The sequence below is a fragment of the Parambassis ranga genome, chromosome 2 (genome assembly GCF_900634625.1).
Source record: "Parambassis ranga chromosome 2, fParRan2.1, whole genome shotgun sequence".
NCBI classification, from domain to species: domain Eukaryota; kingdom Metazoa; phylum Chordata; class Actinopteri; family Ambassidae; genus Parambassis; species Parambassis ranga.
The window spans coordinates 32,403,205-32,525,069 of NC_041023.1; the positions used below are offsets into that span (position 1 = coordinate 32,403,205).

General features: G+C 41.5%; 1 protein-coding gene across 4 annotated transcripts; it reads right to left on the reverse strand.

Moving 5' to 3' along the window:
- Positions 1 to 4,267: 4,267 nt before the first annotated feature.
- Positions 4,268 to 121,030, reverse strand: tbc1d22a (TBC1 domain family, member 22a). 4 transcript variants are annotated; one of them, XM_028399257.1, is made up of 15 exons: positions 120,840 to 121,030; positions 120,316 to 120,372; positions 117,590 to 117,773; positions 117,224 to 117,479; positions 113,904 to 114,086; positions 99,801 to 99,871; positions 91,360 to 91,488; positions 89,608 to 89,670; positions 89,107 to 89,172; positions 85,077 to 85,191; positions 60,224 to 60,330; positions 48,826 to 48,901; positions 40,654 to 40,781; positions 29,402 to 29,497; positions 4,268 to 7,718 (listed from the first exon to the last, which is right to left on the reverse strand). In XM_028399257.1, the coding sequence occupies exons 1-15, from the start codon at positions 120,899 to 120,901 to the stop codon at positions 7,590 to 7,592; spliced, it is 1,722 nt and encodes a 573-aa protein (XP_028255058.1). In that variant the 5' UTR covers positions 120,902 to 121,030; the 3' UTR covers positions 4,268 to 7,589. The 4 variants fall into 4 exon arrangements, with proteins under 4 accessions (XP_028255058.1, XP_028255059.1, XP_028255060.1 ...); XM_028399258.1 differs by lacking the exon at positions 89,608 to 89,670; XM_028399259.1 differs by lacking the exon at positions 89,107 to 89,172.
- Positions 121,031 to 121,865: the final 835 nt, after the last annotated feature.

Consider the following 121,865-nt stretch of genomic DNA (forward strand, 5'->3'; position numbering starts at 1 on the left):
GGTTTTGTTGTGCTAAAGGCGATGCAGCATGGCACTCTGTAAAGTGTCATTTCACAGCAGACACGACAAGACCGGATCAAACTGAGGAAGATCTTTGTCTCCCTCCACACACATATGATCAAACATTAACAACTCAAACACACACAGAGAACATATACACAGAGTGGAGGAGCTCAGCGATGAACACAATGAACAGCACTTTATCTGTTTAACCTCAAAGTAATTCAAAAAAGGCCGATGAGAGTGTTTCCCATTAGTGTGTGAATGAATCTACTGTCCAGTTGGCAGAACTGAACTGGTTAAGCTGCCAAATGAAAAGCAGTAACACACACACACACACACAGCAGTTAATTACATATCCTGAGTGTGTCATTGCTAACCGTTCTGTCTTTATCACTACAGAGTTACTTAGGCTTAGGCCAGAAGGGGTTGGTCACTGTTTAGCTAACACAGCAATTTGGTGGTCCAACTTTGATGGAAGACACACACACACACACCTCCACCAGCGCACGCACGAATACACACACGGATAATCCAATGTGTGAGTGTTAAGACATTTGTATTGCAGTATTTTTTAACTGATTTGGACTTGAAATGCTTCATTTTTTCTGCTCTTAGCCAATCACCTTTAAGGAGTGAAACAGCCAGCGCAGCAGTGAGGGGATGAGAGCGGGTGTTACTGAAGGTGCTGTGAGTAAAGGTAGCTTAAAGTCCAGCTACAGGACAACACTGGAAGAAGCTGATTTGGAATTAAAGGTACAGCATCTGTTCATTTCTCATTAAAAGTCACTATGCTTAAACATTAATAACGAAGTGGATCAACTACAAAATAACAGCAGTTATTATTTTTGTTCAACTTTTAAAACTTCAAACAACTGCAGCAGCTTATACAGCATATAATTATAACAACCTGATTTAAGGGCATAGCGCCACCACATAGACCATTAGCAGCAATAGAAGTCTACATAATTTTTAATATTTTTACATTATTTAGGTATTTTTGATATTTTTTTAGTTATTACAGTACTTTTGTAGACATTTCTCTTTGCATTTCTTTTATATTATTCACATTTCTTCACAGTAATCATCATTTAGATAACTTGTTAATCTATGTATTGTTATTTTTGGCCTCTAGTTTAAACTACTCATAATTACTTATTTTCTTTTTTCAAGAGTTTATCCTTTCCTTTAATTTACTTTTACTTTATTATTGCTTTTTTCACCTTAATGTTTATGATCTCTACTTGCTGAATACATTTTTTAAACCCCTAACTAGCATGTAGATCAGCACAGTTTTGGGTATAATCAAACACTGATGCTGCTAACGACACTGAGGAACCTCCCCCTTGGGTTAATAAAGTATTTCTGATTCTGAATGAGACGGATGACGCTCAAGCTTGGTACAAAGTTGAAACCTGTCAGTGTGCTCTGAGTTACATTCAGACATACAGATAGAAGCAGATATTACACGGCATGACGCGGAGAAGATTAGCACATCACATGACCCTTTCTTAAGGTAGGTAAGGTACTGAGGTGTGACTCGTCAGTTTCTGCCGTCTGCAAATTAAAGGACGAAACTGTGGACGTTTCAGCGCGATAATCCGTGCTGGTGCTTCCTGCTGTTGTTGAGGAGGATTAAACTATTTGTCGGCGCTGAGAGTGAACGTCTGCATTGCTGTGAAAAGGCGACAGTTTTGTGTGACTGAGTCACCTCTTGGATGACACTTGTGAGCCACACTCGAACAGTAGTTCATCATTCAGTGGCAATTTAGAATCTATTAAAAATAAAGAGGTCTTCACACGGCCATGGCAACTGGAGGTGCAGGGACTGCTGCATTCACAGTTTGGAAAGGCTAGAGATGAATGAGCAGAAAAGTAAATGGATGCAAAGCAATGGACCTGGAAACGTGCCGCTATATGGGCCAGTGTCACATACAATAGATACAGTGATGTGACTGCTGTGTTTTTTCATGCACTGCTAATATCTGTCTGAATAGTGAGGTGATGGATTCAGAGTGACACACATATAAAGTCTTGTCGATCCTGGTGCTGTCAGAGACTGATGGGAAGACGCACAGTGGATCTGATAGGAGATCGGTCCCGCTCAGGTTCAGAAGGACATCATGGGGAAGCAGTCAGTGCTCATTTGAGGAGCGAATACACACCTAGAAACGAGTATATATGCTCAAATATTGGAGAAGCTTTCTTCATGCTGCTGAAGATAGCGTGTCAAAGTTCACGGCAGTGAAGGTGTTGGCTCAGAGATCCCAGTCATCAGATGCTGAGGATGGCAATATGACTGCATAAATTAAGAGGACAGATCAGCTCTTGGTTGCAAGAGTTCAGATAAAGTGCATTCTTAAAATAGCCTTCCAATTTCTTCTCTGAAGAACACACTGTTCCACATCTTAGGAGCGAGGAGGGAGGGATCTTCTTTCACTGATGTCAGTGCTTTATAAATCCAACTACTTTCACCATTTCACCCACTGACTAAAATAAAATGTGTCCTAAAGTATTAAAATGTAGTAAAACCAGTTATAGCTCAGATTTTTTTTTAGCATGTAATGATGAGATGTCCAAAATCTGGCCACATTTTCTGTGAACATCCAGCTCCATAGAGTGTTTAAGTCGACTCAATCCGAGCGATTTCATGTGCAAGTGATGTAAATTTACCTGCACATTCAACGCTCCTGTCGGAGCCGGCGGTCGACAGCAGGTGGACAAAAACCTACAACACCTGCACACTGACCATGATAATCATTTCAGCTGAGATTAGCGGCGCTTGCTGTGTTTCTTAGTTGAAGCGTTATCAGAGGCAGCGTGCAGGTGTTTTGATTCTCAGCCGGACCAGAAATCAAAAGATTAAAAACGGCTGCTGCAGAGCAGAGACGACAGTGACACACAGAGGGGAAAGGATGGAGCGCTGCCGACTGACCCAGTGGAGCGCTGCCACACTGTAGATCCCTGTCGGTGCTCCGAAGTGTAGATGTGCTCCTGTACATCAAAAACACACAGATTAAAGGATTAACTTTAACACTACTGGATCTCAGAAGGAGAGGTTTCACTGGAAATCCAAAGGTCATGTCTGAAATCTGTCTTCCTGTTATACAAATCCATGCTTCCTACATGCATACAGGCTGTAATCTCAAACCTAAACTAAGCCTTATGAAATCTGGTTTCTTCTTGCAAATAAATGAGAGATCTCCATGTGGGTCAGGACACCATCCCACATCACACACCAAAGGTATGCTCTACTGGGTTCTGCTCACACTTACATCATAATCCAGGGTGGCAGCCATTTTTAGTGTCCACATTTATATCAATAATCTTCCACACTATAAAATCAACAACAGCGAACTATTAAAGGTTTGTGTGTGTGTGTATTCTCATGATGATCTCAGTTGTTTTTACATTTCTGCACCCGGAGTGATGTAACATTTACTCCTAATGAAGACAACTGGTACATACTGGGTTACCGGGCACTAACTGGAGGAGCAGGGAAAACTAATACGATAATATTGACCTATTCTGTGCATAAAAAAGTAAACAACTGCAATATAAAGAGAAAAATAGCCGCGAAGAAAAGCAACTGAAGCAAAAGTTGATTATGCTAATAACTGTGCCAGATCTCTTCAGCGAGAGTGAGCTCCAGCTGTTTCATTGTTGGCACTTCGTCCGTCTTTCATTCTCCTACAACACCCGTGTGTGTGTGTGCAGGCTCCTTCCTGCGACCATTGTTACTTTTAATGTATTTTTAATTTCCAGTGAAGTGACTGGAGTCCTCGGTGACCGGCACTCCATAATTGGCTGCCTGTGTGAACATCAGTCAGCCTAACGAGAGCAAGAGGCGGCTTCTACAGTGGGCTGCTGCTGCTGCATGAACACACACACACGCACAGGTATGCAACCACATTTGCAAGAGAATGTCTTTTGTGTCTTCCTTCCTGAAACACACACAAACAGGGAGAAAGAGAGTCTCATTAACCGAGCTGCTGCCGCCATTTACTCCAGAGGGATCAGACACCCAGTGTTTACCTGTTAGACTGTGTGTGTGTGTGTGTGTGAGAATGGTGCATGAATACAACCAATACAATTAGCTACGCATTGCACATTAGCACAGCTGCCTGCTCGCCTTGGCTGGCTAATGCATGCGCGGACACACGAGCGCCGTAATTGCATTCATTACAGCAGCAGTGATTCTGGGCTTCATTTAAGGCATCATTCCAGTACAGCATCTGTCAACATGACGCCATTATTCAAAGCCACGTTTGTCATATATAGGATTTATTTACACTTTTTCTATTTACAGAATTTTTTTTTCTGTTTCAAAATCTTCTCTGTACACATTTTTAAATTTGTCAACCGCTACTGTCACACGCTGTAATAGTATTAGAGTTTTTCTTTCAGTTTGGTTTTCATAAAGACATTTTACTCTAGAAGAAATGAAAGCAGCTGAAAATGTTACTTTAGCATACCCTCTTGAAGAAGCTCCAAAGAATGTTTGAAGTGTGTGTGGGCTATTTAAAAAAAAGGGGGCTCCAACCAGATGCTACCAAGGCCTGCATCACCATGGAGATGTGTGTGTGCTGACTTTACTGAAGAAACATTATGGCAAATTTTGTTGGAGAGGGCACAAACTCTTTACCCACAACACACACACACACACATATTCAAAGTGTACAGTGGCCTTTAAGTTGTTGCCCTGGTGCATCTCTGTTACCCCCCCCCCCCCACACAGTGTGCAATAAGGCAACTTAACTCTGTGAGAAGTACAAGCAGGGCTTTGGATAATAAATGGGTCAAATATTAACTGTTTGTAAACCAACCTCAGTGACTGTCAAGCTTTCCATCTGAGACACGTGCTAGCAATGAAACAGCTTCTCATTTTGAGGCAGGACTCAATTAACTTACTGAAAGCATGATAGCGACATTAACCAGCTGCTTTGCTAAGCTAACGTTGCCTCCATGATATGTTATTAAAAACCGTCTCTGGCTGACTGCATGTAATGAGAAGTGGTCTTAACTGTAAATGTGCACCAGATAGCTACTTACTGGATCGGTGCAAACATGTTGAAGCTAAACCACCAAAATGGTGTCTGGGTCGTTTTGAATACACACCAAATGATGTTTTACTACACACTAGTTTAACTGCTGTTAAGTTAACCATCGATAATGCCTTGTGCTATCTTGTTAGCACAAGCTCAGTAGATGTGTCTTTTCCAGTGAGTACACAGTGTATGTCCTACATAAACTAGCATTTGTTGTATTTTTGTGTAACCTGCAGTTATATAATGTACTGTTCTTTAAATGCTGGTTGCTGTTAAACATACAGCAATACAAATGCAAAGTGTTTCATGACCACAAATACAAAGCTTGACAGGTTTGGGGGGGGGGGGGGGGGGGGGGTTACCAGACAGTTAAATATGGCGCAAACACCCAGAGTATAATGAAACACTTCATGTTGGTTTCCACAGCCAGAAAAAGACAAAACAAATTGTAAATGTTTCAGTATTGCTTGTAGAAATTTAAAACCTTTGAAGTCCATTTAAGGTAAAAAAAAAAATCAGGATGTTGTCTCGTGTCTTCAGAGTCAGGCACAACTTAACAGACATGTAAACATATGTGAGCATAATAAAATAAAACCAAAACAAGCAAGACAAATCTTTAAAATGCTGCCTGAAAGAACATATCTCATACAAAAAAAACAACAACACAGGAAGAGAAGGAAAAAAGGCTATAGACTTTTGAATTAAGTGCCCTTGTTTCCTTGTCAGAGAGCATGGGAGATGAGGGGCTTGTGAAACTGGTGCAGACTGTGTTAAAAAAAAAAAACACACAAAAAAAAATCCCAGCGTGTGATCAAAGACTGACAGCTCTCACAGAAAAAAAGCGCTGAAACTTCCAAAGAAACACAACAGCCTCCCTCTCCCTCTCTCTCTCCTTCCATCTCCCCTTCACACACCTACGCACACCGCCTTTGCCGGCTCGGGTGACAATAATGGATCCTGGCGGAGTCGCGACAGGAGGCTCCAAACGTTAACAGCTTTGTGTTATGTCATGAATGTCTGATTACACCACCTCCACTGCCTCCACCCCCTCCCTCACCTCCTCCCAACATTACACCAATATGGTGCTACTGAATATTGGTGAGACAGCTCAGGCTTTATATGAAATGAGAAACATGTTCAACGCAGAAGCCATGTACAGATTCTGCAGGCGGAGGGGTTGTGTGTAATAGAATAGTAAGAAATCAGCTATTAATACACTGCACTAAGCAGGGGAGCTCTTCAGAAGAGCCCAGATGTTAAATCAGCAGCTGGATACACATGATTCAATTAAGAGACCCAATATGGATCAAGCATGTGTGGCTGTACAAGACTTCCTCCACAGGAAGCAGCACCGGCTGCTTTCCTATGTCTACTGAGGGTAAGATTGTGGAGACTCTGGTGGTCTCGATGTTACTTCTAACATGTTGCTCGCTGCTGGAATCCTGCAGACACTCACTGTCTATTTGCAACATAAGAAGCCTCCTCCCAACTAGATTTCCCATGTTGCACGCATTTTAACAGAATTTATATTTAATAGAAATGATTCTTTCTGAATTAAGGATGTGTTTCCTGCTGTATGTAACACATGCAGACATATGTAAGGCTGTGTGCTGAGTGGACCACCCCCATCTAATCAAGTCTGAGGTAGTCCTACATTAAAGGGGGAGGTGTTAGTGGATAAGACATGCCCCTTCACACTATCAGGGAAACCTTATTATAGCTTTCCTACTCTGAATGGCTTATTACCTTCTTTAATGTTGCATGTGGTACTCTCCTGACCTGCCGCTTCCTACCACCTTAGAGCTGAGAAGCTGCAGTCCAGGAAAGCCGGAATGCGGAGGGTTCATGATGAGGAGGGAGACGAGCATCACACACTGAGAATCTCACCTAAAAAGTCCAAAATGTGTTAGTTTGAAACCTGCTGGCAGTAAGCGAACACAGGAGAGGTCGTGCTCCTTCAGGTTTGCGTCGTGACCAAGAGGATGAGCTCAGATATGTAAACCACCTAGCACAATACCCTTTAGCCGTTTTTCTTTGACACAAAAAAGAAAAAAGAAAAAAAAAGAGGAAAGGTCACATTTTTGCCTCGGGGAAAAATAAAACAAAGTATTGCCATGGTATTGGATATAACAATGCGCAGAGAGGAACATTTGTCTGAGCTAGACATAACCCCAGGCGGTGCTGAGCAACAGCTCGTGGTCCTGCACCGGGCCTGAGGTTTACTGTTTGAGACGTCGGCCTGAGCCGCCATCTTCAGTGATGCGCTGGAGTGCACATTTCAGAGCAGATCAGAGAAAAATATATATATTAAAAAAAAAATAAAAGGCTCCACATCGACATGTTAGAATGCTACACCGCACGTCCTCTCAAGTCATTGGTTGATTTGAATCTCTTAGTAGCTCAAAGGCCCGCTGGGCGATACAGAGAGGGAGGATAAGAAAAGGAAGAGGTCCTTCCACGGAAAGGCCTCACAGTTCCGCAGGGAGTAAAGGAGGAGCAGAGGGAGGGTAAAGAAGAGGAGGAACAGCTGCTCAGAGCTTATCATCTCTTGTAGTGGTTGGGCGCATCTGCGAAGGCAAACTTCAACCTGTAGGCTTCAGCCAGCAGCACGCTCACTTCCTCGTTGCCCCAGTGCATCGTGGGAAGGTTCTGTAAGAGGATCATCAAGCCCTGGTGAAAGAAAAGGGAGCATATTTAGCTTGAGACATAAAAAGGGAAGAAAATACTGAACAGAAAGTTAAGGAGTAAAACTACAACAAATCAATATAAAGAGCGTGATCAGGCTCTGACACTGATCTGACCGGGAACACATTCAGGTTTGACACGGCATTTTTTACAAAGCAATGTGTGTAACCAAAAAAAAAGAAATCCCTCTGACAGAGTGATGCAACACATGCAGACAACCTGAAAAAAAAGCTTTATCACCACACAAACGTTTACCAGCTATTACAAATGAATGACATGCCTGTACTTCAAGCTGCATTTACGTCTGATGCAAATGGTAGGCAAGAAACAGCCGTTTGGTCTGTGACAGGCCACATGCAGGTCTGCAGCAGAGCCTGAGTGGGTCCATGGCTCGAAAGAAATCAATGCCACCCCTGGCTGTAGTGCCACTAAAGAATGCAGACGTGAAAGCAGGTGAAACAGAAGGGCCTGTAAACAGTGGCACCAAGCAATGGACTGAAGGAGCCCATTGCTGGGCCTGGCAATTCTAGGTGGCCAGATGTGTATTATTCTTAACCTCAAATTGCAATATCCAGGTATATAATTTAGCAAGTATCACTTCGTAATGGTAAAGCATGCACAGCAGACTTTACTTGTCTTTACATGTGTGGTGCCCACTATTATCTCCATTCTACCGTATTTTCCGGACTATAGGTCACACCGGAGTATAAGTCACACCAGCCAAAAAATGCATAATGAAGAAGAAAAAAACATATATAAGTCGCACCAGCGGGCCAGCGTAAATCACCATGTTTTTAGCATAACGTTGCCTCTTGAATTCCTCTTAACTTAAGTGGTACGGCTGCAGGTCATTAAGAGTGAGACACACACATTTCAACAAGTCCTCACGTGGAGAAATGATTCCCTTCACTGCACAGAAATTCCTATAAACATCCTGTAAATCCGTAAAAGGCAGACTACTGTGCGTTCATATAGCTGTCTGGAATTAGCGACCTATCGATCAATCAGAAAATAGAATTCCTTGTTGCAGGGCTCTAGACTAACTTTTTGCACTGGTTGCACCGGTGCGCCTAACCTTTTTTTCTTGGGTGCACCGGCACAAAAGTTAGGTGCACCGCATCACACATCACACAGCAGTTTGTTTTTTAATTGCTGTCCATATATTTTATCGATCAGGCCTTAACTTACACCTATCTTAACGCAGAAGTTCTTTTCATCTTCTCTCATCATCTGCAGCTACATCTACTGTTTACCTGACGGCCTCGCAGGGCTGCAGCCAAAGTTTTAGAAATACTGAGGTCCAAAAATTGATCTCTAGGAAATATGAACGGGCTTAATAATCACATATCATCCTAAACTGACTTTGGACCTTGTTTAATGAACACAGGTAAATACAAATAAATAAATACATGTACTGAGAGTACTCATTCAAATTATGGACAAACCAGCCAACAGGTCTGCCTGTCAGAAATCCATGATGAAGATTCAAAGTTACAGCACTCTTCAGTTCCCTGTTTGCTTTCTCTCTGTATTTTCTGGCTGTTGCTCCTCACTTATCTATCTGGCAATGGGAATTAAAAATGATTAAAATCATATACACCTTTATTTATTTAATAGTTGTGATTGAGATATATATTTTGTTTTCTTCAACACATTTCTAATGCAGCTACAGTATCTCTTCTCTCATCTTCCTCACCTCTTCCTCTCTTCCTCTCTGTCTCCTCTCTTTCTAAAGCTGAGCTCCAGCTGACAGACTCTTCATTCTGTTACAGTTTTAGCTGTATGCAGACATCATACTGGCAGACAATGCTCTACTATAGCAGGATAATAACAATACTGTTTAAATGGGTGTTCATCATGTAACCATGTACTATAACTCCTTAAACCAGCTGACTGCTGTCAGTCAGTGACTCAGCCTTCATGGATGAACCTCACAGGTCAGATAACACTGTCCTCAGACCTGCTGTTCTGTTATGATGCTACGCGCACGTCACGCCCCCTCCCTGAACATGACCGGCTCGTTATCATCCGTCATTCAGGTCAACAGCAAATTATCAAAACCCGCATAGTTGCAACATTTCCTGCTCCTCCGCTGTATGTTCACTTAAACTAAACGTCTTTAATACCGGTCTGTCTGTGTGTGTGCGTGCTGAGCGGTGCAGTGAGAGGGTCGTATGAGTTCTGCACACACGTTTTAAAAAGTCCGGGCCGAAACGAACTTTGTTCATATCTCGTTCTCGTGGAGTATGGAACAAGCTTTAGCACACAGCATCAGCTCTGCGCAGCATATGTCCGCGTCATTCTCTGAATGTTCGGTCTCAGCTGACCGCAGCAGACACGTTTTCAAAGACACACACACGGAGGTCCCGCCCTTCACCGTCTCTGATTGGTTCAGACCACGATATGGCCCGATGTGTGTCTGTTGCTGGAGACTTTTGAGAGTCGCGGAGAACGTATCTCCCTCTTACAGCTGGTCGTACCAGTGCGACCTCTGATATTTTTTGGTTGCACCTTTGAGAAATTAGGTCGCATGTGCGCCCAAAATGGTCGCACTCTAGAGCCCTGTGTTGCCAGGTGAGGTCTGAGGCTCAGCTGCAAGCACACGTTCTATGAACATGCGCGTCACCTATGCTCGGAATGCAAAGTGTGGACAAGCTGGAGGTGGAAGGGAACATCAGGAGAGGGACAGACCAGCTGCCATTATATTTGTAATGGGACGTCAGGACACAAGGCTAACTAATTATATATTTTTTTCATATATAAGTCGCACCTGAGTATAAGTCGCATACTTAGCCAAAGGATGAAAAAAAGTGCGACTTACAGTCCGGAAAATACAGTACGTGAAAAATTAACTTTTTGGTTTGTGAATTTGAGACACACGCTACTCTGTGTACGCTGTGGTTGTTAAAATGGCTGCCAGGTTTTGACTAGGCATTGTGAGTGCTTTTTTGTTTTATGATGAGCAGCAACCTGCTTCTTCTGCCAACCAGCATCTAAAAGGTGAAAAGGTGATCTAGCTGTGTTTTTTTTTCTGGCCTCTGCAGATGACTCCTTCCTTGTCCAATAAAAGACAAAGTAGAGAAAATACATCTGCATCACTTCCTTTTGTCCTGGTACATGCTACAGTATGTTTGTTGTTACGTCTGCCAACACTGTTGAATGCTTCAATCAAACCAATTATGAGTTATCAGAGTGTACAGATTGAGCTATCATCAGAAGCTGGCTGCTGGCTTATTTGCTTTGGCTTAATATTTGTTTTGAATGCTCACCAACATGTGTGATAGTGTTTGCTATGTGAGCTGCTCTTCTCTACTCTGGTGAGAAAATGACAGTTTACATATTAAAACAAAGGTATAAATCTAGTAAAATTCATCCTTGAGTCCAAGTGAATATTTGTGCCAAATCTGGAGGATTGTTTTCCATGTTCCTGAGATATCACAGGAATAGCAGTGTATGCTAACAGAACGCCCGTGGCTGCGGCTGGAGGTCTGGAATGTAAAAGTGTACCAGAGTTACACCTGATTCCTGCTTCTGCTTGTGTCCCATCAAAGTGGATTAATAACAGCTGTGAGACAGAAAGAGAAAAAGGGATAAAGAGGGTCGAGGTGTAGGGGTGAGAAAAAAAAAAATCAGGAAAGAAAGAATAAAGTGTCAAGTACAATTCAGCGAGGCTTCGGCCTTTCCCCCGATTCCTGTGCTGTACATTACTCTGTAAATAAGTAGACAGGCAACAGCAACACACACCTTCACACACACATGCGCAAGATCAATCTCACCAACTAATGCCTCTCTCTCAAAGGGGAATGAGACTGGTTAGCGGTGAGACAGACTGATTGTATATGTGTGTGTGTGTGTGTGTGTTATGGATCAGTGTCCCTGGAGCTTTCATCATCAGGGCTGAAATCATTGCCGTGACAACAGGGTTTACAACCAATCACGGTGTGGATAATCACATCGTGGGACAAATCACGTTGGGGCTGCGCCGTCTACACTCTGACTCCTGATAAGTCTGATCCAACCCTGTTACACACGACATTTTAACACATTGAGCTTCTATACGCTCGTGTCCTGTTCTTCTATGGAAAAAAGTCCAACTGCACCAAACTGTAAGTACATATATTCACAGCAGCAGGGCACTTTGTATTAGTTCACCCTCCTACGTATTAAACTAAAGGTGTTTGGCTCCATTAAATTGTTTCCTTGCTTGTTGGTTTTTAATGAGCCGGTGAGACGACCCCACTGACTTTTCATCAAAAAGCATTTGTATTCCGAGCGAGGGTGGAAAAGCACACATCTTCTTCAACTAATTGAGCTCAAAGCTGCCATGCTAGCCAGATTTTTTACACACCAGGCTCCAGCTTTGCTTCACCCACAGTCATCTAAATAACTTATAGGTGAAGACCAGCTGATGATGCGTTTTGACCTGCAGCTGATTTTGAAATGTGTGTATGATTTTTTCTTAGCTGGTAATGATTTTACTGACTGACTTTTATGAGCCTTGAGCCTTTGAACTTTGTTGAAACCCAGCTGGAGCGCTTAAAGAAACAAAAATCGCAGGTTGTGAGAGAGCGCTGATAAAAATGCTAACAGATTTGGCCTCCAGTATCGTCAAACATGAAACGGGATTTTAAATTGATGATCAGATTCCCTCGTAAGTATTGCTCCATCGCTTGTTAACTCCACATGTGTTTTTTGTCTTATAACAGCTGCTCATCTGACAAGACCTGGACCTTGACTTTGAGAACCTGACCTGGTGACTTCCCCCTTTGGTTCAGAAAGACACGAAAGACAAGAAGTATTTTCACTCTGTGGAACTGGGGAGGCCGTCTGATCAGAATTCAGCTTGCCTTGCTCTCATCTGTATTCAATGAAGCATCGCTATCAGCTCTCTCCTTTCATCACTCAGCCTCTTTTGCGTTCACACACATTTTCACAATCCACCAAATCTGCTTACAGCTAACAGTGTGCTTAACTGGGTTCATGTGTTATGTCTTAAGTTAGGACTGCTCATATGAACCAATCATTGAAGAGTAATAGATTAAATTGAAATGCTTTTTGCTATGCCCTTTAGGCGGAATATAAATAATCAACAACAAACAGTTAAACAGAAAAAAGGAAGGATAAAAATCAATAATTCAAAAAAGAAAAAACAACCATTAGAGAATTAATGCTGCAATTAATTCTTTGTAGTTACAGTGTGAACATGTGTAGTACACTGCATCACCCCAGAGGTCTTGGATGCCTGAGGCTATCATGCACCTCCTCTACCGCCCCAGGCTCATCAGGAAAAAAGGAAGGTTCCCTATGGAATACCATCACTGTGCTATGTTCTTTACACTCTTTAAACCAGCACCGCATAATTGAGATAAAGGAAATAATTCTGCTTACAATATTTCCCCAAATGTTGTACAGAGTGTAGAACTATGGCTTGTTTGTAGTGTTGCATAGCTCAGTAGAAAATAAATAAATTCATGATTAAGAAAGGCGACTGTGTCTTTAGAGAAAATGGAGCAGGGAGAAAAGCTGTCAAACCGCCAAAAATTACAGCCGTCACACATGATGAGCTCAAAAACAGGGCCAGGACAAAAAGGATCTATTTGGGCCAATATGGTATCATTGACAATGGCAGGTATGTACCGGTAATTGAAAAACTGTATTTAGAGTCACCCTTCACTCACATGTGTGTGTTTGATTTACTCAGAGGTTTGACCTTCATGATGTAGAATGATACATGATACATGGTCTATTGTCAATAACTATAACTACTGATGCATGTCTCCCTAAAATGAGCAGCTACTGAAAAAAATCTACATTTACCACTACAAGTACCAAAGATTGCAGTTCCTCAAACTGCCATTTGAGGTAGGCTGTGAAAGTGAGAGCAGCCAACCAGCCAACTCTACGTGCAGGTGCACCTCGTAGGATTGGCTAATGTTTTTAGCGTTTTATAGCTTCCACAGATGATTAATATTCTTCGTTTTAAAGCGAAACTGCTGAACTAATTGGTTGCTATCAGATTGTAACGAGAAGTTACACTAATTTAACAAAAAGTGCATCAGAATGAAATCTCCTACCCTACCTTTAAAAAACAACAAAAAGCCACTTGTCACCAGCGTAAAACATGGCAGCATGGGTGTGCAGGGGTGCTGGCTCACAGCAACAAGATTCCTGGTTCAAATCTGCCTTGTGGGTTTTCTCTGTGTACTCCGGTTTGCATATTAGGTTAATTAGAAGCTGTAAATTGGTCATAGGTGTGAGAGTGAGTGATTGGTTGGTTTGACTCTTTGTGTCAGCCCTGCCCTGGCGACCTTTCCTAAAAACTGCTCTTGTGGATGACCAAGAGTCAAGCTGAGGACCCTCTTTAGTGGAAATGATGATGAATGAGATGTCCTATCTGTCCACCTTTTTGACCTCCACACGTTGAAAAATACTCCGAATAAAATCCACCCTGTGCTACCCGGATCTTTATGAATCAACCACGGGCACTAATTGCAATGCTACAGGAGGACCAACCGTTGTCTAATCAAGTGCTGCTTTCGGCGTCACAGCCAAAAAATCATACACACGTCACATACACATGAGTGCACTCGTGCATGCTCTGCCACACAACCACACACCCATAGTGACTGAGGAGCTTCATTAGGAGCATATTTCTGCATGGTAACCATCTGCTGGCTATCACTTCTGTTGGGCTAATGACTTTAATACGGTTTAATTGCATACATCTCGCTGTCAGGGGGGAATGTTGCACTCACTCCACTCCACACAGGTGGTAACACTCCATGCTGAGAGGCCATGAACGGTAGTGTGAACGAGCGTGTGTGTATTGGCATGAAAAAAAGGTCAATCCATGAAATTCAATGTATGTTTAGTGTGTGTTTGGAGGCTGTGTGTTCAAATAGGAAGAGAGAGATGTAACAAAAGAGTTTTCGTTATGGTGTGTCTGTGTTAGAGGAAGTAGTCAGTGGAGGAGATGATGTGGCAAATCGAAGATACAGGGAGAGGTGTGTGTGAGAGTAGTAGCCTTGTGTGTGGGTGCTTGTGGTTATTCAGGCATGAATATCCATTTATCCCACAATACCAACAAAGACATTGATTCACCATTACTGTATACAGTACACTACAAAAAAAAGGCAATTAGCTCTCCATCTCCTACGCTTGGCAAGGCTTAAAGTGGTTAATGGCTATTGATACTGAGGGGAAAGCAGATTGTCAATAGAGCCCGTGCTAAGGCCCTTTCTTTAAAAGCTGCTACACAGACAGCCAAGGCCACTGTCAAGTGAAATTTACTCACAGTGTGTATAGTTTTAACCTGCATCTGACTGAGGAGAGCTGATTTATTACAGTCTGGCCTTATCTCAACTTCAAATGTACAGAGTCACATATGTGTCAAATACTTCTCCTTAGTGAACAGCAGCAGACCCAGCTTAACACAATAATGGAGAGTCAGGAATCACATTTCTGGATGGCTGCACATATGCAGGCGAAATACAGATAAATATTAAGTACAAGAGCCAAGGCTTGAAATGGAGAGAAACACTATTTCAGATACTACTACTGCAGTGGCTGACGTCTTCCACACAGACACAGATAAAACATGCAATTAAAGCCCACTCTTCCTGTGAACCATAGAGCATGGTAGTATGAGATGGTGCTAAGTGAAGTGCGTACAATGAGTGCCCAAACTCATGCGAGGTGCCTTGCTGTCTTTTCTGCTACAGCTCCCAGCAGCGAGCTGCTAAAGCCCTGGAGAAATTAATGGAGGAGAAATGACAGGTGTGGTGTGCGCAGACACGCACACATTTATCAACAGAGACACCTAAAAATGGCAATTGTCTGTAGCAACTGTTGTGTTTCTGTGACATGTATCAATCCACCTCCGACCTCCTTCAACCAACACATCTACATGAACGCACACAAAGAGCTGCGCTTGCACACACAAACTGTCACCTGTGTGCACAAACGCTCCGGGATGCTGCTGGTGGTAATGGTGTTTTGCAGCACCCTGAGGTGTAATGGGCCCAGGCACGGCTCTGTTGGGGCCATTAGCTTGCTGTAGTTCATATAATTACACAAAATGGGCACTCTGGCAAACAGTGGGTGCTAATGTAGGAGTGGGGCACTGTAGCATGTGGAGGTAAGAGCTGACAGGTTGGCACAGCCAAGTTGCCTTGCAGAGAGGTTGGCTGGTAAAAGGTTTGGTGGATTAAAATGTAGCGGGACAGGTTGTGATGTTGTCTCATTGGATAATGTGCTTGTTTTGCAGCCTAATAAATGAAATGGAATAAATATGGATGTGATTTTTTTATTGATTCGTTGTCACTGCTAATCAACGCATTAGGAGGAATAATACATTGGTTTATAGGCTATTTACAGACCAACACAAAGGAGTGTTAAGCTAGCTGTTAAATCACACCCTTTAAAAGGAATGCATACATTTTCAATGCATACATTTTAATCATAATCCGCAGTAGATTCTTTTTATTTTGCAGCAGCCTGCACAAGATCACTGGTAGTGATGGAGCAGAAAAGAGGAGCAGTGGGAAGTAGCTTCCAAAAAATGTTTATGATTCAGATTTCTGAAACTTTACATGATTTTTTACAGTATAAAAAGGAAAAATAATCTACAAAGACAAATGCTAAACTTTCACTTCATCTTTAGAAATGGTAGTAGATGTAGCTTATTGAAGCTAGTGTTGAAATTATTGAAAAAAATTGGTATGCTTGCTGCGTAATCAAAGTGCACGCTATGCTAACTTAGCTCTTATTACACACACTGCAAGCATCATTTTTTCTGTAGCCAGAGCTCATGAACATACATCAATCCTACATACCTACACCTACAGTAGCCTGGCTGTTGGATGGCACCAGATGGGCCAGACGTCACTCCATGGTCACTTTTGATAAGTACCTGACCTCTGCAGTCCTGGAACACTGGTGCCATGGTAACCAGATGAGTAGCTTTTATTTAAGAATTAAAAAAAGCCACGCTAATACTTTAGCTCAATTATGTACTTTTGTGGTCTGTTGACTTTCATGCAGCTGTGAAATAAATAGAGGGTAAATGATCTAAATAAATGTGAACCATTTTCTCATTTGATGTTATTCTCTTTATAATATTCTTAATGAACTGTAGGTCAATATCAGTCTAAAAATGAGTGTGGTATTCCAAAAAATTACAAGGCTATGTCCTTAAAAAGAAAAAAAGAGAAAATGAGACCGTGGGTTTAGTAATTTAAATACTGTAGGAGTGTGAATAAGATTAAATCATGAGAGAATGGTTGACAGATTGGCTGAAAGCTTTGAGTATGTGAAACCATGAGTGTGGGTGTTTTAGTGTTGAGGTCATTTAGACACTCCAAGCTCAGAAAGATATGTTTCTATGGTTTGATTAAAAAAAGTGTAAATGGATATTCTACTATGAGTAAAAGGAACTTTGCTTTCCACAGTTCACGCTCACAGTCAGCAGGCTTCACCCATTCTCTAGCAGTCAATGCCAGTCCGATGACAAGTTCATAACCTTTGGAAAAATGCAGCCAGAAGCAATCTAAGAACTAAAACAGTTGTCTGTGCTTCTTGTGTGTATCCAAGCATTTACAGTGATATTTCACTCTGCTAGACTAGTCTCACCCAGTGTGTTGCTGCCACAAAGTTCACAAGCGGTCAATATTCGACCACTTGCCCCCTCACTGCATCAACCATTAGCACCTAAAAATCTGGAAAACTGATTGAAATTGGGGCAACAGTGGCGCAGTGGTATAGCAGGGTTGTCCAATAACTGGAAGGTTGGTGGTTCGATCCCAACTCCTCCCTAGTCACTGTTGTGTGTTCTTGGGCAAGACACTTCACCCTAGCCTGTGGCGCGCCTTGCTAGTCATTGTATGACACTGCTTGTGCAGCAGCCGTAACGAATTTCCCTCTGGGATTAATACAGAATCTAAAATAAAAAATAAAAAAAAAAAAAAAAATGAACAAACCCATCCACCGAGATGCACATTTGCACCCACAAAGCACCACGCTGGCTCCTCCAGTGCAAGTAAGCAACATGCAGAGGCCCTGTGAACTCCTAACAGAGCCTCAACAGTTTAACTCCAACCACAGCCATGTTCAGAAAGGTTAATGCTCTCCTAATGACAAGTTCAAGCCATGAAATATAAAAACACACTAGAAATAGATCAGTTCTTTGGCTGCAAATAAAAGTATTTGAATTTAAAATTCAATATTTATGTCTCAGTTCATGACCCAGCACGGTCTTTAAAACTCCTTTCTTTTTCTTATTCTTAAAAATCAATTTTTCTCTGTCCTGCTGCTGCAGTCTGTTTATTCTTTACGAGCGGGTCGATATTGCTGTTTATTTGTGTTTTAACAGAGTTGAGAAGGTGTTGGGGGGGGCACTGCAGCTGGCTTATGAGCTGACAGAGCAACTTCTGTTTCTCTCTTATCTTGGGTCAGCCTTAAAAGTCTGACCCTTCCCATTTTCATCTTCCTCTCTCTTGAGGCTGATGATAATACTAGCAAAGCTAATCACTCGTGATTGTTTTGAGCCTGTAAACGCTGTGCAGAAAGTCTTCTGTCAACAACACAACTCGGGCATAAAGGTAACAGACAACCGAGGGCACACACTTTCTCGCTTTATTCCACACCATGACAGATCACTACTGACTTTCCAAGCAGCTTTGGTCATCAAAATCGTACGGCACAATAATTCAACATACATGCCCACGCAACATAGCCTGAGAGCGAACTTTAGGTTGTCAGTGATGGAGGGAGTGTAGGTGTAGGAGAGCAGTAAAAGAAGGATGTCACCGAATCAAAGGCAGGATAAGGTGGAGGCTTACGTAATTACATCCACTATATTAAGCTCTCTGTTTTCCCTTCTCATTTTTTTTCCTCTTCTCCTCTTGTTTTGGCACAAATAGATTCATATGCCACATCACACCGGCACTCAATCAACAAGGTGATTATTAAAAGTTGTTTACTGGGGGTGGCCTTGTCTCACTTTCAACACTATTGACTACAGCGTCATCCATCAGAGACTGCTGCAAACCCCAGAGAGTGTCTGTTTCATACAAGCTAAGTTTGGGAGGAAGTTCTGGGGGAGAAAATGAGAAGGTCTTCTCAGGATAAATGGATGAAAAGTGTGGAATTAATCAAAGGAGAGACCACCCTCTTTAAGGGAAATTGCAGGGGGGGGTCTTTATGGGGAGTTGGGGAGTTGGTATCACTCATGCAGGTATAATAAGTCATCAGAGGGCAAGAGATAGAGACGTGTTCACATATTTAGGTGCATGTGTTTATCATTACACTTACACTTAAAAATGTTTGCCGTCTTTAATTCATATTAATTTTTTTAAGGGTTTTATGGATGAGGATGCTTTTTTTTTTTTTTTTTTTTTTTTTTTTAAATCGTCTAACTCACTGGAGCCAGAGAAAACCTATTGGAGGACATGTGGTGATATAGATTGGAGTGTTGGGTGTCTAATCATGTTAAGAATTAAAGGTACACAATCAATATTTAAGATTATATAACCAATGTTTGAGAAATGTCTGTTTTTATTATGTATTTTGTAAGCTTTTATTTTGAAATGTACTCGCTGGGACTTACTGTACATTAATGAAGAAGATTTATTTAAATCTGTCTATCAGCGAGCCCTGAAGATGTGTAAGTTAATATGTTCCACAGTCCTTTTTTCTCTTAAGTTGAGTTTTTTTATTACGATAAATACAAAAGAACAATAAGTCAATTGTCAGATCTATCAGAAAAATATTAACCTCCGACCAAGACACTGGATGCTACACTACATTGTAAAAATAACAGAAATACAAATCTGCATATAGAATTAGCTGCAGTAATACAGAAAGCAGTGCCTTTTCCCAGTGCACTACATTGTTTGTAATACTCTGCAGCATTTGTGTTGGCAGAAGAAAACATCTAGAGTGACCAGCTGTCCTGATTAAATGGTGAGAGTTCCAATTTTCCGAGCATTTGTCCTGGCATTTTGACAGGGACGCACTTTGTTCTGATAATTAGACTGAATGGATTTGGAGTTTTGTTCTTCCAAAATTAAACTTTTAAAAGAGATCTTTGTGATTTACGTCAGCAAGCAAATTAATGGCTTTATTAGGACAGTGGGTGGGGAAAATTAGTGCTCTAAATAACAGACTGATTTGCAGGCAGACGACTTTTACTATGTGCATAACATGAACATATTTTCCCAGCACCACGCTGAAAATGTTAATTGCACGTCTAGCCACATGTTGCCCTGACTTTTTTCTCTTTATATATTTAGTAGCTGAAGACAACACAGAGCTATAACGGTATCATCTCCCTAAATGTATCCTAAACAAACTTGCGTTCCCTGATGCTGTGATGGAAATAGTGCTGACATTTCCAGATCGCTCCTGGTTCCTTTGAGGTACCCTTCACTCCTTTATTGCCAAGGCTGCCTAACCCAAGGCGTTCTCCACACGTAAGTGATCTGAGGACAGCCGCTGACATTTACAAAGGTCCACACTTTTTCACACACCATTAATTAAAGCGAGAACAAATCTTTTTCTCCCTCTTTCACTCTTCCAGCTCGTGCTCCTCACTACAGCTCTCCTTCCCGTCCTGCTCAACTGCAGTCATTTACACAGGACTAATAGCTTTATATTCACGTAAACGCCTGGCCTCGCATTAACAATTGCGATAAGGATCTGCACAGTGGGGACTGTTCAGCCATGCAAATGAAACTGTACAAGATGGCTGTGAACAGTGGGGTCACACTGTGTATACTGCATGAATGTTGTCATGATGGAAAATGAGTACAGGGAGGTGCAGATGTACAGTAAATCAGTCCTTTGTCAGTAGACTGAAACCCAGCTGGGGTCACTTGAAGAAAGTTGTGCAGCGGCCCCGCTGGTGTCTGCACACCTGCATTACATCTCCCTTTTTCCCTATTGCAGTGTGTGCAATGAGGGAGAATTGTTTATGTGCATCTTTACAGTCCTGCATGTTGTCCTCTGGCTTTGAGTGGCAGTGTTAATGCATTAAAAATAAAAAAATGTCTGCACATTAACTTATCCGTGCAGTCCAGGCCCGTGTTAGCGCTGGTGTGCTAGCTGAGGTGGAACGGTGGAAGGCAGATTGCTTTGGGAGCACTCTACTCCTCCTGCTTTTCATTTTGAGGTTTAACCAATCCCATCCCACAACCAGGAAAAGGAGATTCACACTTACTCTCCTTACCATGTTTGATAACAATGCATGAATTATCCTTTTTTAAATTACTTTCTGCATGCATTTTTTAATTAGAATTATTAAAGTGAATCAATCATTCGTGTTCCCTCTTAGGAGCCCAGGAATGTAACTCTCCAGCAGTCTGTCATACACCGCTGCCTGCGTTCTACATTTTTACATTAGCTCACACTTCAATACCGCAGCGACCGAGCAGATACAAAAAGCTGTGTGTCGAACAAACACAACTTCCAGAGAACAACTTCTACCTTTTGAACTTTTCAATCGAATGTCTCAGCAACTTTGAGATGCCTTCAAATCTGTGACAAGGTTTTCCACCTCTGCAGAGCTTAAATCAATCACAACATTAATTCACAGCCCTGGAACAAAACAACAAGCTGTTAATGTTGTAACTGTGCTGACTATGAGTTTCCCTCCAGGCCTGGTGAAATTGGAGCAGCAATTCAGTGTAATAATGAGTAGATTGATGGAAAGTGCTTTGAAATCTTTATTATACTGCTGGAAGCGTGCGTTATTTGTGTACATGCATGTTGTAGATTGAAAAGAGATCTGCACGTGTTGTATTGTTGAGTTTAATTTCCCAATACATGAAAAGATTCTAGGTCTTAAGCTTTTTCTCTTCTCATTATAACGCACTTCTTTTTTTAGTCGTGCCTAAATTAGGCATGCATCTTAAATTATCTGTGCTCACTGTAAGCCTTAAGTCCGGGAAAGTTAAACCCAGAACATTAAAAGTTGCTTTTGTAATAAGACAAGACAATATGTCGGTGCTTTGGGCAAAATACTAAAAGGACAAAAGTTACCATATTGAGTTAAATCAGCATGCACGCAACGGTCTGCAATTAGCCTGACAGACTTTGTTCACCTGAGGCCAGTAGCAAGCTCATTAGTATTACAGGTGCTTCAAACAAATAAAAGCGAAGCCATTCAAAGTGATATTTTGCCTGGTTAAAAGTGCATTAGGTAAACTACAATTACAGAAACACAGAGAAAGACAGATGAAACTGGAGACTGTTAGCCAAAATGTGTCACATTTACTCTAAATCTTGCTTATTACTGATTGTTTTTACAAGCAAACATGTTAAAGACTGAGCTAAAGTTTCATTAAAATGTGTTGATTTTACTAGCACAGCTAATTTGTTAACATGAATCGTTAGCTTTTAGCAGCATGAATTTATGAGGAAAGTGTAAATCCTAATCATAAAGTCAGATTCTGGTTCTAATTTAGGTTTCATCAATTGTTCTAACGGCCACACCAGGTATCACAAAAGCCAAGGCGTCATCAAGTACGACAACCTATGCACCGATTCAATCATATACTGCACAATTTTGGATGGTGTTTGCTAACCATGCATGACAAGAAATCCATCGTTTTTGCTGCACTAGTGGCAAGAGGTGTTACAGACTTTGTCCTTGTATAGGCTAATCATCTAAGGCTGGATATCATGATTGTGAAATGTCATGAATTTCAACCACACAAGCGGTCCCTCCAGTTCGGCCTTGTCTGACAGAGGTGTTAAAGTATTTCACTGAAAAATCCACAAATGTCAGCTTCATAGAGAAAAACCGTCCAACTTACATCACTCTGAATATCCCTCTACTCATGATCTAACGGATGAAGTGCCATGTCGGGATGAGGAGAAGAAAGAAAAACAAAGAGCGAACAACAGATACTAGATAAAATAAAAAAAAACAAAAGCCAGAATGCAAAACAGCATAAAAGAACAAAGGGTGGACCTGTAGAGAGGAGAAATACAGAGAGGCATAAACAGAGCAGACAGGAATTAGCAACAGGGTGACAGAGAGAAAGAAAACCAGGCTTGAGAGAAGAGGGCTGCTCTGAGGGTTGCTGGATGAAGCATGTGGAGATAAGGTCTGTTCAACAGGCCCTTAAGAACCTGGCAGACCCACATTTAAACTCTGAGGCTCAGTGGATCAGAGGCAGAAATCTCCTGGAATTAAAGCACTAAAGCTGTGAGAGGAAATCTTTACTTTTTGCCTTCCACACCGACACTAAGCCGTGTCAGAAAAGTACTTAGTAAATTTAATTTTATTATAAAAAGAACACATTTAATCTCAAAACCACAACTGGTATGAGCATATTTGAGCATGGTAAAATATGAATGCATCAACCCTGTGACATAAACAAACTGAGTCAGACAACACACACAACACACAGGACATCTGTGCTCCATTACATGCAGACAACAGACTTCCCATGAAGACATAAACAAATAGAAGATGAGAGCTCATTTGCTTTATACCGGGCAGGGGAAAATGCCAGGATGACATTTGGCTGTGTCTATGAGTATGCGTGCCATTTTTTTTGTGTGTATCTGTGAGTGACGTGCTATTTAAACAGAGAAAAGAGTGGGCCTGAGACTGACAAGAAAAAAGACTTTTAAAAAATTATTGAATGTAGAAAATAGATGAATACAATTCAACTAAAGTTGAGGTTGTAGTTTCAAACTTTAAAATAACTCCACAGACTTTGGATTCCCACATTGACCTGACAACTGTGGGCAATACAAGACTAAAAAACTACAGCCATGCTAGCAGCTCAAGTATTCACAGATAGTACTAATACTAACATTACCATGCTAACATCCTCATTGGGGCAATGTTGGTGACAAGAAGGCTTGGGTTTTGATGCCATGCATGCAGCTTTGAGGCCATGTTAAGTTTCCCTTTAGTTCTGAACAACAGTTACTTTCGTTAGTATGTATGATGTTGGCTGATAAGATCTGAACATATGGCCTGTTTTGAGCTCTAACTAGAATAAGGTCTTTTGAGTTTAACAGCATGGTAATGTGTGTTAGCAAGCTAGCAACCTGGTTTAGTGTCCTGTGAGGAAGTGCTGGCATTTATTTGAATGATGTATAGTTCAATCATTTCAATCGCCTGCCATGTCCTCTTTTCCAAGTTCCTGCTCTTTCCAGTAGGTTTCCAGTGCCGAATTCCCCAAACAGCACCTCAGGTCAGCTAACATCAGCTATTTACTGTAGGACTAAAATGTATTGTGACCGGATTTGCGGTTCAATACAAAATGAAGTGTTGAGTTGATGATGATGTATGTATGAAATGTCACAGTCTATCTAACAGTTGCAGAGATATTTTATCCTCAAGGACAAATGTGTTACTTCCGGTGCTGCTACTGGAGAAGATCATTATACTTTTTCAGTCTGCCCTTATTGACTTCCCTACGGGCTCTGTCTGCTCTCGCCGTGTCTGCCTAGTCTGGTTCTAATGATGAAAATTTCCATAAATACACTAACTATACAAAGGCTAGCAATGCTTCTCTGTGCCTGTAGTTGATAAAGCTGCAGAAATCTATTAAAAAAACTTTAACCACCTCGAGTTCAATCTGAAATGGACTCCAACAAAAAAGTCTTCAACACTTTCAGGTTGGAGAGGGGAAAAGAAGAGAGAGGCTAAGAAGAATATGAAAGCAAGAACAGATGAGTAAGCTGATGTCTCATCTTCTGCAGCCTCCAGTGTCTCACTCAGTGGGTGAATCATCTTTTATCAACTGCTCAACATCTAAAACAGGTTCTATCGAACTGTAACCCAACAGTGTTACTTTTGAAGATTTCTATGCTTTAATTATATGATGGGAGCCATGGAGAAGACACAGGGAGGGCTTGTATATTATACATTATTTTACCATGATGGTATTAAATAGATTAGAAGTATTGTTTTTCCCTTTTCAGTGTAACCACCTAAGAGGGGTTAAAAAACAAAAAACAAAAAAAAACAGCACAGGATCATTTAAGTGAGGAATTCAACAGTAATTTTAATAAATAGAAACCAGCACAAAGCAGGCTACGATCCAAGGTGTAAATCACTGCAATTTTCATTTTTGTATTTACACTTGCAAAACTATTTTCAGATTCGCCCTATTTTCACTTTTTTATTCTATTTCATAAGAGCTTTGAGGCAAGAAGCAGTGAAGAGGACTGCCACTTTACTTTTTAACTATTTGACTCAATTTGGGTGGTTTTCCAACAGTCATTGTGTCCATCGGGTAATATCGTCTCATAATCTGTGTTAACTGTCTTCCTTGTAGTTCTGTGCCTCGCTCTCGCTCTCTCTCTTTGCAGGTCTCAAGACCTGCATACTGACCTGCAGTCTCTCCTGTGCTCATCGACTTCACTAGCCCCTGCTGCTCATCTTTACTATCAAATTACTATTCCTACTTATGGACCGACGATATATATAGATATCATTACAATATATCACTGTTTCATCTTGCTGTCATGTTTGCTCTGTACTGTATCATGTTTGTATCATGTTTGCTCCTCTCTCTCTCTCTCTCTCTCTCTCTTTCTCCTTCATCCTCTCTCTCTCTCTCTCTCTCTCTCTCCCTCATCCTCTCTGACTAGCAGCAGGACTGGTTCCCCCTTAAGTTGACGGGTCCTGCTCAAGGTTTCTTCCTCTTAAAGGGAGTTTTTCCTTGCCACAGTGCTCTTAGGGGGGTTCCTGTGAAGCGCTTTGAGACAATGTCTGATTGTAATATGCGCTATATAAATAAAACTGAATTGAATTGAATTGAAATTTTGAATGCTTATTATCTCGGCTGAGTGCAAAGTGCAGCCCAGTGCATCGTCAGCTTTAATTACTCATCTGTAAAACTATGTCTCTGGAATAACTGCGCACAAAGGTGCCACACCATAAATGCATCGTGCTCTCAGTAGAAAAAACAAACTTCTTTTGTTGCTCTTTCATCTGTTCTTCCCCTTCATTGCCACCCAGATCCTCTCCTCCTCCAAGTCTCATTTTCTTCTCTCATCTTCATCAGGGTGGATTGTTTGTTCTCACTACTTGATAGTCTGTATGGCAAGTCAGGCAGTGAGTAAAACTGAGATGAGAGAAGAATGTTCTTCGGTGTGTCTCAGTGTGCATTTATGTGGTTGCAAGGCAATGAAGTTATTAAAATCTCAGCTGGAAGTGTATATCAAAGAGCACGCTTACACATGCACAGAGTAAAGGGACACTTAAGACACAAAAGGAGTGACAGCAGAGTGAAGACACCCTCAGCAAGCTCAAAGGAATCTGTATTTTCCACTTAAAGAGTAATTTAGCTACAGATAGTGGTCACAAGTGGAAGTCATGCTTAAAGAGACACTTCAGCTGCGTGTAAACCATTGACAGTAAAAACTATGGACAGAGCTTCCGTGACGTCACCCGTTTGTTTCTGAAGAGCCGTTTTGAGGCTCGGTGGGAGGTTCCAGGACGTTGATGACCGCCGCCATGTTGGCAGCGTCACGTCCGGCAAAACTCTCAAATATGGACAAAGAGGGGGAGCACGAGCGGGGTTTAGGGGGGCGGGCGATCGTGGAAGCAGGAAACTCACGCTGTGATACGTCAACTGTCTGTCACTCAAGCGGCAACGCCCATAATTAGGCGTAATTTTAAGTCCGAATACAATTGAAACGAGTGAGTTGTAAAAAAATTCACCCCCCCTACAATTGACACTAGCAGAGAACCTATCATCTGAGACCACAGCGATTTTTTGTACCAGGCTGTAAACACGTTCATTTCTGCTGTGAAGTCGGCCACTTTAACATGGGAGTCTATGGGAAATTACTCGCTTTTGGAGCCAGCCCCCAGTGGTTGCAGCGTGAATTACAAGTTTTGACACTTCTGCATGGGCTTCAACTTTAAACCCCGAAGTTGCCGCTTGGTGTAAACACAACAAAGTTTCCATCTGTCTGACCCCTTTCTGGTGTTGTATGATGTGTATTTCAGCTTTTTTGTCTCTCTTTGCACTGCATCCTCGTTTCAAAGGATGACAAAGAAGGAGCTCTGAGGTCACCATTTTGACAGAGAGGAAGACACAACATAATATGATCCATGATCCCTGGTCTGAAGTGGGGATGTTAGGAGTCCAGGTTCCATACATGTACTGCTCACCTACAGGCCGGCATAGTCTGCACCAACAACACACACTAATATAATATGTATTTTCCATGTATGTTTATTGTAATGCTGGAAACTACTCCACTGCTCTAATACTATCACTGATCTTTTTCCCCCCTAATTTACTGAACTTGAACAATAGGTTGCTACATATACACTGCTCTGGATTGTGCGAGCTAAAATGTTTAAATATGATTTTCATTTTGTATGCTAAAAAATAATCTGTAGTCCTTCGTTTGGGACCTGTCTTCCTTCATCCTCCTCCTTCCAATGATGGCTACTGAGCCCTGCATGACTGTTTCTTAACATTACTGTAGGACTATTTAATTGTTTTCCGAAGGCATTATTTATCTATTTATCGAAGGTGTTGGAATGCCGTACTGGACCACTCTGGCCCACTTTAACTCCGGTGTATCACTGTCTTTCTTTTCCTTTATCTCGTCGGTTAATGTGTAGCCTAACCTGTGTAAAACTTGCTTCCGAGTTTCTGTCTGCATTGTAGATTTGCAAATTTTACCACCTGGAATGCAGTTTCCCTCTCACCCTCTGACCTCTCCTTTACTCTCCTTAGTCCGGCTCACACTGGTCTCAAGACCTTCATGCTGACCTGCAGTCTGGCCCCTAAAGCCTCTCTTGGCCTACGTTGTCGAGGGGCACAAACATGATCCTCTGAGTAGTTTTCCCCTCACCCTCTGACCTCTCCTCTCCTTAGTCTGGCTCATACTGGTAATATCGTCTCATAATCTGTGTTCACTGTCTTCCTCGTAGTTTTGTGCCTCGCTCTCTGTCTCTCTCTCTTTGCAGGTCTCAAGACCTGCATGCTGACCTGCAGTCCGGCCCCTGAACTATCCCTAGGCCTACGTTGTCGGGGGGCACAAACATGACCCACTGAGCAGTTTCCCCCTCACCGTCTGACCTCTCCTCTACTCTCCTTAGTCTGGCTCATACTGGTAATATCGTCTCATAATCTGTGTTCACTGTCTTCCTCGTAGTTTTGTGCCTCGCTCTCTGTCTCTCTCTCTTTGCAGGTCTCAAGACCTGCATGCTGACCTGCAGTCCGGCCCCTGAACTATCCCTAGGCCTACGTTGTCGGGGGGCACAAACATGACCCACTGAGCAGTTTCCCCCTCACCGTCTGACCTCTCCTCTACTCTCCTTAGTCTGGCTCATACTGGTAATATCGTCTCATAATCTGTGTTCACTGTCTTCCTCGTAGTTTTGTGCCTCGCTCTCTGTCTCTCTCTCTTTGCAGGTCTCAAGACCTGCATGCTGACCTGCAGTCCGGCCCCTGAACTATCCCTAGGCCTACGTTGTCGGGGGGCACAAACATGACCCACTGAGCAGTTTCCCCCTCACCGTCTGACCTCTCCTCTACTCTCCTTAGTCTGGCTCATACTGGTAATATCGTCTCATAATCTGTGTTCACTGTCTTCCTCGTAGTTTTGTGCCTCGCTCTCTCTCTCTCTTTGCAGGTCCCAAGACCTGCATACCGGCCCCTGATCTCTCCTGTGCTCATCGACTTCACTAGCCCCTGCTGCTCATCTTTGCTTTGATTACTATCAAATTACTATTACTATATGGACTTACGATATATATAGTTTATCCATTATAATATAATCACTGTTTCATCTTGCTTGTCATGTTTGTATCATGTTTGCTCCTCTCTCTCTCTCTCTCCTTTATCATCTCTGTCCTGTCTCCCTCTTCTTCTCCTCCTCTACCCGGCCGACTAGCAGCAGGACTGGTTCTCCCTTAGGTTGACGGGTCCTGCTCAAAGTTTCTTCCTCTTAAAGGGAGTTTTTCCTAGCCACAGTGCTCTTAGGGGGGTTCGGGTTCTGGGTCTCACACTCTGAGGTTCTGTGAAGCGCTTTGAGACAATTTCTGATTTATAAATAAAACTGAATTGAACTGAATTGAATTAAGCCACTACCACAAAGTCAACAAAACCTGCGCCGGTTAATATAAAAGCGCCCCGTCAGGTTTTAAAGAACACCCTATTTAATTACATTATGTAAACACCAGGAACTGAGAAAATACAGATATAATATGTTTACTGTTAAAAAGAAGGTAGTCAGTAAAGAGTAGGTTACTGAAAAAGGAGGATGGTTGTTTGTATGTGACGACATTAGGCTGTGTTTCTGCTGTTAAGAAGGCTGGTCCCCCCTGCGACCTGGCAACCAAAGTCACCTTCTGGCAGCTGTCTACTGTCATCTACTAATGCACTCACAACGACTTTTGAACCTCACAGTTAATGACCAGGGCGGTAATGGGGAGGGATGTAGGCCATGAACAAACTCTCCAGCAGGACTGTTTTAATGCTGCTTTTATATAACCAGGAAGTAAATCTACATGAAGCTATGTGCAGTATATTACCATCAGTGCCGACAACTCCAGTGTGTTTGTCTTCTACGTGTACTGTAAATCTGTAATGAGTGTGTACGTGCCAGTTGGGGTCCTACTTCTGAATAGAAAGACAAAGGTGCATGGCGCCCCCTGTGTCCTGTGTGCACATTACCTGAAAATCCCTCTCCTCTAGGATCTCTTTCCTCCACCTCACCAGGAAGGCGGCGCACACGTACAGGTGGAAATGGGAGAAGCCCTCAGGTTCAGCCTATTGAGAAAGACAGATGATTGACACTTTAAGACATCACATCCATTAATAAAAATATATCCACCTGTGCCATGTTTTACTGATCTGATTCAAGCTTTAGGGTGTAAGAAAAGTATGTAGGTAAAGTTATACCTTTCATCATATTTCATTTTGAGTAAGATTTAGAAGCGTTTTTATGCGATGCTAAAAGAGAGAACACAAAAAAAAGCTGAACATAAAACATTTTTCTGTCACAATCCAGAAATTTACATTTGCAGGGTGACAAAGAAAGATACAAATCCCCCTTTTCCTCCGCGCCGCTTTTTATTTCAGCCCATCGTTACGTTTGGCAGCTTACTTTTTTATGACTCTGCAATGAGCGGGGGGGAATTAAAGAGGGTGAAAGACAAAGGATGAGATGTTCCTTGTTCTATTCATTTTCCTCCAGAGCCCCATCACAGAGGCAATAATTACCAGGCCCTCTGAATGCAAGTGACTGAGGAGTATGTTCCCCCCTGAAAGACACAATATCTATGCAAGCCAATCTGAATGGAGACATGCATGTTGGAAAATTCAGTTGCACATACACAGTATGTCATTATAGCTAATACACTGGTGTGGATGGAAGGCTTGGATTAGCCATACATGTATGATCACAGTGTGTAATGTCCCAGTGAATCCATTTGTAGAGTAAGAATGCAGGCAGAGCTATGGGATATTTGCATAAACAGTGTAAGAAAAACAACTTATATGTCTGGATGCACAGTGCTGGTATTTGAGATGAGTATAGTGTCCATCTTTAAGCTAGAAGCTGACACTAAAGATTGCGTGTATAGTATTTTTTCCAGCTGCAGTAGCTGAAATGTACATTGCATTTGTGAAATGAATGAAAGTTTGGGGTCACTTGGAAGTGTCTTTATTTTATTTAAAAAGTTTTTTTCAATGAAGATAACATTAAAGTAATCAGACATACAGTCTAGACATTGGTAATGTGGTAAATGACTATTCTAGTTAGAAAAAGCTCATTTTTAATGGAATATATACAAAGGTATACAGAGACCCTTTACCAGCAACCATCACTTCTGTGTTCTAATGGTACATTGTGTTAGCTAATCGTGTTAAAAAGAGTAATTGATGATTAGAAAACTCCTGTGAAATGACGTTAGCACAGCTGAACTGTTATGCTGATCAGAAAAGCTATAGAACTGGCCTGGTGTCCCCAAACCTTTGAACGGCAGTGTATATAATGCCTTAAACTATATTTATTACATGTGACCAAACTGTCATCTTCACCAATGTAATGACTGTGTTTCGCACAGAAGACACAAAATTATACAAAGTGTTATTATCCCTAGCATAAAGAAAAGCTCTAGTTGCATTACACCTGCAGTGATAACACATCCACTATTGTCTACTCATAAATTACAGCTATATATGCTCCTAGTAACTAATAAAGTCTTGGACTGCATGACTGACTGCAATATTACAATATGATTGAATCTAATTTCTTACAACAATAAATTAGGCCACAGCAGTTTGACATGATGTGCCTGCACACTTACACCAGGAACACAGTGAGTATTTTACTCATTTTTCACTGGACAAATAACTCCCAAAAGAACCACTAACATCAGGTATTTGTCTTCAGCAGAAAAGAGCACAATTTAAATTCACTCCAGCTCTGACTGACAGCAATACACCAGGTTGAACATGTTAATTTCAGTCTCTTTTCAGGGCGCACCCTCTTTCGGTAAACTGAGCGACTCAATCCACCTGTCTCTTTTCAAACATGGCTCACAGATCATTTATTTAATGTTTATTCAAGTAAAAGAGCCAAAAAAAGTATCCAACATAACAGAATCACTGACCTTTATGCTCCTCTCTACAGTTAACAAACATACTCTGTCTATCTATACAGATTCTATGGTGTATATGACAGACTGTGGCGACGGAACGTGAAAAGCATGTAAATGTAAATGTGTATCATATTTGCAGGATATCTCCGACAGGCAGGACGAGGCCAAATAAATAAGAGCAAAACGACATTTGTCACTGTAAAGATGCCAGTCTAAGTCTGAGGGACATCTGCAGGGCTAAGACAACCAGCAAGAAAATACTCAGTAATAAAGGAGTTGTGAAGACTGTAAGAGTGACAGAGTGAGGCAGTGGCAGCCTGCGTATGAGTGAGAGAGCGCCATGTAACCTTATCTCCTCTGGACAGACAGTTTTAATAATATTGTGTCACAAAACACATTGCTTTTCTCTGTTCTTGAGATTGACAGCAATCTGTGAAATTTCTCTGTCCGTTTTTTATAAGTTGGAAAAAAAGAAGAAGAAACACAACTCTATGCTGAGCCTTTACAGACCTCTTCCTGTTTTGGGAAGATGCTGCCTAGAAACAAAAGGTATTACAGTTTATGATGTTTATAACTGAGAACGTGATCAAAATGAGATATGTGTAAATGAAAGACATTTTTAATTTAATGACATGCAGAGCTTGTTGGCAAGTGTCCACAGCATACACAGGATAATAACCTGACACATTTGTTTAAATTCATGGAATTAAAGTGAGGAACTGCACCAACCAATCAAAACATGAGGATGCAGATGAGAGGAGGATGAAACGCACTCACACTTAACGCATAAATTCATGAATTATTCTACAAGTGTGCACTCTGATGTGTCTCAACTGATCACATGTTCTGTAAATAAGCACTGCTGCAGCAAAATGTTAGATACATACAGGTGAGTAAAAGGCCCAGGGCTACACATGTGTTACGCTAATTCAGTTCACAGGATTTTTAGAGAGCGCAGCAATATTTACTTCCACTTTGCCACGTAGGCATTGCAATCAGCAGCAAGTGCTGCGCTTTAAGTACCATTCTCATTTATGTACTGTATACCAGTGAGCCATCACTCTGCAGGAATTAACAAAAACAGCCTCTCACTACTGAGATAATTGAATTTCCCTTCAGGAAGGAAGGAATAAACAGATTAATGGTGGATACACAGATTTGAACAAAGTAGCGATGTTATGAAAACAAAAACTACATTTGTAGACAGACTGATCCTCCCTGTGCCTTTGTGTACATCTCCTGTTGTTCAGTTTCCTTCTCACTTTCCCTCCCACTCGAATAAACTAATTTATAGAGTTTTCTAACTATAAGTGTGTGTGTGAGAGAGAGAGAAAAAGGATAGCAAACGAGAGGAAAAAAAAGAAGGGTGTTTGTGAACGGTGAAGCGTGGCGTTATGTGAGCTGTAAACTGGCAGGTGACTGGCTTGTTGGTCTAGCCTAGCGGCTGCAATTCAAACAAGTGAAGCAAGCAAACACAAACACACACACACGCATACACAGGAACACAGATGAGTGAGTGTATGAGTGACATGCAGGAGCACAATGTTTATCAGTCCCAAAAGATCCGCAAAAGTTTTAATTTCCTTTCTTCCATCAGCTTGTGTGTGTGTGAAAGTGTGTGTGTGTGTGTGTGTGTGTGTGTGTGTGTGTGTGTGTGTGTGTGTGTGTGAGTTCATGGTTGAAGGCACTGGTGAACTCTTTGGGACTGTGAAACTCTGAATTTCACTCTATTTCTCTCTCTGTCACCCTTTCTCTGCATCTATCCTCCCCTCTCACAATCCGTCACCTCCTTCAGTCTCATTCAACAAAAGTCTGTCACACACATACTCATTCTTTTTCTCATTACTTTAAGAAATTTCTCACAAATTGTAGATTTTTCTTTATCAAAAACGACTTTATAACTCAATTTGTCCTCAATCATTTCCACCATTTACTGTAAATCTATTGCCTCCGTGAGCTGCATCAGGAATAAGTGCCTAACTATTGACGGAATATAACTTTTAGTACAACTCAATGACTTTTAATCACCACATTTAAAGTTCAACTTCTCAGCAGACAATGTAGAAGACATTATAAACAACATGCTACAATAATTATTAATAAATAAAAAACTGTTCTGTGCTTGACTGGCTGACTGATTAAAATACTAATCCTGGCATGATTGCTGATGAATTGACTGAAAATAATCCTCAGGCTTTAACCTGTATCTAAGTCGGTTATCAAAGAAGAAATATTGGCTGCCTAATATGTGAGAATTTATCAAATACAATACCTTAATAAAACACATAAAACAGATGAGACCATAATGATAAGTACCCACCGCCCAGACCTTGTTATATGAAAATCTAGAATAAAACTCACCTTTAACATGAGTTAGAAAATTCAAAAAGGTCAAGTTTTGTTATGCACATTAGAAAATGGGTTTAATTCTTCATACAGAGTGTATGTCTGACACTGAGGGAGATACACTTCTGTTTTCTTACCGAGAGGTGAACTGAGGTGAGACTGAAACTGCTCACGCATCACTGTGCTAACTAATGAGCTACAGCCAAGAGGGGATTATTTTAGCTTAGTAACACGACTAAAATGAAGGGGGGAACTTCAAGCTTAGCCACCGAGACCACAAAAAAATCCTTTACAGTTACAGTAGTTCAACTCACTAACATTTTTTGTTTTTAACATGTTAGTTTTTACCTAGACTAAAGAAAGAGAAAACAACCAGTTAATCTGTGCTAGTAGCAACTAGTCACTAATATGTAAAGACATATTTTACAATCAAACTCGTGTACATAATGAAGTTACAACATTAAACTTCAACATTCTCTCCCTGTTGTCCACTACTCATCACTCTCTTCCTCCATCTCTCCCACCCATTCCTGTGTCTGACACTCTGTTCCTCCCTCCTGCTCCATCCATCCACTGCTGCTTCAGCTCAAGGCTTCCTCGTCAATATGATTTGCAAAATAAAGTTTGTCATGGGAGTCAAGGTGACTCTGTCAAACTTGTCTCTACCTCCTTCTCCCCCTCCCATTGTTATTCTTGGTCCTCCACCTTCCTCGTGTCAGGGCAGCCATATTGGCTGAGACACACGAGACTCTGACTGACAAGCACTGCTGATCAAAGTGGGGTGTAGAGGGGGTGACGGGGGGGTGGGAGGTACAGTGAGCAGGAGTCGATAGGGAGAAGAGTGGGATCGAGGGAGTGTGAGAGACAGAGAGAGTAGGAGGCTAAGGGTGAACGGAGGAGAAAACGTGGGATGCAGAGTGAGAAGGAGGATTGCAATGTCACTGCATCTTCAAACTGCTGTGTTGGCTGTCTGACTAGTCTCATCCCTCCTAAACAAAGCGGCTTGATGTGGGGACTAACTTGATACTCTGACGAACCCACACCAGACAAGGTGAAAAGGTGATTGTGCCTCGGGCTGATGTAGGCGGATCAACCAGCAGATTTTAAAGTGATGTAACAATCACACAAATAGAATGTGATGGCATTCTAAAGCTTCTTTCACATTATACGTGTATGAACATGACTGCATTATGATTGCAATAGTTGACATTAGCTGCTACAAGCTGCACAAGTATTCCTGTGGGTGTGATGTGCTGCTCAGGGCTGGGATAGATAGCGCGTGCAGGACAAACTGAGCAAGGTGTAGATATTTTAAATTGTAAATTAAATAAAAGACTTAACAATGACAAAAGTGGATTCAAGTCATGATGGAATCCGTTCAAAAAGAGTATTTCAGAGGAACGGCTTTGAATACATTTCAGGCAACTTCAGCATAGTGTGGTGTCCCAGTGTGAACTCCTCAAGCTTGCTGTTTTGCTGTAGGCAATATTTTAAATTACGAAGTGCTAAAGTTAATCAGAGGTGAAAATTATAAAATCAGAATACCCACTTTGCAACAGATTTAGTCAATTTTGGATCCCTGCTGTTTCCCTTCAACCCCATTCTGCGCTAGTGTGAATGCTGAATTTGAGAGGAAAGCACTGGAATAAAAGCTGTTTATAATGCATGGATGCTTACAAAGACATTTGAGTAAGTTAGAGAATATACAGCAGTGAGAAATTTAAACCTTGTACGTAACTCTGTGAGAAATGCCACCTTTGTGTAACCTGTGACACTCCTTTCGTGTGGAGACTGTGTCTGAGATAGTAAGAAAGAAAAAAAACATATTAATGCTCATGGCAGCAGGGGTACGACAGAGGGTTACAGAGAACAGAATTTCATGTACGAGCATGCACATTTATCAGCCAGGCTGCGTGTGTGTGAGTGACCAGGGTCCTGTCTACAGAGGCCTGTCTTATTGTTTGGAGTGACCATGGGGCCAGCCATTACTACAGAGAGGAGACAGGGAGGCAGGAAAATGTGAGGAGGGCCACATCCCTGTGGGATGGACACACAATCCATCCTTATTTAACTGACAGGTTTAATTTATATTCATGAAGAGTCGCTAACAAAACCTTAGACTCTCAGACTCTTTAGTACTACTATTTTAACAGAGTGAATGGGTATGGATGAGGCCTGATTAAAGGGCCATATAAGGCTGGTCCAATCCTTAACAGTACACGCCAGACTAACAGTGGACTACTACAATAGCTCAAATTATTATGTTTACATACATCATATGTGGGTGAGAAATAATAGGTGATGGGTTCTGGGTCTTTTGAGGACAATGTTTTGTTTGGGTGACACAGTAGCAGATGTTTTATAGAAGTGGAGACTACTCCCTAGCATAGGTTGATGTAGAAGCAGATAATTTCTGGAAGTTTTGGTTAATAAAATCAGTGAAAACATATAACAATAGTTGCAGTTGCTTATCAATAGTAAAGTTAAAGCATTATAACACAGAACCTCAAAAGTATGGTTCTTTAAAATGGTCACTGTCCTAAATTCAGTCAATGCATTTAATCTCAATCCAAGCCAATCTTCTGATCTATGTTGCAGTAAATTACCACATTTTTCCACTATAGATTGATCACATCTGATCAGTATGGACAGTAACAACAGCTCCCTGCTTGGTAAATCCAACTGTCCATTTGGAAAAGGAGCATGTTTCTGAGGCTGAAAATGTCATAGTATCCCTTTAACAGCCATGCTAATGCTGCCACACTGAGCTACTTGCTAATTTCATGCTCCATGCAACAGGGATAATTTGGTCCCTGTCTGTCTGTCTATCTGCTGGGGAAGAGCAGTCTGTGTATGTGTGTCTGTGTGCGTTTCACTCTGAATTACTATTTCACTATTCCTCCTCCTATCTTTCTCTTTGCACTTCTCCTCTTTTAAGATCAATAGAGACAAAAAGTAGAGAAAAGGGCAAAACACATAAAAAAGAAATAGAAGAAAAAATAGTGGAAAACAAATGCGAGGAAGAGTCTGCAGATGGAGAGAGAAATAACAAGAGACAGAGAGAAAGACAGGAAGTGATGTCTTATGTTGGATTGGGCTACTGAACAGATGGCTATGCTGCAGAGGGACGACCACAACAGAGACATTACAACTCTCAGGTTAAAATCTCCCCTGGAAGACACACTTACACACACATATATACATACATACAGACACACAGGCTCAGTGGCAAAGGGTAAAGTCTTCCTGTTTATTATCAACATTTGCAAGAGACCCAAACAAGACCAACAGCCCCATGTGGACTGAATTAACACGGTATGTTAAGGACACGTGCGAGCTTGGTAAACCTGTTTTAGTTTGATGTTTATGTGGTATACGGTCATGTAGAAAAGGGGTCCACACAACAAATCAAATCATCCAAACCACACAGTGAAAAGGTCAGGCAAACGTAAAGGAACACAATCTGCACTGTGGGCTGTCAGGTACGGGAAAGGGTGATGAAGGAAGAGACACCAAACATATAGAAACGTTTCTCATTTTATAGACGGTCTGTCTTATTTTGGAAACATAAATATGGTGGTTAATGTCAAAAAGATTTACACTTCTGTGATCCCACACAGTAAGCTACAGCTTTTATTTCACACACAATACATCATCAACACCAACCATGGTGGTCACCATACAGAATGCAGGAAAGTGTGTTCATGTTGAGAGCTGACTGACAAATCAGGACTCGATCAGGTCTCGAGTTTTATGCTGAAATCTGTATGACACAAATGTTAAGTTACTTAAATGCAAATATGTGATTTATGATGCTGCCGTTATGACAGCATCAAAGTAGATTAAAGAACAAATTGACAATTAAAAGGAGAAATGGCATGACATTAGGCGTGACATGATCATGTGCACAATAGAAAGAAAACAAGAGATACGATTGGATGCCTTGAACTCTTTTTGTTGAAATTCTGCATTTACAAACAAAGGAAAATGTATTATTTTTCACTCAGGAAGTGATGCACACAAGTCAAAGGTTTAAATTTATTTGTTTAGAGGACAACTGTAATGTTGAGCCCTATATAAAAGGGTAAATCTGGGGGAATGTGATAGAGAACAAACTGAGTGAAAAACAAGTTTTAAAGGGACAACAAAGGGGAGCAGAGCAGAACAGACAGGGATAGCTTTGTGCTTTGCTGACAGCTCTGCTGAAAGTTTCATGAGTGGAAATGGTCTAATTCCCCTACCAGGTTGGGACTGGAGGTGAGGCACTGTGACAGAGCCAGCCAAAGAAAAAAAGGTGTGTGTATGTGTTTGTGTGCTGCATCAAAGGCTGCATAGGCGTGTGCATGCATGTGTTGGGACTGTGATCCAAATCACAATGTAAAAACATCAAAAATTTAGAGGATGGATTACAAGTACAACAGTACTTGGGTTGCTGTCAAGTCACGACAAAGCAACAACACTATTTAATCATTGATTGCTGGTTTCTTTTATAGACCTGAGGTGAACTGTGTTTGAAACTGGTAAAAAAATATGAAAATGTATACTTTATAATTATTTGCAATAGACCTGACTACATAAGGAGTACAAAGCTTAAAATAAGTGGTAACAACATATCTGTCATTGTACTCATTGTTCTGACATCACTTATGTTCAGGAAGTGAGCCATGAATTGTGACTAAATGCCATTTTAAAAAGCAGTACTTCCTGTTTCCTGTTGTTGTCTGTTATTATGCACACTGTACACCACAGTAAAGCTGAGATTTATCAGGATATTTAGTTTTGCAAAGGTCACCCACTCTGTTCCATAACTGTCTTGATGCATGCCCACCGCACTTTCCCTCCCTTACTTAAGCCGTCCATTAATCCATTCATCAAAAACAACTTAAAAGACTGGGGAAACCATCTAAGGCAAGGCTGTTAGCAGGATCGACGCACACAGAGGAAAATCCACTCTAACCATAAAAGACATAAAAATGAATAAAAAAATAAACAGTCACAAGCAAAAAAACTGACACTGGCAAAGGAAGGGTATGGAGCAGAGTTTTTTAAAGATAATGTGTCTTTTATTATAATGGATAGTTGACCAGGAAGTGTGTTAATGAAAAGAGAGGGTCTGCAGGTCAACCAAAGTGAGCTTCTTTCTACAAAAAAAAAACAGGCTCCACATTAACTGTCAGCCATTTAATTCTTCATACGAGCAAAGGAACTGAAATCAAGTTAATTAGTGTTGCACTGACAAGGACAATTTAGTAACATTATTGTGAAGCTCTGGAAGCTAGGTTAACCCTCTGAACCACAAGAAGTTTCTGAGCATTTTTACTCCTGCCACTGTTTTCTTTTTTGTAGCTCATTTTTTACTGTAATAATAAAGCCCATAATCATGGATAGAGGTACAGGGAAAGTATTCCGTGCAGTATAATACAGTTCACAACTAAATTTCATCAACACTGCATATGAACTTAGAGGATCTGCCAGATAAACACTGAATTTGTTTTAGACATCACATGACGCATTCAAGACCTGAACGTCCAGGATTATTATATTTTATTTTATATTATATCAATTATAACATGTGAAATGTAAAGTGCACTAGACAGATGCATTCACAAAATTAGCAAGGATGGACATTGATGTGGCACTTTAAACATGCTGGCATCATATTTTTTTATGTGATTCTAAAGTAACCTAAAGGTGTTTTAATTCAGTGTGGCCTCTGACTGAACTGCTCAAAGTTCAGTCAGAGTTCATAAACACTTAAAGCATATTCATTTACTAATAATTAATTCAAGAAATGGTCAGCTGAAGATGGGCCATGCACTTCACTCATAAACTAACATTTACTCACAGACTCACAGTTCTGCGTTTAACTCATCCTGACGTCAAATCTGTAGCTTCATCTTTTTTTCAGCACTGTGCTACACCTTTCCTTCTACATTTGGTCCATCCGTCCTGTCAAATGATCCAGATCTTAATTGCAACAAAAATCTATGAACTGGAAGCAAGTAACTTTGCTTGCAAAGCTCTTTCGCTTTGCTGAATTCTGCGCCTCGCACTCTGGTGAAAAGTGAGACAAATATATAAAAAGCAGAATGAGGCACAAGCTCTGAAGACGCTGAGAACAGTCAGCAGGAAGAACAATACTGTCACCAAGAAGGCAGAGAAGATACACTTATGAACACCTGGCGCAGCTGGAAGTGCCATCAGTTCTCGTCAATCTAATCAAACACTGTGACATGATCGCATCAACTGGGAAATCCATTACATGTACTCAGCTCAGGCATACAGTATATTTCCACACCACTGAATCAATAGCAGACAATAGGTGTTATTGACAATGCCAGCTGAGGTTAACAATCTGGCCTAACTGTAGGCGCTGCCTAAGCTCTGTGTGAATGTCAGAGGGCAGCAGGATGAAGTCCAGATTTGAATGAATGAACATTTACACATCTAGGTCAAAGCAGTAATAGGCTTTATTTTGACACTCGTGCACACTTATAAAAATGAAACCATAAGATTACTCCACATGTTTTATCACTAAAGTAACCCCAAAGCCTTCTCTTGAAATGTTTATTTTTTACATCTTCCTCCTTACTCCTCACTCCATTTGATGGTGTGCTTACACTGAAGAAATGAGATCAACATTGTGTCAGCAGCAAGGCTGTATGATGAGGATGAGCAAATTGGCTCTATAGACAGCTTTGCGTAATTAAGATTGCCATAGAGAAAGAGAGAGAGCTGTGATGTTTGAATACCTTTTTAAAAATATCTGTATTATGTTGCATCACACTGCTGGGTAGGATGGGATATAATGGTAGCAAACACAAAAGCACCACTTCTGAGGCAATCATGGCTGCCATTATCAGAGAATATCCCCATTTCTGACACCTCATGCAGAGCCCACATAGATAGCAATGAAGAGATAACCAAAAAAAAAGAAGCACAATAACAGTAGCTTTGTGCTGTGTGTGTTTGTACCTGGTAGGTGTCCCACAGTCTGATCGTGCAGCGCAGTGGCAGCTCCCTCATCAGGAGGTTGTTCATCCAGCGGAAGGCAAACTGTAGGTACTCCACCTCGTACTGCTGCATGTGGCGGTGCACAGATTCTGCCAAAATATTAATAATAAACAGATGTAAAACATACAGACAAGTAGACCAAAACCAAAAGAGTAGAGATCCCTAAAAATACCCTGTTATTGTCAATTTGACACCTTTCTTTGACAGACAGATCCCTTCATAACTTCCTTCTCTGTTAATAAATGCTGCAGTCAGTGTCACACGCACAGTACTTTCCTCATAATAGAGACGTAATTACAGCGCTATCAAAGTTGTCTCAGAAAAGCTACAGGTCAAACCACAGCAGGATGAGAAACTGGAGTGTAATTGTATTGTTAAACAACACTAAAGTGCATCTTGGGTAAGGAATGAAACGCATATTAAATAGGTCAAAGGCATCCATATCCATATACACACACACACTATATATATATGTGTGTTATGTTATATACATCACTACTTTCAATAAAAAACATGTGTTTTGTTGAAGTCTGACATCTTGTATAACGTCAATCGGTGGGCTACCTTTTACAACAGATTAATGGGAGATAATGTTGGGTGAACCAATAGCATGTTAACATATTAGCCACATATTAGCATTATGTATTGTTATATTTTTCTCTTTAAGATCTTTAACTGTATGAATACAATATACCATAAACCCTCCATTCTGCATCTGCTTGGTCATTACTGTATAACCAGGAAAGCAACCAACAAGGAACACTACCAACACTGCCTTCAACTGCCAATTGTACATTTGTGTCCAACAGAGATCAAACTGCGGAGAAAATCTGCCATTTATGAGTGAAACCTCACAACCACAGAAACCTTCAGAAAATGCCTAACGTGTAGGATGAGTCACCAACATTTTTGTTGCCGTTTTGTTTAATTTACAAGCTAAAATACCATAAACGTATTCTTTGTCATTGTTGGCCCAGATATTGTTTTCCCACATCATTGTGATGTAACTTCTATGGAGTCACAAACATCAGCTGGGTTATAGATATCCACATCTGTCTCCTTATACCCATAAAACGTGTTCACTTCCTGTAATTGGCTCAGATTACGTTTCACTACTGCACAAAGCGAGGACCATATGTTACATCAGGAGGTCTGGACGTGGCCTGGTGTGGGGTGAAAACATCAGTGTGGATGTCAGCATCACAGGCATGCTGGCAGCAGCTCTCATCAGCTGAAAACTTGCTACATACGTGGCCGTGACACTGAGAGCTGTCGCCTTTTTGTTCCTTTTCTCTGGTCTTGATAAATGTTTGTTTTATCCTTCTTTACATAACAAAAGATTAAAAATACCACTCAGTATTCAGCGACTCCCTGTTTCATAGTCATCAAACCCATGACACTCATTCTCTTTCTCGCAAGCGCACAGAAGCACGCACATTTCATAATAGAGCTGTAATTATAGAGCTGTCAGGGAATCTGTGAGAAAAGCCAGTTAGGGAGGAACTATAGCATCCTCTTCTCTCACACTCCGTGCTCTTAATCAGGGCTGACTGACAAGAACACGTACACTCTCTCAAATACAGCTTTAATAAAGATTTAATTGGTGAAACATTATGTAAGATATTTTTATCCAAGACCACATACATTATTACTTTAGAACACACACAGACACTTCAATGACAGTTGTCTTTCATTGCTCACATATGCATCTTTAATAATTATGCACACACTCCACCACATGAGCGGGGCGTAAAGTAAACACAAAGCTATTATTTCACACTCCTCTCTGCAGTTTAATTATCACATGCTGCTGTAAAAGCATAAACAAGGCAAGCTCATTAACAGTGAATGCATCATGGTGACAGATCTTAGCTAGCTGCCAAACAGAGTGCGAAGAGAGTGGAACAACTTTAGACAATGTTAAATTACACTAATGAACTTGCTCTGCCTAATATTAGCGCCTCCACCAAACACAGAGAGGAAGAGGTAGAAGGATGTGCCGTTTGTCATGAGGAGTTATCGCAGTGGGGTTGGAGAGGAGAGAGGAAGAAGGAGAGTGAAATTAAATTTTAAGAAGCAAAAAAAAATGCAAAAGCAGAAAGAAAAACTAAAGTGAAGCGCTAAAAGATATGACTTTCAGTCTGAGCTGTAGCTGGAACAGGGCAGAGCATACACTGCTGTGTAGGGTACTCATGGAGGCTGAGGGTGACATGTCTCATAGACAGTGATTGACTGATGAGTCTTGTCTTACTTCCTACTGCTGGTTAAAGTTTAGGACCGAGGCCATGGTGCCGACTGTACAGCTCTCCACAGCAGACTGTAGCCTGTGGCTGGTGGACAGTAGAAGGTCAGAGGTCATACAGTGACTAGTGAGCGGCTCTCAGGATTCTGCTGAGGAGGCCAATTCTGCCTGACTTCATGCTCTCCTTGGAATAAATGTAATTACAGTAACACTTTTTCCTCTCCCACTCTCTGACTAGCTTTCTTTTTTCCTAGCACCATCTTTTGCTCTTAGCTTGTTCTTGAAATTTGCTTGTATTTTGCTTGTTGTTTTTTCTATTATGTTTCCTCTTTCTGTAAATATACGTTACATAGAAGATGTAAACACTCAGCTTCATCTTTATCTAATTTTACTCGTGTCAGCTTCAACATAGATTGAATTTCAACATACCATAGACAGAAAACACCTATTTGTCCTCATTTGTTGTTTGTTAACTACAATTATGCACACCAAGTCAGACACCATTGTCTGTGTGCATGCATCATTTTGAGCTCTTTTATTTCCTTGGGTATGCTATAGCTCTGACCGGGTTACTACTTGGAATACCCTGCAGTGTATAAAACAATAGGTCCTCTATGTCAGACATACGTAGACAATAGACAATCACTAGCTCATCCACATTAGCTCCAAGAGTTGCATTAAAAAAATACTAATTGTCAAGCTCATATTAAAACAGAAAGCCCAATAGTGGTCCTGGCTATGCACATGATGGTGAAAAACCTGGTGCATATGGCAGCTCGTCAGTCAGGGTAATGATTAAACACAAACATTAACCTAAGCTGTTGTATTTCCAGACAAAGTGGTGAATATGCAACTTATCAATGAGCTTTTATATTATCAATTGCTGTATACGGCATTGTGCTGTGACATGCTTTCTACTGCAGGTTGTAAGCTGGTAAGCTGAACACGCTGGGTGCACACATATTAGCAGTAGCAGCAGCCTTTGTCAAGTAGCCTTGACAAATAACAAGGCTAAACTCTTTGGCAGGAAGAAGCTTTAACTGTATGAAATGAAATGTTATATAATAACTAGACTGCGCAACTCATGGATAAAATGCTACCCTGTTGCTTAATGCTTGAAGCTGATCAGTTGGCAAACCAAAGATGATAAAGCTGTATAAAGTAGCATGCTTAAAAAGCTCCAGCTGAAAATCTTAAGTCTGTACACTCAGCTAGCCACTTAGCTATTGTTGTGACGGCTGTACAATCAGAAAACCACTAATGATAGAAAAGTCTCTGCAATGTATTTGTGACTATTCCTCTCACAGAGTAAACAAAAAGCAGACCTCAACACTATAGATCAGCCTATACACTGTCTTATTTGTTAACGAGGGTAAAGTCAATGGCAGTTCAGCAGAACTGAAGAAGCCACTCCAGCATCCAGAAGACTGCGTGGTAAAGCTGGATCCATACTTCACGAGACAAAGACATTTTCCCCCCCTGCAGACGTTACGCCCACAAAATGACATCATTTTTTGTCTCTGACCGCCCGCTGATCCGCACTCCTGTGCACAGGGTCCGGGCCGAACTTTGTCTTTCAAGGCTGTGCGGCAACCATGCTGTGATTGGTCGGAATTTATTGTGGGCGTGATGAAAGTGGAGAAGCGCAAGAGCCTCTCCAGGTATATAGGTAGGTGTATAAACAGCACTGATTCAACAGATTTAGATAAGACCATACCGGGTTTGCATGATGAGCAATAAAAGAAAGAAAGGCAAGTCAGGGTGATTTGTCACCAATAACTCCAGACAGCCATTCACACATACCAGATGGTGACTGTTATTACCATTCTATATACTCCTACATACCCGGGCATAATAGGCTCGTTAACAGTATATCTTTGCTATTGTTACTTTTAATGTCGCATCTTCACAGCTCATCACCGGACAGTTTGAAGTATCGCAGGCACATTGGAACACAGTAGATGTGCAAATGTGGTCATAAAGGCACAAACACTGAATCTTTGCTATTGTTACTTTTAATGTCGCATTTTCACAGCTCATCGCCGGACATCTCACGCTGTTGCAGGCACCCTCTCTGTATAATGCCCTCTTGCCATGGCACAAGTCCTTGTGGTGTGTTAAAAAACTCAGTAAAGTCTTTCCTAGTTTCCCATAGTTTAGTGGGCGGGCCGTATGAGGAGTTCTGCACACACACGTCTCGCGGAGTATGGTACCTCAGTGTGGAAAAGACCTTTTTTTTGTATCTCTTACCACCCGTGGAGTGCGTTCTCTGCTCTTTGTCTCGTGGAGTATGGAACAGCCTTGAGACCGGAAAAAAAAAATGCTATAACAGACCTCAGGCCAGGTTAAAAGACACCATAGAGCGGGACTGAATGTGAAGCTTTAAATAGGGGAGAGATTTTAATAGAAAGAAAAACAACAGAAGAGCAAAACATACTCTGCTGGAGCCACACATGAAATACACGCATATCAAATGCGTGCATAAAATACAGGGCCTCTTCAAAAGAAAGCTACTGCTACAGAAACCCAAATTACCTTCTTATGTTGTTTTTTCTTTTTTCAAACCCATTAAAAAAACACACTGAAGCCTCTTATTATGCAACATGGTGTCACAATTCAGCTACCAGACTTTATGCCAAATTCAGGCTCAGCATGCACGCTGCAAATTCATCCTGATCATTTGCATAAATAAATTCACCTTCGGGCAATTTGCATGTTGATGAACTTGTACTAATGCACTTGCATGCAACAAATACACAGAAAGATTAAGGAGGAGATGAAGAGATAAGAGAAACATTACATGCTAACAAAGAGGCTTGTCTTTTAGGAGGTACACATGCTAGTGTCAAGCAAGACTAATGAGAGGTAGCATTACTTATCACAAGTGGGATAATTACAGAGATAGGGGGAGATTGGGGAAAGAAGAAAAAAACAGAAATTTCACAATAAAAGATGTCTGCTGTTGGTTCAGTGTGGATGCAGATGAGGAACAACCCTTTTATTTTCAAACATGTTCACAAAATGCAATGCACAATGCATTTGGTCAACGAGAAGAAGCCACAGCTTGTCGTCAGCTATGCTCAGATGATTAATTTGTGCTAATCGGGGGTAAGGTACCACAGCTCAGGAAGGAGAGAGAAGAAAAACATGGGTAGAATTTATAACAATTAAGAACAATGTTTTAGCACACTGCAGATATGACGTGTTGCAAAAAAAAAAAAGGTGACAGAAAAGTTGTGCAAGCCAGCCAGAGCTACATTGTCCTACTGACACAGTATGGCAAATACTGAGCTGAGGTCAACATCATGACAAGCTAGTACTTTCCCACCGTGTCTACTTAAACACTCCATCAACTACTAATGTCCCCATCTCAGATATCCAGCTGATACAAGGCTGAAACAGAGCACCAGAGTCCCATATTAACAGCTAATGCATTTCCCTTTGCCTTTTCTAGAAGAAAGGTGAAGGTTGGAGAATAATTGATTTTCTCTCCTGCAGAAAGTTGTCCAACAAATTAATGAGGCTCAAGATTAAATACAATCCGTGCTGAATATGTAATGAGCTGGTAATCTTGGTAACAATTAAGATATTAACAAGGAAAGAAAAATAAACATTTTTATAAGAAAAAATGAATCGTGTTGTCAATTTTTCCTGCAGTTTGCTATAAAAAGACAGGACCCCACCTTTATTTATCAAAACACACACCACTCTGGATAACACTGCAGCTGATAAGCGCTGATAGGTAATTTTGGAAGAGATGAGAGGCCATTGTTCCCAAAACAGATGCTATGTCGACAGCAGGGCGAAAAACAATCCCGTAACACAAGATAAAAGCTATCTGTGATCTCATTAGAGCTGGTAATGTCAAGCTAGCGAGGTATAAAATGTCTCTGCCCCAACTATGATGACAGGGCACTTATGGAAAAAGATACTGTAAAAATGTTGACTCATTTTTTATGCCGTTGTTGGGGTGTGGTGGAGTGTGGATGGGGTTCCTCGTGTGCTCTTATTTATGCGTGTTTTTTTGAGCAGACGCTCTTCTCTCTCACACACACACACACACACGCTTCCCAGCAAGTTTTCTGTCAGACACACACAGGCCTTCCTCTGACATTCACACACATATGCACTCTCTCTCCCCACCCATTAAAATGCGATGGGTGAGTCCAGCCCTCCCTCTGGCTGACGGAGCAGGTGACAGGACAGTCGGATAGCACCAAGGTTAGCCGAGAACATGACCAATGCACCAAAGCCTGCTTTGATGAGACCTTGTTTTCCAGAATATATTGTGGACTGCTGGGAAACGCAGCACGCCTTTTTAAGTGGTTACGTTTGGATAGGGAAACTATTCAAGGCAAGTGACACACGTATAGTTTTGACAAAATAGAAAAGACAATGGGGGCCACAGAGGGAAAAGTAGCTTTGCTAATTAACACAGAGTTGTGAGTGGACGTGAAATGTCATTGAGCTGTGTATGAGTACACTCACTGTGCATACATTAATTTCCAGGCCTCAGCAGGCCACTGCTTTGCTCTCACTAGCACGTACACATTTCCAGACAACCGAGTGGAGTGGAAATTAGTCAGACACGATTGTAGTGTCATGACGTTACAACCTGACAAAGAACACGAAAGAATTAAGGCATGAAAAAATGCTGGAGATTATCCACTTGTAAAATGTCTCCTTCATTAAGGCAAGTTTTGAATTATTTGTTATCATATTATCCTGTTGTTGATGTATGCTGAAGGCATTTTTACATTGCAGGAACCCAGGGCACGTTTGAAAAAGGGCAAATGTGTACAGGAACCTTCAGCATTCAAACTGATTTGCAGGATCAAACGGTTAATTTATTTGGACCTCATTAGTAGCTGTCCTTGTCTTGCCTCATTTTGGTAAAATCCTGCTTATCATTTTTTTTTGACTACCAAGTTTAACCAAAAGAGGCCTATTAATGGGCCCCAAAGTTCTCCAGAGCTGGTCATGGTCAGATATCAACACAAGCTCTTAAAAAGACGCCGCATTCTGTCAACAATACTACCGACAGGTATGACACGCGATTATGTTCATATGGTACATATTGTATTACCCGATGTCACCTGAACATGAGACAGACACAGCTGCAAAAGTCAGAGTAAGACAGTAGGTTGGATATATTGGGGTACATGCAATGCAGTGAACTCTTACTCAGGAGCTAAAGGTTTAAGTCCCCCTGACACCACCAGCTGTTTTTGTTTTCACCTGCAATTAATGTTCGTTTTTCAATCCTGACTAAAATTGCTTGAAAAAACTACTGGTCAAAGTTAGGCATTAAAAACAGGGTAGGGGCTAGGTCAATCTTAAAAAAAAAGGTTTCTTAAAACACACGAATTTATAACATTACAAAAATTTTACAAAGAAAATTGTTCCCATCGTGTGGTCAACATTTTTCATCTATGATCGGGACAAGTCCCAGCCCCCATGACCACATAGCAATGCAGTCGGAGAAACACGCACATGTTCTATTTTCAAGGACTGTAATAATGACCTCATGTTGTTGCATTTTCTGGCGAGGACAGGCTTTCAGAAATACCTCAGAGCAGATTAACAATAGAAACAAACAGATGGATTTAGAGTGTAAAACTGTTCCTGCAGTGGAAAAGGACCTAATATTGGTAGATGGAAATACAAATGACTATCAACCATGTCAAATGGTATCATATATTTGGCATGTATGTCTAAGTGTTTGATTGACAAGAAAGATAAGAAAAAAGATGAATGACACAGGAAGGAAAAGAAAATTCAGCAACAGGAAAAGTAAGTGAAAATCAAGTTAAAGTAGCAGAGCTGGGAACAGCAAGTACTTTATGGATGGGTGAATGGATGGATGGATGGAGGCAAGGCAGATGACTTACCATCAATCCTGCTGACCAGCTCCTCCAGGGCCTTGACTTTCCTCTGGATGCCTGGCTGAGCAAATGTATAGTTGTCCTGAGGAAGAGAAAAATCCAACAGTGTCAATATGGACTGAGGCTCCAACTACAACTGCAGAAAAAACTTCAAACAGGTGGTCTGTATGTGTGATAATTTGGTATTTTGATGCTTTATCTGATTCCTTAGGTGAGTAAATGAAACAGGTATCACTCAGAAAGAGAGTCAAGGTCACAACCAAGCTCATAACACTCCTGTGAACCCGAGGTGACCACATAACACTTGAATGCAGGGAAACTCAATCAAGATAAACCAAGGAGATCAAGTAGATATTTTATTACAGGAATATTTGTCATATTTCTCTCTAATTTGTTCGACAAACTGTGAAATTGATCTGTTGCTGAGAAAACTAACATGATTTGTTTCACGCTGATGTTTTGCAGCCATTTGGCCTGAGAGGCAGCGTATCATCACGCACACTTAAATGCCCTGAAATGACACATTTTCCTTTTCACAAAAGTGCATCAGCCATTACAGATTTCAAGTGTTTACCAGGTCCCATTTCACACCTACCACAAAGCCTGGGCCTGTGTTTTAAAATGGTAAATACAGAACGAGGCCACCTCAGTAACACTGGCATGAGAAAACATGTTTGGCTCCGGCCTTGAAGACAAAGTAGAAGGCTGATTGTGAATAAGGCTCAAAAATAAATGTAACAGTCCGGCCTTGAATGTGTCCTGGCCTCACATTTGGTGTGAAGAGGTGAATTGATAAAATGTTAAAAGGCACATTATTATCTCTGTCAAATAGTCACTGTGCTCAGTCTTCACTAGATCAGCTTGAAAACAAGATAGAAGAAGGTGTTGAGACGAAAAGGCGTTGGATCTCTAAATGAAAGGGTGACTGTATATTGAAAAGATATAAATGAATAGCACTTCCATGTTGCCTTTTTCACAAACTGTAGATCCACATTTTTTTTAACCAGGAACATAAGTTGGACTCAGACATTCTGGACTTTGCCCAAGCATTGGTTGCGATAAGTTCACATGAATGGTGGCTGCTAAAAACTAACTTCATGATCAAGAAAGCTGACGAAACGACCAAAAGCAGTGAGCTGAACAGATGTGGAGTAAGAGCGATGGCAACAGTGTTAAAACAAGGTAGGGTAGGAGATTTTGAAAACTTAGATTTCTAAAGTAAACACACACCCCTTTTCTCTCGGCGCTCACCCCGAAGCCACGCCTCCCAATCGCATGGACGCGCATTACCTGAAGACCTGCGCGTACCTCTCTGGTGCGCGCAGAGCAGGAAGAGAGTGACAACCAGCCGCACAGGGTCGTTCCGGAGGATTGGCTGATATCTTTAGCTTTTTATAGCTTCCACAGATGATTAATATTCTTCGTTTTAATGCGAAATGGTTTAATGGTTGCTATCGGATTGTAAAGAGAAGTTACACTAATTTAACAAAAAGTGCATCAGAATGAAATCTCCTACCCTACCTTTAAGGCAATGTTTCTGTTCAAACAGAACAGCCAGTTTCACACAAAGATCAGGGTATAAAGCTGCACTGATGACCGCCTATTTATTCCACTGTTGATGTTCTGTCGCTAGTTTACACAGACTTATAACGAGGCCAGCATAATGCTGCCTAATGCACACTAGTGCACACTTCAAAAGACATGCCATCACTGCACAAGGTGTGTTTCTTTTTCTATGGGCCCATACAGGCTCGTCCCTTCACACACAGTATTCAATCTGTCTGTGTTAATACCTCTGATGCCAGCTCAGAGGTTTAAAAACATGCTTCGCCATTCTGCCTGTTTCACACAGCACAGCAAGGTGGAGTAAACTAGTGTAAATGGGGATCATATAAGGTAGGTTTTATATATGGCCACTGGCAGACATGTCTCTTGTTAGTGGTTAGACTGGCAATGTATTCTGGGTAATTAAGTTTTTCTACCCTTTTTTGGCAAGCTCTGGAACAGATTCTAGATTCTACAAAATGTCATTATTGTCTTGCCGATGTTAAAGTCATGTATATAAAAAACAAAAAAATAAGAATGAATGATAGACAAATTTTCATTAACTGAGGATCTACGTACAAAATTATGTGCTTTTGGAAGCACGGATAATAACTGAACACGATCATCATCAGAGGTGTGGGCGCGTCTGCTGGTTGAACTTGCAGAATACAATACATGTGAGAAAAGCACATAAGCATTTTGTGTGTGTACCCAAACACACACACGCAGTGAGGATTACGTTTCCTTGAGGGGTCATTTTAGTGTGGTCGGAGAACAGCTGATGTGGCAAACTTTCCCACAGATGGAGAGGGAGAGAGATGGAGGGAGAAAATGAGAAGGAGAACGAGAGGGGCAGGAGAAGTCGTTTAGCAATAAACAGCTCCAGTTGTCCTTCAGGCACAGCAGACCTGAGGCGCTTGTGTCCTCGGGTCCATCAGTGGCTGGCAGGGTGGAATCTGCCTCCTCTACTATTGTTTTTTTCATGCCTCCATCTATAACATTCTTCTATCTGTCCATCCATCTGTATTGTTCTACTTTTCTTCTATCTCATTAAATCATGTTTCATCCCATCATTGTCTCCAAACTTCTGCCCTGGCTCCCTCTTTTTCTGCTATCCCAGTGTTAATGCTGTTAATGTGCAAAGCAGGAGTGAGGGGGCCACTACACATAATTACATTTGCATTATTGAAGCTGCCGGCTTTAATCAACTGTTTTTCTCACCCTCAGTCTCTCCATTACCAGCGTCCTCTTTCTGCATCTGTCTCAGTATAACCTGGCTGCTCTCTACTCTCATATTTTGCCCATTATTTCTTTTTGTCTGTTATCACTCACACTTTCTCTCTCCATCAGTGTATTGGTCATTACCCTGCTCATTTTAAGATGCTTGCTTATATGGAACAAAAAACTGTGTTAATGGTATAATTAGTATGGAATTTCTTATACTCTAATGGCATGTATTAACATAAGCTACAATCAGATGACTCAAATTTGAGGTTGTTCTGGATATATATATGCATATATCTGATTTGTAGCCATACCACATGAGTGTGAATGTCAGAATCCATTCGGCTTTTTTTGCCTTTACACATGCAATGACTGTTGACATCACAAACCCTACAGTGGCAGCACAGTCTCACAGACATAATATTTTTTGTTGTTGGTGAAAGTATCAGAGAAGAACAATGTTCACCATGAAGATGTGTAAAAATGTGGATGTAATGTGAACACAGCCATACGCAGGGTGAGAATATAATGAAAAATAACATTACTGTCATACTTTTTCTCTCTCATTCTGGAATCTGTGGTGAAAAGTGGAAGGACGTCGGCCATGTTGGTCAAACTTTGAGAGCTTACAATGATCTCTGAAACTGTTAAACAATCATACTGTATGTGTAATGTGCTCCACTGTGATGGGTGGGATTTTGGCTCTCTGGCCTCTCTCCTGATCCTCTCCTATATTTTCTGCTTATTTATTGCCCTTTTCCACACTTATTCATTTCACTCTTTTCACCTCCAACTCCCACTCTTTTTCTCTCTACTACTTTCTTCATCCTAATCCTTCTACACTTCTCCCTCCTCTAATTTCTTTCTCTACCCATCCCTAACTCTTCCCTTCTCCCACCTTCTGTTCACCATTTCGCTGTCTATTTTCATCACTTTGGTGGTGCTAATGAGGCTAGACTTGACTAAGTGTTTTGAACATGCTATTATGTCTCCTCTGCTCTGTTTGTTCCCGGTGTTTCATTTTGTTCCATGCTGCTCTGCATTTTATTTTATGACTGACTGTTATTTAGTTAGATCTGTTTCTCTTTCTTTTTACTTTTTTTACTTTTTTTGTCATCGCCCTTTCCTCAGCTTGTTGCCTCACCTTCTCATTTCAGTCCCTTTCCCTTCATCACTCACCTCCTTTTTCATGTATATTTTTTGTCCCATTTTCTGTTTTCTCCCTTTTCCTCCCCATCCTTCTTCCACTCACTTCCCCTCTTTGTCAAATCCAATATGTCGGATCTTTGATCAGCTGAGGCAACAGGAGGAAATCAACTGACTCCTTTATTATTCATACATTCTCCTCTTCTACCACCATCTGTCCATCTAGCACATCTGACCCAGCGACTAAGTAAATGAAGCAATGCCGATTCACCCGCATGAGTGAGGGGGGCACATCACACAAACATATAGTCTGTGTTTCTCTTTCTCAGCTAGGTGTCAACAGTCACCTGTTCTCTTTGTTCACACACACACATACACCTCTCTCAGTCAGCTGAATCAATAGCTCCTCTTCACCTCTCAGTCCATTCTATTAGAGACAACAATGGCTCGACAGTGGACTAAGATTGCCTCCTTTTGTGCCACCGGATGTCTATCAGCAAGTTGGACAGAACCAACACAACAACATTGCAAGGGTATTTGTATGTGCAAGGGAGAGAAAAGAGACATAAGGACAGCGGGGAGAGGGGGAGAGATGACAGGTCAAGATAAAGGGTAGGCAATAATGGTCACGGTGTTGTAGAGACGACTGAAGGACAGGGCATGATCTGTCATTCTCTGCTATGTGTGAGAAAGAAAGACTGAGAGAAGCAGAAAGTGATTATATGAGAGAGATGACAGGCTGCGGTAAGGTGTCTACAAAGGTGGAGACAATTACAGTTGTTCAGCGCTATGGGAGGATTGGCCAGATATCATTCTGCTGCATGAGTTTTTGTGGCCTTGATTGTGAGGGCAGTACACTTAAATGTGTATTGGCAACACGCAAAGGTGGGTGGTCCAGGAATCTGAGGCAGCCACAGCAGCCACAGGCAGTGGACTAAAAGAAAAGAAGTAATAATCTGCAGGAGGCAGGCTTGGGTATTGAATCAAGATTATATTCTGGCACCAATCAAAATGTGTTGTTAGCACAGCAGAGAAGCAACAAGATTAAGATACTACAACCATGCCAGAAGCTCAGTGTAGCCAAACATGAAGCAGATATCTTCCAACTAAAACGACTTGTCTTAAATCTTGAGTATCAATACAGCAGAATATATATTTGGTGTTACAGGAAAAACAGAGACAAGGATGTGCAACTCCCCTATGATGATAAAGTTTCAACTTTAAACCGCCAGAAAGCATTGAAATTAAAAAAAAAAGGTTAAATGCACTAAAGATACTCAACCCCGTTAAACAGAAACAGCTAGTAAACAAAAAATACAAATCATCTTCTTTTCTGAAAGCTCTTGAGACTTTTACTAAAAACTACGACAGAGTAAAGGGGAAAGGTCACAGGATCACCAAGATCAGAGAGACTCATCATCTGAGGACCATAAATGTCTGCCACACAGTGAGAACTTTGACCTGTGAGTGGCGCTGAAAGAACAGTCAAAAGTCAGTTCTACTAAAATTCATAAAAATTAATGCCAATCCAGACCAATTATGATATTTCAGTGAGAACCAAAAATGTCAAAGGAAAGTAATTAGACGGCATCATGGATGTCTGAACCACATTTCACTGCAATATCCATCGAATAACTCAGTGTGTGCCCTGCAGTCCTGACCAACCCTGCCACCGAAGTAATGGTGAATAAAGGTGGGTAGGCATAAAGACCTAAAGGCCAACATGTTATGATCTGAAAAATGGCATCTCGAAAACCCCAATATATGTGGGAAGCTCCCATTCAGCTCTATTGAGTAGCTCAGATAGGATAAGAAGAAATGTGAACCTTGAAAGATACAGTAACTGCACATGGTACAGTCTACCTCAGTGTGGGAGATAAGCTATATAAGGAAACCTATTTAGCCTTACATGACCCTTTGCATGATCAACACCACTTGTCTCCCTGCTAACAAGGTTCTCCTCCCGCATAACAGAGCACACTCTTTTCTTTATGCTGTTCTTATTACATAAACGTTTCCATCTATCCTACCTCAGCCTGTTTCCTTACCTCATCTCCCCCCCTGCAGATGTTACTGCCTCCCCATCTCCACTGACCTGTATGTAAGCTCAGTTAGCTAACATGGTGCTACTTAATCTGTCAAATAATGAGATGAAAGCAGAATATATGCTGTATGACTGAGTAAAAAAATAAGAAAGGTGTGGGTGTTAGGGGAAATTTGGTCTCCACCAGCAGTTTAAAAATGTTCCCTTACCAGGCTTAGAAACCAGACAATACAAACACACAACAAGCATACTGTCGAGCCTTACACAGACACACCAGCTGGCAGATCACCCCCTCAGTGTAAGTGTGTGTAGGTGGCGCTGGATTGAGTGACAGCCCAAGGTGACGGCAGGGGTCCCTTGAGGAAACCAGAACAGGACATGGCGTCTGGTTTGGTCTGGCTACCGTCTGCTAGACGTCGTTCCTCAGACCCCTGTTCCCACTCTAGGGAGACCCCATCTCTAGCTGGCACCCTGAAAACAGATGGTTGCCTTGACAATGAGCGGACACTTTCCGACTGGCTTTTACTCTAAGGGAGGGTGTGGAGGTAGCTCACACGTCTTTCAGTGAGAGAGGGAGCTGCTGACTGTGAAATCTTTGTGTATTTTTTGTTAATTACATTGTGATGTTTATTTTCTGAGTTAATTAACTGTAGAAGGGTTCAAGATATGAGATTATGAATAACTTGTGTGACGTGCTTTATTACTGAATCTTATCAGCGACTACAGTCTCTATCTATCTGTACATAAACTGTCCAAAAAAAACTACATCATTTGTGAATACGTTTCAGGCAAAGACAAACATTTTGAAGTAGACTCCGGTATGAAGATTACATGGAAATGATTCTGATTCTAATTAAAATTCATTTTGTGATATCAACATGTTTACTGTAGAAATTTGCTATCGTTAACTTTCATCACCACTAGAAATCAGTTTATTTTACACGGCATGGCACGGCACAGCTCGCTGTAAGGGATCGCTAATGTCAGCTATTTGGTGATATTTTACACTAGAAAATGTTTTGTTCTCTTCTAGGAGAAAAGTTAAAAAAAACAGTGATGTTCATATTAGTTATATTAATGCAATAATATTTCCAATTTCCAGCATAAAAATGTACAAACAATAAGATGCAATGACGAGGTAAGATTGTTCTGTATTGCAGGAAGCACAACTTTGTGGTATATAAACATCTGTTAACTTTTGTTTAAAACATGAGTGAGTCTAGATCAGAACATCTATGTGTTAAAGAGTTAACTTCAAATCTGCCTATATGCAGCATGTGAATCAATGGTACTGTGGCCAAAAAAAAAAAAAAGGGTCAGAGACATTTTCATGTTGGACCTCCATTTGTCAAGACGAACGTTGAAATGTAATAAGTTCAGATCCCAAGGCGAAATTTAATTTCTCAAAGTTAGGTCCTGGTTTGGAAAAATACATTTAAGGGCCCCTTGCTGTAAAAGGCATATCTGCAGAATTAGCATAAAAGGCAGGTTTTCATCTGAGGTTCTGGCTTTAAAACTGAGAGCCCTCGGGGGTGTGCTGGCGGAATAATGGACTTTTTAAACTTTTTGACTTTATTTCCCTCTTTGGGCGCATGACAGGTAAGACAGCAGCTGGCTGCCTGTGTGTTGACAGCTGTTTAACAGAGCAGTTAGACATTTTAAAAAATGTGACAAAGATCATATTACCAGACCTTTGACTGACTGTTTTTATTGCATACATTAATAATACAGGATGGTGTGGGATTAAAAAGTCGTATTTAAAATCAACAACACAAAACTGGATGGAGATGACAGTTTCATTTAAATTCATTGAAATGGAAGATCTGGAGCCAATTTAACAAGTTAAATTAGTAAAGTTAGCCAAAGGCGCTGTTAGCACAGTACAAGACTAATTGGCTGCTGGAGAGACTGGGGCAAGGCGAGGGTCAACTTAAAAGAGCTACGTCTCAAATGAGTAAATGCACTGATCAGTAGAAACCCCATTTATTTTTATTTTTACCAAGCTATCATTCAAATACAATTCTAGGAGAATTATGCCAGTTGATGTATCAGTTTAGAGGTAAAGTCAAGCTTAAAAGCCCTTTAATAGGTCGTACGAGTGGATAAACATTTAAAAAACATCCGCCCATTTGAACATGACTAATGTGCCCCCTTCTAAGTCCAGTAAGCTCAGGTAGGTGAGCCATGTTTTTTTTTTTTTTTTTGGTAATCAAACACTTTCATTTGGGGCCTCTTATCTTATTGATGCACATAAGCATGTGTGTCCATTTAGTCACTAAAACGTCCAGGACAGAAAAACCAACCAACCGAACCAACTGTCTTCATTCATTTACCCGTGACACATCCACAGTGTGTGGGCGTGGGGGCCTAAGACAACTGCTTAAATTTCACAGACAGGACACACATGAATGTAGCTTGTATGATCCTCTGCGATTAAAGGGGCCATCCAAGGACATTTTTAGTGAAGACTAACAAGACAAGTCATGTTTCCCACAAAATAAATCATCCTGTTAGTCTGATTTTGTCAACACAGACATTAGTATTGCCTGGATCTCTCTAAGCTATCTTTCATCCCAGCATGATCTTTAGAGGTGAGAGAGTGGGGGGGCTGTAGCATCGCCAATTAAAACAGCAGCTCATTAGAGAAGCTGTTTAAGTGATTTGACAGGCAAAATAGCCTGGTCACTTTTTAGGTGAGAGAGAAGCAAAGCGGTAAAGCACTAAAACCAAAGCTAATGGCCAATTTAATGTATTAAAAAAAGATAAGGAAAAACAACTTTCCACTGTACACCAGGTAATTACAGCCAACTGAGAGACAAGCATGCCTGCTGTGGTTCATTGATAAATGGGAGAAAGTAAAAAATCTCTTCAGAAAATTCCCCAAGCATTTAGTGGTTTTAGGTTTTCAAACATCCCATTTAAAAGTTTGTTCTGCATTGTTACAAATTTAAATATTTTACACCAGTTGGTCTCAAAACAAGCAGACACCAACATGGCAGCATCTCTGCTGGAAATTCTGGATATATAAGGTGCTTAAAAGGCAGTGCGGAAATGTAATTGTAGAGACAGACTCCCACCCTCAAGACCCCCCACCTTCATGGCCCCAGTTAAGTGTAATAGTGTATAGTGGATGTGAGAGGGTTTGAGACGAGGTCAGAGCAGGGATCACCCACTAATTATGGTGCCGAGGCACTCAGCCTCCGTCAGATTGTTTAGAAAGCATTAGGGGGGAAACGTGGGTTTCCCTGGTGCATTGCACATAATTAGTTTGGAGCCAAGGTCACAAACAAACACAAGCGCTGGGACAAACAGCAGCTATAAACACACACAAAAGCATACACAAAGACACACACTCTATTCTTCTCCCTTTACTTCCTCTGCTCGGCTTTCGCTCTGTCTTCCTCTCTCAGGGGCTACATGGCTCAGCGTCTATTAATTTCCTGAATGAATAGCCGACTAACTGATAGTTATTTATGGGCGTTCACATTTTACACATGCTTCTTACTATTAATTGCCGTCAGTGTAGGTATGGGCAATATTTAATGTATTTTTAATGCAAAGATATATTTATAAATAAACAGACAATTTTCCTGCTAACCCTTCAGGGTTAGTTCCAGGCTGCTCCCTTATCCCTAACAATAGTTATTTCCATTCAACAATAACCATATTGCCTATTCAAAACATTTAGAGCCTAACTGCTATGGGCATTCTCAAAAGTGTGTTTAATTATACATGCATCTTAACCAGTATGTGCTCAATAGAAAGAATAATAATAATATTAAAAAATCTGACCAGGAATGCACAGGTTAAAACTGTGGTATTCCACTTAATTCTCTGAGACTCAAATTAATTGATTGATTTACTTGCAACCTGTAGAAATCAGCAAATATGTGACTGCTGCTTTCTACAGTTTATGTGCAGAGTGCTGTTGTTTGCAGAGGCTATACAAAATGTTTGATATATTGATTACAGCATATTTTATTTTTTTGTCAAAGAAGTTCTACATCAGTTTTTCTTTCTTTACGCCCTGACAGCTGTACTTGCAGACATGATGATGTTTCACCTCTTTTACAGGTGTGTGATTTTATACTGTAGTGAAAAATGAGACCTGCAGTGACAGGGGTATAAAAACAGCCACAAACTCTTTTTAGTTCAGAGGGTTAAAATAGCTCTGCAACACCCAGACCATCAACAGACTTGAAAAGGAACAAAGACGTGCCAAATATATTGACTTTGTTATGATGAAGTAAAACAAGTTCAGTTTTTCTCCAGACACCACAAATAGAATTTATACAGTTAGACACTGTGCCTAAGAATTTAATCCGAACATACAGAGAGAGAGAGAGAGAGAGAGAGAGAGAGATGGTAAAAATATATTTCAGGATGGAGGCAGAACCCAGGATGCTAAGTAACAGCAGTACTGTTGAGAGCAAATCTACCACCAGCCCAGGCAGGCACGTTTAGAATTGACAGATGGCTCAACCATGACCGCTGAGAGCGAGGTCGATTAAGAGAGCTGGTGGGCAAAAAGGCTTTGGGAAGAAATGATGAAACAAAATGAAGTTTGGTGTGGCGTTCTGTATGCAATTATCTAGTCTCCAGACTCTCAGGCCTGCTTTAGAATATGCAAGACAATCACATTTCTGTGAAGAGCTGTTGCATAGACAATGCTTACACAGGAAATCCTGCTGGCTTTATAACAGAGCAGAACGTCAAACCATCTGAACACTGTAAAATTCAAATGTGTGCATGCACTGTGGTGCTGTTTCATGCACACACACTTAGGAGGAATTTCATGCTTGAAAGTAAGCTAAGGCATAAAAGTGGAGCGATGTCAGGGAAATGTTCTATAACCAGTAAAAAAAGGAGAACAAGCACAGTTAAGTTGAATTTATAGTCTGTCCAAACAGCATGTCCAATGGTCAGATAGCGTTGTAAACCCTGCTTCACCCCACACCTTTTCAACGTCAGATAGCAAGTGTCTGTGTCGTCTATCTCTAACACAACAGAACCAACGCACACCCCCACTGTGGAGGTGACACTTGTTTCTGGATAGTTAACCGACTGCTTATCTGAGCTCTTGTTCATATTTGTTGATGAACGCTGGCTACAAAACATGAAGCTGTGGAAGTTGAGTAAACTGCATGTGGATTCTGTTTTATTGAGTGTGTCCATGCCAGGTAACTAAAACAAGCTAGCCAGCTGCCTGTGGATATCAGGCTGATGTCTCGTTAACACCGACAGCGCGGATGAATTAGTGAGCAGACTTTCAGTTCATCTTCTGTTTAAAGTGATGATTAAAGGGGATATCTGAGCTTCATTAAAGCATCTGGTACTAATAGCCCACATAGTAGCTGTGTAACTGTTTCATAATCAGGAAATGTTAATCTATACGATTCTGGAATGAATGAAATTCACACACACACACACACACACACTTCTTACCTGGATGCCGTCCAGCAGTTTGCTCATGCACCAGAAGCTGTCAGCCTCAATGTTCCTCAGAGCCTCTTCCTGTAGACTCGACACGTCAAAGTTTTCCACTTCCTCCTCTGGAGAACAGAAAAAGAGAAAGGTGGTGGAGTGAGGAATTTGCCGTGTACGGGAAAGCTTTACATTATCATTCATTTGAAAAACATCCTTGTTTTTTTATATTGGCCCTTCATTAAAATCAAGCCACTGTCTCCTTAAGGCTTCCTTCCCTAAAAGCCCACTTTCTTTTGATTGGCAACCAACTGGAAGCATGCTGAAGGGCAGAAGCCAGTGTTTGAAAACTGTACATTCTGTACTTCGTAGGCGTGCTGTGCCTGAAGCAGATGACCGTAAAAAGAAATCTGTAACAAGCTAACGTTAGCTACCAGTCAGTAGCCTTAAAGGGCACCTCGCGGGGATTACTTTTACATATGTGTGCACCGCAAACCTCCATAATTGTAACACTTGACATACAAGAATAGAAGGTCCTCTTTAAAGAAAGGCTGTAGAAGAGAGGTACAGAGAACAATTCAAAGCTCTGAACACAGCTGGGTTTCTGTCATCAGCTCACTATTCACACAAGGGGAACAAGAAAGTCATAGGTGCACAGGGAGGACAAATTCAATAGTGAGAGGGAGCAAGAGAAGAGGTAAGGGGGTGGGTTATGAAAGAGATGCATGGTACGGAACGAAGACCAATTGGAGCGTAGGAATAAAGGGAATAGAAACAATGAAGACAGTTGAACACGTGGGAAGGCAGTAAATAGACTACTAGAATGATTATCATCTTTAAAAAAAAGCCTTTGCCACAGCTTCTTTGAACATTTAGAAAATGTCATTCACACAAAAAAGATAATGTTTATTTTTCATATTGCAGTCACAGTGAAATTATTTTAAAAGAAAACAAAATGAAAAAGTTCTGTATTTGAACTTCCTGAAGTTAGTGGTAGCGTTGCCTTCAAACTTTTTAATATTATCATTTATTTACACTCTATTTATTGTTTTATATGTATTATTTGTTTAAATATTATGATTTCAGAGTTTGTATTTGAATGTTTATGCAATTTAAAAATCGTAATAAGGCAATACAGAGAAGTGAGGTGAAGGAGGTCAGGCACGCTGAGAAATAAACATTTTCTGCAAATAAGTAAAGCAGGATGTATCTTGAAACACACACTGCAGACTGAACAAAAGAAACAATTTCCAAGCAGCCAGCATACTGAGTCCCTAGTCATCTCCAGTGGGTGACTTCAACGATGGGTGTCATCAGATGTCATTAACGGCAGTAGTGTGTGACGGGCTCTGACGGGCTTCTGACAAGCCACTGACAGCCAGTGGAGAAGAGATGGGACGAGACTGATTAACAATGATCTATGAGAGAGAGAGCAGGGGACAGAGAGAAAAGAGCAAAGGCAAGAGTGTGTGTACTTTTGTGTGTGTGGTCATATTATTAAAAATTGGTGTATGTTTTTTGGGTTTGAGTGTGTGCTTTCCTAATCACACACACATGGAGGATGTGGCAGCTCTGCTTGGTATCCTTGGCAACCCCTGTGGAACACTGTCAAGGTTGTAATGAGCATGCTCAGTGTGACAGACAGACAGACAGGCAACTGGCTGTGGGCCAGGACTACAAAGCTACTAACAGCTACACAGTGTGCTTGTGTGTGTGTGCGCACTTTCTCATCATTGTCTTGTCTGCCAAAAATCAGGTGAGGATGGTCAGGGTCTGAAGCGAGAGGCTACTGTTTCTTCAGACCATTTAACCAATCACAACAGGACAGATCAACATGTCCAGACACATGAAAATCTAATTTTGCCAGCACAGCTACTAGATCTTTAATATCAGATATGGAACATTGTGATTAGATGTCAGAGTAGTTCATCCAACCACAATACTTACACCAGAAATGCAACAAAATAAAGTAATACAGCCACAGGCCACTCAGTTATTTGAGATATAATCTCATAAAATCCATTTTTTTGTATGGTATCTGAAAAAAACTCAGTTTGCAATGAGAAGTGTAAACATATCCAAAGAGGAAGAGGTCATTGAACAAGAAAATATCATGAGTCACAGACAGCTCGTGATGGGCTGGAAACTCTACAATATTTCTCCCCTCAGCCTAAATTGAGGCCACAGCAGAAGTCAACTACAATCAAGCAGACCTAAATGTAGTGTTGGAACAGCTGTTACAACAGAGCAGAGACAAAAGCAGCCACCATCTGACCAATTTAGAGTCAGTATTTAATTTGATAGCTCCTCTATAGCGCTGCAGAGGACAATGACGTTACAGGCCTCTCTGTGGGGATGCAGCGGCTCTGAGCACCGGTGATGGCATTAAATCTGTAGCTGAAAAGAATAATTGCGAATAGGCTGACTGGCTATTCGTATGGTGTCGTTGCTGATTAACAAGGTGTTGAGAGTGCCACTGCTCTGGGAGACCCTGAGTATCCCAAAGTCTCAAATCAGTCTTTGTCGTAGCTAAGGCCTTGCTGTCGGGCTAAGTTCCAAACGTAGACCTTGACTCTGGAGCAGATTAGAAGGGACAGCTTCCAAGAGTCCAGTGGTTGTACTGGAATCGGGCATAGCTCATCACAATAACAAGGACACACAAGAGGAAAAGCTAAGAGGAGGAGAAGGCGTGCAGTGGGAATGACTGGAGTCAGTGTGACTGGATTAGAAAGGCAACACTGCCCCCTGTGATCGTTGGGGGAACTGATGCTGACACCAATAACCGGCTTTACACGGATGAATGCTTAAAAACCTTCCAAGCTCACGTCATTAGTCATTTTCATGGTCAGGTAGTCAACACAGCTCTTTTTTTTTTTGTTCCGTTTAAAGGATAAAAAATCAAAGCTGTGTGGTGAATGGCTGATGATTTAACAACCTGTAGCTGCTTGAACTCAACCTTCTCATGAGCAGTGCTCTCAAGACTCATATTAACAAATGACTTTGAATGAAGTTAAAGAGCATGTGATGCAGAGGTTACACAGTAATGTCGCTCATCTATTGTGTGAAGACATTTGGAATCAGTTTGGAAAGGAAGAGTTTAGTACCGGGTTGTGCCAAATTTAAAGTTATTTCTGAGAATTCACCTTCATGAGTCAAGTGAAAAGGTCAACATGATCATGACCTTTGTTCCCCATACTCTTATGAGTTCAATCCTATAGGACCATCTTGGGACAGGATGATGTCATAGTTACTACAAAAACTGAACCAATTATTCACTGGTTTTAGGTGAATATTTGTAGCAGATTTGAACAAGTTGTCTTCAAGTGTACCCTATATACTGCATGTAGAAGCATGTAGAAGCACATGACAGACTACTCACAAATACACTGCCTCCTGTAATAGCTGTTGCTGGCACTGAAGCATACAAACATAAAAAAGGCCATCAGGCCAACAGACTGTAACAGCTGACCTGCCATCAACAGAAGAACTGCTAATTACTTTCAGAGGATCCATGCCTCGGTAGGAAATCCTTCAAGAAATCCTCTTGGTGATTACTTTTTGGAGTTGTGCCTTCACACTGTGGACCAGCTGACAATACATGTCTGGGACATGATCCGTGTCTCTGAAGAAATGCTTCATAAATAAGAACCTGGGGAATTTCTGGAAGCTCAGGCATCAGTGCTTTTCACATCTGTGAATGGGAGTCTCTGCGGGTTTGGTTTCATGACAGATGTGTCGCCACAATGATCTTTTGCCAAATAATATTCCTGTTCTACAGAGGGAGAGAGTCGACTACTAAAAGATCAGGCCTGACATTTACTTTAGTAGGCGATGAGAACTTGTTTGATACAGCCAAATATCTGAGACACTGTGCTCCCAGAGATGCACAGGCCTCTGAAAAATGGCGTTTTGTGATCAAGCTGGCAGAACAGCACAGACCACAGACTTGAAGGGCTAGCCAAGGAGCTTGAACGCACAACACACACTTACACAACAATAAAACTGATTAGACAGCAACAACTGCTTGAAAACAGGAATCATCATAGGACTTGTGTGATGTTTGGTAATTGTGCGGAGCTGCCATTGGGAGCAACTTGGGGTTAAGTGTTTTGTCCAAGGACACAGAGGCACGTGGACATGCCTGGGATCAAACCACTAACTCTAACATGGAGTGCATGTGATAGTGATAGAAGTGTTTAATGTAGAAATCGAACCTCATTAAACCTCACTCATCTTGCTTCAGTCTCTTCCTCTCTCCCTTCACTGCCTCCACCTCTCATAACAACCGTTTGACATCTCCTCTGTTGCTACCCTGCCTCTCCAATCTGTTCTCCTCCCTCGCTCGCCTCACCTCACTTCCTATTGGCTGCTGCACCAGCTTCCTGCCAGGCCTCGGGGCTCATTTCCTGTTTGTCCTGGCACAGGGGGGCAACTTGTCCAGAGAGACCAACTGCTTGGTCGCTGCCAGCTGTGAGCACTTGGCACAGCTTGGCACGCTGAGCTGGGTTACTCCTCCAGAGACCTGAGCGTGGGGCACCTACATACACAGACTCCTGCGAGCACACACAACAAACACACTCGCTTGCGCCAGTGCTGCCATCTGCCCTCTACAACTACGGGCCACAAGGTAATGTGATGTAAGATGATAAACGAGCTAGTTTAACCTGATGTAATCATAAAGTGTGAGTGCTGAACGCCAGAGTGAGTGTGTGTCTGCAATTGGCAATAAAAAAAAAAAAAAACAGTCCCGTCTGACAACCTTCTGTTGGTTCAGATTAATCACAAGCAAACCTGAGTTGCCTGCCGCCAAACACAGACAGCACCTGAGTGGTTTTAACAAGATTTCACCACCCAAAGCTCACAAGTTCACATGAGGTGGTGGAGTCATTACTTCTAATTTACAGCGGCAGTGCAGGTAAATCTAATGAATCTAATGACTTACAATTTAGGTTCCGAATCCAAACATGTCACAATCCACTTTTCACCTCTGGAATGACACCCAAGTGACACAGCAGAAGGCCTGACGACTTTAAAAACGAGACCACACGCTAGCTGCTAGTTAGATTTGTAATACTTCAATTTCCCTGCCCCTCTGACACCCCCAGCACTTCCCTTCCTCCTCACCTCTCACAGGTCCTCTCACTTAGGATACAGCAACAAAAAAAAGTGATTTCCTCTCAGCGGCACAATTACTGTGATAACACCGTTGTTAATGAGACCTGAACATTTTCCAGAGAGGTGGCATTCATAGTGTTGGATAATTAAGAAGAGAGTCAACCTGGCCAAGCTGATGTCACTTACATTCTGAGACACACACACACACACAAAATCACGGGAGATAGAAGTGTATTGAAAACAGGATTTTGGGGATGTGTGATACAACATGTGAAGATATGGAAATAGATAGATGGGTGAGGAAAAGCAAGGGAAGAACAGGTGGGAGTGATACGAGCTGAGGTGTAAGATAGGGTAATTAAATGTATTTTCTCTCCTTTGTTTCCACAGAGTTTTAATTTTATTAGACTTATCAGACGTCTGCTGTCTACTTTCCAAAGCTAGTGAGTTAAAAGAAAGTCATACCGTGTCTTCACATCATAGTTCTTAGAAGTTACAAGGTTTTTCTTCACAGTGTGCCATGAAGTTTACTCACTAAAAAGTACTGAACTTCATCCTCATCAATGATAAGAAATGCTTCGGGCCATAAAATCTACACGATCACTCTAATAGTGTTCTCATCTCACACTATCTGCGCTATGAGCCCTGTGTCCATACATCAACCAGCAGGCCCCAAAGCTGTTGGCAAGATAATGTAAGTCCTTGACATCAAATGGAATATAGCTATTAATACCATATCTGCCTATGTGCAGACACATAATGATCCACTTGCCCCCGAGGTAAGATGGTGTCTTGTATGAGGAAGCTTACAGTGTTTAATTTTGAATAGAGCCACTGCATCACATTAACTGTTGCTACCGCTGCCAATATCTCTGTACACACCCTAAAAAGACCCTGGTGTGCGTAAACAACATGAGCACAGCTGGTGACATACTCATACAATTGTGTAACCATGGCAATGCCAGAGAGATGCAGCATCGGTGGGGATCAGGGTTGTGTTTTCCTCCACGGTGTTCTAATTCTGCAGTAATAATGTACATACGGGGGGAAGAGTTCACCAGCGATCGATAACAAGCAATCAACAGAGAGGCAAAAAAAATGAAGGTACTAGGTGGGTCTTGTGATTTATACCCATCACAAGGTGCACACTTAATACACAAGAAATTATCATTTTGCTTTAGTATGAATACTAAACCTTCGGTCTAGAGCTAAAAGAATCAGAATAAGTTAACAGTTAACAGTAAATTAGGTGCTCTCCACTAGTTTTATACAGATTTTGACATGCTAAGAAAAAAAAACAAAAAAAGAACCTTGTGTTACAAATTGGTGCATGGAGTCTGAGAGATGTGGTCACTTAGGTGGCAGACAGGGTCTAATAGAAGATGCTTTCAAGCTTCAGAAATGTTTTCAAGGGACCTTAAAAGTGCCGGACCTTCGCACACACACTAATACCAGGCAAAAGGCTAAGCCTTGGATGTTAAAATAAATCTTGTTTTCAACAACACAGACGAGTACCAGACTTCAAAAACGTCGATAGTCACAATGTGTTTATGATCCCTGCAAATGTTTTATGTTGGTTATTGTTGGTGGGAGATATGAGCTCTAGCGGTTTCTCAGACTTTCATGCAAAAACAATTTTCTACCATTTTAAAACTGAAATTACTCACAACAAGGTGAAATGTCACTTTAAGTGGTAATCAGAGATGAAAACTGGAGGTTATGGCTATAACCATGGTTCTCTGATTAGCATGAGTGAGTGTCTCACTATGGGAGAACGCCCCCTGCGTGATCCCGACAGAAGCTTTAATTACACTACACCAGCCCTTGGGGCTGGTATCAGTGACGTCTATGTCAGGAGGGACCGCCCTCCTCCTATATAATAGGCTGACATAGCTTCAGTCGCCATTCAAACAAGCTCACCTCTTCCTCGCTTCCAGCAAAAGTGTGGGGTGAAGCCCAACTTGCAGCTGCACAAATTTCCTGGGCTGAAACCCCCTTAAAGAGAGCCCAGGAAGCAGCAAGGCCCCTAGTGGAGTGCGCACGCAGACCAGCAGGAGGCGGAAGACCTTTGGTCGTGTAAGCCAGAGCAATAGCCTCCACAATCCAGTGGGAAAGCCGCTGTTTTGAGACTGGCTTGCCCACACATGGCTTAGCCCAGGACACAAACAACTGGTCACTCTGCCTAACACCCTGAGTCCTGTCCAGATAGGTCCTTAGTGCACGGACCGGACACAGCGTATGCAGACGCCGATGCTCCTCAGAGGAGTAAGGCGGTGGATAAAAAGCAACCAGCTCTATTGGGGAGAGAGACCCAACCACCTTTGGGATAAAGGCTGGGTTAGGCTGCATACTGACCCTCTCGCCCCCTGGTGAAAAATGGGTACAAGCCTCGTGCACAGACAGGGCATGAACCTCACCGACGCGCTTAGCCGAGGCCAAGGCCAGGAGCAGCGCTGTCTTAAGAGATACCACCTTCAAGTCCACCTGATCCAGTGGTTCAAAAGGTGGACCAGAAAGAGCATCCAGCACCGTGGGCAGGTCCCATGACGGCATAAGAGACCTAGATACCGGCAATTTACGTCGTGCACCTTTCATGAACTGACACACCAGAGGGTGTCGACCCACAGATTTACCATCAAAACCAACATGGCAAGCAGAGATTGCCGCCAGGTACACCTTGATGGTTGAAAAAGATTTTTCCTTCTCAATGAGGTCCTGCAGAAAGGATAAAATCACCCCCACAGAACACTGAAAAGGAATGGCCTGGGACTCCGAGCACCAGCTCTCAAACACTTGCCACTTAACCCCATACAACTTCCTAGTCGATGAGGCCCTAGCACATTGAATAGTCTCAATGACACTGTTTGGGAGTCCTGTTGAGTTCAGGTTAAACCACTCACGGGCCAGGCCCACAGAGCCAGCCTCCCTGGGTGAGGGTGAAATATTTCCCCTCGTGCCTGGGATAGCAGGTCCCTGCGTAATGGCAGCTGCCAAGGCGTGCCCGCCAGAAGCTGGTAAATCTCCGCCATCCAGTGTTTCGCTGGCCAGTGCGGAGCCACCAGGGTTACGACCAGCCCCTTCTCCCTCACTCTGGCCAGAGTTGGAGGGATGAGAGCCACTGGGGGAAAAGCATACAGGAGAGCACGTGGCCACTTGTGTGCCAGTGCATCGATCCCCAGCGGAGCCACTCGGTCGTGCAGGGAGAAGAACAGCGGACACTGGGCATTCTCCGCTGACGCGTAAAGGTCCACTGCCGCCCGTCCATACCGCAGCCAAATCTGCTTCACCACTTCTGGGTGAAGTCTCCAGTCTGCATATAGAGGGATCCCCCTGGAGAGCAGGTCCGCCCCGCAATTCAGTACGCCTGGAACATGAGTCGCTCTCAGTGACTGAAAGTGCACATTGCTCCAGACTATCAGTCTGTGTGCCAGTGCATGCAACCGCAGAGATCTCAAGCCTCCCTGCCTGTTGATGTAGGCTACCACGGTGGAGTTGTCTGTCCTCACTAGGACATGGTGTCCCCGCAGCCAGGGGAGGAAATGTTTTAGAGCCAAATGAACAGCAATCAGCTCCAGACAGTTTATGTGGGTGAAGCGCATGTGAGGGCCCCACTTCCCGTTCACTGTCCTCCCTTCGTGTGTAGCACCCCAGCCTGTGAGAGAGGCATCTGTAGAGATCACCTTCCTGGCCGAAACAGTTCCCATGGTAGCCCCCTGGGTCAGAAACCCTGGGCTCTTCCACTGGCGCAGAGCCAGTGAGCAGTCCACAGAAACCCTCACCCGTCGATGACCATCTCGGAGAGGATCTAGGCCAAGGGAGGCTACCCAACGCTGAGGCCCTCTCATGTACAGGCGTCCCAGGGGTATCACCACCACAGACGAGGCCATCAGGCCTAACAGCCTCTGACACTGTCTGAGTGTGACTGTGTTGCCCCTGTGAAACAGTGCAAGGCATCCTTTCATTGCCACCACCCTGTCCTGAGACAGGAAAACTCTGCCTTGGAGAGAGTCCAAAGTCAGGCCTATGAAGGTGATGCACTGAGAAGGTGTCAACATGCTTTCTTCCATATTCAGGCGAAACCCCAAACTCACCAGATGTTCCCTGAGAACATCTGTATGGTGGGCCGCCTCTCGGGGTGTAGAGGCTGCGACAAGCCAGTCGTCTAAGTAAGTGGCCACGCGGATGCCTCTCTCCCTGAGTGGGGCTACAGCTGCCTCTGTGCATTTCACAAACACTCTGGGACTCAATGACAGGCCGAACGGCAGCACCATGAACTCGTATGCTGTCCCTCGGAAAGCAAACCTGAGAAACTTCCAGTGTGGAGGATACACTGGAATGTGGAAATATGCATCCCTCAGGTCGACAGATGTGAACCAATCGCCTGCCCGCACGAAACGCAGCAGAGAGGCGTGTGTCAGCATCCTGAATTTGTATTTCCTTAAATAGTGGTTCAGGGCTCTGAGGTCCAGGATGGCCCTCATCCCCTGCCCCCCCTTTTTTGGAACCAGGAAATACCTCGAGTAGAACCCGCTGTGGGCCTCCTCGGGCGGGACAACTCTTATTGCTCCTTTCTCCCTCAGAGTGGAAATTTCCTCTAGGAGAATGTTTGCGGATTCTCCCTGAGCATGAGAAAAGATCATCCCTTTGAAATGAGGTGGAACGGCTCTGAATTGAAGTCTGTAACCCTTCTGAACGGTTCTCAACACCCATTCTGACCGTGTGCAGGCCGCCCAATTCTCTTTGTGCAGAGAAAGCGGGCTGACCGGCAACTCTGTCATATGTGGTACGTTGGCGCCCTCTTGAGGTCGAGGTGCGTAACACCCAACGCCCATCCGCCCCGGTGACTCCTGCCTGCTGCATGGAGGTGCCCGGGCGGACCGCGTCACAGCCGCGGGGATGTTGGTCCCCGCGGGCTGTGTTATAGCAGAGAAGATAGTTGTGTGTCTTAACATATCTTTTTTTCTGCATTTTTTTCATAGTCATAGTCAACAGCGCCCTCGGCTCTCTGCCTGGATGCGCATTGGACTGTTTTATTACAGAGTGCAAGACAGAAGTGCTTGTGCAACACTGAGAATGCTGTCTGTGTTTGTTGGGCACTCGAACATGAACACCGGCCCAAGTGCTGCACTCTATGCGGGCAACGTCCCGCAGAACCCGCTCTGGAACTGAGCTGGAGAAGGGCAGGGCGACCCGTTGGGGGGGCAGCCTGGGTCGGCCCTCCACCTGGGGAGAAGCGGTCAGGCCTGCCGCTTCTTCTTCCTCACCGTCGCGGTAGCGGGTTGAGGTGGTGGAGCGGCTTGCCGAGCATGGGGAGACTGCTTCCTAGCCCATGGGTTGCCAGCGCTTTTAGGGGCTGGAGGGGCTGCCTGCGTCTTGGACACCTTGGGGATCCGATAAGCAGGAGCCGGGTGAGAGACAGCCTGAGCATATGACTGACGCGAAGTGCCGGGAGTAACAGGTGGAGCCCTCCTCGGCAGGCAAAGTTTCAGCGCCTCATCATCTCTCTTTTTCTCCTCACATCTCTTCTGCATGGAGGCAACAGCCGAGCTGAAGAGCCCATGAGGGACGACCGGAGTGTCGAGGAGCTCCTCTTTCTCCTTAGTCGTGAGGTTGGTGAGCCCCAGCCAGCGCGCTCTCTCTTGCAGGACCATAAGACCCATAGCTCTTCCCGTGGCTTGGATAGCCACCTTGTGGAGGCGAAGGACGTGGTCCGTAATGACGCAGATTTCTTCCCACAGGGAGTTATCTGGTTTAGCCGTCATGTCCTCCTCTAATTCCGCCTGGTAGGCCGTCAGGATAGAGGAGGCGTTGAGAGCTCTGGTCGACAGAGCCGCCGCCTTATAACACTTGTCAGTGAGGCTGGACTGAAAGCGGTCTGTCTTGGAGGGAAAAGATGAAACCGAGGAGGACAGGGACGTCTTCGGGTGAAGGTGTGTCGCTACCAGCGGCTCAATGGGAGGTATTTGGCGGATGCCGTTAGCCTCCATCCCCTCGCAATCCAACAGGGAGCTCCCCGAGATGGGGTGTTTCTCGCTGTATGGTTTAGCTTTCCACGTAGCCGCTATCTCATCAAGCAGCTCTGGGAAAATTGGCAGCACTTGTTTCCCCGTCTTCTTTGCTTTGGGCAGCTTCTTGCCATCAAAGCGAGACCTGACTTCCTCGGCTTGAACCGTGGGCCACGGGATGTTGAGCCTTACAGCGGCACGTTTGCACATGTCCTGCATGTCGAGATCCAGGGGAGAAAGCGCCGAAGGGATTTCTCCCATCGCGACGCCCGGCTTTGCAGCCCCGCCGGTGACGCTGAAGTTAGTTTCTTCTTCGTCACCGTCTGATAACAGGAGCTCGGCAGACTCTCCCTCCTCGTCATCAGCGTCTCGTCTCGGGTCGACACGGATAAGGCTCTCCCATCCCTCCTCTGACGGGAAACAGGAGTCTGCAGTCTGGGGAACTGCGTCTGCCCAACTCAGCCCGGGCGGCAGCGCTTCAGCCGCCCCACCCGACATATCCACCCCGCCTTGCGGCGAGGCAGTCTCCGACAGCAGTGGGTCACCGCCGGACAAACTAGCCTGGCGAGCTAGCCGTCGGCGGAGCAACTTGCGTGGGAAAGCAGCGCAGTGGATACAATCGTCCGTGGAGGACATAGCCGCCTGCGCGTGAGGTACGCCCAGACATGCTGCACACACGGGGTGAGTGTCCCAGCTAGACATTTTATTGCCGCAGGGGCAAAGCTTTGGGCTTTTCCCGACTTCAGCGGGGTTGTTAGCCGTGGCCATGACTAGCATAGGGTTCAAGGGCGCTAGCGTTAGCTTGTGCAGCTACTGGTTGTGTTCAGGGAAATATGGCTATTTTCCTGGCTAGCGTGTGGTGAGGTATCGCTACCTGCTGTGGGTATTATTAGCGTGAGCTGTATAGTGGTATTGCTACCTACAGACGATGCTAACGCACCCGCTGTTAGCAGAAGTATCGCTACTTCGGCTGTGACAAGTATTGCTACTTGAGGCAAGAGTATTTCTACTTTCACCGATAGCGTGGAATAGTATTTCTACTATTCTTCAGCTGTGAAGCAACCGTGTCGTGTGGGACCAAGCGCCCGGTGACCGAGATTTCACTCGAATCAGTGGGCAGTTTAGCTAGGCACCCAGTAACACAGTTGTCATCAGGCTTCTGTGAGAAGCGAGAAGATGTGTTTGAATGGCGACTGAAGCTATGTCAGCCTATTATATAGGAGGAGGGCGGTCCCTCCTGACATAGACGTCACTGATACCAGCCCCAAGGGCTGGTGTAGTGTAATTAAAGCTTCTGTCGGGATCACGCAGGGGGCGTTCTCCCATAGTGAGACACGAAACGAATGCTATGAAAGAGAACAGTGCATATAAATATACATTTATGGAACTGCCTCTGTGTGTATGTGTAGTCAAAGCTGAGCGTGTGCCTTCTTGTTATATTATTCTGATGAAACAATCAAGCCATTGCAGGCTGTGAAAGTGCCTCAGTGCCATTTGCCTTGATATAAAATAAAGTGCTATTATTATTCAATACATATTTCTATGCTGTTGTGTTTTCTCTCAGGCAGTTTGTATTATGTCTCATGGTTACATGATACATGCCAATACCGGCTGCAACTGGGTCAGACCTTACAGAACTTTACAATTTTAAAGTATGCGTGATAACTAAGCAGCAGCCTTCGGGGTGTCAAAACTTGTAGTTCACACCGCAACCACTGGGGGCTGGCTCCAGAAGCGAGTAATTTCCTATAGACTCCCAACTTCACAGCAGAAATGAACATGTTTCCAGCCTGGTACAAAAAAACATTCTGGTCTCAAATGATCGGTTCTCTTCTAGTGTCAATTGTACAGGGGTTAAAAAAAAAATGTTTTTTACAACTCACTCGTTTTAATTATATTTGGACTTAAAATTACTCATAATTATGGGCGTTGCCGCTTGAGTGACAGACGGTTGCCGTATCACAGCGCGAGTTTCCTGCTTCCACGATCGCCCACCCCCCTAAACTCTGCTCGTGCTCCCCCTCTTTGTCCGTATTGGTTTGAGTCTTGGCGGATGTGACGCTGCCAACATGGCGGCGGTCTGAGTGTCCCGGAGCATTCTGTAAAATGTCCAGTTCATTCAAGGCCGAGTAGATCTGCCTGCGTAATGTGCAAGACACATTTAGGAAGTGAAAGTTTTCTGAGGTAAGTGATGGATCCGTCCATTAAGCCATTAGTGTGTGTAATATGTGGGTGTAGTTACAAAAACAAACACACACACACACACAGTAGAATGCAGCCAATATGAAAGACATTCAATCACACAAAGATGGAGACCTGTGCTGATGTGTGGACAAATGTCTGTGTCCAGAACCTTTTTGTGTGTGCAGCTTTGTGCTTTTGTGTTTGCCTGATCGTTTTTAGCTGTACATGCACATGGTTCATGATGCAACCAAAAACACCGCACACACCACCACCAGTGCAGCAGCAGCAGCACGGTAAGATGACTGTTTCAATTGCCTCCAATTGCATCAGGTCAAGCGGAACGCGTCTCGCTGGTGACAGAATGATAAAACAGACTTTTTTTTCCACCCAATCACATGACACGAGAAAAAGAGGCTTTGAGAGATCAGAAGCTTCTTGGTAAGGAGAGCTTCAATTTATGGCTTTTTATAGTCAAGTAATTAAGTTAATCTAAAAATATTCAATAACCCCTGCGATTATTCACAGAAGATAAATCATTTTTTGACAGAACTATTTCTTTGGATCATTTAGGAGCTCTATTGCTTTTTATCTGGAGTGATGAGAGAATCTCTGGTAATAAGGGGAAATAAGATCAGGCCGGATGCAGATGAAAGCACAGCTATTGATTTTCGGCTTTATATATCCTATGCAATGACAATAGCCCATCTGATTGTACTGGTCACTTGCACACTGTGGGCCAACAAATGTTATTTTCACAGCACATAATTAAAAACAGCAAACCTGATGCAAGCCATTTCCAAATGATTACCACATGGTTTGATGAACAATTTTTAATAACATCGTTTTACTTATTTTGTAATTATACTTCCTCTGTGACAGAAAACAATCAAAACATGTCTGTCCTGCATCACATATTTGATTTTAGGAACACAAACAAATCTAATCTTTGTAAATGACTTAAACACTTTCTCTGTTTACATAGCCTTTGGGTTGACACATTCTATTTCTGTTTAACAGAACAAAAAGAATGAAAAAACACTCAAATTTAATCCTACGTGACACCAAGACCCACAGAGGCACAAAGAGAAACACAATCCTGTTGTTATTTATTAAACTGTATCTGAAATCAGGGGTGTGCATAATAATTTCTAATCTAATAAATGATAGAGTGAGAGAGGAAGAAAGGAAAGGCAATCTTGTCACACCTTCGCTTCATGCCGCCTATGCTCATTCATAAATAACAAACGAAGAATGTAACGCCGAGCAACAAGACATGCAAATGTGTTTTAAGACTCAGTCAATTCGGGTCACACCTCAGTCACATAATGGGACGCTGACCAGGTCAACTGAGAGCACCCTATTTAAAGGTCCTCTGCAGAAGTCACAGCTAATGTTAGCAACAGCACCCAAGAAGCTGAACCATGAATGGACTATGAAACTTTTATGTGAAGCATTTATAAATTCCTTGACATTTTCTGCAAAAGTAAGAGAAATACTATAAAAATAATTAAATAAAAAGTGAGTGAACTGTTAGAATGAACTTCACTGATGTGTTAAATTCAGCAAAAAGGAAAAGAAATATCTGATGTGCAGGTGAATACTGTACAACCTTCCAAACACAGTAAAAAAAAAAAGACATCAAAGATACCATACTACCATTATGTTTTTCCCTTTTTGAGCTTTAAGAGGCACTCCTAATTTCATGTGCCTTATTCTTCTGCACTCTTCAACTGGAGGAACAGCACTAACTGCCTTTTTATCTCACCTCCTGATATTCACATAAATATAATGGGTGCAAACGCTCTTATTTTTTATTTTTTTTAAATTGAAGTGTTGCGGCATTAGATATCTCAGCACATTTACCAAACAAATAGCAGCCTGAACATTTGTTGAAAGAGATTGTAGAACTGATATTGAACAAGAGGCAGGATACACTCTGAACAGATCAACAGTCAATCACAAATATACTTCTAAGAAAGACGCACCAAGCTTTCGATTGATAGGTACACAACCTCAACTGCATTAAACCTGATATATGAGGATGCCGTGTGTAACCTCGTGAAGGATAGGCAGTGGAACTAAATGTAAAGTGGCAAGCATCAAATGTCTGAGAGAACCAAAGATATTTCAGGGGAATAAATGACAGATATTTATAAAGAGAAAGTTGGAGACAGACAGAGATGGAGGGTCAAAACCACACGGCTGATTCAATTTCTGCTGGTCCAAATGCTATTACTTAACCCCAGAAACACATGGTGATTGTGTTCCAAACCAAATAGACGAGTGGATTGAAGCAATGCTCACGACAGAAAGACAAAGAGAGACTGTGTCAAAGAAAAAATTTCAAACTGTGTATGTGTGTGGGGAACATAAAGCCCGCACCACGTCAATAATCTCACCTAATGATTAAAGCGAGACAAATTAGAGAAAGCAAAAAGTAGCTAGAACAAAGTAGAAAAGACAGTTCTCCTGCTGGATGTCAGCAGCTGCACTCAGGCAATCACTAAGCAGCTCATTAGAGCTAATAACAGACGTTAATCAGAGGGAAACTTAGAAAAGAAGACTCGACCAACAGCGGCCAGACCATGGGGAAAAAGAAGCCGATATTAGTTAACCACCTACTGGCCAAGATCCACTCCACAGATTGCTCGATCTATATGGATGGATACAAACAGGAGGAGAGAGGAGAGGACTGTCACTATGTAACCAAAAGACAACAGCCAAACTGTTGCTCACTGTTTTAGCAATATAATAAATGTTAGAAGCACCAAAACAATATAAATACGTTTGTAATGTATGTACAGTCTAAAAAGTGTGAATAGGTCAAAAATCCAAAATGCCATCTTGAGCTGGTTACATCATTTGAAAGCAGAGTTGCTGCAGCGAGTGAATGTATCACATCAATGGCACATCTGTGCTGTTAAGTAAAGTGCTCACTGCAGGACACAGTGTGAAAATATATCAGAAAGAACATTGTGTGTCTGTGTCAGAAAAGAATAAATCTTCATTTGGAGATAAAGTTCCTGGTGTCATTCAGTTAAGTCTGTTTCCATCGGGCCTGATGAGACGTGGGTCTGTGCACACAGATCACCTCAGCAGTCTGCCTGCGCCCTGTGTTTGTGTGTGGTGTTACAGCCCTGCAGGCATTTCATCACAGCTGACTGACAGTGTGTTTCCATCTTCCCAGCTTTGTCCCTGGGTGCTTCACCTAGTCGGCCTATCTGCAATGCTGCGCGCACACACCCACGGTGACAATGCAAACTGTGTACATGTACATGTGGAATAGATTCCCTGCTATATATTGACTTTCCAAAGGAACATCAAGCACAGTTCTCCTACTCTCTCCGTTACTGTGTCCTGAGGCATTACACACAGTGTGGTCACCATACAAGTACCGTATTTTCACGACCATAAGGCGCACCGCATTATAAGGCGCAGTGTCAGTTACACGGCGTACGCGGAGTCGCGGATCAGCAGCGAGGGTGATGCGTGAAAAAAAAAAACCATCCGGTCTCTTTACATAAACTTCCCTGAGCCACTCCTCGTCTCCTCATTTCTCCTTAACAAAGACTCCTGCTGGAAACATTTCTTTAGGCAGAGTCTTTCTCTTCCATAGGCGGAAGTTTCTGTCCATTACCATCCAGTCCACCACTACAGTCCGTATTGATACCGTGCTGGTCCCCATTCTCTCCACAGTTTGGTTCACGGGGATGTCGAAAGTGAGGTGGACTTCATCCATGTTGGTGATGTGGCTGGGCTGGATGTTTTTGCTGGCAATGTTGTCACTGCATAACGCGGAAGCTGTAATCCGCTGGAAGTTGCTGCACCAGTACAGTAGCATTCAGCTGATTGGTGAATTGCTGCCAGCGTACGTAGTGTACGCTGGCAGCAATTCACCAATCGGCTGAACCGGTGTGTTACGTAGTATCCATCTGATTGGTTCATCGCTGCTAGCGTGCGTAGTGTACGTATGACGTAGCGTTCAGCTGATTGGTGATTTGCTGCCAGCGTACGTACTTTACGTATCATGTCCCCGTGTCTGGTACTCAACCCATAAACAAGGCGCACCGCATTACAAGGCGCAGGGCTGACTTTTGAGAAAATTTTAGACTTTTAGGTGCGCCTTATGGTCGTGAAAATACGGTATAATGATATACTGTACTTTGGCTAATAGTCTACATTAGCAGCATTTGGGTCATAATGGCATCATCTAGCAGCAAGCATCTTCCAAGCTGACACAGAATACTGGAGGCCGGTCACCACAAATATCTGCCTCCAAACTATAGTTTAATGCAGCAAAATACATAAACAAAAATCTGAAAGAAGCCATGTTGGCAGTTTTCCCTCCCTTTTCCCTCACATAATATAGCATGTTTTACAACCGTACAGCTGACAAACTTTTTAAAACAATGTTAAATGTCGAAGGAAAAAAAAGGGACACACAGAGCTCTTACTTCCTAAAAGCCATCTAGAAATGGTTTGTATAATTCAAAAGAGAGCACTAGACAGACACTAGTTCTGCATAAGATATATAGTGATGCAAAGCAAACACTTATCTGCATTTGTAAAAAGCTTGAAACAGCTTCTGGAGAAGAAGCATGTGTCTGAGATCTAAGGAGTCTTTATGTCTTAAAAAGGGTTGGTTAACACACCCACACACCATACACACATATTGCTCTTTGTTCCTCCTACCTTTCCAATACCCAGAAGGACACGTTTGAATTTTTCTGATTTTTCTGCTGGCACTGATTGGTTAGGTGCCTCATTTGTCCCTTTACCTCGGTTTGGCCCTCTCTGGGCGACGTGAGTTGTTTAAATGTCCACAGCCTATTTTTGCTTCAGTAATTCACATTCCATTTGGAGATGAGGCTCTGCTTCTGTTGCAATAAAATGCATTCAGATTTTAAAATATGCTAAAGCTAGAACATTTTTAGGCCTTCAAGGGCCCCTATGCTCACTAAGCACATTATCCTACTTTCTCCAAGGACAAAAACATATGTCCACAAAGTGGGGAAAAGTACTTTCTGATTTTGAGAACTAAGAATTTTTCATTCTGCTCTTAAGTGCTGAATGAATATAGCTTGAAGAGTGCTTTAACATAACAACAAAGGCTCATACTTTCTGTTAGTTATGTGGAATGTGGCAATACTTCACGCTAATATACAGGTCATATTGATGGCATATCCTACTTACATAATACAAAAAAAATGACCTTAGTCTTATATATAACATTTTCAGAAAGGTTGTCTAATTTGAGAGTTTTTACTGGTGGCACACAGCGTCCTGTGTGCACTATTAGTTAGTGCTGTACACAAACCCATGGGCCAACAGTTTGGTTCACTTCTCTATCCTTAGTCTATTTTACATACACAAATATCACATTGACATTCTGTAGAAGATGTTGAAGAAATAAACAAGGAAGGTTGAACCAGATGATCAATATGCATATAAATTAGGGCTACAATAGTGTAATGTTAATTGCTACAATGAGCACGAAGGTATGTTAAGTTGCGGGAAATGCCCAGATGTGTTGTGAACCTATTTATTTTTCTGTTAGTACTGTACCCAGTCATATTGTTCTGAATAATGACTTAAAGCAAATGCAAATGCCTTACAAGGCATTTGCATTTGTTTAAGAACATACTGTACTGAGCTATAAAAACCAAATGATTGATCAGTTCCCATTAATGTTACGCTTAGCTTGCAGATAAAATATGCACTGATTACAAATGTACCTACTACAGTAGCCAAGGTGCGACTCCGCCCTGTGCCCTTGGTCACAAATACTGCTCTACACAATTGCTAAATTGCCAAACAAATTGATTATAAATATAGTAACAGGTCTTTGTGTAGCTGTCATTCAAGTGACACTAGTTGTAGGTAAACTTCTGTATTTTATAGGCTTTGCTTGCATATTTTCTCTGCCTTATAGTGTGCACTGCTTTTTTAAGCTTATTCACTGAAAACAACTGTATGTTGCAGCTGGATATGACAATGATGAGAGCGGCAGGAAAAAGAGAGCAGCTGGCAATCAAAAATAAGTTCAAAGAAAACGTAAGCATTAGTATGATACACTGTCAACATAAAAAAATAATTATTACAAGAGCTTTATAGTTAAAGTGTGGTTCGTACTTTAACATATTTCCTGAGAAACTGGCTTCACAACGCTTCACAGAGAACCTGCAGATGACAGCGCTAAATTCTGACAAACTGTCACTCCTTGAAGCGTAGTATATACGTGACGCTCTTCGTTGGGTGTTTAATCAGACTCATAAACTCTGCAGCTTTCACAGAGTGGTAGGCTAGGCTCTCTACAATATGAGGCTAATTGCTAACATATCCATGACACAGCAGCAACTGGGAAGCTGTTGCTAGCCACTTCTGCCTGCTATGACAGCCTCAAGACAGAGAACGGTGATAGTATACACCAGGCCATTGATCTCTGAGTTGATAGGAGAGACTTCCTGGCTTGACTGCTTCCTGACAGCATAGGGGCATTTTTAAGTCGGCCATTTTTCCCTTTTTTGAAAATCTTGTTTTGTTGTTCTGTTGTTTGTCCCTCTCTGTTATTCACATGCCCTCACTTTTTCTTACTCTTAAGCCTGCCAAGAGACTTTCTGGCTGCTGTTTTTTTTCTGCTGCTTTCTGCTTCTCTTTCACTCAAAGCTGTCAAAAGCTCACCTCTCTTGGATTTTAAAATACTCTGCCTCACCCTCTCTTGCACTCTCTCTCTCCGAGTTGTTTCTCATCTTTCTTCAGAGTGGATCCATACTTAGATACTGGCATGCAGATTACATTATGGATCCACTGGTCAATCAATAGCCTCTCCACATTAAAAAAGGACTGGTCCTGCTCCTTGCCCTGTCATGGCCCGAACTGGCCTTAATTAGAATTTTATTGTGTGCTAATGGAAGAGCCACTACTCTGAGGAAGAGAGAGAAGAGAAAAGACAAAAGCAAAGTAATGCTTCACAGCTGGAGAAGAAGAAACGACAGACTCTCCGGATCAATTTCTCCTTTGACAGGAAGGAGGCCTTGCTAGATTGCTTAAGAGTCCAAGTGGCTACACGGTGTAATTTCTCCTTCCATCCATAATCTACCCATTGGAACTTTTCAATTTGGATTAACACTCGGCTGTTAATGAAAGTTGGTGGCAGGAAGAAAGGGAGGTAGAGTGCTGTGAAGATGGAGAGGCTAAGAAGTCGAAGTCGAGCCATCACTCAGCGTTGCATCATCAAAAGGTAAATGGAGTGTACGCCACTTGAACAAGCACTGCAGTGCAAGACCAAGGCTGTTGTGTGACACGGGAAAAAGAAGAAAAAAACAGAAGCCAGAGAAAAACAAAGTGAGAGAGCGCAAAAGAAAGAGGCTATGACAAAGTGACAGATAAGAACAATAGAACAAAAGGAAGACAAGTAAACTAACACAACCAAACAAACCTACTGTGTGTGGTGGCATCTTGTGGGCAGCAATGGGTGTGATTTCTGTTTTCCTAACACTGCCTTAGTAAAAAAAAGAAGAGTCTCAAACCAGACAGGCTAGACAGAGACATACAAAGAGAATGGCAAAGAAATTATGTCTGAGTCAACACACAACACCCAAAAGAATACACATAAAAAGTCTTGTTCAGTGGATGGATTAAGCAGCTGCAAACAGGTCAAAGTCTTAATCGTGTTCCCATCAGCGAACTGGCTCACATTCGCAGATACTGGCTGTCACTCAAACTCAGTCAAGGCTTTAAAACCGCTCAGACACAACAAATACATTTGGAGCGAGGATTAGAAAATTAAATCTGATGAACACTGAGCAGGAAGTAGACTTGGTGCTCACTAGTGTGAGTAAAAAGGAAACTAAGGCTACATTTATAAAGATACTGTGACATTGGTTTTGTGCATTAAGTTGGCTTCAAGTCTATACTAACACTTTGCTGTAATATTTGCTGCAATATTATCTAAGCCAGACTATTATCTAAGCAGACTATACAACTGAACAGATGTACATGGTTACCCAGCTGAAATCCATATCTGTATTTTTATAGGTCATTAAAAATGTCAGAATTATCACCTGACTGTAAAGTTCTTCTCAGCGTCTCGGGTCAATGTGTAGGTTTTATGACCTGTACTTTATTGATTCAGGTTGACTGACACTCGTCCCAAAGTCATTACAGTAGGCAGATGTTCTGTAAAAAAAACCCTCTAAAAAGCACAATGAGCAATGCTTTCCTAATACTTCACTAACACAGTATGACTGTGTTGTATTTACAGCTCATTTTTTGCTAACCTACTGTAGCAGAGACCCAATAATTACAGCTTCAAACGTGCTCCTTACAATAAGCTCAGTGGCTAACCCTATGATGTTCCAACCTCCAACATTATGGCAATTATTTTAATGAATGCGTGTTTTTGTGTGTCTTCAAGAGTGATTAACATGAGTTTCACCACCTAATGTTATGTTTGCACAATGTGCTTCTTGCTACACATAGTGGGAATATTGTCCTTGTCTTTGAAATGGCAAACATACGGTGCATGTAAATATAGTGAGTCAGACGAGAAAGAAACAAAGAGATGTGTATCTGTGTCTGACCTAAAAACACGTTAACATGTGACTATTTTAATACTTGCCATGTACAGGCCTAATGAAATGAGTTAAGAGGAAAAAGGAACTTCCAGCTTTCAACCTGCAGTCATGAGCTCGTTTACAAAGGAAGAAGGCAACGAGGAAGGAAGAGGAGATAAAAAGACTACAATGGAAGGTAAGAGAGGAAGACAGACAGCAAGAGAGTGCAAGAGAGCACGACAGCACGAGAGAGAGTATATCTAACACTTCCTACTCTACCACAAAGGAACAGAATTAGGCCCACCTCATGAAAGAGCCAAAGCTCTCCCTCTCCCTCTCTCACTCTCTCTGCATCAGAAAACAAGAGCACATAAGAACAACAACAGCACAGCACATCAACCCATCATGTAAGATGCCAGCCAGGCACGTTTGAAGGTTTGTTGGCTGTGTATCTTATTCAAGGCTCATCAGCACATGGAGATACAGAGGAACAAAGCATGGGGTGATGCTTTGAAGATCTGACAAGTCTGACTCGCCCACAGAGAAAGGCAAAGAGAGACGAGAAACAAATGCAGAGAGGGGAAGAGGTAGAGGAGCAAATGAGTCGAGGTGAGAGGCAGAGAGAACAGAAGAACATCCTAATAAAGAACATAGGAGCAAGTGCAGGACAAGAAGTCAAGGGATTTACACATTATTATGGAACAATTCATAAGGGATGGGAATCATGTAAAGGCTCACTCTAATGACTCGTTCATTTGTAAGTTACTGGAGGTCTTAAGACCTGGATCTAATAGCAGTCAATCTTTTCTGAGAGGAAGCGTCAAATTTTCAGTTTATGTTAATTTCATTGTGGAATTAAAACACATTTTTGGTGCTAATGTAGCTACTAATATAACACGCAAGCAGTAAACCTCATCTTAATGAAAGTTGTGTTTTTTTAGATGTGATTTTAGAGGTTGCGGTGCAGATTTAAGTACCCCTACTTTTTTTTAAAGAAAACTGGAAAGAGAAGAAATGCTTAAAAACAAACACTCATTAGCCCAGAGTAAAGTGGTGCGTGTCCAAAGTAGTTTAGAGACACATCTCTGTGACCACAGTGGGTCCACGGAGTGCGAGCTACTCCACAAAGTGCTGCAGTTTCCTCTAAGTAGCTCTGTTCTGAATGTTTCCAAAAGAAAGCTTTGACAGGCCATAACTGCAGCACAAAGACATAAACACACAGTGGATGTACAGTGCGTGGGATGCACAGACAGAGAGGAAGGAAGCATGCAGAAGTGCTTTAGTGACAGCGTGGGGTTGAAATTTCTCTATATACATGTTTTCTATACTGGTGATAAACAGAAAAGATAACAGGAGAAGTGAGCAGGACATTTCCAGATGGAAAAATAAAAAGAGTGATAAAGCAACATCAAATCAAGATCCCCCAAAAATGACAGTGATGATAAGATAACTATAACACAGAGGAAATAAATGCAACAAGAGCAGATCAGTGTGCAGATTAGGAGAACAGAGAAGAAGCAAGTGGCAGCAGCAGAGATACAGAAGTCAAAGTAAACTTGCAAAAGTTGAAAGGTGGCATCATGTCAAACATACGGTAGTTGATTGGGTATCAAATCTGAAGAGCTCCCATCCAACTGACCACACAGACAGCACTAAAGTGTATGCCCACTCAGTCAGTAAACAGGTTTTTTGACGCACTAGAGAGGCTTTACCTTGCCTAGGGTAAGTTCATTAACAGCTGAGAAATTAGTTTTGGCTCAATGTTTTCTAAAAACAGCCCAGTTCACTGCAGGGAGATTTATACTCTTATTTTGCAACCTATGCTGTTATGAGTATTGATAATGGTGTGCGCAAATAGCTGGCACAGTTGTGCCTTAAACTGCATGAATCATGTTGGGAGTTGGAGCTAATAAATGTTGAAGAAGAGTTGTGAATTTCCTGAAGCACAGATTACAGAGAAAGTTGGATAAGTGTGTGTGTGTGTGTGTGTGTGTATGACCACTGAACTGCCCGAGGCAGAAGGAGGCTCAATTGTATGTATTTTTTTCCTGCCCACTGAGAGACACCGACAAGTAATACATTCCAAATATTTCTGGATGTCGGTGGGTAGATTTGAAAACAGGCTCCACTCAGGACTGCAGGTGTAAAGTGGATCAATCACATACTTGCAGTCTTGCAATTACAGATGAAGATTTGACACAAATCTAATAATGTAAGTCCTTAAGGTGACAGCACTGTTTAAATATATATTAAAAACACAGAATTGGAAAAAAATTGATTACCGGTATGATCAAAACAAAAATGCTAAATTATGAGGGAGTGTATTTTTAGTATTTAAGCAATACTAATACAATTAAAATGACGCAATACATATCCCTGTTTTACTGACAATCTCTATATCTCTTCCAACTGCTTACAGTCTGTTCATCTTTGAGGGAGTGTATTTATACTGTCAGAAGAATTAAGTGTGAGAGCAACATAAAACATTCATCTGCGCAAATGTGGCACAACATAAACGCACACAGCAGGAGGGCTCTGGAGAGAACACACACGCCTACACATGTCGTGCTCTCTTACACACATATTGTAAGCACATACAGTCTAATCGTAAGTGTTAACCAGAATGCTTTGATAAACAGAGCTTAAAAACACGTTTAAGTGCCAACTGAGACTGAAGTGTATGTCTAAGTGAAGCACAACAGACGGCAGGAAGATAAGAGAAGGGGGAAGGGCGGGCACAGCGCTACAGGAGGAGCTTATTGGCCAGAGAGATGTGAAAAGAGGGAGACTGTCTCGAGGGTCCCAGGGATGATTTCCTGCTACCTGTGGAGATGAACCGGTGAGTAAACCCTGAGTCTTGCCAGCTACAAAAGGTGCCACTCTGCACTGTAGAGAGTGGCAATGCTTTCAGTGGAGGGGCAGCCAAAAAGAGATGACTGATCATCACATCTAAGCATATCACATAAAAGATCAGGGAGTTTTAAAGTGAAAGGAGAGAGGAGGGATGCTACTCACCGATGTACTCGAAGACGTAGACGACGAAGAACGGCGTGACCAGGTCGTTGATGCCCTGCACGTAGCCGCTGGCTGGATGGCGGATGGCCCAGATGAACAGGATCCGCTCAAAAATCTTACAAAACATACACACGAAGACAGTGTGAAAAGACAACATAACACAATATATTAACTGATAGTTATCAATTTACAATGACTACACAGGCAATAAATTCTAGCTTAGTTAATAAAAACTGAATTTCTGATGCTAATAATTAAGCTTAACCTTCATATTTACAGACATATTTACATATTTAGAAGTTTCAAACACAGAAGTGCACATTGTGGAAGGTGAGTGACAGCAGCAACAATCAGAAATCATTTCAGGCATGCAAAGCACATAAAGAGGAAAAATAGCCATACTGGTTTATGCTAATACTTCGGCTAATTAGCTTTTTTAGCTTTTTCATTCCACGTTTGCTTAACATGTGCCTGTTTGACCTCATCTCAATGAGTGGTGCAATAAAGCTGATCTTCAGATCCTTTCGAAACATTTATATATTTAGTTAGTTTAAAGGCAAACTGCTGCCCTATGCAACAAGTTTTTCCCCATTTTTCTGCCTGTAATTGTGACACATGCCCGCTATCCAGGAAACACTAGCTCAACACAACCACAAGAGGGTGCAAGGCTATGTAAATATCAGTTCAACCACTTCTGTCATTTCTCCTGGTAATTGAACAGAAGTTATCCCTGTGCCCCCGCATTAAACTTTCCTGTAAATATGTGTTTTTACTTGAACTAATGTATACAAAGTTCCTGATCCACTTGCACTGTTAAAAATTTAGATATAAAAGACGAACTTAAGACTCAGTATGGAAATGGATGAGTGGCATCAAAATTTGCAATGAACCATTTCTTTGGCTTTCTGTCATCGCCGAGCAACACCTCATGCTTGAGTTCCTCAGCTGTGTTTTTTTGTGCTCACTTTGAACTGTGTTCTCTGCTTTGGTGTTGGTCTCCTCCCTCCTCTCTTCTTTTCTCATTCAGTTTGTCTCTGTCTCCTGCTCTTCCCCCGAGTCAGTCGAACTCTTCCATCTCCCTCTCTTTTCTTACTTCGCAACATTTTTTTTTTTTGCAAGGCAAACACTTCCATCTTTGTTATGGGTGGCTGTTTAATGCTGTCAGCCCCAGTGAATTACAGGAGGCTTGATGTTCCTCTTGTTTTTCTGGGTGTGCAAATGGATTTTCCCAAAAAGCATGAATACACACTCTCACACCTTGATGTACCACACCTATCAAGCGCCATCTTATTATTTTATTTTGGAGGAATATGTCATGTTTCTGTCACTTTCTAAATAACCTCATAGCTCATAGTTTTATAGAATATAACATGGCCATGGTAATATTTTTGAAAGGTGTGAGCACAAACTTGCATTTTTATTTAAAGCAATTCCATCAGTGAGGAGAGATCGCTACTTTTCCAAACTTTTTCTTTCACCCTCCTTTACCTGCCTCACACGTCCTCTTTCCTTATCAAAGCTGCATCCATCAAACAGGGAGAGGTGCTAGTGATAGTCAGGAGAGTGGGTAATGGGGCTTTCTTTTCATGCCACCTCAAAAGCTGACATGCATATTTCACTTTGGCAAGTACACACAGGAGTGTTGCGAGTGAACCCATGCATGTGCACGCTGCCCTGCCTGCCTTTCACTATGGGGACAAAAAAAAAAAAAAAAGACGCAGACGCCGAGGCAACAAATTCAGGTTTAACTGGAGTTCACTCAGTCCACAAAAGACAATGCTTGTGTGTCCTATAAAGTCAGCTAATTTAAATGCTAATCATTAACTCCAGATAATAATACAGTGCAACCCCTTTTCCTGTTCCCATTAGCTCCAGACCCAAATAAGTGTAATATTAAGAGGTCGAAAGGAAATTGTTACAAGTAGTCAGGAAACTCATCACTGACTTCTGAAAGCTAAAGGATGAGCCCCCTTTGAAAAAATACATCACAGGCTCAATCTGAAATATCCAATAAACTAATCAACAACCGCATTAAACTGCCAATGTGCACTCACGGCTTAGAGGTTTTTCATTAAAAAAAAAAAAAAAAAAAAAAACACAGTTCATCTCTTCAAAAGAACAAAATAAGGTTTTGTTACACAGACGTGTCGAGGTCCTACTGATAAATCCTGCTCATTCAGCCTGTAATCACAATTTGGAGCCAAAAAGTGAATGTTTTCTTTTCACGTTGCGATCTTGTAATTGCTGATTATCAACATCTCCCAAAGACTGTATTGTTCTCTAAAAAACACACACACACACAATAACTCTTAGACACCACTTAGGAAATCACTGCAGAATTGCTTCAATATCCCTCTCTGCCTGAAATGGAACAGACTGTTGACTGGCTTCCATCTTGACTAAATCTCTGGAGCCCCATGAGGGCGCAGAGACAAACAAGTGAATGAAATGAAGCAGAGGTGATTTTCAGGTGGCACCACAGCAAGCACAACCTTATAAAATAAAGGGAGGCTTTGGAGTCTGTTGAATACTAAAATATGAGGAGCGCACTGCCTGAATATTTCAATGGATGCTGGTGGCTTTTATTTTGCACGCAAAGAGGGGAAAGCTGGGTGTGTGGGTGATAAGAAAGACGAAAACATAGCTTCTGGGAGAAGGAAAACAGAAGCAAAAAAACACAAATATTATATACAGTAGCAGTGCATACTGTAAAGACAGCAGGTAGAGAAGAGGCGCCAGCCTCCACATTGTCTGATCTCATTTCCCTCCTCACAGCCTCCAGTTGTATCTTGTACAAAACAGGGGCAATGGGAGATGGCGTTGCCTGGGGCGCTGTGTATGAATTAAAGTCCTTGTGCACGTGTATGAGTCTGTTGAATGTCTCCTCATTTCTTTTCAGTCTATACACATGGATGGCGTGTGTGCATGCTGGCTCACACCTACTGTATGCGCAGGTGTATACACACGCAAAAGGAAGCCCTAGCCACCTCATTAGCCTCCACCTCATTATGGCTGTTTTCACTTTTCTGCTTCTCAGACCAGTGGCTCTATGTACTGTAAGACAGGCCCTCCCAGAAGCACTGTAATAATAAGATAAGCTTAACCCCATATAAATGAATGGAATCAGGTTAATTTCTGTGTTAAGCTGCATTGGGATGCAGAACTGATAGTCCCACAGACCTGCAGCTTACATAATTCTGTTAAAGCTGAGAACCACATTTACATTAAGGAAGCAGTCGATTTTGTTTTTCATACATAGCTCTCCATTTTGGCTTTATTTTTGTAATAATGACATGGTGAAAACATGTCTTATGGTGTAATCTAAGGCTGTAACATCTATAGGCCGTATATAAACTCAATAATAGCATTGCTATTGCTCTCATTTAATGCTACATCCCCTGTCCATGTGTGGCCCCTAAAACATTCCTTTAAAAACATGTGTGCAATTTGATCAAAAGTGTCAGTGACTGCCAAGTACGAGGCAAGACCACACCACTACCTACACTCTTGCATATTACCTAATTTTTCTGTACTGCTACATTAAAGTCCAGCATTAAACAATAGAATCTGCATTTTACATCACTTGTAGGGCTGCTTACACCTTGGGAGGAGACCAATTTATGTGCTTTACTACCGAAAGATATTTGTCATGTACAGTTGCTGATATTCACTATATTACGTAGCACAAACAGCAGATAAAGAGATACCATGCAGAATGAAAGTTTACAGCACGTCATGCATGACATTCTTTCCTATGTGTTTTTAGTTTGTGTCTGTGTGTACCCATTCCAGATCATGCATAGGGTTTTCCATTTCAGACTCTTAGGCAGACGTCTTAAATAAAAACAATTCTTGTGTCATCAACATGCCGCATGCTATCCTGCCGTTTGAACCGATGTGCGCATGTTTTGCAATATTTTGTTTTTATGTTTGTCCCACAATAACATTGTTACCGCATCTGCCTAAGGCCATAAGAGAAGGAAAAACCCTGTTTGGTGAGTTGGTGTGTGTGCAGCTGGAGGGGTCTCACCTCTTGGACAGAAGCTTGTTGAAAGAGGGGAATAAGAGGATTAGTTCTCGGTATGTCAATGTGAATCTGCAGAGAGAGAAAGAGAGAAAAAAAAGACAAACACTGAAGCAACAGGCAGGTTAGCACGGATCTGGCAATCACAGACAGTGACAGAAACAGAGCAAGAGCAACAGTTAGTGGATTGGTGTCCTTGATTGAAGTCAGACTGGGGTTTTGCTCATCTGAAATGGATAGCAGCTGTGGTCTTGAATATAAGGATGTCTCTGTAACAATATGTGCTTGTGAGTGTAACTGTGTGCGAGAGACCACGTCCATGCCATTTCAGAGCATCTACCCCGCAGATGGACAATACGACAGGCATACAGATTCATCACAAGGGAGCCAGGTGGATGCAGGGCAGCAGCTGGAGCCAAGCCAACTGAAACAGTCCGGACTGTTTGTAAGAGTGTGTGACTCAGATTTGAATAGTGTCCACCGTCGGGCCCGCTCTGTACACCTTACCTCTGTAACCTTTGGCTGCAGCACCAAACATTCAGGACTCATCCTAGGAATGTCTATGTGGATCTGACAGCAACATGGGAGAGAAATATGTTAGACACACACATGCACACACACATTTACACACAGGGGTAGAAATACAATAGTTCCCAGAATGCACTCCTGCTGCATTTAATGCTGCTCTCGCTCAGCTATAAGAGGTAAATTGAGAAAGGTGCTTTGGCTAGCATCGCAGGACCTTTGACCAAACAATAAAGCTTTTCAGTGTATTTCTATGAAACTGGAACCTATCAAGGGCAAAAGGGATGGGCAACACCTGTACTCTTACACTTCGCTACTGTGGAATAGGTATGTTACTGCATAATTAAAACTTTGTAGAATCTCACAACTGACCACCATACTTGAGTCACATGTGGTTCATTTAAAACGATGCAACATTTCCTCTCTGTAACATAGGTCTAGATTTCTGCCCTCTAATGACAGCTATTTCTAATCAACACAACAGCTGTAACTGCAACTAAAAACTCAACCAACAAGCTGTGAGGCCATTTCTTCCATCTTCTGATTGCTTAAAAACACCAAAGTTTGATTCATTTATTATTTTACTCTCCTGGGACAGAATGAAGCTGCAGCAGTACTTCAAAAAGCTTTCAGTGCGAGCTGGGACTAGATCCATACTCCGATGTATACAGACAAGCTGTTTGGGCAAGTTACCAACAACATAAACAAAAATGTATAAAAGAGACAGATGGACAGACCAAAACAAGACAAACTATAGAGGCAGATGGATGCTCAGAACGAATGATGGACCTCCCCATATGTGCAAAGTCAAAGACAAACACACTTTTAAGTAGACATACACTGACACCGTATGTATGTATTATTATGTATGTATTTGTACTGACAAAATAAAAAATAAATACAGGAAAAAAAAAATCACTAACCCACTCAATACAAGCAAAAAACAAAACAAAAACATACAAACAGGCACGTGGCACAGAAATTCACCAGAAATCACTGCTCACTCCGGAACAAGAAGAATCTGGCAGAAAAAGAGGCCTTAAGACACGATCCAAACAATCATCAAAACAAAGTACACCAGCTCTCTGGCACAGCACACAGGAGATCAATGAAAAATTGGACAGAATATGAGAAATGTGTGTTTTTGCTATCGACAGCCCACTTTGATGTTCCTTATCGGCTTGAAATGAATGGGAGGTAGTTGAGTGTTAAAATGAGAGTGAGTGGAGGGAGGGAGAGATAAACACTGAGAAAAAGAAAGAGAGAGTGGGGGCGGGGGTGTGTGAGGGACAGAGTCAAAGTAGATGATATTTTTAAAGCCAAAGAGAAGTGTTCGCTTAACGTTTAAGCAGCTCTCTGAAGCTGCTTGTCTATATGCTGTGTGCAGAGGTCGACCGCACTCCCCTCATGTCAACACACGCACACACGTAGACAGACAAAGAGTCCTATGAATACATGAGGGAGACAGAAGAAAGAACACAAGAAAAAAAGCACAGGAAGCACTTCTGCCAGATAACTGGTTCCAGTAATCCTGACTGCAGGGCCAAATTCTGTCACAAACATACACAAACACAGCCTTGTGTTCTGGATTTTTGCTGAGGTAATACATTAGCAACAGGAGATTGTTTTTGTAATTGGAAAAAGGAAGCTTTTTATTCCATGGGTTTGGGACAAGGAGTTTAAAGAAGCTTACAAGTGTGTAGACTTTTGTGGAGAAGCATATGTAGTACATACCTGTCTGTATGTGTCTTGGTGGTGTTCATCATTGCGGGAGTCGTAGTACTGCTGGATAAAGCCGAAATATTCTTGTCTCTTCCTCTGTAGGACGCTATCTCTTCTTTCAGCATTGGCTGGCAGGTAACCCTGAGAGAGGGAGACACCAGCAGACAAAGAAATGACAGAAAGAATAAAAATAGAAAAGGAAGAGAGGAAGAAAACAAGAAGAAATTACCATTTAAAATTAAGAAAAAAAAATCATTTGTCCAATGAGCTGTTAGGCAATGGTAAACAATTGTTTCCCTTCATTGCTGTGGGCTTAATATGGCTGTATTCTGATTAAATAATGGCCTCTCCTCGCTTTATGAGATCTCAAACATTAACATACACAGATACAACAGTGTTCTTACTAGTCGACTATAAATATTAATAGGTTAAAAACAATAAAATATGCATTATTATACATCTATAAGAAAAATAAAATGCATCAACATTTGCTTGGACTATTACCAAAACCACTAAAAACAAAGAATTGCCTGTGAACCAATACACTCGTCTTTTTGTGACATACATGCTCACAGACATGCTTCCACAAGGGACTCATTAATTCAGCTTTGCAGATATTTCAGACTAAAGACTAAACCACACAGTGTTTTACACTGCCTGTCTCTTCCTCTTATTCAGTAGTGCCAGTAGTATTTAATGAGCTTTGATTTTGAAACTTGTAAAACCTTGCTTTGAGTTCATGAGCCAGGTTTAGCGACAAACCAAACGCCTCGATCAGGGAGTACAAACTTTCTGCTGCTTGACCGGATCCCTCTTAGGACAGCTACCTCTCAGGGTGTTTGTCAGACAGAACAGATTTTATCCTCATTGTGCAATCAGGCTTATGCAACAAGCGGAAAGAAAACTCCAAACCGAAAAACAAATTTAATGTGGATTAAAAACGAGAGCTGGGACCAGGGGTTCTAAAATATTTAATAACTTTAAGGAGGATGGAAGTGCTTTTCTGTTCATCCTACAAATGTTCTTTTGACACCTGTAAACACACTATTTTTGACATATATTCCTATGTACAACTTGAAATATCATAACAGCCATCTCCATAGCAACTGAGTAAAGTCCATCCATGGATGAAGACAGAGCAGGGCAGGTGAAATCCCGACAAACTGGACCATGAGGTCTCATGCTTGATGTGTTTTATTACAAAACTCATTATCACAGATTGGTCACAGATGGACACCTGAGGTCCAGCAGTCTATTGAAGACCATGAGATGTGCCTGAAAGCACTGAAAAGCTAGAAAATGGACTATTCAGATCTTTCAACAGGCGTTCCTAGTAAAAAAATTTGCAAACAAGCACTCTCCTCATCAGTCGATCCATGTCTTGTATTTGTCATTGCTTTCAATTAAAAGTGAGTGTTTTTCAGAAAACACGTTGGCTGCTGCACAGACACATCTGAGAGTTACTCTGAATTGGACTGGCTTTAGTAGAACCACCATCAAACCGATCTCATCTACCTGCACCACCAACAGAGACTGAAAATCATAACAGGCCTGTTATACACACTGTGTGTGTGTGTGGCATATCTGTCTCCGTTATGATTCTACTGTCTGTTGTTTTTGCAAGTGGGCTGACATTTTGTGAGTAATATGCTAGCAAGTATAGAGAGACACAGAAACTATCATTTTGGGCAACTATCTTGAGGAAAGTCAATAAGTGTAGCAACAAAAAAAGTTTCTAGCTTGTTGTTTTTGTTCACTTTTCCCCAGACAAGGTCTCAGGAGAAGTCTGGAATCGAGAGGATCATTTTGTGCACACAACAACTTTGCTTGTAGACATATCCACAAACAAACATACCTCACTGCAAGCAAAGCAAATGGGGACAAAAGCAGCAGTTCAACCAATGCCCATTGGAGGGTGGCATCAAAAAAAACCCAACTAAAAGCAGGTTTACACCATTGTACAAAGAACTGATTTAGCCTCAGTACACAATTTCTCAGTTTTGCTGACAACTGAACAAGTGAATGAAGTCTTACATAAGGGTGAGTGTCCATATAATTCTATTGTCTGAGTAGCAAAGACTGAAAAAAGTGTGGCTGCCACAAGATAGCCACTAGAGAAGTGCACATCTTTGGTGCACAAACAAAACTATTCAGTCAGCTGCTGGTCATGCCATCATGTACCAGTAACCACAATTGCAAAGGAATTATTCCCCTAGTAACTAAGACGGTTGTCTCGTCTGAGCTGTAGAGTCTAATCTGTCAGACAGAAATTAATAAACAAACAAAAACAGAGGGTCACTAAGGGAGCAGATCAGCCAGATCTGAATGTTGCTGGTTAGTGTTGTTTTCACTTATTATTGTCATAGAAACAAAACCTTTGATGCAGGGCTGTACAAGTTGCAGAGCGGTTTAGCTGGTATAAAATACTACTAATATTCTACCTTTGACATTAGCATGAAAATAAACATGTTCTTGGGGGATGCTTCTACTGCAAGTATTTATGACAGTGTTACTCTGCCTCCAAATGCAAAGGGAGCCAGAGAGCATGTTGCTTCAAGGCTGGCAGCTGGGTGCCCTCACAGAACTATACGTCTCTCCTTCTATCGCTGCCTATTTTTGGATTAGCCGAGTGTGGCAGGAGCCTCCAAACTGACCTTTAACACTGCTCTTCAAAAACCTGGATGATATCAAGAGAGCTTTTACATCTTTATATATGCTCTATGGCAAAAAGAACTACTCAGTTACATTTTTCATTCTTCCACAACCACATCCATCGCTCAGGCTGTTCCCCAGTTGCATTTTCCATTGGTACTCTAACAGAAGTAATCACTGTGCTCTTCCACACTGTCTCCACACACATTTCCACACTGTTTCTCTCTGCCAAAATGTCCACGCGCCACATGTTGAAACTGCTCAATATGCAAACACTCATACAAACATTTGGGTATACACACAAACACAAAACACAACAGGCCAGCGACAAAGCAGTGGGCTGCGCTGTTTGCTGCGCTCTGCCAAATGAGAAAGTGTGTGAGTGTGTGAGTGTGTGAGTTGAAGGTTAATGGACAACTTAGTGGAGGTCAATCACACTGCAGCTGTGTTACTGCTCAATAGGACACCAGCACACACACACACACACACACACACACACACACACAGGAGAATTGGAAGACTATAAAAAGGATACAAACACCATCACACACTTGAATGCAATTTCATCTTGCAGCAGTGTTACTCTTTAATTCTAATTATATGGTATCTGGTAAATTGAAATATATTTCCAGTCAAATCAAATTATCATCATACTGATTATAATATTTTTGACATAACTACAAAATAGCTCATTGAATTTGCCTTCCTTAGCAAAAAAAAGTGTTCTCATGCTCTTACATGTTTTTTATTTAATATGCAGTTGACTGGTTAAGAAGGACAGAAAATGCAGTATAAATGCATGACTGCTCTGCATGTCCTTCCAGTGGTGCAAAATGTGGCTACACAGTGCTTCCTCCTGCTTGTGTTAATCAGTCTACATAAACCTCATCTCTTTATTCTTCCTTGCATCAATCTACTCTCTCCCTCACGGATCCTCCACTTCAGTAAACTCTCTGTAAAAACGAGGAAAATATGCTTGGGGAATCCATTTGGGGAATTTAAATGAAATAGGTTTTTTTTTTAAACTTTTCTTGCTAAATTGATTTCTGCTTAGCAGCCGTGTTTTATCTGGGAAGCAGGCTGTCCCACTGTGAGCACAACAGAAGTTGAACAAACAAAACTTTCCTTCTTTGTTTCAATGCTCTCGTCTGTTGCCTTTCTTTTATTTTGTTTTTTTGTTAAACACCAGCATCTTCAGAGGCTGGTTTCAATGTATGATTTTTTGGAATTTGAAAACATCCACTTGAGAATTTATTTCTATCACCAGGGCTTCACCATTTACTGATTCAAATTTAATCTCCTATGTTTTTTAATGCCATATTATTCATTTCGCTACAGGGTTTAAATATTAAAAAGCACTCTAAAAGTTTAGAAATTCCGCATCTTTAGCCATTAAAAGCTGAATTTAGTGCAATCTCATCAGTCTGGGGGGATATTTTATGTGTTTATATGCACATGTAAACCCAGCATCTTATTCACATACACAGCAGATAACTGAAAAAGATACTAAAAGATGCTACTGTGTATGCATGATACACTCAATGTGTGAAAATTTGATGTTATTTTTCAGACACGACTTTTAAATTCTCTGCATTGAGACGAAGTGAGAAAGTTATACTTTTGCCCTGGTTGGCTCTGCATTTACACTGCCATGGTTAACATTGTGAAACAAAAGAAAATGCATAAGAATAAGCTCATAGCTTGATTGGGCAACTTTTACAACAAATAAATACACTGTGGGCAAATTTTACCCCCTATCATGTTGTTCGGGACAAAAACGTCGGTTTTAACGGTTTTAAAAATACATCAGATAAATATTTTTTTCATATTTTTTTGCATAGACATTTTAATTAATCAAAAGTAGTGAAAAAATAATTTCCCCCCAGGATTTTAACCCTTTAATCACTAATTTCTTTGGTGCTGAAAATTGGAAAAAAAACTTAATGACCCGTCATCAGGTTGTTAGCTGTAAAAATCACAAATTTTACCTCCTACCACCAGGGTACACCACCAACAATCAATGATTATGTAGTGCCATGGCTGTGCAGTCAAAAAATGTGGTTATAATGGAAGTCTATGGGACAAAAATGTCCACGAACAACACGTAAGGGAGAAAAATTAAAATCCAGTGCTGTGCAAAAACTAATAATGCATTAAAGTCAATGTTGTTACTGATGTTTGACATGACCAAGACTGTAAGGTTAAAACAAAATCCAGTCCACATTTACCTTTTCTATTAAAAATGAGCCATTTTTTCCAATTTTCAGCACCACCCCTTATGAAATTAGTGATTAAAGGCTTAAAATCCACTTGATCAGAAGTTAAGTTAATGGGTTTATTTACCAAAGTGACTTAAACATGCGTCTTCCCTCAAATACACAAACTAAAGATGGATGCACATATAGGAAACAAATTTAATTTTCTCATCCTGTTTACAAATAGTAATTAGCTTAGGGCTTGGCAGTTAATATTTTGACTGCATTTCTCATGAGCTAAAACACAATGATACAAACTGAAATGGAACAGTGTTCCAGCGAGGTGTGAGAAGCCTCTAAAGTGTGCAGAGAGAGAATGTTCATAAGTCTGTTTCAAATGAAAAAATTGCATTGTTCTCCTCATACAGGCAATATAATTATGTGTATTATCGCAAGGTAACGGTTTAACATAATAATCTCTAAATCTGTCCCCTGCTGCCACAGCTCCTTGATGTATCTCGTATAACCCTTTAGCCTTATCAATATTTCCACAGCCAGTTAGTTTTCTCCTTTCCCGTCACTTCACATTTAACAGCCGCACTCTATTAGCAAATGTACATATTGCCACAGGCTGACATTCTTTCACAAAGCAGAAAAGCCATTTAATTTCTTTCTTTCTTCCTCCAGGCTTGGACACCAAGTGCTCTTTAAACAAACGAAATAAGACGCTACTATTTCTGAAATAACAGAAGTTGAACCCGAAGCATTTCTGAGGCCGCGGGCAGCCTGTGGAGCCTCCTGCAAAACACTGAAATCAGAGAGGGAGCCATCTAGGAAGGCTAGAAAAAAACGTTAACTTTTTAAAGCACTTTAACCCGTATTTTGTTCGCCTGCTTTTCTTATTACCTCACTAGCTAATAACAGTGAAGATAGTTATTGACAATTCCTGTGATGTGGTAAACGCAGGCCATTGGGGGAGCATTACTGAGCTATGACCACAGTGGGGACACTTGATTCTCGTCATTGTCAGGTAAAGGAGAGTGTGGCTCAAGCATGCCTGCTGGAGGGGGAGAAGAAAAAAAATCAAATAAGTTGGTGCACGCTGGTGAGCAGTAGAAGGGCACAAGGGACACCACTGGAGTGAAGTGGAGAATTAGGTGTCTCTGCCAGGTTTATGGAATACGGCGTGGGCTGCAAGTGTGAATGTGTGTGCACGGTGTGCATGCTAGACAGAGAAAAGATTTTTTGAGCCTGATCCCTTCTATCTATTTCTCTACTGGATCATACCACAGGCAGGACAGAAGAGGCAGTCAAGTGTTATGACACTTGAGAAGATATGAGCACTTTCGACAGTGTGCACAATTCTTGCTTCAATCCAAGCCTTGGATTTAACCCTGGGTTAATTCATGCTGCATGAGGCTCTGAGATCTGTAAAATCTATTCAACGTCATACAAAGAGCAGCAGAAAGAACTTGAGATGTGGATCCTAAGTTTGTACAGTCTGTGCACCACTTATTCAATTGAGATGTAATATTGATGCACATAATGGCAAGACAGTATTGACAGATATGGCTTTTAAATGAAATACTGACATTTGCCCAAAATGAATATTGACAGATGTCTAGCTAATGCTCACTCTGTCCATACCGCGATGACGCCCACATATGAATAATCCTATCAATGTGCTGGTGAGTGTAAAAAAGGGCCCATTTGCAACAGCTGCTTATGTTATAAGAAGCCAAATAGCTTCAAAGACTGCATATTAATTAGCCATCTTAATATATTAATAAAACTACAGGAGTGCATACATTGGCATTGACTCTTCCATCTTCTCATCATCATCTGCATCAAGGAAGAAAACTTTCAGCACTACAGATCGACTTTAGCCAATATGAACTTCAACTGCAGGAGTTCGTTAAAGACCATTGCCATGGCAGACGCACCTTTCTCAAGTCTCACTGCCTCTCTTATTTTAACAGCAGATATATCTTAAACCATAATACATCTTTACCAGGGAAGCTGAGACGAAGACAAGGCACAGCAAAACTCAAAAGACAGGCAGCAGGCTATAAAAGTATGAGCCAGAATTCAGTTATTTTGGGTACAAATTTTTCATATTTTCCAGACTTTGTAGCAGAAGGTTAGAAGGTGAGCAGAAAATTCAGGCGTAAAAGGTGAGAAAGATACTGCGTGAGGCACATCTGTGCCCTAAAAAAGAAAAACACTGATAAGTCACTGTACTTATTTTAGTTTGGCCACTGATTTGGAAGTTGCTTTTCTGTTGTAGCTGCAGCACAGACTGTAACACCCGGCTGACAATTAAAGTGCATAAAAAAAACCTTCGAGTCAGATTGCTGCAATTTACATAGAAAAATGTTCTTTCTCAAGAGTCATAACTCAGCCAATCCAGGGGACACATACGCATAATACATATATTTTTAGATGCAGTGTCAAGTATATCATTATCTCTGACTGTATACTTGGGAACTTGCCTGAGAAGTTTTTCTTCGGTATCAAAGTAGTTAGGCGGCATATTGCACTCTAACAAGAGCTACCTTACTGGGCATACTATAATAGCACAAATTTGCCTACCAGCATTTTTGTCAGTGTTGTTTCGTTGTCCATTTCATTTCTACCTTTTAGGCTTATTCTTTGTTTCTGAATGGACTCATTTTTTCATGTTTTCTGTCTTTGTCTGCCCTCCACACATTCTCCACCTCTGCTCGCTCCATCTTTTTCTCCCCCGAGAAGCAGAGGCGGTCCAACCATCAATTATACAGACCATGGGGCAGATGCAAACCAAAGTTCATGTACCTACATTACATATAGCTGTATGTATGCATTCAGTGGCTTCCCATACTTGCATATGTGTATATTAATGCAAAGATGCACAATTGGTTTAATATATGGTACATTACTTAACACATACAAAACATTCAGCTGAAGTGCTGCGGTACCCCTCCCCTCCACTGCAGCCAGCTCTTTGCAACTTCATACTGTGTTATGAGCCTTCACTTTAGTTGAGCACCAAACAAAGCCAGCCATTATCAGTTAAAGTGCCCAGTTGGTAACCTCCCACCACCACAAAAAAAGCCCACAAACACACATACATACACACACCTTTAATGACATATTTTCTGCGGCACATTAGCTATTGTGCGGTAATTAATGGGAGAGTCATGGCGTTCAAAAAGCCAGTCTTCTCTCTGCAGACTAAGAGCTGTACACCACAACAATAGCTTAATGAGTAAACACACCGTGGGTCTCATGAATAAATTATTTGTGCCTTGCAATTAATTTTCCCTATTGAAGTTTGGAGGAAAAAAAGAGCAGGACTGTTACCAGTCTTCATAAATCAAAAAAAGGGAGGGGGTAGGAAGAAAGAACATGACAGCAACTTTGTGTGTGCCTGAGATCATCCGTTATGTGTTTATTATTTGCGGGACTGTGTCTGAGTGTATGAAAGTGTGGGTTTGATTAATCTGTATTTTCCTTGAAGTTCTATACTGATTTTTTGTTTTTTATCTTTGAGTGTGTTTGTATGAAAGACTTTTATATGTTTCACACAAACTAGTGTATGTGAAGTGTGTGGGAGAAAACACTCACAGAGAGGAGCTTCCATGCTATAGGCCGGACTTGTCGTGGGATTCCAGACCAGCTCAGTTTCCGTAGCTCTTCTGCAAAACAAACACAAGAAGGTCCCTTTTAGAATGACCACGGAAGAGGTAAAGACTGTGCTCTGAGAATACATCTTCATATTGTCCTTTGGTGAAAAAACATGGTCTGATTTCACTTCGAACAGTATCAAATGAAGAGAAATGTCTTTCTCTCTTCCTTTAACGGCTTTACATTTTCTTCTTCCTCATAGTAGCTCTGCACTTGTATTGCTGAATTCTATGTGAATGCAGCCTTAAAAAATCATTTCAAATTTAGCATGAGAAGGTGCAGACACCTCTCACATGGGCCATGCATTCATATCATTAGACAAGCCATCTGCTAGTTCCTAGCGACATTAGCTAGCATGACTGCTACAGAGAAGAGCGAGGAAAACATAGGCTCTCTTATTATATTATCACATTGTACAGTATATTATCCTCATGTCATGCAGGTACACTTAAACCATGTTGTAATAATGGTGATAGCAAAGAAGAGGCAGTGGAGTAGTTTTCATTTTCTGATCACGACTAGACCTACAATGCCTTTTTACACACACACACACAGTCTGGCACTGGGAAAGCTCCGGGCCATGACCAGCAATTATTATTACAAATTATTAATACCAAACAGTATCAAATAAAATCAAATGACAGTCAACAAGGAAAAGTGCTGTCTGTCTGTCTAATCAGCTCTGCAGTCCAAACTTCCCTTCATGTCCATTCTTTTGCTGAAAATATACCGTGTGATGGGTCTGAAGTGGATTATTAACCACATTTTCCCCAGGCCCGGGTGGCAGACCCTTCAGGTTATAATGTAAAATAAATCTGATGGAGAGGTGGAAATTGAACTTTTAAATTGGTGGAGAACAGTCCCCTTTGGGTCCATGAAGACCCAGAAAGTATGGTTTAATGCTAAGTGTAAGCTGGCCTGTGCTCTTTTCTCTTCAACACACAATGACAGCATGCAATGATGAGCATTGTGACTCAAATGTAACTCTAGGGAGAGTATTTGTCTAGAGTTGTTTAGCAACCTGTGTCTTCCATTACATCCTGTTTTCAGTGAATTGAACATAATCAGAGTGTAATAAAGGTGCAGGATCAAATTACCCTGCACCAAATAGAGGTCATGTTCATAAATAGAGCTAAAGCTATTGTTTGCAGCAGTGCTTCTGTAACATTTTTTGTTCAGGGCTTAAATTTAACCATACTCATGTCATCAGGTCTCAACCCAGTCCATTAGAACACGCATTTACTGACCCACATTATGCACTGTTTTGGGCCATGGCGTGATAGATTAGAGGATGTAACTTGGCCATCTAAAATTTCACTGAGATTCTTTACATGACATTTTATGAAATAGTTTTAGGTTTTTATTCTGACACAGAAGGAAGGCATATGATAGGTCCAAGATTTGTTCAGCAACAGAGGCATGACATCCTACCTTTACACTACCTTTGTGACATGAAGGAGGAGGATGACTAGTAAAAGTCAATTAAACAACTAAACCCACATAAGTGGGGCAAGATCTCCAAACCACTGCAGGAACTGGGCAGCCTGTACCTTTGAGTGCGTTCCCACTGCTGGAACTCCCCAATTTTCAGTGATGTTTTCACAGGAGAAAACAAGTAACTACAGTAAGGAAAGTACAGAGCAGAAGTGAAAAACTTGGTTACACTCAACATCAAGGTTCCCTTTCTGCTAAGATAAACAAGTGGTAAAGAAGTGGCATTTAAAAAAACAAGGATCAACCTAGCAGCAGCAACAAAATGAAGATAACAGAAAAAGAAGAAGAGATAGAAATGAAAGTAGATTCTGCACTGCAAAGAGAACACCTGTGCTGAGTAGCCTGGGTAGAGATAAGACTGCACCATCATGTGCCTGGCTCAGATACCGGAAGTGAAAAAGCACCTAAAAGAAAAAGGTGGTCACTAAACACTATTAACACATCCTAACCTTTCTTTCAGTGACTTTCATATTGTAGCCAAGTCGCCATTGCTTTTAGTAACAGAATTACAATTTCCAAATGACCTTGTCTAGCACAAGAAGTCAGTATATGATAGCAAAAATAAGGTTTTTTAACAGTCTTCTTAAAAAAAATAAAAATAAAATAAAAAAGCAAGCAGTTCCTGGATGTTTCCTGTAACATTAATTCATCCATTATTCACAGTTAGGCTTCCTTGTCCTCGTACCCTGTGAGTCTACAACCCCCTCCATTAGCATTCAACAAGATGGGTTGCCACGGCAAACTAAAAAAAAACACAATGAAATCTCTTCGCTCGTAATTGCCCTGCCATTGTTTTACCTGCATTTCAAGAGTAAAGGGGAGAGGAGAAATTGATTTCCGTGCAAATGAAATGGCACTGCCTTAACATACTTTTCTCGGTTAAAAAAAAGGAACAAATGTACCTAATGAACAAGCCAAATTCCTCCTCTGTTCGTATTCAAGACACTAGCTGAAAATTGATAAGCCCTTTGCACAGAGTGAACAGTATTGATTAGTGCTGCCAAATGACTCTGCCTTCCCTGTTCTTCAAGGCAAATGCAATGGAGAGCCAGTGACAGATAGCAGAATAGGAAATAGCAATCAGCTAAACAGCAATGGGCTAAGTCCATTGGCTAAATTGAGTGAAACGCATTAGAGCTTGGTTCAGCTGATGGGAGTAGCTATTTATTCACTACAGTTACGCATCTTCCACTTAAAATTTCTCTCTTACTTCGTCCCTAGTGACTTTAATTATATAGAAATTCAATACAGTGATCCAGTGCGCAGCGTGACTCTGTTGGTTCAAAGGCAGTCAGATCCCCACAGTGTAGGAAGGTTTTGATTACCCCAAAGCTACCTGTGCAGTAACAAGTCACATTTCAACATGTAGATTGAAAAAAACTCTCAGACATGACACAGGACATAAAAGTTTCAAAGCAAAGGTGCTGCTGGTTGTCCTTAGATTCTTTTGCTCTTTTCTTCTTGTGCTCCTCAGGGCTAAGACAAATGGAAACCAAGTGAGGAGGAGTGTGCAGTGCTCCCATATTAAAAACTAAACACCTCTCACTGAATTTGCAGCTTGCAGGTGCTTGCGATGTACATGTACATGGTGATGTTGATTTTGTCAGCTTTTTGAAATCTACACTATGAAACAGTGAAAATGGATTTTACCTGTTTTATGTAAGTAAAACCTTTAAAGTTTTGGGTTTCTTAATGTCTTCTGTGGAAATCACAATACTCAATCCACAGTGTGCCCCCTACAGTGCAGCTTATCTAGTAAAATGGAGCAAGAGTGGTCAAGTGAGCAAGCACAGGAGTGCTTTCTGCTTGAGGTTAGCAGCTCAAGCATGAGCACACCACACTTGGCCTTCAGCCTAAACTGCTGTCCCACTTGATATTGCTGCATTGAGTACAATTTTTAGAGCATAATTAAACCTGAAGAATATGATTGTTTTCTAATGTTAGGGGAGAATTAAACTGATGCCATGAAGGAAGAACTGGTTTGCATTGTGGTCCTGTCTGTACTAGAAGCATCGTAGTTGCTTCCTGCAAAGTGGGATAACCGTGAAGTTCTGCAGAGACCATTTAAAACAGGCTTCTGGGGGTGAAACCGTTATCCTACATATACCTACACATTAATTATGTTTCTAGCAGGTAGTCAAGGGTGTCTCTCCTTTTGCCTTGCACCCTTTGAACCTTCATTTGCACTGTCAGACAAAGAAATGAGTCCATGAATCTTGGTGGCTCGGGCTTAATTAAACTATGTTATATTTCACCTGCCTGGCATTAATCTCACCATAGGGGGCATGGAGAGGAGCGGTGAAGGGGCGTACGTGTGCTAATGCTCTTTACATTTTGTACATTTATAAGAAAGTCCTCTCCCTTCTGGTCAAACAACTTGTGGGAGAAAGACTGTGTGTAAGTGTGCAGAAAGGGTAAGGGGTGAATATTTACTTGCTTCATGCAGCCAGCAGCACAAGCAGATGTGCATCATGTAAAGAAACCCACAGACACAATCTCTACTCCTTCAAAACACTCGGCAGCAATTATCTGCTACCCCAACATGATTTACAGACCAACCACCGGACTAATGAACCACACTGGTGCAGTGGATGAAATGACAACGGTAAATTCAACTGATGTGAACCTTTCTGTCAGATTTCACGCATTTTAATTAGTCCTGGGCTAAAAGGCATATTCGAGAGAAGATCTGCTTAAGGAAATATATAATCCATATCTTTTCATTGAAAACACCCTCTCATAGGAAATATGCCTGTCCCCCTAAACATATACCAGTTACTGAGAAATCACTTCTGAGGAATAAAACTCCATTTCCCCACAGTGGGCTGAGACAGAGAGGACGACATGAGCATAGCTGACGTACAGGCTAAATTGCAGATGTCGTTTCATTAGTGTGAGGCTAGCCCATCTCTCAGAAAACATATCTGACTCTCTAGGGCACCTCTTGTGCAATATGAATAAGACAGCCAAGCCCTGGCTCCACTGGAATAAATTAAAGGCATTTCGTGACATTTTGAAAATTAATCTGTTGTTTTTTGTTCAGCGGGCACTTGTCATCACAACGTGAGTGGAGGGGGGGGGGGGGTTCTGCAACTGTCCCAGAGGTCATGAGGGATTAGATGTGCCCGTCAGTTTCACAAGTTGAAAATGCAAACAAGACATTCTGAGCTAACAAATATGTCACCCCGATTTATACATAGTAATATGTAGAACAAGGATCCTATTTGAAAAGTGAAGGCATTCTTTTTAAGGAAGACTCTGCAAAGGAAACTCATTAAAACTCAATTTTAAATAATACACACTAGAAGTGCAAGCAAAAAACAACAATTCCCTGTGGAGACCCATACAGTGTCACATTATTATATACATTCTTTGCATTCGTATGATCGGTATTGTGGATGCTTGTCATGCTGGCAGGCGCTGCCTTCAGGGGATAGGCCTGGAGAGACAGCCTCAACCCTGGAGGAATGTATATTCCGCACTGGCATGAAAAACACCTGTAACATCAGAAACCCAAGGGCAAACGCTGCTAGTCGTCTCTCTGTGGTTACGGTATTCCATTATGCATGAACTTACAGGGGGGTGCACTTTGTCTTGGCTGGAGTTAAGCTGAGGACCACAGGGGGTGATTAGGACACCGTGTACCTTATGCTGAACACCCACAACAGCTGCTCTGATGTGGGACCCTCAGAAGGGAATGAATGCTCAATGACTCCAGAAACGTTCCGAGGGCAAAACAGAACTGTTCATATTTATATTTCATTAAAATGTCTTAAACCAGCCAAGATAATCAAAAGCATGATGTAAAAGGGGAGGTAAAGGTCAAATGGACACAAGACAAATATTCACAGTACAGTCACACATGTGCCTTTGCCGACAGCAGCTCCACTGAAGCGGGTTTGGGAGACTTGATAAAGGGAAACTCAACTGTACTTGCTGGAGAGGAGCGAATGTGTCATGTCCAACCCTCTGGCCCACATTGTCTCAGTACTACAGTGGGATTTAAACCATTTACATGTGGGTCACAGGACTACTTTAATATTTCGCTGTGACATATAAAGAAGCAGGGGCCTATCTAGGGAATTAGGAGATTTTGTTTCACACTTCATTCAAAAGCATTGTAGTAGTAAAAATGCTACAAACAAAACAAACATTTAGAACATGTGATAAATAAAAAACAAATGAAAAATTAAATCAAACAAATAATATTTAACGTCAAACGTCAATGCTCTGCAGCAATAATTCAGCTCCAGCTTGCATTTACAAAAGACAGGAGCACTTGCTAAGTAAAAATGTGAAGATGGAAGTAATGTATTTATTTATTTTAGGATGCCACAGTATATATTGTCTTTTTAATTAATAATAGGCACACATAGGACACACACGAGGACAATTTAAAACAAATCTGTAGTAATATTACAACCTGGTCCATTACAAAAAAAAATAATATACTTGATGTGGATGTGATTTTGTTACAGGTGTGAGAAAAGCTTGTTTACATAAATTTAATTAATTTAAAATTTATATTTCTTTGGGGGGAGGAAATCCATGAATAACACAAATATTCATGAGAGCTGTTTTTATATGCCAATAAAGAAGATGTTATGCTATAATTTCAGCTAATAATTCAAATCATTATTATTATTTACAGTTAGTTCAAATCTGCAAAGTAAAGCCTGCCTCCATTTGTTCAGAGGCCTGATGAAAGAAGCAGCAGATGTGAGAAGATCCAGAGGCTCTTGATCTCCATTAGAGCTGGATATGAGTAACCATTAAGAAGCTAATTAAGGTTGTGATCTTGATTATACACCAAAAAAGGCAAGTGAGCAGTCAAGTGCTACCTTTACAATTGCATGCCATGATTAAGGCCTGTACTCAATGGACCTCTACAGAGGCCTATACATGAGGGCTGTTACTGTAAACAACTAGGTAAATTGAGAAAGTGTGAGTCTAAGTGTGACTGTAAATGTGTATGTCGGAGTGTGCACCTGCATCTCTTCCATGTCTGCCTGTCCTCCTGCCTGTCAGTCAGTCTACCTGCCTGTGCGCACAGTTCTGTGAAGGCCAGTAAGAAGAATAGAAGACAGCGGAAAAGGGAAGTGCTGTCAGTCAGTGCTGGCTGAACAGGGAGCTGATAGGAGCAGGAGGGAAAACGGTTGGCGGCCCGGAGCCATGCACTATTCAGGCATCATTCAGATGGAGCCCGATCACTGGGGCAAAACACCACAAGGTTCACAGCTACATGTGCACATATATGCATGTGAAAAAAAAAATCACACACACCTGCCAAAACTGGGTGCTGCATATTCTGAGACAGGAGCTTCTTCAGCAAATCCAAAATCCACACTGCCACCACCGTGGCTTTCACATTCGATATCTACACATTAAGTGATGCTAAACAAGAACTAACCCTTGAGATGAGCAAAGTATCAAAGATGTACTCTACAAACCTGTTCTTCACTGTGCATTAAAACCTGCAGAGCAGCAATGTTTTGTCATGTGACTGCTGCTGACAAACAAGTCAGTCATGTCATCTTAGTCATCAAAAGTAATTTGATGACAATATTACAAGGTAAGGTATTACAAGGCAATGCGTCCAGGTTAAGCTTAGATTTGGTTACATTATCTGACAGAACCATACCTTGCACATGATGCATTAAGGCCTTGAAACTTTTAGATTTTAAAAAACCCTTTCCAAAGAGACCAGTTTTAGCGTTGACAAAGACCAGACTCACAAAGTACATGCAACACTATGGGTGACAGTAATACAAAGCACCTGTCCTGGATAATATTGCAATGGTAAAAACCAGGTACATGCCATAAGTTTTGAGGGCATTGTTCCGGTGTCATCTGAAGCTATTCTGCTGGTAAGGTCAGAAAAACAATGCAATCAGGACAGACACCTTTATCATGCAGTGTATTAAAAAGTTAAACTCCCCTCCTATAAACCTTGAATGCTGTGAGAGAGTCCTGAATGGTCTAACTCATCTAAAGGACAAAGTGATAGCGCCAGGGAGCAGACGGCTCGTAAACTAATGGGACTCTTGTAAAAAGATACTCCCTCCCTGGATTATACCTGCTCAGGAGGCCTGATGGATGGCCCAGATGGCTGGGAGAGGACACTGAGCATAGATGAGTATACAGGTGTGACAACATATGTGTGTGTGGGTGTTCCTTTGTATGCAAGGACTGAACGGTCTATTCCCTAAAGCTTGCCTTACTTTTCACTAAGATGAAACACTTTCCAAAACATCTGACCTGGTGATGTTTTTTATAAGGAGCAATTTTAACATGCAGTTCTGTTAGTATTCCACACTAATGGTTATATCGACCTAGAGGGGCAGTTTTTCCACATTTCCACTTTAAAAAACAACTCATTAATATGCTTAATGAAACCAGTGCAGATTCAAACAGTAATGAGCTACCACAGAGCAACTGGCAGTTGAATTGGGTGGAACTGCATGAAAATAATAACGCTCATAGACAGAGGGCTGACACCACATTGTAAAATGGTATTACCATTTTCTCTTTAAACCTTATTACCAATTGTGCTTAACATTCTACACAGAACAAAGCAGGATTTTAATAATCCGTTACTCATTCAAGGATAATTTGTTTATTTTCATAAGAATCCAAAAACTGACATAGTGCTGCTCCTTTAGGCTGAAAGCTGATAATGATTCCAACACCGACGTGTAAGAGAACAGTACCTCCCACAGATTATATGGCTATAAATTGTGATTTAGCTAACCTCATGATAATCATGAGCAAACAGCTCTATCTAAAACTCTATCGGTTGTACCTTTGTTTTTATTGTTTTGGTTTGTTTTTATTGCACATTTTAACATGTGCTGTATAAATAAAACTGACACTGAAAAACTGGTAGAGTTCAAATGATGCTTGTTTTTGTGTCAAATTAAATTACTACCAATGTCATGCCAAAGTGCATCCTTTTTTCTTTTTTTTTTTTCTTTACATTCATACTTCTTCTATTCAATGGGATAAATCTTTGGGAGCTCCTACTGAAAGAGTGTGTTCTTTGCTGATGGTAGTGTTAGCAATTCAATTCCCCACCCCTCTGAAAATTAGCCATTAATATGATTTGTATCAATCTAAACCTTTGTTCTGGTTTTGAGTCCTTTCATATGGAAATTGTTAGGACATCATGTAAATTATTGAACTTTATATGAAAAATAACTTTGTCTCCGCCTTGTCAAGCTGTCAAATTATACCACATCACTGAATTTAGTTAATAAAGACTAAGAATAAGACTAAACTAAAACTCTTGTGCATGAAAACTAGCCCTTCCCATGGTCAACAGAGAAAATGTATTAACTGTAACGGCTGGGGCCTGGTCAGTCAAGGATCTTAAACAAAAGTATGAAAAAAACTACATGGCAGAGCACATGGTGTAACATATGAATAAACTAAGCCAGACGACCTGGGAGGATACTGACACAGGAGACAGCGGTGATGGTTGGATCAACCTTATTAAGTCAGGTGTAACACCTGGGGACATGCTAAGAGGAAGCGCACACTCACATGAACATTCATGCGCCCTGACTGTTAGCATGGTTGCAATGCACAATTTTTTGACTTCCAAGATTTAGTATTTCCACAGTATCTGCTTTCTAAAAATAGATACTCACATAAAGTGTATTTTTACTAATGTGTTATAGACATAGAACCTACTCATGTCTCGAATAAAAGGCAAACATAATCTACATAAAAAAACCCTTTAATTTTAAAACTGTATTTATTCCAGGAATGGTGACCTTCCCTGCAGAGTGGCCATCTTTTTCTCTATTTTTACCTACTTAAGACAGCCTAATGCTGCATCATCTCTTCTACACGCTCTAAGCCCATGACACACACCTCTGAAATAGTTACACATAGACAGCGCTTTAAGGCGAGGCATTAGGACTGAGTTAAATTGAATTACATCGCTACTTCACACTTTGATGGCGTCTATTAACTTTGCAAACAGTGCTGATGGTAAGCCTATCATATGGTGACTGCTGTGTAACAGGATTGCAGATTGTAGCACTACAGAGTGCGGAGTGAGCAAACCGTGGCAGAAAGTAGCGTGCCTCCTCTAACCATAGTTGCTGCAATGAGGGTGATGGCAGTTGAGGAAAAGCGTGCTGTGGTAGTAACAAAGAGCTGCAGCACCCCCAACAGAGAGTAGAGACACACCGACAGGCAGCAGAGGCAATGAGGGGAAGCATGTGTCTGTGTGGATGTGAGCTGATTTTTCCCTTTTCCTACTGATCATTGACTTTAGTTTTGTTGTGTTACTGTATGTTCTCGTATGCCGTTTATGTTGTCAATGGCCCACAGATGTTCAGCATGTGATGTGTAGGTGTATGAATCAAACTGCCACACATAATGACCACATAAAAAGTGAACAGAAAGTCAAGCAAAAAAAGAAGTAAAGAGACAGAAACGGAAAGAACCTAATGAAAAGAGAGAAGTGAAAGAGAGCAAGAATAAATTGCTAGAAAAGAGAAGAGGAGAAAGGACCATTGCCATAGCAACAGCAGTATATCTGCTAGCCAGCAATAACTACTTGATGTCAGATGCCAGCTCTTGGTTTTAAAATCTATTAAAAAGAAGAAAAAAAAGATTGAAGTCTGTAAAATCTGACTTTGTGACTTATGGAGTAAGTGGATTACAGAGAGTATACAACAAAATAAGGTAGGACGATGTCCTCTTAATTGGAAGGTGACGATGTTTACAGTAAAACAGATGCAGATGCTGCAGCCTCCTTGGGAAGAAAGCAGCCAGAGAAACCATGCTTACTGATGAGCAGAAGGTTGAGGCAGAATGACCACTGATTTGGTGGCAAACAAATGAATAAAGGTTTCCGTTGATGGCAAGATTAGCGCTAAATATCTGTATATTTTTATATGTGTGCATACTTTCCACTATCCAATGTATAAACACCTGAGCCATTACAGTACAAAAAAATCCCTTCCATTTACACTCTGAAAGATGTTTTTAGATTGGAAAGAAACATACGGGAAACGTACGCAATTCCTCTAACATATAACTTGAAATACATACATAAAGTGAAATACACTCCTCCTCTCTCAGCATACAGTGGGCGGTGTGTCCATATTCACCTCAACAGACAGGCTCGCCTCAGGACATCAGGAATAATTAGCTGAGATCAACCTGACATCAATCACCCTGCTCTCACACACACACATGGGTCATCACCTTCTACACGACCTTACATGCTAAACAGCCTCCTGTCACAACCTGTCGCAAGCCTCAATGGAGAGAGCGAGAGAGAGATAGAGAGAGAGAGATGGCGATAAAGAGATGCCGAAAAGTTCAACATGTAAAGGAGCTCATGAGCGCTGGTTGGAAAAAGTCATTAGAAAACAGGAAATAACTCACTTACAGGTGAGGAATGGAAGAAGAAATAAGTCAGTGTCACACATATCTCAACACCTACCAGCACAGCCAGACACACAAACACACACATGGACTCCAGAGATTGGCAGTGTTGACATGTCATGGGGCTTGGCCCAAAAACATGTGCCTCTGCAATTAATTACAACATTCAGGTGTGGAACCAGCCAATGGATCATTCCAGCCCGATTCTTTGAGCTCAAGGACAGTTGGTCAAATTACTCTTTTACACAAGGGGGTGTCATCCCAGCTGACAGCGTCCGCTGCATGTGTGTGTTAATTTGTATATGAGTGCAGATGTGTAACAGGCGGCGACAAGGAAGGATGACCTCTGCTTGAAGGCACGAGGAGTGGAATTTGTCTGGTCACCTTGCTTTTAAATGGAATCCACTCATGTGTGCTGTAAGCAGTGAAATTGCCCAAAAGCAAACTAACATCCACCATGACTCATAACAACAAGCAAGCGGTGGTATTATTTAGTTTTGTGTCCGAATATTTTCCTACACAAGGATTGAATTCCTTCGGATGTTGGCGATTTCATTTATTTTCTTCTTTTCATATGCTCATCTATCCCGTACTTTGGCACTGCAATGACCCAATTTCCCCACGGGGATCATTAAAGTTTCATCTTATCTTATCTTATCTGTCCCATCCTTCTCTCCTCCCCTATCACCTCTCAGCACCCCCACCCCCCTCCTCCAATCCTTCACTTAATTATGTCCCGTGAATGAAGTTCATCTTTCATGCTGCCAGCAGCGTCGCTTGCCTGTTCTGGGCTATCTAATCATGGCGCAGAGACTAAACTAAATTTAGACAGTCAGCATGTGATGCCTGGCAGACCCTAATAGGGGCTGACATCTCAAGACACTCTGCAGATTTACAAGATACACTTTGCAGGAACTGGCCGCAACCACTGTTGACTAACACAGATGAATTGTGAACCAGTTTGTTCTGTTCAAAAAAGTTTTTAAGGGGTGAAGAAGTGTGCTGGCGTAGGCCGTTCAGGCTTAATGGAATCTAATATTTACATTTTAGGAGCCCAGCCAATGCTCCCAGCAAGCACGAGTAGTAATCTATATGAGGGGAGTAAAGTAGTGGCAAAGTCACACAAGGGATGCAAGCTTTTACTCAAACTGCAAACCAATCAGCCATGTCTGCTGAAGACCGAGGCTTCATGGATGCAACTCAACATATCGTTCATGCATTTTCTTGCTCTAAACGTATTATTTGACAATAAATTATGTGAGCTAACCTGCTCAGCCGTCAGTACTTGTATGTATGCAAGAAGAAATTAAGATTAAACATATATTGTTTTCAAAATTCCTGGTTGCATCAACATGTCAAAATAGTTTCTAGTATTTGTGGACCGATTCAGAATTACACTTTATTTCATATAGGAATCAAACAGGTGGAGGAAGTGTTGACGTTACATTAACAGCAAATAATTGCAGAAACAAGAAACGGAGATGATTCAGGTGAAAAATGTGAATAAAAGAGTTGTGTCTATGTTGTTGTGTTCTATCTCAGATAAATGTCTGGTAGCTCTTTCAGTCGTACATTAATACCCTAGACGATTTAAGAATAGCGCTTACAGCATTTAAACTGTCTTATTTTTGCACACACTTTTTTCCTCCAGCATATTAAGGGTATTTAGACAGGCACATTCTCTTGCACTGCACTTGTAACCTGCTCCTACATGCTTCCCTTCTGTCAGGCACACCCTCACACACAAAATTTTACAACCCATGTATCTCATCTGTGCAGTGCATGTTAGAAAGGCAGAAGGGCTTTTAGGAGAGAGTTTAGGTTGACGTTGCATCCTCTGATAGTCTGATTGATTTATATACACATATTTTGTACATTCTGTTTCTTAATTTATATAAACTATATTTTTTTACTGTTAATGTATAAAATTCACAACTTTGTTCTGTAAACAGAGTTGATCCACAGAAAAGTGCTGTATTTCAAAAAAAAAATATCCTCTGTTTATGTGACTAAGGAGCATAATGATCCCATGAATCTGAGAAAACAAACCTTGTAAGAAAAACAGACCGAAAAGAAAGGTACCTCAAAATCCAGCAAAAGACCGTCATTACTGCAGACCTGCACTTCTTGGAAAAAAGCAATATAATATCTTGTTCCTGACACAACCCCCCTTTATTTTTCCGGGCCTGGGAAGTGAGGCACAGAATTGTGACCCCTGTGGCTAGGCAAGGATGCCCAGGATAGAATTAGGTGGAAGCAGATGATTCGCTCTGGTAACCACTGACGGTAACAGCCGAAAGTAGAAGAAGAAAAAGATTTTGTTTTGGGCCTGGGACATTGTGTACTTGAAAGCATTTAGCACTGCTAGAGAGTGCGCTGAGAGGTTTTTGGAGGTCAGCGGTTTGTTGCTAATTCTTAACTTCTAGATAATTCAACTTGTTTCAGAGTTTATTTTTGGATGCGAGGGAATGGAAAACACTTCAAACACTGATCTGTTCTCTCTACAAATTCAAGTTCTATACTGCTCTGTAATTATAACATAAAATTATAAAATAGCCACTGGCTGGGTCAACACATTCAGCATGTAAACTCGAACAGGCAACACGTTTGATGATGGTTTTCATCTAGCAAGTCTACTTGAAATAAAGGAACTAACTAGTGTGTAGGAGACAGTTGCCAAAAGTTAGCTGCAAAGGACACAAAGTCAACTGTGAAGAGGGAGGTCTGCAAGGATTTCATGTCCACAAGGGTATCCGTGGTAGCAAACAAAATCTCTGGGGTTGGATAAACAATAAAGGCCTGTCGTTTGGTTAGAACAAAGGCCTGTCATTTGCTTTTGTTGTTGGTGGTATTTTTCCCCTTGTAATCTGCATGTCCAGATGGCTGGATGACTTTCTCTACAGCAGCCTTAAAAGCACAGAACAGCTGGCAGACTGAGGGCGAGAAGCTAAAGAGCGCAAGGAAATGAAAAAGTGAAAGGACTTCAAAAACAAAAGGAAAAAAAAGGCACAGCAAGACAAAAAGTGAGAAATGTACATCAGTAGGAGGAGAGAGTGCTGAGCTGAGAAAGTTTAAAAAAAAAAAAAAAAAACGAAAACTGTAACACACACTGACAGATAAGTGGACACTGCAAGTATCTCTTACCCAGATCGGTGTTAGGCCCTGCCAACAGCTGCTTGAACTTATCCAAACGGGACGCTTCCCTCTCAGTCATGGCTGGGGTGCCAGATGTGTTCTGGTCAGCCATGCGCGCCACTAGCGGGATGACAGGCGGCCGGTGGGGCAGAGACCGCTGTCTGTGCAGGGCTGCATGCTCGCCTGCTGCATCTGGTGGAAGGGAAGACATGAGAGAGGGCGGGGGGTTACGAAAATTCCCACACCACAAATAGTATGATCTCAGGTGATTTATTTAATGCTTTAATTTGAGTAGTTTTAAGGTGTCAAAAAGATATGATCTTTTTCAATCTTATTATCAAGTTAAATTGAAGATCCACTCTTTCAGATGAATTATGCAGATACTGTTCACAATACAGCACTAATCCATACACTTCATCATGCCAGGCCTAAATTTAGAACTCAGTATGATTATTGGGTTATAGGGTTGTTTTTTGGCATCTGCATGCATCCTGGGTGATCTGATCACAAGATACACTGAGGATACATTAAGGCTGATTGCTCAGACCACATTTAAGGATGTGTGGCCATTTTTAAATGGTGTCAAATGCTAATGGCCTCAACAGACAGCCTTTGTGTAAGCCGCCTTTTACACTAGCCAAAAAAAAAAAAAAAACCCATCCAACATAATCACCATTGTATCATTATGCCACCAAGATAAGAAAACTGATTGACTGAAGTGTCCATCAATTCGGACGATCTATTCACTTTAATTCTATGCTTACAATGCATGCAACATCAGCTGTATGGAGGTATTTCATGCTTGCTAGATCAACTACTTTGATGGCTACTTGCAACATCTGCAAGTAAAATGGTATCAGATTGACATTGGGTATAGGCACATATGCAAAACCAAGGAGTCAGTATCGAATTTCAGACTGATGCATTCGATCTGTCAACAAATGTGACAAGGAGCTTAAGTTTACTTTGTTTCTTTATTCTCTCTCAGAGTGCACGCATACAGCAGCAGGATACATGCAGCATCTTCAAAGAAAGAGAGCTGCGCAAATTTACACAACAGCAATGACTTTATTAATAAATAATTATAAATTTCCCGTGAGATACAGAGTGGATGGACCAGGATCTTATGGAAAATTCTTCACTTCAGATAGGTGAGCTGTCACAAGTATTGCTGTATTAGTTACAACTTAATCATTCATTACACAAGGGCCATGTTTTCACAGGCAGCAGAAGTCTGATCTGTTTACTAAAGTATTTAAGTTCTGTATTGCAGAGACACTCAGTCACACGGAGGGACATTATTGTGCATATAAATGTAGAAAGAATGTGTTTATTTGCATTTAGAGAGGTGGATGTGAGATCCACACACAAGTGGTCATAATAAATGTAGTCACTGCGAGTGGATTGTTTTGCAATGAGCCATCAAGCAGCGACAGCAGTTGGTTGTGAAGACTTTCTAACGGTTAGACAAACACATTAATTCAGTGCTGCTGAGGCTCACATGTTCCCCCCAGATGTGCTGAAGAATACAGAAAGTCACACAAAGCAAAACAGAGACACCATACAGACACAACTTCCATGAGGAGGGATGCTCCTTCTGTCACACCGAACACGACGCAAAACTTTATAAAGAGGCCTGTCAGCAGCACCAGTGGCAACATTTCTTACAGCAAGAGGAAACCAGTGGATCATCCACCACATGCAGCATCACACAAGCACTGTACAGCAATTAAAACTGAAATGCCGATTTTAATATCCTTTTTGGTTTTCACAAGAACAAATAAAAGGCTACAAATTTGTTCTGAAGCACTTTATTTGCACTTACAAAAATTAAAAACAATTATTAAAGCTGGCAGTAGCTTCTCTGTAGTGGAACCTTTTGTGTCATTTTAACAATAAGGCCCTTTAACAGCCCATTTAATAATTTCACTTTCAAAAGCTTATTAAAAGAAAATGCCAGGCCAATTATTACACACACAGGGGAGGGAAAAACACCTACATGAAAGTGCAGAAACACAATAAAGAGTACTTTCCCCAAGCATCGTGGACAACTATAACAAACCACTAAGGACCACGGTATAGAGGAGTCTAGACCTCTGTAATGAAAGCCATGTTGTGTGCCATTATGTAATGGAGAGGAGAGGAGAGGAGAGGAGAGGAGAGGAGAGGAGAGGAGAGGAGAGGAGAGGAGAGGAGAGGAGGAGAGTCTCCAAAGATGACGTGTGAGCATGCAAACCTGCATGTTGTCTTCTTGGAGCAGATAAGAGAAACTGCCTGAAGGCAATGGGCTGCTTGTGTTATCTGTATCTATACAGAGCAACAGGCAGAGCAGCAGTCACCCAGGCAGACGACCTTCCAGACGGAAGAACAATCAGCCAGACGTTTACAAAGCACAGCATCAGCATCTGTTTTTTCTGCTGATGTTATAGTTTTTTTAGATCCCTTATTGCTGTACAGTACATATAATTGAAAACTGTACGTCAGGACTAGCTGCAAAAATAAACTGCTGGCAAGATGTCACTGACCTATGTTTGTGGATACTAAGCAGATTGACATGCACAGTAAATGATAGCATGAATGGGTCAGTGTGAAGGTTACTTCCACATTGAAGTATGCTCCACATGTAGGGACTTGTAAGACCTGAACAGTTTTTATTTTATTTTGACATCTACAAAGATGGTCCTTTATTTCCTCAGGTGCCCACTCAAACCTCACTGTACATGAAAAAGATGCTAGCTCCATCAGTAGGTACTCTTGCAGCAATCAGTAGTTGACTTCAATCATGTGTTTTCCATAAATTGTGTTTTTCAGAAACTTAATTTAATTATTTAAAAATGAATAACTTATTCATATTATAGACATAAATGCATGATCACTAATGTTTAGCATTTTAAAAAGAATTTGAATTCACCAAAATTACTAAAGCATGTTTTTTTATGTTAACACTGTAGCACTGTTAGCACTGTAAAAACACAATCAAGTCCAATTAAAGCACAACAATAGCAGACAGCAACACGGCTCTGAAGTGGCAAACATATTTGCTCTTTTCTCTGCTGTTGTGCATTTGGAGAGTTCTGTTGAACTGTTTGGATGTTGCAACAAAAAGCTGCTGTAAGCCAACAGAAAGTAAATACACAAACAATAAAACACTGAGCAATCACGTTTGCTATTTTATTGAATACTTTAAATTTAAATTGCAGTGGAGCATTTAAAAAACTATTTTCCGCTCACTTATTTATGGATGATGCTTTAAATGTAGCTTTGCAGAATATTCTTTTTGTAGGCAGGTGAACAGAAAAAAAAAACACTGAGTCATGGTGTTCACTCACCTTTGGGTGACCCAATTGGAGCTTCGCTGTGGGACTTCACAAGGCGGCTATCAGAGTAAGGACTACTTTGGGAGGCAAACGACACCTCTGGGCTGGTCACGTCTCCCTCCTCCACCCTGTCCTCCTCCTCTTCCTCCTCGTCGTCCTCCTCTTCATCCTCTACCACCTCCTCCTGTGTGTCCTCTTCTCTGTGATCAGGCTCTGTTGTGTCATCCTGCCTCTGTCTCTCCTGCTGCTTGCTGTGATTCTCAATCACCTATGCAGCAAAGCAATGGTCAGTGGTGAGCCTTAGTTTTGCTAACAACAACAGGCAGGTGTTATTGGCTACTTCCTTAAGATATACACAAACTGTTGTCAGTTGTTTACCTTATTGGCCGTCTCCATGACCACCTCGATGTTAAGATTCTGTGCAGCCATTGCCAGTAGCTCATCATCATCATCCCCAACGTCCCAGGCATCACTTGTGATGCTCTCAAACTCCTGGAAGGTGGTAGCCTTCTTGGGCTTGCCCGGTGTGGCTGGTGGAGGCTTGTTGCCAGCTTTGATTAAACTGCAGGGCAGAGAAACAGCAGAAAGGAAAGGAAGCAGAAGAGGAGTGGATGCAGGAAAGGAGAAGGTGAATAATCACTATGACAAGTACTGCAGCTCTGACACTGACAGGTGGGCAAATAAATAAAATGACAACAACTCTTTGAATACTAGATGAGCCTAATATTAATTAACATTTGGCCTGTTGGTGAAATATTTACACACAACGGCACAAGCCTTTAAAAGAATAAACAATCATTCTCATAAATGTATCAAAAAGCTTGACATATTGTTAATTTTCTGAAGTAAAATGAAGTTCTGAGATATGTTTAGTCTGCATGCAGTCATGCTATATAACCCAAATTTCGCGAGATCCTTTAGCATTTCACCTTAAGTTTCTTGAAGTAGTTGATGGTGTTATTTCAGATTTAATTTGGATCATTGTCCTCTTATTTTCAGCCAGACCACTTCATGTTTAGCTACATCTCTTCCCTCTTTCTATGCACTGTTTCCAGTGCTACTGAGGCACGCAGGCCCAAAGCCCACTAGATGTAGTGTTATTAGAAAGTTTTCTTGTCACTTCAACACTCACCCACAAGCACCATCTCTTAATGATATTTCAGACAGTGTAAATTGCAGACTGGAGGCAATTTTATATCTTTTTTGTCATATTGCTCTTAAGGCATTAATGAGCTTCATTTTCAAATCCACAGTCGGTTGCCTAGAGCAGCTTATTGCTCTTGAGACTTCCTAACAAGTCTAAAGGGAATGGGCATTTATCAGCTCTGAAATGTCATCAGCTGACAATTCCTAATGATAATGCTTGACCTGTCTTACAAGTCCATTATAAGACTTAAAAAAGAGCTGTGGAACTTTTGCAAAAGCCACACTTTGTTATATCTTTTCAGGTTCATACCATAAAAGGCAGACTGCATTAACTTATGTATAAAAGCAGATTTTAAATGTCTGCCACTGAGGTTGCATTATGTTCTTCCTTTTTATTTCTAAAACCAACATAATATGGCATGTGGTGTCCAAATACTTCTAATAAACTGTAGGTTTGTGAATAAAACCCACACACACAAACGTCAATCAGCAGCAAGTCTCTAACCCCTCATAACACTAAATCTTGTTGAATTCAAAACAAAATTTCACTTAAACACTTCCTTTGTGCTGCAAGGACACATTTTCATTCAGCATGAACAAGAAATGCAGCAGAAAAAAAGAAAATTCAATTAAACCCAACCTTTCCTGTTTTATCAGAAGGAAAAAGAAACGTGGAAGGACGGGACAGGGGGTGGGGGGCGGGTGCTCTGATTTCTTTCAAAAACAAGGATTAGCATAATAAAGAAGAGAGAGACGTGGCCATGTGAGCTTTCTTCCCATCATAACTTAGAAGAAAAGGGAGAGTCTGAACTTACACTAGACAAAAACAAGCAAATTAAATTCAACCCTCTGTGGAAATCTACATGATTAAACATCAATCAAAAGAAAGAAAAGGATTATTACTAAATAATAGACGGCTTCTGTTGCTCTCCCTCTTACTCTCTATCTGTGTGTGTGTGTGTGTGTGTGTGAGAGAGAGAGAGAGAGAGAGAGAGAGAGATACAGAGAATAAGATCAAAATACTAGTTTAAAAAAAAAAAAAAAGGTCTGAAATATTTTCCCTCAGCAGTGAGTTCCCAAAGTTTTAGTTCAGGCAATACTTAGAAGATTAATAGTTTCCTTTATTCTATATTCCTACAAAAATGCATTTATTTACATATTTTCACACACCAGACATCCGTCTCCGCTGCCTGGCAGCACTTCACTTCCACTTTCCATTAAACATCTTAAGCCATATAGAGAACAAGAGTTTCTTGTAGAGTCATTCTTCAAAAGCTTGGCAGCAACATAATGCAGTACATGACGTTTCACCTATTTAAGGACATTGCAATTATGGCCACATCCCAGCCCATGATGTCACAGTTTGTGTCTTTGTCAGCCATCAGATGGAAAAACAAACATGTCCACATTCCTGACTAGGATGTGGCTAAATACAGAGAAACTGTCTACCTGCATTACCAGTATGTGTGCTGTTTTGTTGTTTAAATCCATTCTAAATGTAATCAATCATGATACCATTAAGAGAACTCCAAGCAAAGAAGTGAATTCAGAATTTCATTCTTTGTATTTCAAACGAGGGACTGCTCCTTCAATAAAAGTCATATGATTATATGTGATAAAATATTGCTGGTAATCCGAAGAACAGTATCTAATAAACCAATAAAAAAATGAGGAAGATCAGGACAACAGTGGATCCTCCTAACACGCATAGATAAATCAGTTTCTTTATCAAAGCGTCATGTGATTAATGAAAATGTATTTTTATCCAATGCTCATGCGTGACATATTTGTCAAATCAAATTCTACAGCAAACAATTTAACATTAGGTTTCAAATTTTTTGACTAACGGTGGAAGTTATTTAGATGACAGAGAATCTCGAAGAAGCTAAAGTTTAGCAACTGTCAAAACCACTCCAGCAAGATCATAAGGCATTTTCTTTCGGTCACTAACAACTTACTTTGCATGAAGCAGTGGGTCGAAGGGTGGATGTTGTGCGCCATACACATGCTGAATGCTAAGGAAGTGAAGGAGAGAAAATTGAAATGAATGAAAGAGTCACTAACTAGCTGTCAAGCTAGCCATGTTAGCCTTTAGTTGCACAAAACAAAACAAACAACACCAGTTAAAACTGTGGCACTGGAACTAAATGTGACGAATTAGACGTGAAATTGTTCGAAACGATAGCAACTCATCACACAAAACTGCACTGTGTCTTTAGTTGTAACTCTGTGACGGTGATTGTAAATTGCTGAAGTGTTAGCCACTTAGCAGCGCAGCTCTTAGCCAGCTAACAGCAACTGTGTGTTAACCGTGTCTGTGAGACCAATTTACTACAGACGCTGGTGTGTTACAAGGGTTGACACTCGCTGACTTTGTGCGTTAACGCAGGGCCGTCAGTAAAAGTGTACGTTTGAAGCGCGGCGTCAGGGAAGTAATGCTAGCTCCGCTAAGCTAGCCACCAGTGGAGAACACGTCACTTACCTGCCAGGAACCTTCGCTGTGTTTCTTTTCCAGAACTGTTTTTTGTTTCCGTCACTCGACATTTTCCCCCCGCGGTCCAGTGGGTCCTAAACTCAAACACCCCGATGCTGTCGTTGTTTCTAAAATGTTAATTCTGTGTTTATTTACACCAGGTCCCCACCTCCAAAACTCAGAAAGCTGCCATGTTGATACTGCCTGATCTGTGAGTAAACGCGACTCTGATTGGCTAGAAATACACTTCTTCTTCGCCAGCCTATCACAAGTGAGATCTGCTGTGGGGTAGCTTGAGCGGATGCTGACTTCATCTAGAAGTGGTCTCTGCTTTGTTGACAGATACTGAAAGCTGTCTGTCAATCAAATGACACCACCGGAATCAGGACCAGAGGCACAGTATGAATGATTCCTATTTGGCATCCACATTTAGCAGTGTTTTAACAGAGTATATGTATTTATTTAGTATCTAAAGTGCATCTATATATTGCACATTAATAATGACTAATTAAATGGTTTCATGCCGTGCAACTTACTAAAAAACTTCAATAAACCTGTTGATCAAGTCAGAAGTTTTGAAAGGAATGTGACACATTCACATAATTTGAAAATTAGCAGGGAGTAACCGGAATGGAGGATGTTGTGGGTGGCACGGTGTGCTGGTATTTACCACTGAATGTCACTTCAAAGTTAACTATCAATGTCGTCAGCCACGGACAGGGCTAAATGCTTTGATCCATGAACTTGAGAACTCATATTTACGCAACTCACGTTTGTCTCAATGACTTGAAAGAAAAGAAGAGAAGAAAAGGCGAGGGGTATCACTCTATCCCGGTATTTAAAACTTAAAGTCTACTGTTGGTACGCTGGCAAAAAGATGCAAAACAAAAAAGTTCTTTATATTACTGTGCTATATCTATAAAAAATAGCCTACATAATGAAAAAAATTGCATATTTTACTTTTAGTCGTTGATGCAGTGTGTAAAATTATATTTATAATATAAAATCTATATATTTATATATAGAAGCCCAATT

Excerpts from the sequence above, each read along its gene's own strand:
- tbc1d22a (XM_028399257.1), bottom strand. The coding sequence starts at position 120,901 with ATGTCGAGTGACGGAAACAAAAAACAGTTCTGGAAAAGAAACACAGCG. Across the intron at positions 85,192-89,106 it reads AACAAGCTTCTGTCCAAGAG|ATTTTTGAGCGGATCCTGTT; the intron begins GTGAGACCCCTC and ends ATGTTTTGTAAG. Across the intron at positions 7,719-29,401 it reads TAGAGGAGAGGGATTTTCAG|GGCTTGATGATCCTCTTACA; the intron begins GTAATGTGCACA and ends TTCTTTCACCAG.